Source organism: Oncorhynchus clarkii, chromosome 26, assembly GCF_045791955.1.
Source record: "Oncorhynchus clarkii lewisi isolate Uvic-CL-2024 chromosome 26, UVic_Ocla_1.0, whole genome shotgun sequence".
NCBI classification, from domain to species: domain Eukaryota; kingdom Metazoa; phylum Chordata; class Actinopteri; order Salmoniformes; family Salmonidae; genus Oncorhynchus; species Oncorhynchus clarkii.
The window spans coordinates 26,542,994-26,687,172 of NC_092172.1; positions in this window are offsets into that span (position 1 = coordinate 26,542,994).

Below are 144,179 nucleotides of genomic sequence, written 5' to 3' on the forward strand. Positions count from 1 at the left end.
GGTGACAAGCCGAATTTCTTCAGCCTCCTGAGGTTGAAGAGGCGCTGCTGCGCCTTCTTCACGATGCTGTCTGTGTGAGTGGACCAATTCAGTTTGTCTGTGATGTGTATGCCGAGGAACTTAAAACTTGCTACCCTCTCCACTACTGTTCCATCGATGTGGATAGGGGGGTGTTCCCTCTGCTGTTTCCTGAAGTCCACAATCATCTCCTTAGTTTTGTTGACGTTGAGTGTGAGGTTGTTTTCCTGACACCACACTCCGAGGGCCCTCACCTCCTCCCTGTAGGCCGTCTCATCGTTGTTGGTAATCAAGCCTACCACTGTTGTGTCGTCCGCAAACTTGATGATTGAGTTGGAGGCGTGCGTGGCCACGCAGTCGTGGGTGAACAGGGAGTACAGGAGAGGGCTCAGAACGCAACCTTGTGGGGCCCCAGTGTTGAGGATCAGCGGGGAGGAGATGTTGTTGCCTACCCTCACCACCTGGGGGCGGCCCGTCAGGAAGTCCAGTACCCAGTTGCACAGGGCGGGGTCGAGACCCAGGGTCTCGAGCTTGATGACGAGCTTGGAGGGTACTATGGTGTTGAATGCCGAGCTGTAGTCGATGAACAGCATTCTCACATAGGTATTCCTCTTGTCCAGATGGGTTAGGGCAGTGTGCAGTGTGGTTGAGATTGCATCGTCTGTGGACCTATTTGGGCGGTAAGCAAATTGGAGTGGGTCTAGGGTGTCAGGTAGGGTGGAGGTGATATGGTCCTTGACTAGTCTCTCAAAGCACTTCATGATGACGGATGTGAGTGCTACGGGGCGGTAGTCATTTAGCTCAGTTACCTTAGCTTTCTTGGGAACAGGAACAATGGTGGCCCTCTTGAAGCATGTGGGAACAGCAGACTGGTATAGGGATTGATTGAATATGTCCGTAAACACACCGGCCAGCTGGTCTGCGCATGCTCTGAGGGCGCGGCTGGGGATGCCATCTGGGCCTGCAGCCTTGCGAGGGTTAACACGTTTAAATGTCTTACTCACCTCGGCTGCAGTGAAGGAGAGACCGCATGTTTTCGTTGCAGGCCGTGTCAGTGGCACTGTATTGTCCTCAAAGCGGGCAAAAAAGTTATTTAGTCTGCCTGGGAGCAAGACATCCTGGTCCGTGACTGGGCTGGGTTTCTTCCTGTAGTCCGTGATTGACTGTAGACCCTGCCACATGCCTCTTGTGTCTGAGCCGTTGAATTGAGATTCTACTTTGTCTCTGTACTGGCGCTTAGCTTGTTTGATAGCCTTGCGGAGGGAATAGCTGCACTGTTTGTATTCGGTCATGTTACCAGACACCTTGCCCTGATTAAAAGCAGTGGTTCGCGCTTTCAGTTTCACACGAATGCTGCCATCAATCCACGGTTTCTGGTTAGGGAATGTTTTAATCGTTGCTATGGGAACGACATCTTCAACGCACGTTCTAATGAACTCGCACACCGAATCAGCGTATTCGTCAATGTTGTTATCTGACGCAATACGAAACATCTCCCAGTCCACGTGATGGAAGCAGTCTTGGAGTGTGGAGTCAGCTTGGTCGGACCAGCGTTGGACAGACCTCAGCGTGGGAGCCTCTTGTTTTAGTTTCTGTCTGTAGGCAGGGATCAACAAAATGGAGTCGTGGTCAGCTTTTCCGAAAGGGGGGCGGGGCAGGGCCTTATATGCGTCGCGGAAGTTAGAGTAACAATGGTCCAAGGTCTTTCCTCCCCTGGTTGCGCAATCGATATGCTGATAAAATTTGGGGAGTCTTGTTTTCAGATTAGCCTTGTTAAAATCCCCAGCTACAATGAATGCAGCCTCCGGATAAATTGTTTCCAGTTTGCAGAGAGTTAAATAAAGTTCGTTCAGAGCCATCGATGTGTCTGCTTGGGGGGGGGATATATACGGCTGTGATTATAATCGAAGAGAATTCTCTTGGTAGATAATGCGGTCTACATTTGATTGTGAGGAATTCTAAATCAGGTGAACAGAAGGATTTGAGTTCCTGTATGTTTCTTTCATCGCACCATGTCACGTTAGTCATAAGGCATACGCCCCCGCCCCTCTTTTTACCAGAAAGATGTTTTTTCCTGTCTGCGCGATGCGTGGAGAAACCTGTTGGCTGCACCGCTTCGGATTGCGTCTCTCCAGTAAGCCACGTTTCCGTGAAGCAAAGAACTACAGTCTCTGATGTCCCTCTGGAATGCTACCCTTGCTCGGATTTCATCAACCTTGTTGTCAAGAGACTGGACATTGGCAAGAAGAATGCTAGGGAGTGGTGTGCGCTGTGCCCGTCTCCGGAGTCTGACCAGAAGACCGCCTCGTTTCCCTCTCTTTCGGAGTCGTTTTTTTGGGTCGCTGCATAGGATCCACTCCGTTGTCCTGTTTGTAAGGCAGAACACAGGATCCGCGTCGCGAAAAACATATTCTTGGTCGTACTGATGGTGAGTTGATGCTGATCTTATATTCAGTAGTTCTTCTCGACTGTATGTAATGAAACCTAAGATGACCTGGGGTACTAATGTAAGAAATAACACGTAAAAAAACAAAAAACTGCATAGTTTCCTAGGAACGCGAAGCGAGGCGGCCATCTCTGTCGGCGCTCTTTGTTTATGACATTGTCTCTTTGTTTATGACAATGTCTATATGTTTATGACAATGTCTCTATATGTTTATGACAATGTCTCTATATGGTTATGACAATGTCTCTTTGTTCATGACAATGTCTCTTTGTTTATGACAATGTCTCTTTGTTTATGACAATGTCTATATGTTTATGACAATGTCTCTTTGTTTATGACATTGTCTCTTTGTTTATGACAATGTCTATATGTTTATGACAATGTCTCTAAATGTTTATGACAATGTCTCTTTGTGTATGACAATGTCTCTATATGTTTATGACAATGTCTATATGTTTATGACAATGTCTCTATATGTTTATGACAATGTCTATATGTTTATGACAATGTCTATATGTTTATCACAATGTCTCTATATGTTTATGACAATGTCTCTTTGTTTATGACAATGTCTCTTTGTTTATGACAATGTCTCTTTGTTTATGACAATGTCTCTTTGTATATGACAATGTCTATATGGTTATGACAATGTCTCTTTATGTTTATGACAATGTCTATATGGTTATGACAATGTCTTTGTTTATGACAATGTCTATATGTTTATGACAATGTCTCTTTGTTTATGACAATGTCTCTTTGTTTATGACAACGTCTCTATATGTTTATGACAATGTCTCTTTGTTCATGACATTGTCTCTTTGTTTATGACAATGTCTATATGTTTATGACAATGTCTCTTTGTGTATGACAATGTCTATATGGTTATGACAATGTCTTTGTTTATGACAATGTCTATATGGTTATGACAATGCTCTTTATGTTTATGACAATGTCTCTTTGTTTATGACAATGTCTCTATATGTTTATGACAATGTATCTTTGTTTATGACAATGTCTATATGTTTATGACAATGTCTTTGTTTATGACAATGTCTATATGGTTATGACAATGTCTTTGTTTATGACAATGTCTATATGGTTATGACAATGTATCTTTCTTTATGTTTATGACAATGTCTATATGGTTATGACAATGTCTCTTTGTTTATGACAATGTCTCTTTGTTTATGACAATGTCTATATGTTTATGACAATGTCTCTTTGTTTATGACATTGTCTCTTTGTTTATGACAATGTCTATATGTTTATGACAATGTCTCTATATGTTTATGACAATGTCTCTATATGGTTATGACAATGTCTCTTTGTTCATGACAATGTCTCTTTGTTTATGACAATGTCTCTTTGTTTATGACAATGTCTATATGTTTATGACAATGTCTCTTTGTTTATGACATTGTCTCTTTGTTTATGACAATGTCTATATGTTTATGACAATGTCTCTAAATGTTTATGACAATGTCTCTTTGTGTATGACAATGTCTCTATATGTCTATTACAATGTCTATATGTTTATGACAATGTCTCTATATGTTTATGACAATGTCTATATGTTTATGACAATGTCTATATGTTTATCACAATGTCTCTATATGTTTATGACAGTGTCTCTTTGTTTATGACAATATCTCTTTGTTTATGACAATGTCTCTTTGTTTATGACAATGTCTCTTTGTTTATGACAATGTCTCTTTGTTTATGACAATGTCTCTTTGTATATGACAATGTCTATATGGTTATGACAATGTCTCTTTATGTTTATGACAATGTCTATATGGTTATGACAATGTCTTTGTTTATGACAATGTCTATATGTTTATGACAATGTCTCTTTGTTTATGACAATGTCTATATGTTTATCACAATGTCTCTTTGTTTATGACAATGTCTCTTTGTTTATGACAATGTCTCTTTGTTTATGACAATGTCTCTTTGTTTATGACATTGTCTCTTTGTTTATGACAATGTCTATATGTTTATGACAATGTCTCTATATGTTTATGACAATGTCTCTATATGGTTATGACAATGTCTCTTTGTTCACGACAATGTCTCTTTGGTTATGACAATGTCTCTTTGTTTATGACAATGTCTCTATATGTTTATGACAATGTCTATATGTTTATGACAATGTCTATATGTTTATCACAATGTCTCTATATGTTTATGACAATGTCTCTTTGTTTATGACAATGTCTCTTTGTTTATGACAATGTCTCTTTGTTTATGACAATGTCTCTTTGTTTATGACAATGTCTCTTTGTATATGACAATGTCTATATGGTTATGACAATGTCTCTTTATGTTTATGACAATGTCTATATGGTTATGACAATGTCTTTGTTTATGACAATGTCTATATGTTTATGACAATGTCTCTTTGTTTATGACAATGTCTATATGTTTATCACAATGTCTCTTTGTTTATGACAATGTCTCTTTGTTTATGACAATGTCTCTTTGTTTATGACAATGTCTCTTTGTTTATGACATTGTCTCTTTGTTTATGACAATGTCTATATGTTTATGACAATGTCTCTATATGTTTATGACAATGTCTCTATATGGTTATGACAATGTCTCTTTGTTCACGACAATGTCTCTTTGTTTATGACAATGTCTATATGTTTATGACAATGTCTCTTTGTTTATGACATTGTCTCTTTGTTTATGACAATGTCTATATGTTTATGACAATGTCTCTATATGGTTATGACAATGTCTTTTTGTTCATGACAATGTCTCTTTGTTTATGACAATGTCTATATGTTTATGACAATGTCTCTTTGTTTATGACATTGTCTCTTTGTTTATGACAATGTCTATATGTTTATGACAATGTCTCTAGATATGTTTATGACAATGTCTCTTTGTGTATGACAATGTCTCTATATGTTTATGACAATGTCTATATGTTTATGACAATGTCTCTATATGTTTATGACAATGAATCTTTATGTTTATGACAATGTCTATATGTTTATGACAATATCTATATGTTTATCACAATGTCTCTATATGTTTATGACAATGTCTCTTTGTTTATGACAATGTCTCTTTGTTTATGACAATGTCTCTTTGTTTATGACAATGTATCTTTGTTTATGACAATGTCTCTTTGTTTATGACAATGTCTCTTTGTTTATGACAATGTCTATATGTTTATGACAATGTCTCTTTGTTTATGACATTGTCTCTTTGTTTATGACAATGTCTATATGTTTATGACAATGTCTCTAAATGGTTATGACAATGTCTTTTTGTTCATGACAATGTCTCTTTGTTTATGACAATGTCTCTTTGTTTATGACAATGTCTATATGTTTATGACAATGTATCTTTGTTTATGACATTGTCTCTTTGTTTATGACAATGTCTCTTTGTTTATGACAATGTCTATATGTTTATGACAATGTATCTTTGTTTATGACATTGTCTCTTTGTTTATGACAATGTCTATATGTTTATGACAATGTCTCTATATGTTTATGACAATGTCTATATGTTTATGACAATGTCTATATGTTTATGACAATGTCTCTTTGTTTATGACAATGTCTTTGTTTATGACAATGTCTTTGTTTATGACAATGTCTCTTTGTTTATGACAATGTCTCTATATGTTTATGACAATGTCTCTATATGTTTATGACAATGTCTATATGTTTATGACAATGTCTATATGTTTATCACAATGTCTCTTTGTTTATGACAATGTCTCTTTGTTTGTGACAATGTCTCTTTGTTTATGACAATGTCTCTTTGTTTATGACAATGTCTCTTTGTTTATGACAATGTCTTTGTTTATGACAATGTCTCTATATGGTTATGACAATGTCTCTTTGTTTATGACAATGTCTCTTTGTTTATGACAATGTCTATATGTTTATGACAATGTCTATATGTTTATGACAATGTCTCTATATGTTTATGACAATGTCTCTATATGGTTATGACAATGTCTCTTTGTTCATGACAATGTATCTTTGTTTATGACAATGTCTATATGTTTATGACAATGTCTCTTTGTTTATGACAATGTCTCTATATGTTTATGACAATGTCTCTTTGTTTATGACAATGTCTCTTTGTTTATGACATTGTCTCTTTGTTTATGACAATGTCTATATGTTTATGACAATGTCTATATGGTTATGACAATGTCTCTTTGTTTATGACAATGTCTCTTTGTTTATGACAATGTCTCTTTGTTTATGACAATGTCTCTTTGTGTATGACAATGTCTCTTTGTTTATGACAATGTCTTTGTTTATGACAATGTCTATATGGTTATGACAATGTCTTTGTTCATGACAATGTCTATATGGTTATGACAATGCTCTTTATGGTTATGACAATGTCTCTTTATGTTTATGACAATGTCTATATGTTTATGACAATGTCTATATGTTTATGACAATGTCTATATGTTTATGACAATGTCTATGTGTTTATGACAATGTCTCTCTATATGTTTATGACAATGTCTCTTTGTTTATGACAATGTCTCTATATGTTTACGACAATGTCTATATGTTTATGACAATGTCTATATGTTTATGACAATGTCTCTATATGTTTATGACAATGTCTCTATATGGTTATGACAATGTCTCTTTGTTCATGACAATGTCTCTTTGTTTATGACAATGTATCTTTGTTTATGACAATGTCTATATGTTTATGACAATGTCTCTTTGTTTATGACATTGTCTCTTTGTTTATGACAATGTCTATATGCTTATGACAATGTCGCTATATGTTTATGACAATGTCTCTTTGTGTATGACAATGTCTCTATATGTTTATGACAATGTCTATATGTTTATGACAATGTCTCTATATGTTTATGACAATGTCTATATGTATATGACAATGTCTCTTTGTTTATGACATTGTCTCTTTGTTTATGACAATGTCTATATGTTTATGACAATGTCTCTAGATATGTTTATGACAATGTCTCTTTGTGTATGACAATGTCTCTATATGTTTATGACAATGTCTATATGTTTATGACAATGTCTCTATATGTTTATGACAATGAATCTTTATGTTTATGACAATGTCTATATGTTTATGACAATATCTATATGTTTATCACAATGTCTCTATATGTTTATGACAATGTCTCTTTGTTTATGACAATGTCTCTTTGTTTATGACAATGTCTCTTTGTTTATGACAATGTATCTTTGTTTATGACAATGTCTCTTTGTTTATGACAATGTCTCTTTGTTTATGACAATGTCTATATGTTTATGACAATGTCTCTTTGTTTATGACATTGTCTCTTTGTTTATGACAATGTCTATATGTTTATGACAATGTCTCTAAATGGTTATGACAATGTCTTTTTGTTCATGACAATGTCTCTTTGTTTATGACAATGTCTCTTTGTTTATGACAATGTCTATATGTTTATGACAATGTATCTTTGTTTATGACATTGTCTCTTTGTTTATGACAATGTCTCTTTGTTTATGACAATGTCTATATGTTTATGACAATGTATCTTTGTTTATGACATTGTCTCTTTGTTTATGACAATGTCTATATGTTTATGACAATGTCTCTATATGTTTATGACAATGTCTATATGTTTATGACAATGTCTATATGTTTATGACAATGTCTCTTTGTTTATGACAATGTCTCTTTGTTTATGACAATGTCTTTGTTTATGACAATGTCTTTGTTTATGACAATGTCTCTTTGTTTATGACAATGTCTCTATATGTTTATGACAATGTCTCTATATGTTTATGACAATGTCTATATGTTTATGACAATGTCTATATGTTTATCACAATGTCTCTTTGTTTATGACAATGTCTCTTTGTTTGTGACAATGTCTCTTTGTTTATGACAATGTCTCTTTGTTTATGACAATGTCTCTTTGTTTATGACAATGTCTTTGTTTATGACAATGTCTCTATATGGTTATGACAATGTCTCTTTGTTTATGACAATGTCTCTTTGTTTATGACAATGTCTATATGTTTATGACAATGTCTATATGTTTATGACAATGTCTCTATATGTTTATGACAATGTCTCTATATGGTTATGACAATGTCTCTTTGTTCATGACAATGTATCTTTGTTTATGACAATGTCTATATGTTTATGACAATGTCTCTTTGTTTATGACAATGTCTCTATATGTTTATGACAATGTCTCTTTGTTTATGACAATGTCTCTTTGTTTATGACATTGTCTCTTTGTTTATGACAATGTCTATATGTTTATGACAATGTCTATATGGTTATGACAATGTCTCTTTGTTTATGACAATGTCTCTTTGTTTATGACAATGTCTCTTTGTTTATGACAATGTCTCTTTGTGTATGACAATGTCTCTTTGTTTATGACAATGTCTTTGTTTATGACAATGTCTATATGGTTATGACAATGTCTTTGTTCATGACAATGTCTATATGGTTATGACAATGCTCTTTATGGTTATGACAATGTCTCTTTATGTTTATGACAATGTCTATATGTTTATGACAATGTCTATATGTTTATGACAATGTCTATATGTTTATGACAATGTCTATGTGTTTATGACAATGTCTCTCTATATGTTTATGACAATGTCTCTTTGTTTATGACAATGTCTCTATATGTTTACGACAATGTCTATATGTTTATGACAATGTCTATATGTTTATGACAATGTCTCTATATGTTTATGACAATGTCTCTATATGGTTATGACAATGTCTCTTTGTTCATGACAATGTCTCTTTGTTTATGACAATGTATCTTTGTTTATGACAATGTCTATATGTTTATGACAATGTCTCTTTGTTTATGACATTGTCTCTTTGTTTATGACAATGTCTATATGCTTATGACAATGTCGCTATATGTTTATGACAATGTCTCTTTGTGTATGACAATGTCTCTATATGTTTATGACAATGTCTATATGTTTATGACAATGTCTCTATATGTTTATGACAATGTCTATATGTATATGACAATGTCTCTTTGTTTATGACAATGTCTCTTTGTTTATGACAATGTCTCTTTGTTTATGACACTGTCTCTTTGTTTATGACAATGTCTCTTTGTTTATGACAATGTCTTTGTTTATGACAATGTCTATATGGTTATGACAATGTCTCTTTATGTTTATGACAATGTCTATATGGTTATGACAATGTCTTTGTTTATGACAATGTCTATATGTTTATGACAATGTCTCTATATGGTTATGACGATGTCTCTTTGTTTATGACAATGTCTCTTTGTGTATGACAATGTCTCTTTGTTTATGACAATGTCTTTGTTTATGACAATGTCTATATGGTTATGACAATGTCTTTGTTTATGACAATGTCTATATGGTTATGACAATGCTCTTTATGGTTATGACAATGTCTCTTTGTTTATGACAATGTCTCTTTGTTTATGACAATGTATCTTTGTTTATGACAATGTCTATATGTTTATGACAATGTCTTTGTTTATGACAATGTCTATATGGTTATGACAATGTCTTTGTTTATGACAATGTCTATATGGTTATGACAATGTCTCTTTATGTTTATGACAATGTCTATATGGTTATGACAATGTCTTTGTTTATGACAATGTCTCTTTATGTTTATGACAATGTCTCTTTGTTTATGACAATGTCTATATGGTTATGACAATGTCTTTGTTTATGACAATGTCTATATGTTTATGACAATGTCTATATGTTTATGACAATGTCTATATGGTTATGACAATGTCTTTGTTTATGACAATGTCTATATGGTTATGACAATGTCTCAATATGTTTATGACAATGTCTATTTGTTTATGACAATGTCTCTATATGTTTATGACAATGTCTATATGTTTATGACAATGTCTATATGTTTATGACAATGTCTCTATATGGTTATGACAATGTCTCTTTGTTCATGACAATGTCTCTTTGTTTATGACAATGTCTATATGTTTATGACAATGTCTCTTTGTTTATGACAATGTCTCTATATGTTTATGACAATGTCTCTTTGTTTATGACATTGTCTCTTTGTTTATGACAATGTCTATATGTTTATGACAATGTCTCTTTGTGTATGACAATGTCTCTATATGTTTATGACAATGTCTTTGTTTATGACAATGTCTATATGGTTATGACAATGTCTCTTTGTTTATGACAATGTCTCTATATGTTTATGACAATGTATCTTTGTTTATGACAATGTCTATATGTTTATGACAATGTCTATATGTATATGACAATGTCTCTTTGTTTATGACAATGTCTCTTTGTTTATGACAATGTATCTTTGTTTATGACACTGTCTCTTTGTTTATGACAATGTCTCTTTGTTTATGACAATGTCTCTTTGTTTATGACAATGTCTTTGTTTATGACAATGTCTATATGTTTATGACAATGTCTCTATATGGTTATGACAATGTCTCTTTGTGTATGACAATGTCTCTTTGTTTATGACAATGTCTTTGTTTATGACAATGTCTATATGGTTATGACAATGTCTTTGTTTATGACAATGTCTATATGGTTATGACAATGCTCTTTATGGTTATGACAATGTCTCTTTGTTTATGACAATGTCTCTTTGTTTATGACAATGTCTCTATATGTTTATGACAAAGTATCTTTGTTTATGACAATGTCTATATGTTTATGACAATGTCTTTGTTTATGACAATGTCTATATGGTTATGACAATGTCTCTTTATGTTTATGACAATGTCTATATGGTTATGACAATGTCTTTGTTTATGACAATGTCTATATGTTTATGACAATGTCTATATGTTTATGACAATGTCTCTTTATGTTTATGACAATGTCTCTTTGTTTATGACAATGTCTATATGGTTATGACAATGTCTTTGTTTATGACAATGTCTATATGTTTATGACAATGTCTATATGTTTATGACAATGTCTATATGGTTATGACAATGTCTTTGTTTATGACAATGTCTATATGGTTATGACAATGTCTCAATATGTTTATGACAATGTCTATTTGTTTATGACAATGTCTCTATATGTTTATGACAATGTCTATATGTTCATGACAATGTCTCTTTGTTTATGACAATGTCTATATGTTTATGACAATGTCTCTTTGTTTATGACAATGTCTCTATATGTTTATGACAATGTCTCTTTGTTTATGACATTGTCTCTTTAATTATGACAATGTCTATATGTTTATGACAATGTCTTTGTTTATGACAATGTCTATATGGTTATGACAATGTCTTTGTTTATGACAATGTCTATATGGTTATGACAATGCTCTTTATGTTTATGACAATGTATCTTTGTTCATGACAATGTCTATATGTTTATGACAATGTCTTTGTTTATGACAATGTCTATATGGTTATGACAATGTCTTTGTTTATGACAATGTCTATATGGTTATGACAATGTCTCTTTCTTTATGTTTATGACAATGTCTATATGGTTATGACAATGTCTCTTTGTTTATGACAATGTCTCTTTGTTTATGACAATGTCTATATGTTTATGACAATGTATCTTTGTTTATGACATTGTCTCTTTGTTTATGACAATGTCTATATGTTTATGACAATGTCTCTATATGTTTATGACAATGTCTCTATATGGTTATGACAATGTCTCTTTGTTCATGACAATGTCTCTTTGTTTATGACAATGTCTCTTTGTTTATGACAATGTCTATATGTTTATGACAATGTCTCTTTGTTTATGACATTGTCTCTTTGTTTATGACAATGTCTATATGTTTATGACAATGTCTCTATATGTTTATGACAATGTCTCTTTGTGTATGACAATGTCTATATGTTTATGACAATGTCTATATGTTTATCACAATGTCTCTATATGTTTATGACAATGTCTCTTTGTTTATGACAATGTCTCTTTGTTTATGACAATGTCTCTTTGTTTATGACAATGTCTCTTTGTATATGACAATGTCTATATGGTTATGACAATGTCTCTTTATGTTTATGACAATGTCTATATGGTTATGACAATGTCTTTGTTTATGACAATGTCTATATGTTTATGACAATGTCTATATGTTTATGACAATGTCTATATGTTTATGACAATGTCTCTTTGTTCATGACAATGTCTCTATATGTTTATGACAATGTCTCTTTGTTTATGACAATGTCTATATGTTTATCACAATGTCTCTTTGTTTATGACAATGTCTCTTTGTTTATGACAATGTCTCTTTGTTTATGACAATGTCTCTTTGTATATGACAATGTCTATATGGTTATGACAATGTCTCTTTATGTTTATGACAATGTCTATATGGTTATGACAATGTCTTTGTTTATGACAATGTCTATATGTTTCTGACAATGTCTATATGTTTATGACAATGTCTATATGTTTATGACAATGTCTCTTTGTTTATGACAATGTCTCTATATGTTTATGACAATGTCTCTTTGTTTATGACAATGTCTATATGTTTATCACAATGTCTCTTTGTTTATGACAATGTCTCTTTGTTTATGACAATGTCTCTTTGTTTATGACATTGTCACTTTGTTTATGACAATGTCTATATGTTTATGACAATGTCTCTATATGTTTATGACAATGTCTCTATATGGTTATGACAATGTCTCTTTGTTCACGACAATGTCTCTTTGTTTATGACAATGTCTCATTGTTTATGACAATGTCTATATGTTTATGACAACGTCTCTTTGTTTATGACATTGTCTCTTTGTTTATGACAATGTCTATATGTTTATGACAATGTCTCTATATGTTTATGACAATGAATCTATATGTTTATGACAATGTCTATATGTTTATGACAATATCTATATGTTTATCACAATGTCTCTATATGTTTATGACAATGTCTCTTTGTTTATGACAATGTCTCTTTGTTTATGACAATGTCTCTTTGTTTATGACAATGTCTCTTTGTTTATGACAATGTCTCTTTGTTTATGACAATGTCTATATGTTTATGACAATGTGTCTTTGTTTATGACAATGTCTCTATATGTTTATGACAATGTCTATATGTTTATGACAATGTCTATATGTTTATGACAATGTCTCTTTGTTTATGACAATGTCTTTGTTCATGACAATGTCTTTGTTTATGACAATGTCTCTTTGTTTATGACAATGTCTCTATATGTTTATGACAATGTCTATATGTTTATGACAATGTCTATATGTTTATCACAAAGTCTCTTTGTTTATGACAATGTCTCTTTGTTTATGACAATGTCTCTTTGTTTATGACAATGTCTTTGTTTATGACAATGTCTCTATATGGTTATGACAATGTCTCTTTGTTTATGACAATGTCTCTTTGTTTATGACAATGTCTCAATATGTTTATGACAATGTCTATATGTTTATGACAATGTCTATATGTTTATGACAATGTCTATATGTTTATGACAATGTCTCTATATGTTTATGACAATGTCTCTATATGGTTATGACAATGTCTCTTTGTTCATGACAATGTATCTTTGTTTATGACAATGTCTATATGTTTATGACAATGTCTCTTTGTTTATGACAATGTCTCTATATGTTTATGACAATGTCTCTTTGTTTATGACAATGTCTATATGTTTATCACAATGTCTCTTTGTTTATGACAATGTCTCTTTGTTTATGACAATGTCTCTTTGTTTATGACAATGTCTCTTTGTTTATGACATTGTCACTTTGTTTATGACAATGTCTATATGTTTATGACAATGTCTATATGTTTATGACAATGTCTCTATATGTTTATGACAATGTCTCTATATGGTTATGACAATGTCTCTTTGTTCACGACAATGTCTCTTTGTTTATGACATTGTCACTTTGTTTATGACAATGTCTATATGTTTATGACAATGTCTCTATATGGTTATGACAATGTCTCTTTGTTCACGACAATGTCTCTTTGTTTATGACAATGTCTCTTTGTTTATGACAATGTCTATATGTTTATGACAATGTCTCTTTGTTTTGTGACATTGTCTCTTTGTTTATGACAATGTCTACATGTTTATGACAATGTCTCTATATGTTTATGACAATGTCTCTTTGTGTATGACAATGTCTCTATATGTTTATGACAATGTCTATATGTTTATGACAATGTCTCTATATGTTTATGACAATGTCTCTTTGTGTATGACAATGTCTCTTTGTTTATGACAATGTCTATATGTTTATGACAATGTCTCTATATGTTTATGACAATGTCTCTTTATGTTTATGACAATGTCTCTTTGTTCACGACAATGTCTCTTTGTTTATGACAATGTCTCTTTGTTTATGACAATGTCTATATGTTTATGACAATGTCTCTTTGTTTATGACATTGTCTCTTTGTTTATGACAATGTCTATATGTTTATGACAATGTCTCTATATGGTTATGACAATGTCTTTTTGTTCATGACATTGTCTCTTTGTTTATGACAATGTCTCTTTGTTTATGACAATGTCTATATGTTTATGACAATGTCTCTTTGTTTATGACATTGTCTCTTTGTTTATGACAATGTCTCTATATGTTTATGACAATGTCTCTTTGTTTATGACAATGTCTCTTTGTTTATGACATTGTCTCTTTGTTTATGACAATGTCTATATGTTTATGACAATGTCTATATGTTTATGACAATGTCTCTTTGTTTATGACAATGTCTCTTTGTTTATGACAATGTCTCTTTGTTTATGACAATGTCTCTTTGTGTATGACAATGTCTCTTTGTTTATGACAATGTCTTTGTTTATGACAATGTCTATATGGTTATGACAATGTCTTTGTTTATGACAATGTCTATATGGTTATGACAATGCTCTTTATGGTTATGACAATGTCTCTTTATGTTTATGACATTGTCTATATGGTTATGACAATGTCTTTGTTTATGACAATGTCTATATGTTTATGACAATGTCTATATGTTTATGACAATGTCTATATGTTTATGACAATGTCTATATATGTTTATGACAATGTCTATATGTTTATGACAATGTCTATATGTTTATGACAATGTCTCTATACGTTTATGACAATGTCTCTTTGTTTATGACAATGTCTCTATATGTTTATGACAATGTCTCTATATGTTTATGACAATGTCTATATGTTTATGACAATGTCTATGTGTTTATGACAATGTCTCTCTATATGTTTATGACAATGTCTCTTTGTTCATGACAATGTCTCTTTGTTTATGACAATGTCTCTTTGTTTATGACAATGTCTCTATATGTTTATGACAATGTCTCTATATGTTTATGACAATGTCTATATGTTTATGACAATGTCTATATGTTTATGACAATGTCTCTATATGTTTATGACAATGTCTCTTTGTTCATGACAATGTCTCTTTGTTTATGACAATGTCTCTTTGTTTATGACAATGTCTATATGTTTATGACAATGTCTCTTTGTTTATGACATTGTCTCTTTGTTTATGACAATGTCTATATGCTTATGACAATGTCTCTATATGTTTATGACAATGGCTCTTTGTGTATGACAATGTCTCTATATGTTTATGACAATGTCTATATGTTTATGACAATGTCTCTATATGTTTATGACAATGTCTATATGTATATGACAATGTCTCTTTGTTTATGACAATGTCTCTTTGTTTATGACAATGTCTCTTTGTTTATGACACTTTCTCTTTGTTTATGACAATGTCTCTTTGTTTATGACAATGTCTCTTTGTTTATGACAATGTCTTTGTTTATGACAATGTCTATATGGTTATGACAATGTCTCTTTATGTTTATGACAATGTCTATATGGTTATGACAATGTCTTTGTTTATGACAATGTCTATATGTTTATGACAATGTCTCTATATGGTTATGGCAATGTCTCTTTGTTTATGACAATGTCTCTTTGTGTATGACAATGTCTCTTTGTTTATGACAATGTCTTTGTTTATGACAATGTCTATATGGTTATGACAATGTCTTTGTTTATGACAATGTCTATATGGTTATGACAATGCTCCTTATGGTTATGACAATGTCTCTTTGTTTATGACAATGTCTCTTTGTTTATGACAATGTCTATATGTTTATGACAATGTCTCTATATGTTTATGACAATGTCTCTATATGTTTATGACAATGTCTATATGTATATGACAATGTCTCTTTGTTTATGACAATGTCTCTTTGTTTATGACAATGTCTCTTTGTTTATGACACTGTCTCTTTGTTTATGACAATGTCTCTTTGTTTATGACAATGTCTTTGTTTATGACAATGTCTCTTTATGTTTATGACAATGTCTATATGGTTATGACAATGTCTTTGTTTATGACAATGTCTATATGTTTATGACAATGTCTCTATATGGTTATGACAATGTCTCTTTGTTTATGACAATGTCTCTTTGTGTATGACAATGTCTCTTTGTTTATGACAATGTCTTTGTTTATGACAATGTCTATATGGTTATGACAATGTCTTTGTTTATGACAATGTCTATATGGTTATGACAATGTCTCTTTATGTTTATGACAATGTCTATATGGTTATGACAATGTCTTTGTTTATGACAATGTCTATATGTTTATGACAATGTCTATATGTTTATGACAATGTCTCTTTATGTTTATGACAATGTCTCTTTGTTTATGACAATGTCTATATGGTTGTGACAATGTCTTTGTTTATGACAATGTCTATATGTTTATGACAATGTCTATATGTTTATGACAATGTCTATATGGTTATGACAATGTCTTTGTTTATGACAATGTCTATATGGTTATGACAATGTCTCAATATGTTTATGACAATGTCTCTTTGTTTATGACAATGTCTTTGTTTATGACAATGTCTATATGGTTATGACAATGTCTTTGTTTATGACAATGTCTATATGGTTATGACAATGCTCTTTATGGTTATGACAATGTCTCTTTATGTTTATGACAATGTCTATATGGTTATGACAATGTCTTTGTTTATGACAATGTCTATATGTTTATGACAATGTCTATATGTTTATGACAATGTCTATATGTTTATGACAATGTCTATATATGTTTATGACAATGTCTATATGTTTATGACAATGTCTATATGTTTATGACAATGTCTCTATATGTTTATGACAATGTCTCTTTGTTTATGACAATGTCTCTATATGTTTATGACAATGTCTCTATATGTTTATGACAATGTCTATATGTTTATGACAATGTCTTTGTGTTTATGACAATGTCTCTCTATATGTTTATGACAATGTCTCTTTGTTTATGACAATGTCTCTATATGTTTATGACAATGTCTCTTTATGTTTATGACAATGTCTATATGGTTATGACAATGTCTTTGTTTATGACAATGTCTATATGGTTATGACAATGCTCTTTATGGTTATGACAATGTCTCTTTGTTTATGACAATGTCTCTTTGTTTATGACAATGTCTCTCTATGTTTATGACAATGTATCTTTGTTTATGACAATGTCTATATGTTTATGACAATGTCTTTGTTTATGACAATGTCTATATGGTTATGACAATGTCTTTGTTTATGACAATGTCTATATGGTTATGACAATGTCTCTTTATGTTTATGACAATGTCTATATGGTTATGACAATGTCTTTGTTTATGACAATGTCTATATGTTTATGACAATGTCTATATGTTTATGACAATGTCTCTTTATGTTTATGACAATGTCTCTTTGTTTATGACAATGTCTATATGGTTGTGACAATGTCTTTGTTTATGACAATGTCTATATGTTTATGACAATGTCTATATGTTTATGACAATGTCTATATGGTTATGACAATGTCTTTGTTTATGACAATGTCTATATGGTTATGACAATGTCTCAATATGTTTATGACAATGTCTCTTTGTTTATGACAATGTCTTTGTTTATGACAATGTCTATATGGTTATGACAATGTCTTTGTTTATGACAATGTCTATATGGTTATGACAATGCTCTTTATGGTTATGACAATGTCTCTTTATGTTTATGACAATGTCTATATGGTTATGACAATGTCTTTGTTTATGACAATGTCTATATGTTTATGACAATGTCTATATGTTTATGACAATGTCTATATGTTTATGACAATGTCTATATATGTTTATGACAATGTCTATATGTTTATGACAATGTCTATATGTTTATGACAATGTCTCTATATGTTTATGACAATGTCTCTTTGTTTATGACAATGTCTCTATATGTTTATGACAATGTCTCTATATGTTTATGACAATGTCTATATGTTTATGACAATGTCTTTGTGTTTATGACAATGTCTCTCTATATGTTTATGACAATGTCTCTTTGTTTATGACAATGTCTCTATATGTTTATGACAATGTCTCTTTATGTTTATGACAATGTCTATATGGTTATGACAATGTCTTTGTTTATGACAATGTCTATATGTTTATGACAATGTCTCTATATGGTTATGGCAATGTCTCTTTGTTTATGACAATGTCTCTTTGTGTATGACAATGTCTCTTTGTTTATGACAATGTCTTTGTTTATGACAATGTCTATATGGTTATGACAATGTCTTTGTTTATGACAATGTCTATATGGTTATGACAATGCTCTTTATGGTTATGACAATGTCTCTTTGTTTATGACAATGTCTATATGTTTATGACAATGTCTCTATATGTTTATGACAATGTCTCTATATGTTTATGACAAAGTCTATATGTATATGACAATGTCTCTTTGTTTATGACAATGTCTCTTTGTTTATGACAATGTCTCTTTGTTTATGACACTGTCTCTTTGTTTATGACAATGTCTCTTTGTTTATGACAATGTCTTTGTTTATGACAATGTCTCTTTATGTTTATGACAATGTCTATATGGTTATGACAATGACTTTGTTTATGACAATGTCTATATGTTTATGACAATGTCTCTATATGGTTATGACAATGTCTCTTTGTTTATGACAATGTCTTTGTTTATGACAATGTCTCTTTATGTTTATGACAATGTCTATATGGTTATGACAATGACTTTGTTTATGACAATGTCTATATGTTTATGACAATGTCTCTATATGGTTATGACAATGTCTCTTTGTTTATGACAATGTCTCTTTGTGTATGACAATGTCTCTTTGTTTATGACAATGTCTTTGTTTATGACAATGTCTATATGTTTATGACAATGTCTTTGTTTATGACAATGTCTATATGGTTATGACAATGTCTTTGTTTATGACAATGTCTATATGGTTATGACAATGTCTCTTTATGTTTATGACAATGTCTATATGGTTATGACAATGTCTTTGTTTATGACAATGTCTATATGTTTATGACAATGTCTATATGTTTATGACAATGTCTCTTTATGTTTATGACAATGTCTCTTTGTTTATGACAATGTCTATATGGTTGTGACAATGTCTTTGTTTATGACAATGTCTATATGTTTATGACAATGTCTATATGTTTATGACAATGTCTATATGGTTATGACAATGTCTTTGTTTATGACAATGTCTATATGGTTATGACAATGTCTCAATATATTTATGACAATGTCTCTTTGTTTATGACAATGTCTTTGTTTATGACAATGTCTATATGGTTATGACAATGTCTTTGTTTATGACAATGTCTATATGGTTATGACAATGTCTTTGTTTATGACAATGTCTATATGTTTATGACAATGTCTATATGTTTATGACAATGTCTATATGTTTATGACAATGTCTATATATGTTTATGACAATGTCTACATGTTTATGACAATGTCTATATGTTTATGACAATGTCTCTATATGTTTATGACAATGTCACTTTGTTTATGACAATGTCTCTATATGTTTATGACAATGTCTCTATATGTTTATGACAATGTCTATATGTTTATGACAATGTCTTTGTGTTTATGACAATGTCTCTCTATATGTTTATGACAATGTCTCTTTGTTTATGACAATGTCTCTATATGTTTATGACAATGTCTATATGTTTATGACAATGTCTATATGGTTATGACAATGTCTTTGTTTATGACAATGTCTATATGTTTATGACAATGTCTCTATATGGTTATGGCAATGTCTCTTTGTTTATGACAATGTCTCTTTGTGTATGACAATGTCTCTTTGTTTATGACAATGTCTTTGTTTATGACAATGTCTATATGGTTATGACAATGTCTTTGTTTATGACAATGTCTATATGGTTATGACAATGCTCTTTATGGTTATGACAATGTCTCTTTGTTTATGACAATGTCTCTTTGTTTATGACAATGTCTATATGGTTATGACAATGTCTTTGTTTATGACAATGTCTATATGGTTATGACAATGCTCTTTATGGTTATGACAATGTCTCTTTATGTTTATGACAATGTCTATATGGTTATGACAATGTCTTTGTTTATGACAATGTATATATGTTTATGACAATGTCTATATGTTTATGACAATGTCTATATGTTTATGACAATGTCTACATGTTTATGACAATGTCTATATGTTTATGACAATGTCTCTATATGTTTATGACAATGTCTCTATATGTTTATGACAATGTCTATATGTTTATGACAATGTCTTTGTGTTTATGACAATGTCTCTCTATATGTTTATGACAATGTCTCTTTGTTTATGACAATGTCTCTATATGTTTATGACAATGTCTATATGTTTATGACAATGTCTATATGGTTATGACAATGTCTTTGTTTATGACAATGTCTATATGGTTATGACAATGTCTTTGTTTATGACAATGTCTATATGGTTTTGACAATGTCTTTGTTTATGACAATGTCTATATGGTTATGACAATGTCTTTGTTTATGACAATGTCTATATGGTTATGACAATGCTCTTTATGGTTATGACAATGTCTCTTTATGTTTATGACAATGTCTATATGGTTATGACAATGTCTTTGTTTATGACAATGTCTATATGTTTATGACAATGTCTATATGTTTATGACAATGTCTATATGTTTATGACAATGTCTATATATGTTTATGACAATGTCTATATGTTTATGACAATGTCTATATATGTTTATGACAATGTCTACATGTTTATGACAATGTCTATATGTTTATGACAATGTCTCTATATGTTTATGACAATGTCTCTATATGTTTATGACAATGTCTATATGTTTATGACAATGTCTCTTTGTGTATGACAATGTCTCTTTGTTTATGACAATGTCTTTGTTTATGACAATGTCTATATGGTTATGACAATGTCTTTGTTTATGACAATGTCTATATGGTTATGACAATGCTCTTTATGGTTATGACAATGTCTCTTTGTTTATGACAATGTCTCTTTGTTTATGACAATGTCTATATGGTTATGACAATGTCTTTGTTTATGACAATGTCTATATGGTTATGACAATGCTCTTTATGGTTATGACAATGTCTCTTTATGTTTATGACAATGTCTATATGGTTATGACAATGTCTTTGTTTATGACAATGTATATATGTTTATGACAATGTCTATATGTTTATGACAATGTCTATATGTTTATGACAATGTCTATATATGTTTATGACAATGTCTACATGTTTATGACAATGTCTATATGTTTATGACAATGTCTCTATATGTTTATGACAATGTCTCTATATGTTTATGACAATGTCTATATGTTTATGACAATGTCTTTGTGTTTATGACAATGTCTCTCTATATGTTTATGACAATGTCTCTTTGTTTATGACAATGTCTCTATATGTTTATGACAATGTCTATATGTTTATGACAATGTCTATATGGTTATGACAATGTCTTTGTTTATGACAATGTCTATATGGTTATGACAATGTCTTTGTTTATGACAATGTCTATATGGTTTTGACAATGTCTTTGTTTATGACAATGTCTATATGGTTATGACAATGTCTTTGTTTATGACAATGTCTATATGGTTATGACAATGCTCTTTATGGTTATGACAATGTCTCTTTATGTTTATGACAATGTCTATATTTTTTTTATTTTTATTTTTTTATTTCACCTTTATTTAACCAGGTAGGCTAGTTGAGAACAAGTTCTCATTTGCAACTGCGACCTGGCCAAGATAAAGCATAGCAGTGTGAACAGACAACACAGAGTTACACATGGAGTAAACAATTAACAAGTCAATAACACAGTAGAAAAAAGGGGAGTCTATATATACATTGTGTGCAAAAGGCATGAGAAGGTAGGCAAATAATTACAATTATGCAGATTAACACTGGAGTGATAAATGATCAGATGGTTATGTAAAGGTAGAGATATTGGTGTGCAAAAGAGCAGAAAAATAAATAAATAAAAACAGTATGGGGATGAGGTAGGTGAAAATGGGTGGGCTATTTACCAATGGACTATGTACAGCTGCAGCGATCGGTTAGCTGCTCAGATAGCAGATGTTTGAAGTTGGTGAGGGAGATAAAAGTCTCCAACTTCAGTGATTTTTGCAATTCGTTCCAATCACAGGCAGCAGAGAACTGGAACGAAAGGCGGCCAAATGAGGTGTTGGCTTTAGGGATGATCAGTGAGATACACCTGCTGGAGCGCGTGCTACGGATGGGTGTTGCCATCGTAACCAGTGAACTGAGATAAGGCGGAGCTTTACCTAGCATGGACTTGTAGATGAGCTGGAGCCAGTGGGTCTGGCGACGAATATGTAGCGAGGGCCAGCCGATTAGAGCATACAAGTCGCAGTGGTGGGTGGTATAAGGTGCTTTAGTGACAAAACGGATGGCACTGTGATAAACTGCATCCAGTTTGCTGAGTAGAGTGTTGGAAGCAATTTTGTAGATGACATCGCCGAAGTCGAGGATCGGTAGGATAGTCAGTTTTACTAGGGTAAGTTTGGCGGCGTGAGTGAAGGAGGCTTTGTTGCGGAATAGAAAGCCGACTCTTGATTTGATTTTCGATTGGAGATGTTTGATATGGGTCTGGAAGGAGAGTTTAGAGTCTAGCCAGACACCTAGGTACTTATAGATGTCCACATATTCAAGGTCGGAACCATCCAGGGTGGTGATGCTGGTCAGGCGTGCGGGTGCAGGCAGCGAACGGTTGAAAAGCATGCATTTGGTTTTACTAGCGTTTAAGAGCAGTTGGAGGCCACGGAAGGAGTGCTGTATGGCATTGAAGCTCGTTTGGAGGTTAGATAGCACAGTGTCCAAGGACGGGCCGGAAGTATATAGAATGGTGTCGTCTGCGTAGAGGTGGATCAGGGAATCGCCCGCAGCATGAGAAACATCATTGATATATACAGAGAAAAGAGTCGGCCCGAGAATTGAACCCTGTGGCACCCCCATAGAGACTGCCAGAGGACCGGACAGCATGCCCTCCGATTTGACACACTGAACTCTGTCTGCAAAGTAATTGGTGAACCAGGCAAGGCAGTCATCCGAAAAACCGAGGCTACTGAGTCTGCCAATAAGAATACGGTGATTGACAGAGTCGAAAGCCTTGGCAAGGTCTATGAAGACGGCTGCACAGTACTGTCTTTTATCGATGGCGGTTATGATATCGTTTAGCACCTTGAGCGTGGCTGAGGTACACCCGTGACCAGCTCGGAAACCAGATTGCACAGCGGAGAAGGTACGGTGGGATTCAAGATGGTCAGTGATCTGTTTGTTGACTTGGCTTTCGAAGACCTTAGATAGGCAGGGCAGGATGGATATTGGTCTGTAACAGTTTGGGTCCAGGGTGTCGCCCCCTTTGAAGAGGGGGATGACTGCGGCAGCTTTCCAATCCTTGGGGATCTCAGACGATATGAAAGAGAGGTTGAACAGGCTGGTAATAGGGGTTGCGACAATGGCGGCGGATAGTTTCAGGAATAGAGGGTCCAGATTGTCAAGCCCAGCTGATTTGTACGGGTCCAGGTTTTGCAGCTCTTTCAGAACATCTGCTATCTGGATTTGGGTAAAGGAGAACCTGGAGAGGCTTGGGCGAGTAGCTGCGGGGGGGGGGGGAGCTGTTGGACGAGGTTGGAGTAGCCAGGCGGAAGGCATGGCCAGCCGTTGAGAAATGCTTGTTGAAGTTTTCGATAATCATGGATTTATCGGTGGTGACCGTGTTACCTAGCCTCAGTGCAGTGGGCAGCTGGGAGGAGGTGCTCTTGTTCTCCATGGACTTCACAGTGTCCCAGAACTTTTTGGAGTTGGAGCTACAGGATGCAAACTTCTGCCTGAAGAAGTTGGCTTTAGCTTTCCTGACTGACTGTGTGTATTGGTTCCTGACTTCCCTGAACAGTTGCATATCGCGGGGACTGTTCGATGTTAGTGCAGTCCGCCACAGGATGTTTTTGTGCTGGTCGAGGGCAGTCAGGTCTGGAGTGAACCAGGGGCTATATCTGTTCTTAGTTCTGCATTTTTTGAACGGAGCATGCTTATCTAAAATGGTGAGGAAGTTACTTTTAAAGAAAGACCAGGCATCCTCAACTGACGGGATGAGGTCAATGTCCTTCCAGGATACCCGGGCCAGGTCGATTAGAAAGGCCTGCTCACAGAAGTGTTTTAGGGAGCGTTTGACAGTGATGAGGGGTGGTCGTTTGACTGCGGCTCCGTAGCGGATACAGGCAATGAGGCAGTGATCGCTGAGATCCTGGTTGAAGACAGCGGAGGTGTATTTGGAGGGCCAGTTGGTCAGGATGACGTCAATGAGGGTGCCCTTGTTTACAGAGTTAGGGTTGTACCTGGTGGGTTCCTTGATGATTTGAGTGAGATTGAGGGCATCTGAGGGCATGGTTATGGTTATGACAATGTCTTTGTTTATGACAATGTCTATATGTTTATGACAATGTCTATATGTTTATGACAATGTCTATATGTTTATGACAATGTCTATATATGTTTATGACAATGTCTATATGTTTATGACAATGTCTATATATGTTTATGACAATGTCTACATGTTTATGACAATGTCTATATGTTTATGACAATGTCTCTATATGTTTATGACAATGTCTATATGTTTATGACAATGTCTTTGTGTTTATGACAATGTCTCTCTATATGTTTATGACAATGTCTCTTTGTTTATGACAATGTCTCTATATGTTTATGACAATGTCTATATGTTTATGACAATGTCTATATGGTTATGACAATGTCTATATGTTTATGACAATGTCTCTATATGGTTATGGCAATGTCTCTTTGTTTATGACAATGTCTCTTTGTGTATGACAATGTCTCTTTGTTTATGACAATGTCTTTGTTTATGACAATGTCTATATGGTTATGACAATGTCTTTGTTTATGACAATGTCTATATGGTTATGACAATGCTCTTTATGGTTATGACAATGTCTCTTTGTTTATGACAATGTCTCTTTGTTTATGACTATGTCTATATGTTTATGACAATGTCTCTATATGTTTATGACAATGTCTCTATATGTTTATGACAATGTCTATATGTATATGACAATGTCTCTTTGTTTATGACAATGTCTCTTTGTTTATGACAATGTCTCTTTGTTTATGACACTGTCTCTTTGTTCATGACAATGTCTCTTTGTTTATGACAATGTCTCTTTGTTTATGACAATGTCTTTGTTTATGACAATGTCTCTTTATGTTTATGACAATGTCTATATGGTTATGACAATGTCTTTGTTTATGACAATGTCTATATGTTTATGACAATGTCTCTATATGGTTATGACAATGTCTCTTTGTTTATGACAATGTCTCTTTGTGTATGACAATGTGTCTTTGTTCATGACAATGTCTTTGTTTATGACAATGTCTATATGGTTATGACAATGTCTTTGTTTATGACAATGTCTATATGGTTATGACAATGCTCTTTATGGTTATGACAATGTCTCTTTGTTTATGACAATGTCTCTTTGTTTATGACAATGTCTATATGGTTATGACAATGTCTTTGTTTATGACAATGTCTATATGGTTATGACAATGCTCTTTATGGTTATGACAATGTCTCTTTATGTTTATGACAATGTCTATATGGTTATGACAATGTCTTTGTTTATGACAATGTATATATGTTTATGACAATGTCTATATGTTTATGACAATGTCTATATGTTTATGACAATGTCTATATATGTTTATGACAATGTCTACATGTTTATGACAATGTCTATATGTTTATGACAATGTCTCTATATGTTTATGACAATGTCTCTATATGTTTATGACAATGTCTATATGTTTATGACAATGTCTCTTTGTTTATGACAATGTATCTTTGTTTATGACAATGTCTATATGTTTATGACAATGTCTTTGTTTATGACAATGTCTATATGGTTATGACAATGTCTTTGTTTATGACAATGTCTATATGGTTATGACAATGTCTCTTTATGTTTATGACAATGTCTATATGGTTATGACAATGTCTTTGTTTATGACAATGTCTCTTTATGTTTATGACAATGTCTCTTTGTTTATGACAATGTCTATATGGTTATGACAATGTCTTTGTTTATGACAATGTCTATATGGTTATGACAATGTCTTTGTTTATGACAATGTCTATATGGTTATGACAATGTCTCAATATGTTTATGACAATGTCTATTTGTTTATGACAATGTCTCTATATGTTTATGACAATGTCTATATGTTTATGACAATGTCTATATGTTTATGACAATGTCTATATGTTTATGACAATGTCTCTATATGATTATGACAATGTCTCTTTGTTCATGACAATGTCTCTTTGTTTATGACAATGTCTATATGTTTATGACAATGTCTCTATATGTTTATGACAATGTCTCTTTGTTTATGACATTGTCTCTTTGTTTATGACAATGTCTATATGTTTATGACAATGTCTCTTTGTGTATGACAATGTCTCTTTGTGTATGACAATGTCTCTATATGTTTATGACAATGTCTTTGTTTATGACAATGTCTATATGGTTATGACAATGTCTTTGTTTATGACAATGTCTATATGGTTATGACAATGCTCTTTATGTTTATGACAATGTCTCTTTGTTTATGACAATGTCTCTATATGTTTATGACAATGTATCTTTGTTTATGACAATGTCTATATGTTTATGACAATGTCTATATGTATATGACAATGTCTCTTTGTTTATGACAATGTCTCTTTGTTTATGACAATGTATCTTTGTTTATGACACTGTCTCTTTGTTTATGACAATGTCTCTTTGTTTATGACAATGTCTCTTTGTTTATGACAATGTCTTTGTTTATGACAATGTCTATATGGTTATGACAATGTCTCTTTATGTTTATGACAATGTCTATCTGGTTATGACAATGTCTTTGTTTATGACAATGTCTATATGTTTATGACAATGTCTCTATATGGTTATGACAATGTCTCTTTGTTTATGACAATGTCTCTTTGTGTATGACAATGTCTCTTTGTTTATGACAATGTCTTTGTTTATGACAATGTCTATATGGTTAAGACAATGTCTTTGTTTATGACAATGTCTATATGGTTATGACAATGCTCTTTATGGTTATGACAATGTCTCTTTGTTTATGACAATGTCTCTTTGTTTATGACAATGTCTCTATATGTTTATGACAATGTATCTTTGTTTATGACAATGTCTATATGTTTATGACAATGTCTTTGTTTATGACAATGTCTATATGGTTATGACAATGTCTTTGTTTATGACAATGTCTATATGGTTATGACAATGTCTCTTTATGTTTATGACAATGTCTATATGGTTATGACAATGTCTTTGTTTATGACAATGTCTATATGTTTATGACAATGTCTATATGTTTATGACAATGTCTCTTTATGTTTATGACAATGTCTCTTTGTTTATGACAATGTCTATATGGTTATGACAATGTCTTTGTTTATGACAATGTCTATATGTTTATGACAATGTCTATATGTTTATGACAATGTCTATATGGTTATGACAATGTCTTTGTTTATGACAATGTCTATATGGTTATGACAATGTCTCAATATGTTTATGACAATGTCTCTTTGTTTATGACAATGTCTCTATATGTTTATGACAATGTCTCTTTGTTTATGACATTGTCTCTTTAATTATGACAATGTCTATATGTTTATGACAATGTCTCCTTGTGTATGACAATGTCTCTATATGTTTATGACAATGTCTTTGTTTATGACAATGTCTATATGGTTATGACAATGTCTTTGTTTATGACAATGTCTATATGGTTATGACAATGCTCTTTATGTTTATGACAATGTATCTTTGTTCATGACAATGTCTCTATATGTTTATGACAATGTATCTTTGTTTATGACAATGTCTATATGTTTATGACAATGTCTTTGTTTATGACAATGTCTATATGGTTATGACAATGTCTTTGTTTATGACAATGTCTATATGGTTATGACAATGTCTCTTTCTTTATGTTTATGACAATGTCTATATGGTTATGACAATGTCTCTTTGTTTATGACAATGTCTCTTTGTTTATGACAATGTCTATATGTTTATGACAATGTATCTTTGTTTATGACATTGTCTCTTTGTTTATGACAATGTCTATATGTTTATGACAATGTCTCTATATGTTTATGACAATGTCTCTATATGGTTATGACAATGTCTCTTTGTTCATGACAATGTCTCTTTGTTTATGACAATGTCTCTTTGTTTATGACAATGTCTATATGTTTATGACAATGTCTCTTTGTTTATGACATTGTCTCTTTGTTTATGACAATGTCTATATGTTTATGACAATGTCTCTATATGTTTATGACAATGTCTCTTTGTGTATGACAATGTCTTTATATGTTTATGACAATGTCTATATGTTTATGACAATGTCTCTATATGTTTATGACAATGTCTATATGTTTATGACAATGTCTATATGTTTATCACAATGTCTCTATATGTTTATGACAATGTCTCTTTGTTTATGACAATGTCTCTTTGTTTATGACAATGTCTCTTTGTTTATGACAATGTCTCTTTGTATATGACAATGTCTATATGGTTATGACAATGTCCCTTTATGTTTATGACAATGTCTATATGGTTATGACAATGTCTTTGTTTATGACAATGTCTATATGTTTATGACAATGTCTATATGTTTATGACAATGTCTATATGTTTATGACAATGTCTCTTTGTGTATGACAATGTCTCTATATGTTTATGACAATGTCTCTTTGTTTATGACAATGTCTATATGTTTATCACAATGTCTCTTTGTTTATGACAATGTCTCTTTGTTTATGACAATGTCTCTTTGTTTATGACAATGTCTCTTTGTATATGACAATGTCTATATGGTTATGACAATGTCTCTTTATGTTTATGACAATGTCTATATGGTTATGACAATGTCTTTGTTTATGACAATGTCTATATGTTTATGACAATGTCTATATGTTTATGACAATGTCTATATGTTTATGACAATGTCTCTTTGTTTATGACAATGTCTATATGTTTATCACAATGTCTCTTTGTTTATGACACTGTCTCTTTGTTTATGACAATGTCTCTTTGTTTATGACATTGTCACTTTGTTTATGACAATGTCTATATGTTTATGACAATGTCTCTATATGGTTATGACAATGTCTCTTTGTTCACGACAATGTCTCTTTGTTTATGACAATGTCTCATTGTTTATGACAATGTCTATATGTTTATGACAACGTCTCTTTGTTTATGACATTGTCTCTTTGTTTATGACAATGTCTATATGTTTATGACAATGTCTCTTTATGTATGACAATGTCTCTATATGTTTATGACAATGTCTATATGTTTATGACAATGTCTCTTTGTTTATGACAATGTCTCTTTGTTTATGACAATGTCTCTTTGTTTATGACAATGTCTCTTTGTTTATGACAATGTCTATATGTTTATGACAATGTCTCTTTGTTTATGACAATGTCTCTTTGTTTATGACAATGTCTCTTTGTTTATGACAATGTCTCTTTGTTTATGACAATGTCTCTTTGTTTATGACAATGTCTATATGTTTATGACAATGTCTATATGTTTATCACAAAGTCTCTTTGTTTATGACAATGTCTCTTTGTTTATGACAATGTCTCTTTGTTTATGACAATGTCTATATGTTTATGACAATGTGTCTTTGTTTATGACAATGTCTCTATATGTTTATGACAATGTCTATATGTTTATGACAATGTCTATATGTTTATGACAATGTCTATATGTTTATGACAATGTCTCTTTGTTTATGACAATGTCTTTGTTTATGACAATGTCTTTGTTTATGACAATGTCTCTTTGTTTATGACAATGTCTCTATATGTTTATGACAATGTCTATATGTTTATGACAATGTCTATATGTTTATCACAAAGTCTCTTTGTTTATGACAATGTCTCTTTGTTTATGACAATGTCTCTTTGTTTATGACAATGTCTTTGTTTATGACAATGTCTCTATATGGTTATGACAATGTCTCTTTGTTTATGACAATGTCTCTTTGTTTATGACAATGTCTCAATATGTTTATGACAATGTCTATATGTTTATGACAATGTCTATATGTTTATGACAATGTCTATATGTTTATGACAATGTCTCTATATGTTTATGACAATGTCTATATGTTTATGACAATGTCTCTATATGTTTATGACAATGTCTCTATATGGTTATGACAATGTCTCTTTGTTCATGACAATGTATCTTTGTTTATGACAATGTCTATATGTTTATGACAATGTCTCTTTGTTTATGACAATGTCTCTATATGTTTATGACAATGTCTCTTTGTTTATGACAATGTCTATATGTTTATCACAATGTCTCTTTGTTTATGACAATGTCTCTTTGTTTATGACAATGTCTCTTTGTTTATGACAATGTCTCTTTGTTTATGACATTGTCACTTTGTTTATGACAATGTCTATATGTTTATGACAATGTCTATATGTTTATGACAATGTCTCTATATGTTTATGACAATGTCTCTATATGGTTATGACAATGTCTCTTTGTTCACGACAATGTCTCTTTGTTTATGACATTGTCACTTTGTTTATGACAATGTCTATATGTTTATGACAATGTCTCTATATGTTTATGACAATGTCTCTATATGGTTATGACAATGTCTCTTTGTCTCTATATGTTTATGACAATGTCTCTTTATGTTTATGACAATGTCTCTTTGTTCACGACAATGTCTCTTTGTTTATGACAATGTCTCTTTGTTTATGACAATGTCTATATGTTTATGACAATGTCTCTTTGTTTATGACATTGTCTCTTTGTTTATGACAATGTCTATATGTTTATGACAATGTCTCTATATGGTTATGACAATGTCTCTTTTTTTATGACAATGTCTCTTTGTTTATGACAATGTCTATATGTTTATGACAATGTCTCTTTGTTTATGACATTGTCTCTTTGTTTATGACAATGTCTCTATATGTTTATGACAATGTCTCTTTGTTTATGACAATGTCTCTTTGTTTATGACATTGTCTCTTTGTTTATGACAATGTCTATATGTTTATGACAATGTCTATATGTTTATGACAATGTCTCTTTGTTTATGACAATGTCTATATGTTTATGACAATGTCTCTATATGGTTATGACAATGTCTTTTTGTTCATGACAATGTCTCTTTGTTTATGACAATGTCTCTTTGTTTATGACAATGTCTATATGTTTATGACAATGTCTCTTTGTTTATGACATTGTCTCTTTGTTTATGACAATGTCTCTATATGTTTATGACAATGTCTCTTTGTTTATGACAATGTCTCTTTGTTTATGACATTGTCTCTTTGTTTATGACAATGTCTATATGTTTATGACAATGTCTATATGTTTATGACAATGTCTCTTTGTTTATGACAATGTCTCTTTGTTTATGACAATGTCTCTTTGTTTATGACAATGTCTCTTTGTGTATGACAATGTCTCTTTGTTTATGACAATGTCTTTGTTTATGACAATGTCTATATGGTTATGACAATGTCTTTGTTTATGACAATGTCTATATGGTTATGACAATGCTCTTTATGGTTATGACAATGTCTCTTTATGTTTATGACAATGTCTATATGGTTATGACAATGTCTTTGTTTATGACAATGTCTATATGTTTATGACAATGTCTATATGTTTATGACAATGTCTATATGTTTATGACAATGTCTATATATGTTTATGACAATGTCTATATGTTTATGACAATGTCTATATGTTTATGACAATGTCTCTATATGTTTATGACAATGTCTCTTTGTTTATGACAATGTCTCTATATGTTTATGACAATGTCTCTATATGTTTATGACAATGTCTATATGTTTATGACAATGTCTATGTGTTTATGACAATGTCTCTCTATATGTTTATGACAATGTCTCTTTGTTTATGACAATGTCTCTATATGTTTATGACAATGTCTATATGTTTATGACAATGTCTATATGTTTATGACAATGTCTCTATATGTTTATGACAATGTCTCTTTGTTCATGACAATGTCTCTTTGTTTATGACAATGTCTCTTTGTTTATGACAATGTCTATATGTTTATGACAATGTCTCTTTGTTTATGACATTGTCTCTTTGTTTATGACAATGTCTATATGCTTATGACAATGTCTCTATATGTTTATGACAATGGCTCTTTGTGTATGACAATGTCTCTATATGTTTATGACAATGTCTATATGTTTATGACAATGTCTCTATATGTTTATGACAATGTCTCTATATGTTTATGACAATGTCTATATGTATATGACAATGTCTCTTTGTTTATGACAATGTCTCTTTGTTTATGACAATGTCTCTTTGTTTTATGACACTTTCTCTTTGTTTATGACAATGTCTCTTTGTTTATGACAATGTCTCTTTGTTTATGACAATGTCTTTGTTTATGACAATGTCTATATGGTTATGACAATGTCTCTTTATGTTTATGACAATGTCTATATGGTTATGACAATGTCTTTGTTTATGACAATGTCTATATGTTTATGACAATGTCTCTATATGTTTATGACAATGTCTATATGTTTATGACAATGTCTATATGTTTATCACAAAGTCTCTTTGTTTATGACAATGTCTCTTTGTTTATGACAATGTCTCTTTGTTTATGACAATGTCTTTGTTTATGACAATGTCTCTATATGGTTATGACAATGTCTCTTTGTTTATGACAATGTCTCTTTGTTTATGACAATGTCTCAATATGTTTATGACAATGTCTATATGTTTATGACAATGTCTATATGTTTATGACAATGTCTATATGTTTATGACAATGTCTCTATATGTTTATGACAATGTCTCTATATGGTTATGACAATGTCTCTTTGTTCATGACAATGTATCTTTGTTTATGACAATGTCTATATGTTTATGACAATGTCTCTTTGTTTATGACAATGTCTCTATATGTTTATGACAATGTCTCTTTGTTTATGACAATGTCTATATGTTTATCACAATGTCTCTTTGTTTATGACAATGTCTCTTTGTTTATGACAATGTCTCTTTGTTTATGACAATGTCTCTTTGTTTATGACAATGTCTATATGTTTATGACAATGTCTATATGTTTATGACAATGTCTCTATATGTTTATGACAATGTCTCTATATGGTTATGACAATGTCTCTTTGTTCACGACAATGTCTCTTTGTTTATGACATTGTCACTTTGTTTATGACAATGTCTCTATATGGTTATGACAATGTCTCTTTGTTTATGACAATGTCTCTTTGTTTATGACAATGTCTCAATATGTTTATGACAATGTCTATATGTTTATGACAATGTCTATATGTTTATGACAATGTCTATATGTTTATGACAATGTCTCTATATGTTTATGACAATGTCTCTATATGGTTATGACAATGTCTCTTTGTTCATGACAATGTATCTTTGTTTATGACAATGTCTATATGTTTATGACAATGTCTCTTTGTTTATGACAATGTCTATATGTTTATCACAATGTCTCTTTGTTTATGACAATGTCTCTTTGTTTATGACAATGTCTCTTTGTTTATGACAATGTCTCTTTGTTTATGACAATGTCTATATGTTTATGACAATGTCTATATGTTTATGACAATGTCTCTATATGTTTATGACAATGTCTCTATATGGTTATGACAATGTCTCTTTGTTCACGACAATGTCTCTTTGTTTATGACATTGTCACTTTGTTTATGACAATGTCTATATGTTTATGACAATGTCTCTATATGTTTATGACAATGTCTCTATATGGTTATGACAATGTCTCTTTGTTCACGACAATGTCTCTTTGTTTATGACAATGTCTCTTTGTTTATGACAATGTCTATATGTTTATGACAATGTCTCTTTGTTTTGTGACATTGTCTCTTTGTTTATGACAATGTCTATATGTTTATGACAATGTCTCTATATGTTTATGACAATGTCTCTTTGTGTATGACAATGTCTCTATATGTTTATGACAATGTCTATATGTTTATGACAATGTCTCTATATGTTTATGACAATGTCTCTTTGTGTATGACAATGTCTCTTTGTTTATGACAATGTCTATATGTTTATGACAATGTCTCTATATGTTTATGACAATGTCTCTTTATGTTTATGACAATGTCTCTTTGTTCACGACAATGTCTCTTTGTTTATGACAATGTCTCTTTGTTTATGACAATGTCTATATGTTTATGACAATGTCTCTTTGTTTATGACATTGTCTCTTTGTTTATGACAATGTCTATATGTTTATGACAATGTCTCTATATGGTTATGACAATGTCTTTTTGTTCATGACAATGTCTCTTTGTTTATGACAATGTCTCTTTGTTTATGACAATGTCTATATGTTTATGACAATGTCTCTTTGTTTATGACATTGTCTCTTTGTTTATGACAATGTCTCTATATGTTTATGACAATGTCTCTTTGTTTATGACAATGTCTCTTTGTTTATGACATTGTCTCTTTGTTTATGACAATGTCTATATGTTTATGACAATGTCTATATGTTTATGACAATGTCTCTTTGTTTATGACAATGTCTCTTTGTTTATGACAATGTCTCTTTGTTTATGACAATGTCTCTTTGTGTATGACAATGTCTCTTTGTTTATGACAATGTCTTTGTTTATGACAATGTCTATATGGTTATGACAATGTCTTTGTTTATGACAATGTCTATATGGTTATGACAATGCTCTTTATGGTTATGACAATGTCTCTTTATGTTTATGACAATGTCTATATGGTTATGACAATGTCTTTGTTTATGACAATGTCTATATGTTTATGACAATGTCTATATGTTTATGACAATGTCTATATGTTTATGACAATGTCTATATATGTTTATGACAATGTCTATATGTTTATGACAATGTCTATATGTTTATGACAATGTCTCTATATGTTTATGACAATGTCTCTTTGTTTATGACAATGTCTCTATATGTTTATGACAATGTCTCTATATGTTTATGACAATGTCTATATGTTTATGACAATGTCTATGTGTTTATGACAATGTCTCTCTATATGTTTATGACAATGTCTCTTTGTTTATGACAATGTCTCTATATGTTTATGACAATGTCTATATGTTTATGACAATGTCTATATGTTTATGACAATGTCTCTATATGTTTATGACAATGTCTCTTTGTTTATGACATTGTCTCTTTGTTTATGACAATGTCTATATGTTTATGACAATGTCTATATGTTTATGACAATGTCTCTTTGTTTATGACAATGTCTCTTTGTTTATGACAATGTCTCTTTGTTTATGACAATGTCTCTTTGTGTATGACAATGTCTCTTTGTTTATGACAATGTCTTTGTTTATGACAATGTCTATATGGTTATGACAATGTCTTTGTTTATGACAATGTCTATATGGTTATGACAATGCTCTTTATGGTTATGACAATGTCTCTTTATGTTTATGACAATGTCTATATGGTTATGACAATGTCTTTGTTTATGACAATGTCTATATGTTTATGACAATGTCTATATGTTTATGACAATGTCTATATGTTTATGACAATGTCTATATATGTTTATGACAATGTCTATATGTTTATGACAATGTCTATATGTTTATGACAATGTCTCTATATGTTTATGACAATGTCTCTTTGTTTATGACAATGTCTCTATATGTTTATGACAATGTCTCTATATGTTTATGACAATGTCTATATGTTTATGACAATGTCTATGTGTTTATGACAATGTCTCTCTATATGTTTATGACAATGTCTCTTTGTTTATGACAATGTCTCTATATGTTTATGACAATGTCTATATGTTTATGACAATGTCTATATGTTTATGACAATGTCTCTATATGTTTATGACAATGTCTCTTTGTTCATGACAATGTCTCTTTGTTTATGACAATGTCTCTTTGTTTATGACAATGTCTATATGTTTATGACAATGTCTCTTTGTTTATGACATTGTCTCTTTGTTTATGACAATGTCTATATGCTTATGACAATGTCTCTATATGTTTATGACAATGGCTCTTTGTGTATGACAATGTCTCTATATGTTTATGACAATGTCTATATGTTTATGACAATGTCTATATGTTTATGACAATGTCTCTATATGTTTATGACAATGTCTATATGTATATGACAATGTCTCTTTGTTTATGACAATGTCTCTTTGTTTATGACAATGTCTCTTTGTTTATGACACTTTCTCTTTGTTTATGACAATGTCTCTTTGTTTATGACAATGTCTCTATATGGTTATGACAATGTCTCTTTGTTCACGACAATGTCTCTTTGTTTATGACAATGTCTCTTTGTTTATGACAATGTCTATATGTTTATGACAATGTCTCTTTGTTTTGTGACATTGTCTCTTTGTTTATGACAATGTCTATATGTTTATGACAATGTCTCTATATGTTTATGACAATGTCTCTTTGTGTATGACAATGTCTCTATATGTTTATGACAATGTCTATATGTTTATGACAATGTCTCTATATGTTTATGACAATGTCTCTTTGTGTATGACAATGTCTCTTTGTTTATGACAATGTCTATATGTTTATGACAATGTCTCTATATGTTTATGACAATGTCTCTTTATGTTTATGACAATGTCTCTTTGTTCACGACAATGTCTCTTTGTTTATGACAATGTCTCTTTGTTTATGACAATGTCTATATGTTTATGACAATGTCTCTTTGTTTATGACATTGTCTCTTTGTTTATGACAATGTCTATATGTTTATGACAATGTCTCTATATGGTTATGACAATGTCTTTTTGTTCATGACAATGTCTCTTTGTTTATGACAATGTCTCTTTGTTTATCACAATGTCTATATGTTTATGACAATGTCTCTTTGTTTATGACATTGTCTCTTTGTTTATGACAATGTCTCTATATGTTTATGACAATGTCTCTTTGTTTATGACAATGTCTCTTTGTTTATGACATTGTCTCTTTGTTTATGACAATGTCTATATGTTTATGACAATGTCTATATGTTTATGACAATGTCTCTTTGTTTATGACAATGTCTCTTTGTTTATGACAATGTCTCTTTGTTTATGACAATGTCTCTTTGTGTATGACAATGTCTCTTTGTTTATGACAATGTCTTTGTTTATGACAATGTCTATATGGTTATGACAATGTCTTTGTTTATGACAATGTCTATATGGTTATGACAATGCTCTTTATGGTTATGACAATGTCTCTTTATGTTTATGACAATGTCTATATGGTTATGACAATGTCTTTGTTTATGACAATGTCTATATGTTTATGACAATGTCTATATGTTTATGACAATGTCTATATGTTTATGACAATGTCTATATATGTTTATGACAATGTCTATATGTTTATGACAATGTCTATATGTTTATGACAATGTCTCTATATGTTTATGACAATGTCTCTTTGTTTATGACAATGTCTCTATATGTTTATGACAATGTCTCTATATGTTTATGACAATGTCTATATGTTTATGACAATGTCTATGTGTTTATGACAATGTCTCTCTATATGTTTATGACAATGTCTCTTTGTTTATGACAATGTCTCTATATGTTTATGACAATGTCTATATGTTTATGACAATGTCTATATGTTTATGACAATGTCTCTATATGTTTATGACAATGTCTCTTTGTTCATGACAATGTCTCTTTGTTTATGACAATGTCTCTTTGTTTATGACAATGTCTATATGTTTATGACAATGTCTCTTTGTTTATGACATTGTCTCTTTGTTTATGACAATGTCTATATGCTTATGACAATGTCTCTATATGTTTATGACAATGGCTCTTTGTGTATGACAATGTCTCTATATGTTTATGACAATGTCTCTTTGTTTATGACAATGTCTCTATATGTTTATGACAATGTCTATATGTTTATGACAATGTCTATATGTTTATGACAATGTCTCTATATGTTTATGACAATGTCTATATGTATATGACAATGTCTCTTTGTTTATGACAATGTCTCTTTGTTTATGACAATGTCTCTTTGTTTATGACACTTTCTCTTTGTTTATGACAATGTCTCTTTGTTTATGACAATGTCTCTTTGTTTATGACAATGTCTTTGTTTATGACAATGTCTATATGGTTATGACAATGTCTCTTTATGTTTATGACAATGTCTATATGGTTATGACAATGTCTTTGTTTATGACAATGTCTATATGTTTATGACAATGTCTCTATATGGTTATGGCAATGTCTCTTTGTTTATGACAATGTCTCTTTGTGTATGACAATGTCTCTTTGTTTATGACAATGTCTTTGTTTATGACAATGTCTATATGGTTATGACAATGTCTCTTTGTTTATGACAATGTCTCTTTGTTTATGACAATGTCTATATGTTTATGACAATGTCTCTATATGTTTATGACAATGTCTCTATATGTTTATGACAATGTCTATATGTATATGACAATGTCTCTTTGTTTATGACAATGTCTCTTTGTTTATGACAATGTCTCTTTGTTTATGACACTGTCTCTTTGTTTATGACAATGTCTCTTTGTTTATGACAATGTCTTTGTTTATGACAATGTCTCTTTATGTTTATGACAATGTCTATATGGTTATGACAATGTCTTTGTTTATGACAATGTCTATATGTTTATGACAATGTCTCTATATGGTTATGACAATGTCTCTTTGTTTATGACAATGTCTCTTTGTGTATGACAATGTCTCTTTGTTTATGACAATGTCTTTGTTTATGACAATGTCTATATGGTTATGACAATGTCTTTGTTTATGACAATGTCTATATGGTTATGACAATGCTCTTTATGGTTATGACAATGTCTCTTTGTTTATGACAATGTCTCTTTGTTTATGACAATGTCTCTCTATGTTTATGACAATGTATCTTTGTTTATGACAATGTCTATATGTTTATGACAATGTCTTTGTTTATGACAATGTCTATATGGTTATGACAATGTCTTTGTTTATGACAATGTCTATATGGTTATGACAATGTCTCTTTATGTTTATGACAATGTCTATATGGTTATGACAATGTCTTTGTTTATGACAATGTCTATATGTTTATGACAATGTCTATATGTTTATGACAATGTCTCTTTATGTTTATGACAATGTCTCTTTGTTTATGACAATGTCTATATGGTTGTGACAATGTCTTTGTTTATGACAATGTCTATATGTTTATGACAATGTCTATATGTTTATGACAATGTCTATATGGTTATGACAATGTCTTTGTTTATGACAATGTCTATATGGTTATGACAATGTCTCAATATGTTTATGACAATGTCTCTTTGTTTATGACAATGTCTTTGTTTATGACAATGTCTATATGGTTATGACAATGTCTTTGTTTATGACAATGTCTATATGGTTATGACAATGCTCTTTATGGTTATGACAATGTCTCTTTATGTTTATGACAATGTCTATATGGTTATGACAATGTCTTTGTTTATGACAATGTCTATATGTTTATGACAATGTCTATATGTTTATGACAATGTCTATATGTTTATGACAATGTCTATATATGTTTATGACAATGTCTATATGTTTATGACAATGTCTATATGTTTATGACAATGTCTCTATATGTTTATGACAATGTCTCTTTGTTTATGACAATGTCTCTATATGTTTATGACAATGTCTCTATATGTTTATGACAATGTCTATATGTTTATGACAATGTCTTTGTGTTTATGACAATGTCTCTCTATATGTTTATGACAATGTCTCTTTGTTTATGACAATGTCTCTATATGTTTATGACAATGTCTCTTTATGTTTATGACAATGTCTATATGGTTATGACAATGTCTTTGTTTATGACAATGTCTATATGTTTATGACAATGTCTCTATATGGTTATGGCAATGTCTCTTTGTTTATGACAATGTCTCTTTGTGTATGACAATGTCTCTTTGTTTATGACAATGTCTTTGTTTATGACAATGTCTATATGGTTATGACAATGTCTTTGTTTATGACAATGTCTATATGGTTATGACAATGCTCTTTATGGTTATGACAATGTCTCTTTGTTTATGACAATGTCTATATGTTTATGACAATGTCTCTATATGTTTATGACAATGTCTCTATATGTTTATGACAATGTCTATATGTATATGACAATGTCTCTTTGTTTATGACAATGTCTCTTTGTTTATGACAATGTCTCTTTGTTTATGACACTGTCTCTTTGTTTATGACAATGTCTCTTTGTTTATGACAATGTCTTTGTTTATGACAATGTCTCTTTATGTTTATGACAATGTCTATATGGTTATGACAATGTCTTTGTTTATGACAATGTCTATATGTTTATGACAATGTCTCTATATGGTTATGACAATGTCTCTTTGTTTATGACAATGTCTCTTTGTGTATGACAATGTCTCTTTGTTTATGACAATGTCTTTGTTTATGACAATGTCTATATGTTTATGACAATGTCTTTGTTTATGACACTGTCTATATGGTTATGACAATGTCTTTGTTTATGACAATGTCTATATGGTTATGACAATGTCTCTTTATGTTTATGACAATGTCTATATGGTTATGACAATGTCTTTGTTTATGACAATGTCTCTATGTTTATGACAATGTCTATATGTTTATGACAATGTCTCTTTATGTTTATGACAATGTCTCTTTGTTTATGACAATGTCTATATGGTTGTGACAATGTCTTTGTTTATGACAATGTCTATATGTTTATGACAATGTCTATATGTTTATGACAATGTCTATATGGTTATGACAATGTCTTTGTTTATGACAATGTCTATATGGTTATGACAATGTCTCAATATGTTTATGACAATGTCTCTTTGTTTATGACAATGTCTTTGTTTATGACAATGTCTATATGGTTATGACAATGTCTTTGTTTATGACAATGTCTATATGGTTATGACAATGTCTTTGTTTATGACAATGTCTATATGTTTATGACAATGTCTATATGTTTATGACAATGTCTATATGTTTATGACAATGTCTATATATGTTTATGACAATGTCTACATGTTTATGACAATGTCTATATGTTTATGACAATGTCTCTTTGTTTATGACAATGTCTCTATATGTTTATGACAATGTCTCTATATGTTTATGACAATGTCTATATGTTTATGACAATGTCTTTGTGTTTATGACAATGTCTCTCTATATGTTTATGACAATGTCTCTTTGTTTATGACAATGTCTCTATATGTTTATGACAATGTCTATATGTTTATGACAATGTCTATATGGTTATGACAATGTCTTTGTTGATGACAATGTCTATATGTTTATGACAATGTCTCTATATGGTTATGGCAATGTCTCTTTGTTTATGACAATGTCTCTTTGTGTATGACAATGTCTCTTTGTTTATGACAATGTCTTTGTTTATGACAATGTCTATATGGTTATGACAATGTCTTTGTTTATGACAATGTCTATATGGTTATGACAATGCTCTTTATGGTTATGACAATGTCTCTTTGTTTATGACAATGTCTCTTTGTTTATGACAATGTCTATATGTTTATGACAATGTCTCTATATGTTTATGACAATGTCTCTATATGTTTATGACAATGTCTATATGTATATGACAATGTCTCTTTGTTTATGACAATGTCTCTTTGTTTATGACAATGTCTCTTTGTTTATGACACTGTCTCTTTGTTTATGACAATGTCTCTTTGTTTATGACACTGTCTCTTTGTTTATGACAATGTCTTTGTTTATGACAATGTCTCTTTATGTTTATGACAATGTCTATATGGTTATGACAATGTCTTTGTTTATGACAATGTCTATATGTTTATGACAATGTCTCTATATGGTTATGACAATGTCTCTTTGTTTATGACAATGTCTCTTTGTGTATGACAATGTCTCTTTGTTTATGACAATGTCTTTGTTTATGACAATGTCTATATGGTTATGACAATGTCTTTGTTTATGACAATGTCTATATGGTTATGACAATGCTCTTTATGGTTATGACAATGTCTCTTTGTTTATGACAATGTCTCTTTGTTTATGACAATGTCTATACGGTTATGACAATGTCTTTGTTTATGACAATGTCTATATGGTTATGACAATGCTCTTTATGGTTATGACAATGTCTCTTTATGTTTATGACAATGTCTATATGGTTATGACAATGTCTTTGTTTATGACAATGTATATATGTTTATGACAATGTCTATATGTTTATGACAATGTCTATATGTTTATGACAATGTCTATATATGTTTATGACAATGTCTACATGTTTATGACAATGTCTATATGTTTATGACAATGTCTCTATATGTTTATGACAATGTCTCTATATGTTTATGACAATGTCTATATGTTTATGACAATGTCTTTGTGTTTATGACAATGTCTCTCTATATGTTTATGACAATGTCTCTTTGTTTATGACAATGTCTCTATATGTTTATGACAATGTCTATATGTTTATGACAATGTCTATATGGTTATGACAATGTCTTTGTTTATGACAATGTCTATATGGTTATGACAATGTCTTTGTTTATGACAATGTCTATATGGTTTTGACAATGTCTTTGTTTATGACAATGTCTATATGGTTATGACAATGTCTTTGTTTATGACAATGTCTATATGGTTATGACAATGCTCTTTATGGTTATGACAATGTCTCTTTATGTTTATGACAATGTCTATATGGTTATGACACTGTCTTTGTTTATGACAATGTCTATATGTTTATGACAATGTCTATATGTTTATGACAATGTCTATATGTTTATGACAATGTCTATATATGTTTATGACAATGTCTATATGTTTATGACAATGTCTATATATGTTTATGACAATGTCTACATGTTTATGACAATGTCTATATGTTTATGACAATGTCTCTATCTGTTTATGACAATGTCTCTATATGTTTATGACAATGTCTATATGTTTATGACAATGTCTTTGTGTTTATGACAATGTCTCTCTATATGTTTATGACAATGTCTCTTTGTTTATGACAATGTCTCTATATGTTTATGACAATGTCTATATGTTTATGACAATGTCTATATGGTTATGACAATGTCTTTGTTTATGACAATGTCTATATGTTTATGACAATGTCTCTATATGGTTATGGCAATGTCTCTTTGTTTATGACAATGTCTCTTTGTGTATGACAATGTCTCTTTGTTTATGACAATGTCTTTGTTTATGACAATGTCTATATGGTTATGACAATGTCTTTGTTTATGACAATGTCTATATGGTTATGACAATGCTCTTTATGGTTATGACAATGTCTCTTTGTTTATGACAATGTCTCTTTGTTTATGACAATGTCTATATGGTTATGACAATGTCTTTGTTTATGACAATGTCTATATGGTTATGACAATGCTCTTTATGGTTATGACAATGTCTCTTTATGTTTATGACAATGTCTATATGGTTATGACAATGTCTTTGTTTATGACAATGTATATATGTTTATGACAATGTCTATATGTTTATGACAATGTCTATATGTTTATGACAATGTCTATATATGTTTATGACAATGTCTACATGTTTATGACAATGTCTATATGTTTATGACAATGTCTCTATATGTTTATGACAATGTCTCTATATGTTTATGACAATGTCTATATGTTTATGACAATGTCTTTGTGTTTATGACAATGTCTCTCTATATGTTTATGACAATGTCTCTTTGTTTATGACAATGTCTCTATATGTTTATGACAATGTCTATATGTTTATGACAATGTCTATATGGTTATGACAATGTCTTTGTTTATGACAATGTCTATATGGTTATGACAATGTCTTTGTTTATGACAATGTCTATATGGTTATGACAATGTCTTTGTTTATGACAATGTCTATATGGTTATGACAATGTCTTTGTTTATGACAATGTCTATATGGTTATGACAATGCTCTTTATGGTTATGACAATGTCTCTTTATGTTTATGACAATGTCTATATGGTTATGACAATGTCTTTGTTTATGACAATGTCTATATGTTTATGACAATGTCTATATGTTTATGACAATGTCTATATGTTTATGACAATGTCTATATATGTTTATGACAATGTCTATATGTTTATGACAATGTCTCTATATGTTTATGACAATGTCTCTTTGTTTATGACAATGTCTCTATATGTTTATGACAATGTCTCTATATGTTTATGACAATGTCTATATGTTTATGACAATGTCTTTGTGTTTATGACAATGTCTCTCTATATGTTTATGACAATGTCTATTTGTTTATGACAATGTCTCTATATGTTTATGACAATGTCTATATGTTTATGACAATGTGTACATGTTTATGACAATGTCTCTATATGGTTATGACAATGTCTCTTTGTTCATGACAATGTCTCTTTGTGTATGACAATGTCTCTTTGTTTATGACAATGTCTTTGTTTATGACAATGTCTATATGGTTATGACAATGTCTTTGTTTATGACAATGTCTATATGGTTATGACAATGCTCTTTATGGTTATGACAATGTCTCTTTGTTTATGACAATGTCTCTTTGTTTATGACAATGTCTATATGGTTATGACAATGTCTTTGTTTATGACACTGTCTATATGGTTATGACAATGCTCTTTATGGTTATGACAATGTCTCTTTATGTTTATGACAATGTCTATATGGTTATGACAATGTCTTTGTTTATGACAATGTCTATATGTTTATGACAATGTCTATATGGTTATGACAATGTCTTTGTTTATGACAATGTCTATATGTTTATGACAATGTCTCTATATGGTTATGGCAATGTCTCTTTGTTTATGACAATGTCTCTTTGTGTATGACAATGTCTCTTTGTTTATGACAATGTCTTTGTTTATGACAATGTCTATATGGTTATGACAATGTCTTTGTTTATGACAATGTCTATATGGTTATGACAATGCTCTTTATGGTTATGACAATGTCTCTTTGTTTATGACAATGTCTCTTTGTTTATGACAATGTCTATATGTTTATGACAATGTCTCTATATGGTTATGACAATGTCTCTATATGTTTATGACAATGTCTATATGTATATGACAATGTCTCTTTGTTTTTGACAATGTCTCTTTGTTTATGACAATGTCTCTTTGTTTATGACACTGTCTCTTTGTTTATGACAATGTCTCTTTGTTTATGACAATGTCTCTTTGTTTATGACAATGTCTTTGTTTATGACAATGTCTCTTTATGTTTATGACAATGTCTATATGGTTATGACAATGTCTTTGTTTATGACAATGTCTATATGTTTATGACAATGTCTCTATATGGTTATGACAATGTCTCTTTGTTTATGACAATGTCTCTTTGTGTATGACAATGTGTCTTTGTTCATGACAATGTCTTTGTTTATGACAATGTCTATATGGTTATGACAATGTCTTTGTTTATGACAATGTCTATATGGTTATGACAATGCTCTTTATGGTTATGACAATGTCTCTTTGTTTATGACAATGTCTCTTTGTTTATGACAATGTCTCTATATGTTTATGACAATGTATCTTTGTTTATGACAATGTCTATATGTTTACGACAATGTCTTTGTTTATGACAATGTCTATATGGTTATGACAATGTCTTTGTTTATGACAATGTCTATATGGTTATGACAATGTCTCTTTATGTTTATGACAATGTCTATATGGTTATGACAATGTCTTTGTTTATGACAATGTCTATATGTTTATGACAATGTCTATATGTTTATGACAATGTCTCTTTATGTTTATGACAATGTCTCTTTGTTTATGACAATGTCTATATGGTTGTGACAATGTCTTTGTTTATGACAATGTCTATATGTTTATGACAATGTCTATATGTTTATGACAATGTCTATATGGTTATGACAATGTCTTTGTTTATGACAATGTCTATATGGTTATGACAATGTCTCATATATGTTTATGACAATGTCTATTTGTTTATGACAATGTCTCTATATGTTTATGACAATGTCTATATGTTTATGACAATGTGTATATGTTTATGACAATGTCTCTATATGGTTATGACAATGTCTCTTTTTTCATGACAATGTCTCTTTGTTTATGACAATGTCTATATGTTTATGACAATGTCTATATGTTTATGACAATGTCTCTTTGTTTATGACAATGTCTCTATATGTTTATGACAATGTCTCTTTGTTTATGACATTGTCTCTTTGTTTTTGACAATGTCTATATGTTTATGACAATGTCTCTTTGTGTATGACAATGTCTCTATATGTTTATGACAATGTCTTTGTTTATGACAATGTCTATATGTATATGACAATGTCTCTTTGTTTATGACAATGTCTCTTTGTTTATGACAATGTATCTTTGTTTATGACACTGTCTCTTTGTTTATGACAATGTCTCTTTGTTTATGACAATGTCTTTGTTTATGACAATGTCTATATGGTTATGACAATGTCTCTTTATGTTTATGACAATGTCTATATGGTTATGACAATGTCTTTGTTTATGACAATGTCTCTATATGGTTATGACAATGTCTCTTTGTTTATGACAATGTCTCTTTGTGTATGACAATGTCTCTTTGTTTATGACAATGTCTTTGTTTATGACAATGTCTATATGGTTATGACAATGTCTTTGTTTATGACAATGTTTATATGTTTATGACAATGCTCTTTATGGTTATGACAATGTCTCTTTGTTTATGACAATGTCTCTTTGTTTATGACAATGTCTCTATATGTTTAAGACAATGTATCTTTGTTTATGACAATGTCTATATGTTTATGACAATGTCTTTGTTTATGACAATGTCTATATGGTTATGACACTGTCTTTGTTTATGACAATGTCTATATGGTTATGACAATGTCTCTTTATGTTTATGACAATGTCTATATGGTTATGACAATGTCTTTGTTTATGACAATGTCTATATGTTTATGACAATGTCTATATGTTTATGACAATGTCTCTTTATGTTTATGACAATGTCTCTTTGTTTATGACAATGTCTATATGGTTATGACAATGTCTTTGTTTATGACAATGTCTATATGTTTATGACAATGTCTATATGTTTATGACAATGTCTATATGGTTATGACAATGTCTTTGTTTATGACAATGTCTATATGGTTATGACAATGTCTATATGTTCATGACAATGTCTCTTTGTTTATGACAATGTCTCTATATGTTTATGACAATGTCTCTTTGTTTATGACATTGTCTTTGTTTATGACAATGTCTATATGGTTATGACAATGTCTTTGTTTATGACAATGTCTATATGGTTATGACAATGCTCTTTATGTTTATGACAATGTCTCTTTGTTTATGACAATGTCTCTATATGTTTATGACAATGTATCTTTGTTTATGACAATGTCTATATGTTTATGACAATGTCTTTGTTTATGACAATGTCTATATGGTTATGACAATGTCTTTGTTTATGACAATGTCTATATGGTTATGACAATGTCTCTTTCTTTATGTTTATGACAATGTCTATATGGTTATGACAATGTCTCTTTGTTTACGACAATGTCTCTTTGTTTATGACAATGTCTATATGTTTATGACAATGTCTCTTTGGTTATGACAATGTCTTTGTTTATGACAATGTCTATATGGTTATGACAATGTCTCATATTTGTTTATGACAATGTCTATTTGTTTATGACAATGTCTCTATATGTTTATGACAATGTCTATATGTTTATGACAATGTGTATATGTTTATGACAATGTCTCTATATGGTTATGACAATGTCTCTTTGTTCATGACAATGTCTCTTTGTTTATGACAATGTCTATATGTTTATGACAATGTCTATATGTTTATGACAATGTCTCTTTGTTTATGACACTGTCTCTATATGTTTATGACAATGTCTCTTTGTTTATGACATTGTCTCTTTGTTTATGACAATGTCTATATGTTTATGACAATGTCTCTTTGTGTATGACAATGTCTCTATATGTTTATGACAATGTCTTTGTTTATGACAATGTCTATATGTATATGACAATGTCTCTTTGTTTATGACAATGTCTCTTTGTTTATGACAATGTATCTTTGTTTATGACACTGTCTCTTTGTTTATGACAATGTCTCTTTGTTTATGACAATGTCTTTGTTTATGACAATGTCTATATGGTTATGACAATGTCTCTTTATGTTTATGACAATGTCTATATGGTTATGACAATGTCTTTGTTTATGACAATGTCTCTATATGGTTATGACAATGTCTCTTTGTTTATGACAATGTCTCTTTGTGTATGACAATGTCTCTTTGTTTATGACAATGTCTTTGTTTATGACAATGTCTATATGGTTATGACAATGTCTTTGTTTATGACAATGTTTATATGTTTATGACAATGCTCTTTATGGTTATGACAATGTCTCTTTGTTTATGACAATGTCTCTTTGTTTATGACAATGTCTCTATATGTTTAAGACAATGTATCTTTGTTTATGACAATGTCTATATGTTTATGACAATGTCTTTGTTTATGACAATGTCTATATGGTTATGACACTGTCTTTGTTTATGACAATGTCTATATGGTTATGACAATGTCTCTTTATGTTTATGACAATGTCTATATGGTTATGACAATGTCTTTGTTTATGACAATGTCTATATGTTTATGACAATGTCTATATGTTTATGACAATGTCTCTTTATGTTTATGACAATGTCTCTTTGTTTATGACAATGTCTATATGGTTATGACAATGTCTTTGTTTATGACAATGTCTATATGTTTATGACAATGTCTATATGTTTATGACAATGTCTATATGGTTATGACAATGTCTTTGTTTATGACAATGTCTATATGGTTATGACAATGTCTATATGTTCATGACAATGTCTCTTTGTTTATGACAATGTCTCTATATGTTTATGACAATGTCTCTTTGTTTATGACATTGTCTTTGTTTATGACAATGTCTATATGGTTATGACAATGTCTTTGTTTATGACAATGTCTATATGGTTATGACAATGCTCTTTATGTTTATGACAATGTCTCTTTGTTTATGACAATGTCTCTATATGTTTATGACAATGTATCTTTGTTTATGACAATGTCTATATGTTTATGACAATGTCTTTGTTTATGACAATGTCTATATGGTTATGACAATGTCTTTGTTTATGACAATGTCTATATGGTTATGACAATGTCTCTTTCTTTATGTTTATGACAATGTCTATATGGTTATGACAATGTCTCTTTGTTTATGACAATGTCTCTTTGTTTATGACAATGTCTATATGTTTATGACAATGTCTCTTTGTTTATGACATTGTCTCTTTGTTTATGACAATGTCTATATGTTTATGACAATGTCTCTATATGTTTATGACAATGTCTCTATATGGTTATGACAATGTCTCTTTGTTCATGACAATGTCTCTTTGTTTATGACAATGTCTCTTTGTTTATGACAATGTCTATATGTTTATGACAATGTCTCTTTGTTTATGACATTGTCTCTTTGTTTATGACAATGTCTATATGTTTATGAAAATGTCTCTATATGTTTATGACAATGTCTATATGTTTATGACAATGTCTATATGTTTATCACAATGTCTCTATATGTTTATGACAATGTCTCTTTGTTTATGACAATGTCTCTTTGTTTATGACAATGTCTCTTTGTTTATGACAATGTCTCTTTGTTTATGACAATGTCTCTTTGTATATGACAATGTCTATATGGTTATGACAATGTCTCTTTGTTTATGACAATGTCTCTTTGTTTATGACAATGTCTATATGTTTATCACAATGTCTCTTTGTTTATGACAATGTCTCTTTGTTTATGACAATGTCTCTTTGTTTATGACATTGTCACTTTGTTTATGACAATGTCTATATGTTTATGACAATGTCTATATGTTTATGACAATGTCTATATGGTTATGACAATGTCTTTGTTTATGACAATGTCTATATGGTTATGACAATGTCTATATGTTCATGACAATGTCTCTTTGTTTATGACAATGTCTCTATATGTTTATGACAATGTCTCTTTGTTTATGACATTGTCTCTTTGTTTATGACAATGTCTATATGTTTATGACAATGTCTCTTTGTGTATGATAATGTCTATATGGTTATGACAATGCTCTTTATGTTTATGACAATGTCTCTTTGTTTATGACAATGTCTATATGTTTATGACAATGTCTTTGTTTATGACAATGTCTATATGGTTATGACAATGTCTTTGTTTATGACAATGTCTATATGGTTATGACAATGTCTCTTTCTTTATGTTTATGACAATGTCTTTGTTTATGACAATGTCTATATGGTTATGACAATGTCTTTGTTTATGACAATGTCTATATGGTTATGACAATGCTCTTTATGTTTATGACAATGTCTCTTTGTTTATGACAATGTCTATATGTTTATGACAATGTCTTTGTTTATGACAATGTCTATATGGTTATGACAATGTCTTTGTTTATGACAATGTCTATATGGTTATGACAATGTCTCTTTCTTTATGTTTATGACAATGTCTATATGGTTATGACAATGTCTCTTTGTTTATGACAATGTCTCTTTGTTTATGACAATGTCTATATGTTTATGACAATGTCTCTTTGTTTATGACATTGTCTCTTTGTTTATGACAATGTCTATATGTTTATGACAATGTCTCTATATGTTTATGACAATGTCTCTATATGGTTATGACAATGTCTCTTTGTTCATGACAATGTCTCTTTGTTTATGACAATGTCTCTTTGTTTATGACAATGTCTATATGTTTATGACAATGTCTCTTTGTTTATGACATTGTCTCTTTGTTTATGACAATGTCTATATGTTTATGACAATGTCTCTATATGTTTATGACAATGTCTCTTTGTGTATGACAATGTCTCTATATGTTTATGACAATGTCTATATGTTTATGAAAATGTCTCTATATGTTTATGACAATGTCTATATGTTTATGACAATGTCTCTTTGTTTATGACAATGTCTCTTTGTTTATGACAATGTCTCTTTGTTTATGACAATGTCTCTTTGTTTATGACAATGTCTCTTTGTTTATGACAATGTCTCTTTGTATATGACAATGTCTATATGGTTATGACAATGTCTCTTTATGTTTATGACAATGTCTATATGGTTATGACAATGTCTTTGTTTATGACAATGTCTATATGTTTATGACAATGTCTATATGTTTATGACAATGTCTATATGTTTATGACAATGTCTCTTTATTTATGACAATGTCTCTATATGTTTATGACAATGTCTCTTTGTTTATGACAATGTCTATATGTTTATCACAATGTCTCTTTGTTTATGACAATGTCTCTTTGTTTATGACATTGTCACTTTGTTTATGACAATGTCTATATGTTTATGACAATGTCTCTATATGGTTATGACAATGTCTCTTTGTTCACGACAATGTCTCTTTGTTTATGACAATGTCTCTTTGTTTATGACAATGTCTATATGTTTATGACAATGTCTCTATATGTTTATGACAATGTCTATATGTTTATGGCAATGTCTATATGTTTATGACAATATCTATATGTTTATCACAATGTCTCTATATGTTTATGACAATGTCTCTTTGTTTATGACAATGTCTCTTTGTTTATGACAATGTCTCTTTGTTTATGACAATGTCTATATGTTTATGACAATGTCTCTATATGTTTATGACAATGTCTATATGTTTATGACAATGTCTATATGTTTATGACAATATCTATATGTTTATCACAATGTCTCTATATGTTTATGACAATGTCTCTTTGTTTATGACAATGTCTCTTTGTTTATGACAATGTCTCTTTGTTTATGACAATGTCTCTTTGTTTATGACAATGTCTCTTTGTTTATGACAATGTCTCTATATGTTTATGACAATGTCTATATGTTTATGACAATGTCTATATGTTTATGACAATGTCTATATGTTTATGACAATGTCTCTTTGTTTATGACAATGTCTTTGTTTATGACAATGTCTTTGTTTATGACAATGTCTCTTTGTTTATGACAATGTCTATATGTTTATGACAATGTCTATATGTTTATGACAATATCTATATGTTTATGACAATGTCTCTATATGTTTATGACAATGTCTCTTTGTTTATGACAATGTCTCTTTGTTTATGACAATGTCTCTTTGTTTATGACAATGTCTCTTTGTTTATGACAATGTCTTTGTTTATGACAATGTCTCTATATGGTTATGACAATGTCTCTTTGTTTATGACAATGTCTCTTTGTTTATGACAATGTCTCAATATGTTTATGACAATGTCTATATGTTTATGACAATGTCTATATGTTTATGACAATGTCTATATGTTTATGACAATGTCTCTATATGTTTATGACAATGTCTCTATATGGTTATGACAATGTCTCTTTGTTCATGACAATGTATCTTTGTTTATGACAATGTCTATATGTTTATGACAATGTCTCTTTGTTTATGACAATGTCTCTATATGTTTATGACAATGTCTCTTTGTTTATGACAATGTCTCTTTGTTTATGACATTGTCTCTTTGTTTATGACAATGTCTATATGTTTATGACAATGTCTATATGTTTATGACAATGTCTATATGTTTATGACAATGTCTCTATATGTTTATGACAATGTCTCTATATGGTTATGACAATGTCTCTTTGTTCATGACAATGTATCTTTGTTTATGACAATGTCTATATGTTTATGACAATGTCTCTTTGTTTATGACAATGTCTCTATATGTTTATGACAATGTCTCTTTGTTTATGACAATGTCTCTTTGTTTATGACAATGTCTCTTTGTGTATGACAATGTCTCTTTGTTTATGACAGTGTCTTTGTTTATGACAATGTCTATATGGTTATGACAATGTCTCTTTGTTTATGACAATGTCTATATGTTTATGACAATGTCTCTTTGTTTATGACAATGTCTCTATATGTTTATGACAATGTCTATATGTTTATGACAATGTCTATATGTTTATGACAATGTCTATATGTTTATGACAATATCTCTTTGTTTATGACAATGTCTTTGTTTATGACAATATCTTTGTTTATGACAATGTCTCTTTGTTTATGACAATGTCTCTATATGTTTATGACAATGTCTCTATATGTTTATGACAATGTCTATATGTTTATGACAATGTCTATATGTTTATCACAATGTCTCTTTGTTTATGACAATGTCTCTTTGTTTATGACAATGTCTCTTTGTTTATGACAATGTCTCTTTGTTTATGACAATGTCTCTTTGTTTATGACAATGTCTCTTTGTTTATGACAATGTCTTTGTTTATGACAATGTCTCTATATGGTTATGACAATGTCTCTTTGTTTATGACAATGTTTCTTTGTTTATGACAATGTCTAAATATGTTCATGACAATGTCTATATGTTTATGACAATGTCTATATGTTTATGACAATGTCTATATGTTTATGACAATGTCTCTATATGTTTATGACAACGTCTCTATATGGTTATGACAATGTCTCTTTGTTCATGACAATGTATCTTTGTTTATGACAATGTCTATATGTTTATGACAATGTCTCTTTGTTTATGACAATGTCTCTATATGTTTATGACAATGTCTCTTTGTTTATGACAATGTCTCTTTGTTTATGACATTGTCTCTTTGTTTATGACAATGTCTATATGTTTATGACAATGTCTATATGTTTATGACAATGTCTCTTTGTTTATGACAATGTCTCTTTGTTTATGACAATGTCTCTTTGTTTATGACAATGTCTCTTTGTGTATGACAATGTCTCTTTGTTTATGACAGTGTCTTTGTTTATGACAATGTCTATATGGTTATGACAATGTCTTTGTTTATGACAATGTCTATATGGTTATGACAATGTCTCTTTGTGTATGACAATGTCTCTTTGTTTATGACAGTGTCTTTGTTTATGACAATGTCTATATGGTTATGACAATGTCTCTTTGTTTATGACAATGTCTATATGTTTATGACAATGTCTCTTTGTTTATGACAATGTCTATATGTTTATGACAATGTCTATATGTTTATGACAATGTCTATATGTTTATGACAATGTCTCTATATGTTTATGACAATGTCTATATGTTTATGACAATGTCTATATGTTTATGACAATGTCTCTATATGTTTATGACAATGTCTCTTTGTTTATGACAATGTCTATATGGTTATGACAATGTCTTTGTTTATGACAATGTCTATATGGTTATGACAATGTCTCTTTCTTTATGTTTATGACAATGTCTATATGGTTATGACAATGTCTCTTTGTTTACGACAATGTCTCTTTGTTTATGACAATGTCTATATGTTTATGACAATGTCTCTTTGGTTATGACAATGTCTTTGTTTATGACAATGTCTATATGGTTATGACAATGTCTCATATTTGTTTATGACAATGTCTATTTGTTTATGACAATGTCTCTATATGTTTATGACAATGTCTATATGTTTATGACAATGTGTATATGTTTATGACAATGTCTCTATATGGTTATGACAATGTCTCTTTGTTCATGACAATGTCTCTTTGTTTATGACAATGTCTATATGTTTATGACAATGTCTATATGTTTATGACAATGTCTCTTTGTTTATGACACTGTCTCTATATGTTTATGACAATGTCTCTTTGTTTATGACATTGTCTCTTTGTTTATGACAATGTCTATATGTTTATGACAATGTCTCTTTGTGTATGACAATGTCTCTATATGTTTATGACAATGTCTTTGTTTATGACAATGTCTATATGTATATGACAATGTCTCTTTGTTTATGACAATGTCTCTTTGTTTATGACAATGTATCTTTGTTTATGACACTGTCTCTTTGTTTATGACAATGTCTCTTTGTTTATGACAATGTCTTTGTTTATGACAATGTCTATATGGTTATGACAATGTCTCTTTATGTTTATGACAATGTCTATATGGTTATGACAATGTCTTTGTTTATGACAATGTCTCTATATGGTTATGACAATGTCTCTTTGTTTATGACAATGTCTCTTTGTGTATGACAATGTCTCTTTGTTTATGACAATGTCTTTGTTTATGACAATGTCTATATGGTTATGACAATGTCTTTGTTTATGACAATGTTTATATGTTTATGACAATGCTCTTTATGGTTATGACAATGTCTCTTTGTTTATGACAATGTCTCTTTGTTTATGACAATGTCTCTATATGTTTAAGACAATGTATCTTTGTTTATGACAATGTCTATATGTTTATGACAATGTCTTTGTTTATGACAATGTCTATATGGTTATGACACTGTCTTTGTTTATGACAATGTCTATATGGTTATGACAATGTCTCTTTATGTTTATGACAATGTCTATATGGTTATGACAATGTCTTTGTTTATGACAATGTCTATATGTTTATGACAATGTCTATATGTTTATGACAATGTCTCTTTATGTTTATGACAATGTCTCTTTGTTTATGACAATGTCTATATGGTTATGACAATGTCTTTGTTTATGACAATGTCTATATGTTTATGACAATGTCTATATGTTTATGACAATGTCTATATGGTTATGACAATGTCTTTGTTTATGACAATGTCTATATGGTTATGACAATGTCTATATGTTCATGACAATGTCTCTTTGTTTATGACAATGTCTCTATATGTTTATGACAATGTCTCTTTGTTTATGACATTGTCTTTGTTTATGACAATGTCTATATGGTTATGACAATGTCTTTGTTTATGACAATGTCTATATGGTTATGACAATGCTCTTTATGTTTATGACAATGTCTCTTTGTTTATGACAATGTCTCTATATGTTTATGACAATGTATCTTTGTTTATGACAATGTCTATATGTTTATGACAATGTCTTTGTTTATGACAATGTCTATATGGTTATGACAATGTCTTTGTTTATGACAATGTCTATATGGTTATGACAATGTCTCTTTCTTTATGTTTATGACAATGTCTATATGGTTATGACAATGTCTCTTTGTTTATGACAATGTCTCTTTGTTTATGACAATGTCTATATGTTTATGACAATGTCTCTTTGTTTATGACATTGTCTCTTTGTTTATGACAATGTCTATATGTTTATGACAATGTCTCTATATGTTTATGACAATGTCTCTATATGGTTATGACAATGTCTCTTTGTTCATGACAATGTCTCTTTGTTTATGACAATGTCTCTTTGTTTATGACAATGTCTATATGTTTATGACAATGTCTCTTTGTTTATGACATTGTCTCTTTGTTTATGACAATGTCTATATGTTTATGAAAATGTCTCTATATGTTTATGACAATGTCTATATGTTTATGACAATGTCTATATGTTTATCACAATGTCTCTATATGTTTATGACAATGTCTCTTTGTTTATGACAATGTCTCTTTGTTTATGACAATGTCTCTTTGTTTATGACAATGTCTCTTTGTTTATGACAATGTCTCTTTGTATATGACAATGTCTATATGGTTATGACAATGTCTCTTTGTTTATGACAATGTCTCTTTGTTTATGACAATGTCTATATGTTTATCACAATGTCTCTTTGTTTATGACAATGTCTCTTTGTTTATGACAATGTCTCTTTGTTTATGACATTGTCACTTTGTTTATGACAATGTCTATATGTTTATGACAATGTCTATATGTTTATGACAATGTCTATATGGTTATGACAATGTCTTTGTTTATGACAATGTCTATATGGTTATGACAATGTCTATATGTTCATGACAATGTCTCTTTGTTTATGACAATGTCTCTATATGTTTATGACAATGTCTCTTTGTTTATGACATTGTCTCTTTGTTTATGACAATGTCTATATGTTTATGACAATGTCTCTTTGTGTATGATAATGTCTCTATATGTTTATGACAATGTCTTTGTTTATGACAATGTCTATATGGTTATGACAATGTCTTTGTTTATGACAATGTCTATATGGTTATGACAATGCTCTTTATGTTTATGACAATGTCTCTTTGTTTATGACAATGTCTATATGTTTATGACAATGTCTTTGTTTATGACAATGTCTATATGGTTATGACAATGTCTTTGTTTATGACAATGTCTATATGGTTATGACAATGTCTCTTTCTTTATGTTTATGACAATGTCTATATGGTTATGACAATGTCTCTTTGTTTATGACAATGTCTCTTTGTTTATGACAATGTCTATATGTTTATGACAATGTCTCTTTGTTTATGACATTGTCTCTTTGTTTATGACAATGTCTATATGTTTATGACAATGTCTCTATATGTTTATGACAATGTCTCTATATGGTTATGACAATGTCTCTTTGTTCATGACAATGTCTCTTTGTTTATGACAATGTCTCTTTGTTTATGACAATGTCTATATGTTTATGACAATGTCTCTTTGTTTATGACATTGTCTCTTTGTTTATGACAATGTCTATATGTTTATGACAATGTCTCTATATGTTTATGACAATGTCTCTTTGTGTATGACAATGTCTCTATATGTTTATGACAATGTCTATATGTTTATGAAAATGTCTCTATATGTTTATGACAATGTCTATATGTTTATGACAATGTCTCTTTGTTTATGACAATGTCTCTTTGTTTATGACAATGTCTCTTTGTTTATGACAATGTCTCTTTGTTTATGACAATGTCTCTTTGTTTATGACAATGTCTCTTTGTATATGACAATGTCTATATGGTTATGACAATGTCTCTTTATGTTTATGACAATGTCTATATGGTTATGACAATGTCTTTGTTTATGACAATGTCTATATGTTTATGACAATGTCTATATGTTTATGACAATGTCTATATGTTTATGACAATGTCTCTTTATTTATGACAATGTCTCTATATGTTTATGACAATGTCTCTTTGTTTATGACAATGTCTATATGTTTATCACAATGTCTCTTTGTTTATGACAATGTCTCTTTGTTTATGACATTGTCACTTTGTTTATGACAATGTCTATATGTTTATGACAATGTCTCTATATGGTTATGACAATGTCTCTTTGTTCACGACAATGTCTCTTTGTTTATGACAATGTCTCTTTGTTTATGACAATGTCTATATGTTTATGACAATGTCTCTATATGTTTATGACAATGTCTATATGTTTATGGCAATGTCTATATGTTTATGACAATATCTATATGTTTATCACAATGTCTCTATATGTTTATGACAATGTCTCTTTGTTTATGACAATGTCTCTTTGTTTATGACAATGTCTCTTTGTTTATGACAATGTCTATATGTTTATGACAATGTCTCTATATGTTTATGACAATGTCTATATGTTTATGACAATGTCTATATGTTTATGACAATATCTATATGTTTATCACAATGTCTCTATATGTTTATGACAATGTCTCTTTGTTTATGACAATGTCTCTTTGTTTATGACAATGTCTCTTTGTTTATGACAATGTCTCTTTGTTTATGACAATGTCTCTTTGTTTATGACAATGTCTCTATATGTTTATGACAATGTCTATATGTTTATGACAATGTCTATATGTTTATGACAATGTCTATATGTTTATGACAATGTCTCTTTGTTTATGACAATGTCTTTGTTTATGACAATGTCTTTGTTTATGACAATGTCTCTTTGTTTATGACAATGTCTATATGTTTATGACAATGTCTATATGTTTATGACAATATCTATATGTTTATGACAATGTCTCTATATGTTTATGACAATGTCTCTTTGTTTATGACAATGTCTCTTTGTTTATGACAATGTCTCTTTGTTTATGACAATGTCTCTTTGTTTATGACAATGTCTTTGTTTATGACAATGTCTCTATATGGTTATGACAATGTCTCTTTGTTTATGACAATGTCTCTTTGTTTATGACAATGTCTCAATATGTTTATGACAATGTCTATATGTTTATGACAATGTCTATATGTTTATGACAATGTCTATATGTTTATGACAATGTCTCTATATGTTTATGACAATGTCTCTATATGGTTATGACAATGTCTCTTTGTTCATGACAATGTATCTTTGTTTATGACAATGTCTATATGTTTATGACAATGTCTCTTTGTTTATGACAATGTCTCTATATGTTTATGACAATGTCTCTTTGTTTATGACAATGTCTCTTTGTTTATGACATTGTCTCTTTGTTTATGACAATGTCTATATGTTTATGACAATGTCTATATGTTTATGACAATGTCTATATGTTTATGACAATGTCTCTATATGTTTATGACAATGTCTCTATATGGTTATGACAATGTCTCTTTGTTCATGACAATGTATCTTTGTTTATGACAATGTCTATATGTTTATGACAATGTCTCTTTGTTTATGACAATGTCTCTATATGTTTATGACAATGTCTCTTTGTTTATGACAATGTCTCTTTGTTTATGACAATGTCTCTTTGTGTATGACAATGTCTCTTTGTTTATGACAGTGTCTTTGTTTATGACAATGTCTATATGGTTATGACAATGTCTCTTTGTTTATGACAATGTCTATATGTTTATGACAATGTCTCTTTGTTTATGACAATGTCTCTATATGTTTATGACAATGTCTATATGTTTATGACAATGTCTATATGTTTATGACAATGTCTATATGTTTATGACAATATCTCTTTGTTTATGACAATGTCTTTGTTTATGACAATATCTTTGTTTATGACAATGTCTCTTTGTTTATGACAATGTCTCTATATGTTTATGACAATGTCTCTATATGTTTATGACAATGTCTATATGTTTATGACAATGTCTATATGTTTATCACAATGTCTCTTTGTTTATGACAATGTCTCTTTGTTTATGACAATGTCTCTTTGTTTATGACAATGTCTCTTTGTTTATGACAATGTCTCTTTGTTTATGACAATGTCTCTTTGTTTATGACAATGTCTTTGTTTATGACAATGTCTCTATATGGTTATGACAATGTCTCTTTGTTTATGACAATGTTTCTTTGTTTATGACAATGTCTAAATATGTTCATGACAATGTCTATATGTTTATGACAATGTCTATATGTTTATGACAATGTCTATATGTTTATGACAACGTCTCTATATGGTTATGACAATGTCTCTTTGTTCATGACAATGTATCTTTGTTTATGACAATGTCTATATGTTTATGACAATGTCTCTTTGTTTATGACAATGTCTCTATATGTTTATGACAATGTCTCTTTGTTTATGACAATGTCTCTTTGTTTATGACATTGTCTCTTTGTTTATGACAATGTCTATATGTTTATGACAATGTCTATATGTTTATGACAATGTCTCTTTGTTTATGACAATGTCTCTTTGTTTATGACAATGTCTCTTTGTTTATGACAATGTCTCTTTGTGTATGACAATGTCTCTTTGTTTATGACAGTGTCTTTGTTTATGACAATGTCTATATGGTTATGACAATGTCTTTGTTTATGACAATGTCTATATGGTTATGACAATGTCTCTTTGTGTATGACAATGTCTCTTTGTTTATGACAGTGTCTTTGTTTATGACAATGTCTATATGGTTATGACAATGTCTCTTTGTTTATGACAATGTCTATATGTTTATGACAATGTCTCTTTGTTTATGACAATGTCTATATGTTTATGACAATGTCTATATGTTTATGACAATGTCTATATGTTTATGACAATGTCTCTATATGTTTATGACAATGTCTATATGTTTATGACAATGTCTATATGTTTATGACAATGTCTCTATATGTTTATGACAATGTCTCTTTGTTTATGACAATGTCTCTATATGTTTATGACAATGTCTACATGTTTATGACAATGTCTATGTGTTTATGACAATGTCTCTCTATATGTTTATGACAATGTCTCTTTGTTTATGACAATGTCTCTATATGTTTATGACAATGTCTATATGTTTATGACAATGTCTATATGTTTATGAAAATGTCTCTATATGTTTATGACAATGTCTCTATATGGTTATGACAATGTCTCTTTGTTCATGACAATGTCTCTTTGTTTATGACAATGTCTCTTTGTTTATGACAATGTCTATATGTTTATGACAATGTCTCTTTGTTTATGACATTGTCTCTTTGTTTATGACAATGTCTATATGCTTATGACAATGTCTCTATATGTTTATGACAATGTCTATATGTTTATGACAATGTCTCTATATGTTTATGACAATGTCTCTATATGTTTATGACAATGTCTATATGTATATGACAATGTCTCTTTGTTTATGACAATGTCTCTTTGTTTATGACAATGTCTCTTTGTTTATGACACTTTCTCTTTGTTTATGACAATGTCTCTTTGTTTATGACAATGTCTCTTTGTTTATGACAATGTCTTTGTTTATGACAATGTCTATATGGTTATGACAATGTCTCTTTATGTTTATGACAATGTCTATATGGTTATGACAATGTCTTTGTTTATGACAATGTCTATATGTTTATGACAATGTCTCTATATGGTTATGACAATGTCTCTTTGTTTATGACAATGTCTCTTTGTGTATGACAATGTCTCTTTGTTTATGACAATGTCTTTGTTTATGACAATGTCTATATGGTTATGACAATGTCTTTGTTTATGACAATGTCTATATGGTTATGACAATGTCTTTGTTTATGACAATGTCTATATGGTTATGACAATGTCTCTTTATGTTTATGACAATGTCTATATGGTTATGACAATGTCTTTGTTTATGACAATGTCTATATGTTTATGACAATGTCTATATGTTTATGACAATGTCTATATGTTTATGACAATGTCTATATGTTTATGACAATGTCTCTATATGTTTATGACAATGTCTCTTTGTTTATGACAATGTCTCTATATGTTTATGACAATGTCTATAAGTTTATGACAATGTCTTTGTTTATGACAATGTCTCTATATGTTTATGACAATGTCTCTTTGTTTATGACAATGTCTATATGTTTATGACAATGTCTCTTTGTTTATGACAATGTCTCTATATGTTTATGACAATGTCTATATGTTTATGACAATGTCTATATGTTTATGACAATGTCTATATGTTTATGACAATATCTCTTTGTTTATGACAATGTCTTTGTTTATGACAATATCTTTGTTTATGACAATGTCTCTTTGTTTATGACAATGTCTCTATATGTTTATGACAATGTCTCTATATGTTTATGACAATGTCTATATGTTTATGACAATGTCTATATGTTTATCACAATGTCTCTTTGTTTATGACAATGTCTCTTTGTTTATGACAATGTCTCTTTGTTTATGACAATGTCTCTTTGTTTATGACAATGTCTCTTTGTTTATGACAATGTCTTTGTTTATGACAATGTCTCTATATGGTTATGACAATGTCTCTTTGTTTATGACAATGTTTCTTTGTTTATGACAATGTCTCAATATGTTCATGACAATGTCTATATGTTTATGACAATGTCTATATGTTTATGACAATGTCTATATGTTTATGACAATGTCTCTATATGTTTATGACAACGTCTCTATATGGTTATGACAATGTCTCTTTGTTCATGACAATGTATCTTTGTTTATGACAATGTCTATATGTTTATGACAATGTCTCTTTGTTTATGACAATGTCTCTATATGTTTATGTCAATGTCTCTTTGTTTATGACAATGTCTCTTTGTTTATGACATTGTCTCTTTGTTTATGACAATGTCTATATGTTTATGACAATGTCTATATGTTTATGACAATGTCTCTTTGTTTATGACAATGTCTCTTTGTTTATGACAATGTCTCTTTGTTTATGACAATGTCTCTTTGTGTATGACAATGTCTCTTTGTTTATGACAGTGTCTTAGTTTATGACAATGTCTATATGGTTATGACAATGTCTTTGTTTATGACAATGTCTATATGGTTATGACAATGTCTCTTTGTGTATGACAATGTCTCTTTGTTTATGACAGTGTCTTTGTTTATGACAATGTCTATATGGTTATGACAATGTCTCTTTGTTTATGACAATGTCTATATGTTTATGACAATGTCTCTTTGTTTATGACAATGTCTATATGTTTATGACAATGTCTATATGTTTATGACAATGTCTATATGTTTATGACAATGTCTCTATATGTTTATGACAATGTCTATATGTTTATGACAATGTCTATATGTTTATGACAATGTCTCTATATGTTTATGACAATGTCTCTTTGTTTATGACAATGTCTCTATATGTTTATGACAATGTCTATATGTTTATGACAATGTCTATGTGTTTATGACAATGTCTCTCTATATGTTTATGACAATGTCTCTTTGTTTATGACAATGTCTCTATATGTTTATGACAATGTCTATATGTTTATGACAATGTCTCTTTGTTTATGACAATGTCTCTATATGTTTATGACAATGTCTATATGTTTATGACAATGTCTCTATATGGTTATGACAATGTCTCTTTGTTCATGACAATGTCTCTTTGTTTATGACAATGTCTCTTTGTTTATGACAATGTCTATATGTTTATGACAATGTCTCTTTGTTTATGACATTGTCTCTTTGTTTATGACAATGTCTATATGCTTATGACAATGTCTCTATATGTTTATGACAATGTCTCTTTGTGTATGACAATGTCTCTATATGTTTATGACAATGTCTATATGTTTATGACAATGTCTCTATATGTTTATGACAATGTCTCTATATGTTTATGACAATGTCTATATGTATATGACAATGTCTCTTTGTTTATGACAATGTCTCTTTGTTTATGACAATGTCTCTTTGTTTATGACACTTTCTCTTTGTTTATGACAATGTCTCTTTGTTTATGACAATGTCTCTTTGTTTATGACAATGTCTTTGTTTATGACAATGTCTATATGGTTATGACAATGTCTCTTTATGTTTATGACAATGTCTATATGGTTATGACAATGTCTTTGTTTATGACAATGTCTATATGTTTATGACAATGTCTCTATATGGTTATGACAATGTCTATTTGTTTATGACAATGTCTCTTTGTGTATGACAATGTCTCTTTGTTTATGACAATGTCTTTGTTTATGACAATGTCTATATGGTTATGACAATGTCTTTGTTTATGACAATGTCTATATGGTTATGACAATGTCTTTGTTTATGACAATGTCTATATGGTTATGACAATGTCTCTTTATGTTTATGACAATGTCTATATGGTTATGACAATGTCTTTGTTTATGACAATGTCTATATGTTTATGACAATGTCTATATGTTTATGACAATGTCTATATGTTTATGACAATGTCTATATGTTTATGACAATGTCTCTATATGTTTATGACAATGTCTCTTTGTTTATGACAATGTCTATAAGTTTATGACAATGTCTTTGTTTATGACAATGTCTCTATATGTTTATGACAATGTCTCTTTGTTTATGACAATGTCTCTTTGTTTATGACAATGTCTCTTTGTTTATGACAATGTCTATATGTTTATGACAATGTCTCTTTGTTTATGACAATGTCTATATGTTTATCACAATGTCTCTTTGTTTATGACAATGTCTCTTTGTTTATGACAATGTCTCTTTGTTTATGACAATGTCTCTTTGTTTATGACAATGTCTCTATGTGGTTATGACAATGTCTCTTTGTTTATGACAATGTCTCTTTGTTTATGACAATGTCTCTTTGTTTATGACATTGTCTCTTTGTTTATGACAATGTCTCTTTGTTTATGACAATGTCTCTTTGTTTATGACATTGTCTCTTTGTTTATGACAATGTCTATATGTTTATCACAATGTCTCTTTGTTTATGACAATGTCTCTTTGTTTATGACAATGTCTCTTTGTTTATGACAATGTCTCTTTGTTTATGACAATGTCTCTATGTGGTTATGACAATGTCTCTTTGTTTATGACAATGTCTCTTTGTTTATGACAATGTCTCTTTGTTTATGACATTGTCTCTTTGTTTATGACAATGTCTATATGTTTATGACAATGTCTATATGTTTATGACAATGTCTCTATATGGTTATGACAATGTCTCTTTGTTCATGACAATGTCTCTTTGTTTATGACAATGCCTCTTTGTTTATGACAATGTCTATATGTTTATGACAATGTCTCTTTGTTTCTGACATTGTCTCTTTGTTTATGACAATGTCTATATGTTTATGACAATGTCTCTATATGGTTATGACAATGTCTCTTTGTTCATGACAATGTCTCTTTGTTTATGACAATGTCTCTTTGTTTATGACAATGTCTATATGTTTATGACAATGTCTCTTTGTTTATGACATTGTCTCTTTGTTTATGACAATGTCTATATGTTTATGACAATGTCTATATGTTTATGACAATGTCTCTATATATTTATGACAATGAATCTATATGTTCATGACAATGTCTATATGTTTATGACAATGTCTATATGTTTATCACAATGTCTCTATATGTTTATGACAATGTCTCTTTGTTTATGACAATGTCTCTTTGTTTATGACAATGTCTCTTTGTTTATGACAATGTCTATATGGTTATGACAATGTCTCTTTATGTTTATGACAATGTCTGAATGGTTATGACAATGTCTTTGTTTATGACAATGTCTCTTTGTTTATGACAATGTCTATATGTTTATGACAATGTCTCTATATGTTTATGACAATGTCTCTTTGTTTCTGACATTGTCTCTTTGTTTATGACAATGTCTATATGTTTATGACAATGTCTCTATATGGTTATGACAATGTCTCTTTGTTTATGACAATGTCTCTTTGTTTATGACAATGTCTCTTTGTTTATGACAATGTCTCTTTGTGTATGACAATGTCTCTTTGTTTATGACAATGTCTATATGGTTATGACAATGTCTCTTTATGTTTATGACAATGTCTATATGGTTATGACAATGTCTCTTTGTTTATGACAATGTCTCTTTGTTTATGACAATGTCTCTATATGTTTATGACAATGTCTCTTTGTTTATGACAATGTCTATATGTTTATGACAATGTCTCTATATGTTTATGACAATGTCTATATGTTTATGACAATGTCTCTTTGTTTATGACAATGTCTCTTTGTTTATGACAATGTCTTTGTTTATGACAATGTCTTTGTTTTTGACAATGTCTCTTTGTTTATGACAATGTCTATATGTTTATGACAATGTCTCTATATGGTTATGACAATGTCTCTTTGTTTATGACAATGTCTCTTTGTGTATGACAATGTCTCTTTGTTTATGACAATGTCTTTGTTTATGACAATGTCTATATGGTTATGACAATGTCTTTGTTTATGACAATGTCTATATGGTTATGACAATGTCTTTGTTTATGACAATGTCTATATGGTTATGACAATGTCTCTTTATGTTTATGACAATGTCTATATGGTTATGACAATGTCTTTGTTTATGACAATGTCTATATGTTTATGACAATGTCTATATGTTTATGACAATGTCTATATGTTTATGACAATGTCTATATGTTTATGACAATGTCTCTATATGTTTATGACAATGTCTCTTTGTTTATGACAATGTCTCTATATGTTTATGACAATGTCTATAAGTTTATGACAATGTCTTTGTTTATGACAATGTCTCTTTGTTTATGACAATGTCTCTTTGTTTATGACAATGTCTCTTTGTTTATGACAATGTCTATATGTTTATGACAATGTCTCTTTGTTTATGACAATGTCTATATGTTTATCACAATGTCTCTTTGTTTATGACAATGTCTCTTTGTTTATGACAATGTCTCTTTGTTTATGACAATGTCTCTTTGTTTATGACAATGTCTCTATGTGGTTATGACAATGTCTCTTTGTTTATGACAATGTCTCTTTGTTTATGACAATGTCTCTTTGTTTATGACATTGTCTCTTTGTTTATGACAATGTCTCTTTGTTTATGACAATGTCTCTTTGTTTATGACATTGTCTCTTTGTTTATGACAATGTCTATATGTTTATCACAATGTCTCTTTGTTTATGACAATGTCTCTTTGTTTATGACAATGTCTCTTTGTTTATGACAATGTCTCTTTGTTTATGACAATGTCTCTATGTGGTTATGACAATGTCTCTTTGTTTATGACAATGTCTCTTTGTTTATGACAATGTCTCTTTGTTTATGACATTGTCTCTTTGTTTATGACAATGTCTATATGTTTATGACAATGTCTATATGTTTATGACAATGTCTCTATATGGTTATGACAATGTCTCTTTGATCATGACAATGTCTCTTTGTTTATGACAATGTCTCTTTGTTTATGACAATGTCTATATGTTTATGACAATGTCTCTTTGTTTCTGACATTGTCTCTTTGTTTATGACAATGTCTATATGTTTATGACAATGTCTCTATATGGTTATGACAATGTCTCTTTGTTCATGACAATGTCTCTTTGTTTATGACAATGTCTCTTTGTTTATGACAATGTCTATATGTTTATGACAATGTCTCTTTGTTTATGACATTGTCTCTTTGTTTATGACAATGTCTATATGTTTATGACAATGTCTATATGTTTATGACAATGTCTCTATATATTTATGACAATGAATCTATATGTTCATGACAATGTCTATATGTTTATGACAATGTCTATATGTTTATCACAATGTCTCTATATGTTTATGACAATGTCTCTTTGTTTATGACAATGTCTCTTTGTTTATGACAATGTCTCTTTGTTTATGACAATGTCTCTTTGTTTATGACAATGTCTATATGGTTATGACAATGTCTCTTTATGTTTATGACAATGTCTGAATGGTTATGACAATGTCTTTGTTTATGACAATGTCTATATGTTTATGACAATGTCTATATGTTTTTGACAATGTCTCTTTGTTTATGACAATGTCTCTATATGTTTATGACAATGTCTCTTTGTTTATGACAATGTCTATATGTTTATGACAATGTCTCTATATGTTTATGACAATGTCTCTTTGTTTCTGACATTGTCTCTTTGTTTATGACAATGTCTATATGTTTATGACAATGTCTCTATATGGTTATGACAATGTCTCTTTGTTTATGACAATGTCTCTTTGTTTATGACAATGTCTCTTTGTTTATGACAATGTCTCTTTGTGTATGACAATGTCTCTTTGTTTATGACAATGTCTATATGGTTATGACAATGTCTCTTTATGTTTATGACAATGTCTATATGGTTATGACAATGTCTCTTTGTTTATGACAATGTCTCTTTGTTTATGACAATGTCTCTATATGTTTATGACAATGTCTCTTTGTTTATGACAATGTCTATATGTTTATGACAATGTCTCTATATGTTTATGACAATGTCTATATGTTTATGACAATGTCTCTTTGTTTATGACAATGTCTCTTTGTTTATGACAATGTCTTTGTTTATGACAATGTCTTTGTTTTTGACAATGTCTCTTTGTTTATGACAATGTCTCTATATGTTTATGACAATGTCTCTATATGTTTATGACAATGTCTATATGTTTATGACAATGTCTATATGTTTATCACAATGTCTCTTTGTTTATGACAATGTCTCTTTGTTTATGACAATGTCTCTTTGTTTATGACAATGTCTCTTTGTTTATGACAATGTCTCTTTGTTTATGACAATTTCTCTTTGTTTATGACAATGTCTTTGTTTATGACAATGTCTCTATTTGGTTATGACAATGTCTCTTTGTTTATGACAATGTCTCTTTGTTTATGACAATGTCTCTCTATGTTTATGACAATGTCTATATGTTTATGAAAATGTCTATATGTTTATGACAATGTCTATATGTTTATGACAATGTCTCTATATGTTTATGACAATGTCTCTATATGGTTATGACAATGTCTCTTTGTTCATGACAATGTCTCTTTGTTTATGACAATGTCTCTTTGTTTATGACAATGTCTATATGTTTATGACAATGTCTCTTTGTTTATGACATTGTCTCTTTGTTTATGACAATGTCTATATGTTTATGACAATGTCTCTATATGTTTATGACAATGTCTATATGTTTATGACAATGTCTTTGTTTATGACAATGTCTATATGGTTATGACAATGTCTTTGTTTATGACAATGTCTATATGTTTATGACAATGTCTATATGTTTATGACAATGTCTATATGTTTATGACAATGTCTCTTTGTTTATGACAATGTCTATATGTTTATGACAATGTCTCTATATGTTTATGACAATGTCTATATGTTTATGACAATGTCTATATGTTTATTACAATGTCTCTATATGTTTTATGACAATGTCTATATGTTTATGACAATGTCTCTATATGTTTATGACAATGTCTCTATATGTTTATGACAATGTCTATATGTTTATGACAATGTCTCTTTGTTTATGACAATGTCTTTGTTTATGACAATGTCTCTATATGTTTATGACAATGTCTCTTTGTTTATGACAATGTCTCTATATGTTTATGACAATGTCTCTATATGTTTATGACAATGTCTCTATATGTTTATGACAATGTCTCTATATGTTTATGACAATGTCTATATGTTTATGACAATGTCTATATGTTTATGACAATGTCTATATGTTTATCACAATGTCTCTTTGTTTATGACAATGTCTCTTTGTTTATGACAATGTCTCTTTGTTTATGACAATGTCTCTTTGTTTATGACAATGTCTCTTTATGTTTATGACAATGTCTATATGGTTATGACAATGTCTTTGTTTATGACAATGTCTATATGTTTATGACAATGTCTATATGTTTATGACAATGTCTCTTTGTTTATGACAATGTCTATATGTTTATGACAATGTCTCTTTGTTTATGACAATGTCTCTTTGTTTTTGACAATGTCTATATGGTTATGACAATGTCTATGTTTATGACAATGTCTATATGGTTATGACAATGTCTCTTTATGTTTATGACAATGTCTATATGGTTATGACAATGTCTCTTTGTTTATGACATTGTCTCTTTGTTTATGACAATGTCTATATGTTTATGACAATGTCTCTATATGTTTATGACAATGTCTATATGTTTATGACAATGTCTTTGTTTATGACAATGTCTATATGGTTATGACAATGTCTTTGTTTATGACAATGTCTATATGTTTATGACAATGTCTATATGTTTATGACAATGTCTATATGTTTATGACAATGTCTCTTTGTTTATGACAATGTCTATATGTTTATGACAATGTCTCTATATGTTTATGACAACGTCTATATGTTTATGACAATGTCTATATGTTTATTACAATGTCTCTATATGTTTTATGACAATGTCTATATGTTTATGACAATGTCTCTATATGTTTATGACAATGTCTCTATATGTTTATGACAATGTCTATATGTTTATGACAATGTCTCTTTGTTTATGACAATGTCTTTGTTTATGACAATGTCTCTATATGTTTATGACAATGTCTCTTTGTTTATGACAATGTCTCTATATGTTTATGACAATGTCTCTATATGTTTATGACAATGTCTCTATATGTTTATGACAATGTCTATATGTTTATGACAATGTCTATATGTTTATGACAATGTCTATATGTTTATCACAATGTCTCTTTGTTTATGACAATGTCTCTTTGTTTATGACAATGTCTCTTTGTTTATGACAATGTCTCTTTGTTTATGACAATGTCTCTTTATGTTTATGACAATGTCTATATGGTTATGACAATGTCTTTGTTTATGACAATGTCTATATGTTTATGACAATGTCTATATGTTTATGACAATGTCTCTTTGTTTATGACAATGTCTATATGTTTATGACAATGTCTCTTTGTTTATGACAATGTCTCTTTGTTTTTGACAATGTCTATATGGTTATGACAATGTCTATGTTTATGACAATGTCTATATGGTTATGACAATGTCTCTTTATGTTTATGACAATGTCTATATGGTTATGACAATGTCTTTGTTTATGACAATGTCTATATGTTTATGACAATGTCTATATGTTTATGACAATGTCTCTTTGTTTACGACAATGTCTATATGTTTATGACAATGTCTCTATATGTTTATGACAATGTCTATATGTTTATGACAATGTCTATATGTTTATGACAATGTCTCTTTGTTTATGACAATGTCTCTATATGTTTATGACAATGTCTATATGTTTATGACAATGTCTCTATATGTTTATGACAATGTCTATATGTTTATCACAATGTCTTTGTTTATGACAATGTCTATATGGTCATGACAATGTCTCTTTATGTTTATGACAATGTCTATATGGTTATGACAATGTCTTTGTTTATGACAATATCTATATGTTTATGACAATGTCTATATGTTTATGACAATGTCTATATGTTTATGACAATGTCTTTGTTTATGACAATGTCTATATGGTTATGACAATGTCTCTTTATGTTTATGACAATGTCTATATGGTTATGACAATGTCTCTTTATGTTTATGACAATGTCTATATGGTTATGACAATGTCTTTGTTTATGACAATGTCTATATGTTTATGACAATGTCTATATGTTTATGACAATGTCTCTTTGTTTATGACAATGTCTATATGTTTATGACAATGTCTCTATATGTTTATGACAATGTCTCTTTGTTTATGACAATGTCTCTATATGTTTATGACAATGTCTATATGTTTATGACAATGTCTATATGTTTATCACAATGTCTCTTTGTTTATGACAATGTCTCTTTGTTTATGACAATGTCTCTTTGTTTATGACAATGTCTCTTTGTTTATGACAATGTCTCTTTGTTTATGACAATGTCTCTTTGTTTATGACAATGTCTCTTTGTTTATGACAATGTCTTTGTTTATGACAATGTCTATATGGTTATGACAATGTCTTTGTTTATGACAATGTCTATATAGTTATGACAATGCTCTTTATGTTTATGACAATGTCTCTTTGTTTATGACAATGTCTCTTTGTTTATTACAATGTCTCTTTGTTTATGACAATGTCTCTATATGTTTATGACAATGTCTATATGTTTATGACAATGTCTCTTTGTTTATGACAATGTCTATATGTTTATGACAATGTCTATATGTTTATGACAATGTCTCTTTGTTTATGACAATGTCTCTTTGTTTATGACAATGTCTCTTCGTTTATGACAATGTTTCTTTGTTTATGACAATGTCTCTTTGTTTATGACAATGTCTCTTTGTTTATGACAATGTCTCTATATGTTTATGACAATGTCTTTGTTTATGACAATGTCTATATGGTTATGACAATGTCTTTGTTTATGACAATGCTCTTTATGTTTATGACAATGTTTCTTTGTTTATGACAATGTTTCTTTGTTTATGACAATGTCTCTTTGTTTATGACAATGTCTCTTTGTTTATGACAATGTCTCTATATGTTTATGACAATGTCTATATGTTTATGACAATGTCTATATGTTTATCACAATGTCTCTTTGTTTATGACAATGTCTCTTTGTTTATGACAATGTCTCTTTGTTTATGACAATGTTTCTTTGTTTATGTCAATGTCTCTTTGTTTATGACAATGTCTATATGGTTATGACAATGTCTTTGTCAATGACAATGTCTATATGGTTATGACAATGCTCTTTATGTTTATGACAATGTCTCTTTGTTTATGACAATGTCTCTTTGTTTATGACAATGTCTCTTTGTTTATGACAATGTCTTTGATTATGACAATGTCTTTGTTTATGACAATGTCTCTATATGTTTATGACAATGTCTACATGTTTATGACAATATCTCTTTGTTTATGACAATGTCTCTATATGTTTATGACAATGTCTATATGTTTATGACAATGTCTATATGTTTATCACAATGTCTCTTTGTTAATGACAATGTCTCTTTGTTTATGACAATGTCTCTTTGTTTATGACAATGTCTATATGGTTATGACAATGTCTTTGTTTATGACAATGTCTATATGTTTATGACAATGTCTATATGTTTATGACAATGTCTCTTTGTTTATGACAATATGTTTATGACAATGTCTCTTTGTTTATGACAATGTCTATATGGTTATGACAATTTCTTTGTTTATGACAATGTCTATATGTTTATGACAATGCTCTTTATGTTTATGACAATGTCTCTTTGTTTATGACAATGTTTCTTTGTTTATGACAATGTCTCTTTGTTTATGACAATGTCTCTTTGTTTATGACAATGTCTCTATATGTTTATGACAATGTCTATATGTTTATGACAATGTCTATATGTTTATGACAATGTCTCTATATGTTTATGACAATGTCTCTTTGTTTATGACAATGTCTCTATATGTTTATGACAATGTCTATATGTTTATGACAATGTCTCTATATGTTTATGACAATGTCTCTTTGTTTATGACAATGTCTATATGTTTATGACAATGTCTCTTTGTTTATGACAATGTCTCTTTGTTTATGACAATGTCTCTTTGTTTATGACAATGTTTCTTTGTTTATGACAATGTCTCTTTGTTTATGACAATGTCTATATGTTTATGACAATGTCTCTTTGTTTATGACAATGTCTCTTTGTTTATGACAATGTCTCTTTGTTTATGACAATGTCTCTTTGTTTATGACAATGTCTCTTTATGTTTATGACAATGTCTATATGGTTATGACAATGTCTTTGTTTATGACAATGTCTATATGTTTATGACAATGTCTATATGTTTATGACAATGTCTCTTTGTTTATGACAATGTCTATATGTTTATGACAATGTCTCTTTGTTTATGACAATGTCTCTTTGTTTTTGACAATGTCTATATGGTTATGACAATGTCTATGTTTATGACAATGTCTATATGGTTATGACAATGTCTCTTTATGTTTATGACAATGTCTATATGGTTATGACAATGTCTCTTTGTTTATGACATTGTCTCTTTGTTTATGACAATGTCTATATGTTTATGACAATGTCTCTATATGTTTATGACAATGTCTATATGTTTATGACAATGTCTTTGTTTATGACAATGTCTATATGGTTATGACAATGTCTTTGTTTATGACAATGTCTATATGTTTATGACAATGTCTATATGTTTATGACAATGTCTATATGTTTATGACAATGTCTCTTTGTTTATGACAATGTCTATATGTTTATGACAATGTCTCTATATGTTTATGACAATGTCTATATGTTTATGACAATGTCTATATGTTTATTACAATGTCTCTATATGTTTTATGACAATGTCTATATGTTTATGACAATGTCTCTATATGTTTATGACAATGTCTCTATATGTTTATGACAATGTCTATATGTTTATGACAATGTCTCTTTGTTTATGACAATGTCTTTGTTTATGACAATGTCTCTATATGTTTATGACAATGTCTCTTTGTTTATGACAATGTCTCTATATGTTTATGACAATGTCTCTATATGTTTATGACAATGTCTCTATATGTTTATGACAATGTCTCTATATGTTTATGACAATGTCTATATGTTTATGACAATGTCTATATGTTTATGACAATGTCTATATGTTTATCACAATGTCTCTTTGTTTATGACAATGTCTCTTTGTTTATGACAATGTCTCTTTGTTTATGACAATGTCTCTTTGTTTATGACAATGTCTCTTTATGTTTATGACAATGTCTATATGGTTATGACAATGTCTTTGTTTATGACAATGTCTATATGTTTATGACAATGTCTATATGTTTATGACAATGTCTCTTTGTTTATGACAATGTCTATATGTTTATGACAATGTCTCTTTGTTTATGACAATGTCTCTTTGTTTTTGACAATGTCTATATGGTTATGACAATGTCTATGTTTATGACAATGTCTATATGGTTATGACAATGTCTCTTTATGTTTATGACAATGTCTATATGGTTATGACAATGTCTTTGTTTATGACAATGTCTATATGTTTATGACAATGTCTATATGTTTATGACAGTGTCTCTTTGTTTACGACAATGTCTATATGTTTATGACAATGTCTCTATATGTTTATGACAATGTCTATATGTTTATGACAATGTCTATATGTTTATGACAATGTCTCTTTGTTTATGACAATGTCTCTATATGTTTATGACAATGTCTATATGTTTATGACAATGTCTCTATATGTTTATGACAATGTCTATATGTTTATCACAATGTCTTTGTTTATGACAATGTCTATATGGTCATGACAATGTCTCTTTATGTTTATGACAATGTCTATATGGTTATGACAATGTCTTTGTTTATGACAATATCTATATGTTTATGACAATGTCTATATGTTTATGACAATGTCTATATGTTTATGACAATGTCTTTGTTTATGACAATGTCTATATGGTTATGACAATGTCTCTTTATGTTTATGACAATGTCTATATGGTTATGACAATGTCTCTTTATGTTTATGACAATGTCTATATGGTTATGACAATGTCTTTGTTTATGACAATGTCTATATGTTTATGACAATGTCTATATGTTTATGACAATGTCTCTTTGTTTATGACAATGTCTATATGTTTATGACAATGTCTCTATATGTTTATGACAATGTCTCTTTGTTTATGACAATGTCTCTATATGTTTATGACAATGTCTATATGTTTATGACAATGTCTATATGTTTATCACAATGTCTCTTTGTTTATGACAATGTCTCTTTGTTTATGACAATGTCTCTTTGTTTATGACAATGTCTCTTTGTTTATGACAATGTCTCTTTGTTTATGACAATGTCTCTTTGTTTATGACAATGTCTCTTTGTTTATGACAATGTCTTTGTTTATGACAATGTCTATATGGTTATGACAATGTCTTTGTTTATGACAATGTCTATATAGTTATGACAATGCTCTTTATGTTTATGACAATGTCTCTTTGTTTATGACAATGTCTCTTTGTTTATTACAATGTCTCTTTGTTTATGACAATGTCTCTATATGTTTATGACAATGTCTATATGTTTATGACAATGTCTCTTTGTTTATGACAATGTCTATATGTTTATGACAATGTCTATATGTTTATGACAATGTCTCTTTGTTTATGACAATGTCTCTTTGTTTATGACAATGTCTCTTCGTTTATGACAATGTTTCTTTGTTTATGACAATGTCTCTTTGTTTATGACAATGTCTCTTTGTTTATGACAATGTCTCTATATGTTTATGACAATGTCTTTGTTTATGACAATGTCTATATGGTTATGACAATGTCTTTGTTTATGACAATGCTCTTTATGTTTATGACAATGTTTCTTTGTTTATGACAATGTTTCTTTGTTTATGACAATGTCTCTTTGTTTATGACAATGTCTCTTTGTTTATGACAATGTCTCTATATGTTTATGACAATGTCTATATGTTTATGACAATGTCTATATGTTTATCACAATGTCTCTTTGTTTATGACAATGTCTCTTTGTTTATGACAATGTCTCTTTGTTTATGACAATGTTTCTTTGTTTATGTCAATGTCTCTTTGTTTATGACAATGTCTATATGGTTATGACAATGTCTTTGTCAATGACAATGTCTATATGGTTATGACAATGCTCTTTATGTTTATGACAATGTCTCTTTGTTTATGACAATGTCTCTTTGTTTATGACAATGTCTCTTTGTTTATGACAATGTCTTTGATTATGACAATGTCTTTGTTTATGACAATGTCTCTATATGTTTATGACAATGTCTACATGTTTATGACAATATCTCTTTGTTTATGACAATGTCTCTATATGTTTATGACAATGTCTATATGTTTATGACAATGTCTATATGTTTATCACAATGTCTCTTTGTTAATGACAATGTCTCTTTGTTTATGACAATGTCTCTTTGTTTATGACAATGTCTATATGGTTATGACAATGTCTTTGTTTATGACAATGTCTATATGTTTATGACAATGTCTATATGTTTATGACAATGTCTCTTTGTTTATGACAATATGTTTATGACAATGTCTCTTTGTTTATGACAATGTCTATATGGTTATGACAATGTCTTTGTTTATGACAATGTCTATATGTTTATGACAATGCTCTTTATGTTTATGACAATGTCTCTTTGTTTATGACAATGTTTCTTTGTTTATGACAATGTCTCTTTGTTTATGACAATGTCTCTTTGTTTATGACAATGTCTCTATATGTTTATGACAATGTCTATATGTTTATGACAATGTCTATATGTTTATGACAATGTCTCTATATGTTTATGACAATGTCTCTTTGTTTATGACAATGTCTCTATATGTTTATGACAATGTCTATATGTTTATGACAATGTCTCTATATGTTTATGACAATGTCTCTTTGTTTATGACAATGTCTATATGTTTATGACAATGTCTCTTTGTTTATGACAATGTCTCTTTGTTTATGACAATGTCTCTTTGTTTATGACAATGTTTCTTTGTTTATGACAATGTCTCTTTGTTTATGACAATGTCTCTTTGTTTATGACAATGTCTCTATATGTTTATGACAATGTCTATATGGTTATGACAATGTCTTTGTTTATGACAATGTCTATATGGTTATGACAATGCTCTTTATGTTTATGACAATGTCTCTTTGTTTATGACAATGTCTCTTTGTTTATGACAATGTCTCTTTGTTTATGACAATGTCTTTGATTATGACAATGTCTTTGTTTATGACAATGTCTCTATATGTTTATGACAATGTCTACATGTTTATGACAATATCTCTTTGTTTATGACAATGTCTCTATATGTTTATGACAATGTCTATATGTTTATGACAATGTCTATATGTTTATCACAATGTCTCTTTGTTAATGACAATGTCTCTTTGTTTATGACAATGTCTCTTTGTTTATGACAATGTCTCTTTGTTTATGACAATGTCTATATGGTTATGACAATGTCTCTTTATGTTTATGACAATATCTATATGGTTATGACAATATCTTTGTTTATGACAATGTCTATATGTTTATGACAATGTCTATATGTTTATGACAATGTCTCTTTGTTTATGACAATGTCTCTATATGTTTATGACAATGTCTCTTTGTTTATGACAATGTCTATATGTTTATGACAATGTCTCTATATGTTTATGACAATGTCTCTTTGTTTCTGACATTGTCTCTTTGTTTATGACAATGTCTATATGTTTATGACAATGTCTCTATATGGTTATGACAATGTCTCTTTGTTTATGACAATGTCTCTTTGTTTATGACAATGTCTCTTTGTTTATGACAATGTCTCTTTGTGTATGACAATGTCTCTTTGTTTATGACAATGTCTATATGGTTATGACAATGTCTCTTTATGTTTATGACAATGTCTATATGGTTATGACAATGTCTCTTTGTTTATGACAATGTCTCTTTGTTTATGACAATGTCTCTATATGTTTATGACAATGTCTCTTTGTTTATGACAATGTCTATATGTTTATGACAATGTCTCTATATGTTTATGACAATGTCTATATGTTTATGACAATGTCTCTTTGTTTATGACAATGTCTCTTTGTTTATGACAATGTCTTTGTTTATGACAATGTCTTTGTTTTTGACAATGTCTCTTTGTTTATGACAATGTCTCTATATGTTTATGACAATGTCTCTATATGTTTATGACAATGTCTATATGTTTATGACAATGTCTATATGTTTATCACAATGTCTCTTTGTTTATGACAATGTCTCTTTGTTTATGACAATGTCTCTTTGTTTATGACAATGTCTCTTTGTTTATGACAATGTCTCTTTGTTTATGACAATTTCTCTTTGTTTATGACAATGTCTTTGTTTATGACAATGTCTCTATTTGGTTATGACAATGTCTCTTTGTTAATGACAATGTCTCTTTGTTTATGACAATGTCTCTCTATGTTTATGACAATGTCTATATGTTTATGAAAATGTCTATATGTTAATGACAATGTCTATATGTTTATGACAATGTCTCTATATGTTTATGACAATGTCTCTATATGGTTATGACAATGTCTCTTTGTTCATGACAATGTCTCTTTGTTTATGACAATGTCTCTTTGTTTATGACAATGTCTATATGTTTATGACAATGTCTCTTTGTTTATGACATTGTCTCTTTGTTTATGACAATGTCTATATGTTTATGACAATGTCTCTATATGTTTATGACAATGTCTCTATATGTTTATGACAATGTCTCTTTGTGTATGACAATGTCTCTATATGTTTATGACAATGTCTATATGTTTATGACAATGTCTTTGTTTATGACAATGTCTATATGGTTATGACAATGTCTTTGTTTATGACAATGTCTATATGTTTATGACAATGTCTATATGTTTATGACAATGTCTCTTTGTTTATGACAATGTCTATATGTTTATGACAATGTCTCTATATGTTTATGACAATGTCTATATGTTTATGACAATGTCTATATGTTTATTACAATGTCTCTATATGTTTTATGACAATGTCTATATGTTTATGACAATGTCTCTATATGTTTATGACAATGTCTATATGTTTATGACAATGTCTCTTTGTTTATGCCAATGTCTTTGTTTATGACAATGTCTCTATATGTTTATGACAATGTCTCTTTGTTTATGACAATGTCTCTATATGTTTATGACAATGTCTCTATATGTTTATGACAATGTCTCTATATGTTTATGACAATGTCTATATGTTTATGACAATGTCTATATGTTTATGACAATGTCTATATGTTTATCACAATGTCTCTTTGTTTATGACAATGTCTCTTTGTTTATGACAATGTCTCTTTGTTTATGACAATGTCTCTTTGTTTATGACAATGTCTCTTTATGTTTATGACAATGTCTATATGGTTATGACAATGTCTTTGTTTATGACAATGTCTATATGTTTATGACAATGTCTATATGTTTATGACAATGTCTCTTTGTTTATGACAATGTCTATATGTTTATGACAATGTCTCTTTGTTTATGACAATGTCTCTTTGTTTTTGACAATGTCTATATGGTTATGACAATGTCTTTGTTTATGACAATGTCTATATGGTTATGACAATGTCTCTTTATGTTTATGACAATGTCTATATGGTTATGACAATGTCTTTGTTTATGACAATGTCTATATGTTTATGACAATGTCTATATGTTTATGACAATGTCTCTTTGTTTACGACAATGTCTATATGTTTATGACAATGTCTCTATATGTTTATGACAATGTCTCTATATGTTTATGACAATGTCTATATGTTTATCACAATGTCTTTGTTTATGACAATGTCTATATGGTCATGACAATGTCTCTTTATGTTTATGACAATGTCTATATGGTTATGACAATGTCTTTGTTTATGACAATGTCTATATGTTTATGACAATGTCTATATGTTTATGACAATGTCTATATGTTTATGACAATGTCTTTGTTTATGACAATGTCTATATGGTTATGACAATGTCTCTTTATGTTTATGACAATGTCTATATGGTTATGACAATGTCTCTTTATGTTTATGACAATGTCTATATGGTTATGACAATGTCTTTGTTTATGACAATGTCTATATGTTTATGACAATGTCTATATGTTTATGACAATGTCTCTTTGTTTATGACAATGTCTATATGTTTATGACAATGTCTCTATATGTTTATGACAATGTCTCTTTGTTTATGACAATGTCTCTATATGTTTATGACAATGTCTATATGTTTATGACAATGTCTATATGTTTATCACAATGTCTCTTTGTTTATGACAATGTCTCTTTGTTTATGACAATGTCTCTTTGTTTATGACAATGTCTCTTTGTTTATGACAATGTCTCTTTGTTTATGACAATGTCTCTTTGTTTATGACAATGTCTTTGTTTATGACAATGTCTATATGGTTATGACAATGTCTTTGTTTATGACAATGTCTATATAGTTATGACAATGCTCTTTATGTTTATGACAATGTCTCTTTGTTTATGACAATGTCTCTTTGTTTATGACAATGTCTCTTTGTTTATGACAATGTCTCTTTGTTTATGACAATGTCTCTATATGTTTATGACAATGTCTCTTTGTTCATGACAATGTCTCTTTGTTTATTACAATGTCTCTTTGTTTATGACAATGTCTCTATATGTTTATGACAATGTCTATATGTTTATGACAATGTCTCTTTGTTTATGACAATGTCTTTGTTTATGACAATGTCTTTTTTTATGACAATGTCTCTATATGTTTATGACAATGTCTATATGTTTATGACAATGTCTATATGTTTATGACAATGTCTCTTTGTTTATGACAATGTCTCTTTGTTTATGACAATGTCTCTTCGTTTATGACAATGTTTCTTTGTTTATGACAATGTCTCTTTGTTTATGACAATGTCTCTTTGTTTATGACAATGTCTCTATATGTTTATGACAATGTCTTTGTTTATGACAATGTCTATATGGTTATGACAATGTCTTTGTTTATGACAATGCTCTTTATGTTTATGACAATGTTTCTTTGTTTATGACAATGTTTCTTTGTTTATGACAATGTCTCTTTGTTTATGACAATGTCTCTTTGTTTATGACAATGTCTCTATATGTTTATGACAATGTCTATATGTTTATGACAATGTCTCTTTGTTTAAGACAATGCCTTTGTTTATGACAATGTCTTTGTTTATGACAATGTCTCTATATGTTTATGACAATGTCTCTTTGTTTATGACAATTTCTCTATATGTTTATGACAATGTCTATATGTTTATGACAATGTCTATATGTTTATCACAATGTCTCTTTGTTTATGACAATGTCTCTTTGTTTATGACAATGTCTCTTTGTTTATGACAATGTTTCTTTGTTTATGTCAATGTCTCTTTGTTTATGACAATGTCTATATGGTTATGACAATGTCTTTGTCAATGACAATGTCTATATGGTTATGACAATGCTCTTTATGTTTATGACAATGTCTCTTTGTTTATGACAATGTCTCTTTGTTTATGGCAATGTCTCTTTGTTTATGACAATGTCTTTGATTATGACAATGTCTTTGTTTATGACAATGTCTCTATATGTTTATGACAATGTCTACATGTTTATGACAATATCTCTTTGTTTATGACAATGTCTCTATATGTTTATGACAATGTCTATATGTTTATGACAATGTCTATATGTTTATCACAATGTCTCTTTGTTAATGACAATGTCTCTTTGTTTGTGACAATGTCTCTTTGTTTATGACAATGTCTCTTTGTTTATGACAATGTCTATATGGTTATGACAATGTCTTTGTTTATGACAATGTCTATATGTTTATGACAATGTCTATATGTTTATGACAATGTCTCTTTGTTTATGACAATATGTTTATGACAATGTCTCTTTGTTTATGACAATGTCTATATGGTTATGACAATGTCTTTGTTTATGACAATGTCTATATGTTTATGACAATGCTCTTTATGTTTATGACAATGTCTCTTTGTTTATGACAATGTTTCTTTGTTTATGACAATGTCTCTTTGTTTATGACAATGTCTCTTTGTTTATGACAATGTCTCTATATGTTTATGACAATGTCTATATGTTTATGACAATGTCTATATGTTTATGACAATGTCTCTATATGTTTATGACAATGTCTCTTTGTTTATGACAATGTCTCTATATGTTTATGACAATGTCTATATGTTTATGACAATGTCTCTATATGTTTATGACAATGTCTCTTTGTTTATGACAATGTCTATATGTTTATGACAATGTCTCTTTGTTTATGACAATGTCTCTTTGTTTATGACAATGTCTCTTTGTTTATGACAATGTTTCTTTGTTTATGACAATGTCTCTTTGTTTATGACAATGTCTCTTTGTTTATGACAATGTCTATATGGTTATGACAATGTCTTTGTTTATGACAATGTCTATATGGTTATGACAATGCTCTTTATGTTTATGACAATGTGTCTTTGTTTATGACAATGTCTCTTTGTTTATGACAATGTCTCTTTGTTTATGACAATGTCTTTGATTATGACAATGTCTTTGTTTATGACAATGTCTCTATATGTTTATGACAATGTCTACATGTTTATGACAATATCTCTTTGTTTATGACAATGTCTCTATATGTTTATGACAATGTCTATATGTTTATGACAATGTCTATATGTTTATCACAATGTCTCTTTGTTAATGACAATGTCTCTTTGTTTATGACAATGTCTCTTTGTTTATGACAATGTCTCTTTGTTTATGACAATGTCTATATGGTTATGACAATGTCTCTTTATGTTTATGACAATATCTATATGGTTATGACAATATCTTTGTTTATGACAATGTCTATATGTTTATGACAATGTCTCTTTGTTTATGACAATGTCTCTATATGTTTATGACAATGTCTCTTTGTTTATGACAATGTCTATATGTTTATGACAATGTCTATATGTTTATGACAATGTCTCTATATGTTTATGACAATGTCTATATGTTTATGACAATGTCTATATGTTTATGACAATGTCTCTATATGTTTATGACAATGTCTCTATATGTTTATGACAATGTCTATATGTTTATGACAATGTCTATATGTTTATGACAATGTCTCTATATGTTTATGACAATGTCTCTTTGTTTATGACAATGTCTCTATATGTTTATGACAATGTCTCTATATGTTTATGACAATGTCTCTATATGTTTATGACAATGTCTATATGTTTATGACAATGTCTATATGTTTATGACAATGTCTCTATATGTTTATGACAATGTCTCTTTGTTTATGACAATGTCTCTATATGTTTATGACAATGTCTATATGTTTATGACAATGTCTCTATATGTTTATGACAATGTCTCTTTGTTTATGACAATGTCTATATGTTTATGACAATGTCTCTTTGTTTATGACAATGTCTCTTTGTTTATGACAATGTCGCTTTGTTTATGACAATGTCGCTTTGTTTATGACAATGTCTATATGTTTATGACAATGTCTCTTTGTTTATGACAATGTCTCTTTGTTTATGACAATGTCTCTTTGTTAATGACAATTTCTCTATATGTTTATGACAATGTCCCTAAATGTTTATGAAAATGTCTGTTTATGAAAATGTATATATGTTTATGACAATGTATATATGTTTATGACAATGTCTATATGTTTATGACAATGTCTCTTTGTTTATGACAATGTCTCTTTGTTTATGATAATGTCTCTTTATTTACGACAATGTCTCTTTGTTTATGACAATGTATCTTTGTTAATGACAATGTCTCTTTGTTAATGACAATGTCTATATGTTAATGACAATGTCTATATGCTTATGACAACGGATCTTTATGTTTATGACAATATCTATATCTTTACGAAAAAGTATATTTTTTAATGAAAATGTCACTTTACGTTTATGGCAATCTCTTTATATGTTTGTGGCAATGTCTATATGTTCATGAAAAATTATATATGTTTATGACAATGTCTCTATACTTTTACAGAATATTTTTTGTTTATCACAATGTCTCAATGTTTAAAAACAATGATCTATGTTTATGAAAAGGTCTATATGTTTATGACAATGTTTATATGTTTATGACAATGTTTATGTTTATGACAATGTTTATATGTTTATGACAATGTTTATATGTTTATGACAATGTCTCTTCATGTTTATGAACAATGATATAGGTTTATGACAGTGTTTATATGTTTATGACAATGTCTCTAAGTGTTTATGACAATGTCTCTAAACTTTACAACAATGTCTATATATGTTCATGACACTGTCTATACATTTATGACAATGTTTCATAATGTTTATGACGATGTCTTCATATGTTGATGACAATGTCTATCTCTTTACGAAAAATTCTGTATGTTTATGAAAATGTCTGTGTTTATGGCAATGTTTCTCTATATGTGTATGACTATGTTTATATGTTTATGACAATGTGTATATGTTTATGACAATGTCTCTAAATGTTTATGAAAAGTCTATATGTTCAATGCAATGTCTACATGTTTATGACAATGTCTATATATGTTTATGACAATGTCTATATATGTTATTAATAATGTCTATATGTTTATGACAATGTCTTTGTATATTTATGACAACGTCTCTATATAAAGCGCCTTCCTCACCATCTTAAATAGTTATGCCCCATTCAAAAAATGTAGAACCAGGAATAGATATAGCCCTTGGTTCACTCCAGACCTGTCTGCCCTTGACCAGCACAAAAACATCCTGTGGCGTTCTGCATTAGCATCGAATAGCCCCCGTGATATGCAACTTTTCAGGGAAGTTAGGAACCAATATGCACAGGCAGTTAGGAAAGCTAAGGCTAGCTTTTTCAAACTGATATTTGCATCCTGCAGTACAAACTCAAAAAAGTTCTGGGACACTGTAAAGTCCATGGAGAATAAGAGCACCTCATTCCAGCTACCCACTGCTCTGAGGCTAGGAAACACTGTTACAACAGACAAATCCACTATAATTGAGAATTTCAATAAGCATTTCTCTACGGCTGGCCATGCTTTCCACCTGGCTACCCCTACCCCGGTCAACTGCCCGGCACCCTCCACAGCAACCCGCCCAAGCCCCCACCATTTCTCCTTCACCCATATCCAGATAGCTGATGTTCTGAAAGAGCTGCAAAATCTGGATCCCTACAAATCAGCCGGGCTAGACAATCTGGACCCTCTCTTTCTTATATTATCTGCCGAAATTGTTGCAACCCCTATTACTAGACTGTTCAACCTCTCTTTTGTATCGTCTGAGATTCCCAAAGATTGGAAAGCTGCCGCGGTCATCCCACTCTTCAAAGGGGGAGACACTCTAGACCCAAACTGCTACAGACCTATATCTATCCTACCCTAAGGTCTTTGAAAGCCAAGTTAACAAACAGATTACTGACCATTTTGAATCACATCGTACCTTCTCCGCTATGCAATCTGGTTTTCGAGCTGGTCATGGGTGCACCTCAGCCACGCTCAAGGTCCTTAACGATATCATAACCGCCAATACTGTGCAGACATTACTGTGCAGCTGTATTCATCGACCTGGCCAAGGCTTTCGACTCTGTCAATCACCACATTCTTATTGGCAGACTCAACAGCCTTGGTTTCTCAAATGACTGCCTCGCCTGGTTCACCAACTACTTCTCTGATAGAGCTCAGTGTGTCAAATTGGAGGGCCTGTTGTCCGGACCTCTGGCAGTCTCTATGGGGGTGCCACAGGGTTCAATTCTCGGGCCGACTCTCCCCTCTGTATACATCAATGATGTCGCTCTTGCTGCTGGTGATTCTCTAATCCACCTCTACGCAGAAGACACCATTCTGTATACTTCTGGCCCTTCTTTGGACGCTGTGTTAAGTAATCTCCAGACGAGCTTCAATGCCATTACAACTCTCCTTCCGTGGCCTCCAACTGCTCTTAAACGCAAATAAAACTAAGTGCATGCTATTCAACCGATCATTGCCCGCACATCCAGCATCACTACTGTGGACGGCTCTGACTTAGAATACGTGGATAACTACAAATACTTAGGTGTCTGGCTAGACTGTAAACTCTCCTTCCAGACTCACATTAAGCATCTCCAATAAAAAATGTAATCTAAAATCGGCTTCCTATTTCGCAACAAAGCTTCCTTCACTCATGCTGCCAAACATACCCTCGTAAAACTGACCATCCTACCGATCTTTGACTTCGGTGATGTCATCTATAAAATAGCCTCCAACACTCCACTCAGCAAACTGCATGTATTCTATCACAGTGCCATTCGTTTTGTTGTTGGCTGGCCCTCGCTTCATACTCGTCGCCAAACCCACTGGTTACAGGTTATCTACAAGTCTCTGCTAGGTAAAGCCCCGCCCTATCTCAGCTCGATGGTCACCATAGCAGCACCCACTCGTAGCACACGCTCCAGCAGGTATATCTCACTGGTCACCCCCAAAGCCAATTCCTTGTTTGGTCGCCTTTCCTTCCAGTTCTCTGCTGCCATTGACTGGAACGAACTGCAAAAATCACTGAAGCTGGAGATTCCCATCTCCCTCACTAGCTTTAAGAACCATCTGTCAGAGCAGCTCACAGATCACTCACCTGTTTATAGCCCATCTGTATACAGCCCATCTATCTACCTCATTCCCATAATGTATTTATTTTGCTCCTTTTGCACCACAGTATCTCTACTTACACATCCATATTTTGCATATCTACCATTCCAGTGTTTAATTGCCATATTGTAATTACTTGGGCACCATGGGCTATTTATTGCCTTAACTCCCTCATTTGACCTTATTTGCACTCACTGTATATAGACTTTGTTTTCTTATTTTTCTACTGTATTATTGACTGTATGTTTTGTTCATTCCATGTGTAACTCTGTGTTGTTGTATGTGTCGAACTGCTATGCTTTATTTTGGCCAGGTCGCAGTTGCAAAACTTGTTCTCAACTAGCTTACCTGGTTAAATAAAGGTGAAATAAAAATAAATACATATTTGTATAACAATGTTTAAATGTTTATGACAATGTCTATATGTTTATGTCAATGTCTCTAAATGTTTAATGCAATATCTATATGTTTATGAAAATGTCTGTATGTTTATGACAATGTCTCTAAATGTTTACAGAATATTATGTATGTTTATTACAATGTCTCTTTATGTTTATGAACAATGATCTATGTTTATTACAATGTTTATATGTTTATGACAATGTCTCTTTTTGATTATGAAAAATGATATATGTTTATGTTAATGTCTACATGTTTAAGACAATGTCTCTATATATTTATGACAATGTCCATATGTTTATGATAATGTCTTTAAATGTTTATGACAATGTCTCTAAATTTTTATGGCAATGTCTATATGTTTATGACAATTATATATGTTGATTACAATGTCTATATATGTATGACAATGTCTATATGTTTATGACAATGTCTGTATGTTTTTGACAATGTCTATATTTTTATGAAAAATGATTTATGTTAATTTCAATGTCTATATATGTGTGACAATGTCTATGTTTCTGAAAATGTCTATATGTTTATGACAATGTCTATATGTTTATGACAATGTCTATATGTTTATGACAATGTCTCTAAATGTTTAATGCAATTTCTATATGTTTATGAAAATGTCTATAAATGTTTACAGAATATTATGTATGTTTATGACAATCGCTCTTTATGTTTATGAACAATGTTCTATGTTTATGACAATGTCTATATGTTTATGACAATGTCTATATGTTTATGACAATGTTTATATGTTTATGACAATGTCTCTTTATGTTTATGACAATGGCTCTATGTGTTTATGACAATGTCCATAGGTTTATGACAATTATATATGTTGATTACAATGTCTATATATGTATGACAATGTCTATATGTTTATGACAATGTCTGTATGTCTTTGACAATGTCTATATGTTTATGAAAAATATATATTTTTATGACAATATCTCTACATATTTATGACAATGTCCATATGTTTATGACAATGTCTCTACATTTTTAAGGCAATGTCTATATGTTTATGAAAAATGATATATTTTAATTACAATTTCTATATGTGTGTGACAATGTATATGTTTCTGAAAATTTCTATATGTTTATGACAATGTCGCTAAATGTTATTAACAATGTCATTATGTTTTTGACAATGTCTCTCTCTATATGTTTATGACAATGTCTATATGTGTGTGACAATGTCTATGTTTCTGAAAATGTCTATATGTTTATGACAATGTCTCTTTGTTTATGACAATGTCTCTATATGTTTATGACAATGTCTATATGTTTATGACAATGTCTCTTTGTTTACGACAATGTCTATATGTTTATGACAATGTCTCTATATGTTTATGACAATGTCTATATGTTTATGACAATGTCTATATGTTTATTACAATGTCTATATGTTTATGACAATGTTTATATGTTTATGACAATGTCTCTATATGTTTATGACAATGTCTATATGTTTATGACAATGTCTATATGTTTATGACAATATCTATATGTTTACGACAATGTCTCTTTGTTTATGACAATGTCTCTATATGTTTATGACAATGTCTACATGTTTATGACAATGTCTATATGTTTATGACAATGTCTATATGTTTATGACAATGTCGCTATATGTTTACAGAATATTATGTATGTTTATGACAATGTCTCTTTATGTTTATGAACAATGTTCTATGTTTATGACAATGTCTCTTTATGTTTATGACAATGGCTCTATTTGTTTATGACAATGGCTCTATATGTTTATGTTAATGTATACATGTTTAAGACAATGTCTCTATATATTTATGACAATGTCCATATGTTTATGATAATGTCTTTAAATGTTTATGACAATGTCTCTAAATTCTTATGGCAATGTCTATATGTTTATGACAATTATATATGTTAATTACAATGTCTATATATGTATGACAATGTCTATATGTTTATGACAATTATATATGTTAATTACAATGTCTATATATGTATGACAATGTCTATATGTTTATGACAATGTCTGTATGTTTAAGAAAAATAATATATTTCTATGACAATGTCTCTACATATTTTTTACAATGTTCATATGTTTATGACAATGTCTCTACATTTTTAAGGCAATGTCTATATGCTTATAAAAATTAAATATGTTAATTACAATGTCTATATGTGTGTGACAATGTCTATATGTTTATGAAAATGTCTCTGTGTGTTTATGTGTTAATGACAATGTCTATATGTTTAATGCAAGGTCTATATGTTCATGATAATGTTTATATGTTTTTGACAATGTCTCTAAATGTTTACAGAATATTACATATATTTATGACAATGTCTCTTTATGTTTATAAACAATGATCTATGTTTATGACAAAGTCTATCTGTTCATGAAAATGTTGATATGTTTTTGACAATGTCTCTAAATGTTTACAGAATATTACATATATTTATGACAATGTCTCTTTATGTTTATAAACAATGATCTATGTTTATGACAGTCTATATATTTCTGACAATGTCTCTTTATGTTTTTAAACAATGATCTATGTTTATGACAAAGTCTATATATGTTTATGACATTTTGTCTAAATGTTTATGACAATGTCTATACGTTTATGACAATGTCTCAATATGTTTATGATTATGTCTTCATATGTTTATGACAATGTCTGTATGTTTATGACAATGTCCCTATATGTTTACGACAATGGAGCTTTATGTTTATGACAATGTCTATCTTTACGAAAAATTCTATATGTTTATGAAAATGTCTCTCTATATGTTTATGACAATGTCTATATGTTTATGACAATGTCTCTAAATGTTTATGAAAAGTCTATATGTTCAATGCAATTTCTCTATATGTTTATGACAATGTCCAAATGTTAATTACAATGTCTATATGCTTATGACAATGTCTATATGTTTATGACAATGTCCAAATGTTAATTACAATGTCTATATGCTTATGACAATGTCTATATGTTTATGACAATGTTTCTATGTTTATGACAATGTTTCTATATGTTTATGACAATGTTTCCATGTTTATGACAATGTTTCTATGTGTATGACAATGTTTCTATATGTTTATGACAATGTTTCTATATGTTTCTGACAATGTCTATATGTTTATGGCAATGTCTATGTCTGTATGACAATGTTTTTCCGTTCATGACAATGTCTGTATGTTAATGATAATGTCCGTGTCTGTATGTTAATGATAATGATAATGTCCGTGTCTGTATGTTAATGATAATGTCTGTGTGTCTATGATAATGTTTCTATAGGTTTACGACAATGTCTATATGTGTTTCTATTTACTTTTCATTGTCATATTTACTTTAGTACATACAGTTGTTTTATCAAGAGACAACAGGTTCAACAGTTTGTTTGTGTTTTTATTCTGGCACAAAAAGTGTATGTAACTGCGAATGGGTATGAACATGTGAGCCGGAGTGTGTTTGCAATGCATGTGTGTATGTGTTTGCACATACTCTACAGGCTAGGCAGGGGGTGAGATCACTGTGTTTAGTGTTGTTGGGGAGATCTGAGGAACACTTGACCAGGCGAACTGGCACATTTAGCCTGTGTCACCCCTCCCACCACACACACACACACACACACACACACACACACACACACACACACACACACACACACACACACACACACACACACACACACACACACACACACACACACACACACACACACACACACACACACACACACCACGTCCCTGCTCCATCTCTGACTGCCTCCGCAGACACAAAGGGCCTGCTGTGCAGACAACTCAACTGGAAGAGAGCTTAACCCTTCACCCCCAGGGTCAAACTATTAACACAAACACTGCTCCCTAGTATGCAAATGAACCATCTTATGACTGATATGAAACATACACTTATGGATGACAGATATAATAACAGGCACTTAAAGTTTGACTTAGTTTCAAATGCATTTAACATAAAATCTGAGGTAAAATATGAAATTAAGAGCAGAAAATGATCTACAGTGTCACGTTATAAATGTTTTAAAAAACTACCAGGTAACTTTATTGTAAAAGCCTTAGATCAGCTAGATGTAATTGTCCATACCGTCTGTGTGTGTGTGTGTATTCCCTGCCATATTGTACTGCATTTGTCTCTTCATAAAAGATTAACGCAATCATGTCCTGAGTTTTTACACCTCCAACTTCCACTCCTCATTGAGAGAGAGAAAAGTTCTAGAACCTTGTAATTCCCAGTCATCTGAACTACTGTGCTCCGACTGTAAATGCAGAAAGGAAAGGAGAGAGCGCTTCATCAGACGGCATGTTTAGCTGTGTGTAATTGGGACAGAGGTGCGTGTAGGAGGCAGGTGTGGAGGCATTGTTCTCTTTGATGGGATTATTTGCACTTCTCAATGCTGTAAAATCAGGTATCATCATAGGGAGTGGAGGGGAGGCAGCCAACTAAATTGACTGGATTTGGTTTTTCCTCAAGGTTGTGTAATTATACCTGCTCTCTGTGTAATTAGGAGCAGGAGGCTTCACGACCTGGATGACTACTGTCTTTGAAAGTAGATTCACTTCAAACTCCTCAGGAGGAGAAAGTACAATGTTCTGTTTTGCTCTTCTTTTTGCTCTTTTCATCTGTCTTTCTTATCCTTTTTTCTTGTTCTAAGGGCTTGGCGATCTTGGGTGATTACGTTATTATTACAAATGAATAAATGTGAATACATAATACTGTATCAAGCCAGGTGAATAAACGAGTTGAAGAGAGCAGTTTGACGTAAAGTTCAGAACAGAACACCTTATATAAAGTGAACAGTGATGTCCATTGGGAAAGGTCCTACACTCTTAGAAACCCAGAAGGGTTCTTCAGCAGTTCCCACATGATAACCCTTTTGGTTCCAGGTCGAACTCTTTTGGGTTCCATGTAGAACCCTTTCCACAGAGGGTTCTACATTGAACCCAAAAGGGTTCTTTGGGACCAAAATGGGTCCAAGAGTTTCTAAGAGTGTAGGGAACTGATAAAGCTTCCCCTTGGCATGTACTGCACTCACTTGTACCCTGATCTGACTTCGACCAGTCTAGAGACTAAGAGATGGCATTATCATTAAGACTGCACACCGGGGGGTAATGTGCCGTACATGGACGTAGACAGACTGAGTACAGGATTAAGGACAAATCACTTTGTGGTATCTGGCTGAACACAGAGCACAGAGCCATGGCGTGCATGTGTACGCGCCTGTGTAACAAAAGGGACTACTAGTAGTTAGTTCATGTACTGTACGCAAATTAATTGCTGAAGAAGCTGACTTAACAGAAAATGCACTCTCTTGCATAAGTATCTTTGTGAGTGGTGACATGAGGCCAGATCTGACAGGCTACAGTGGAGGTGTGAGGGAGTGCAGGTCAGGAGTGCAGTGTGCACGGTTTAGGTTTTAGGGTGTATGGAGCAGTTTGCACAGTGTAGGTTTTAGGGTGTAGGGAGCAGTATTCGCCTGTACAGTATACTCACTACTACCCATGTCAAACCTCTCAGCTGCCAGTAACAAAAGGAGAGAAAAGGAAACACATGCTTAAGTCGGACGCATTTACTCCTGACCTTCCTTACCAGGGTACGCTGCAGTTAAGCTGAGGGGATTTACACCAGCTCAACATTTACACCATATGGATGCTTTATTACAGAGTAATGATGGCTTGCTCTCTCTCCTCTTCCTCTTCCTCCCCTTCTCTCGCACTTGTTCGCTCTATCTCCCTCCCTCTCTCTCATGCTCGCACTTCTTCTTCTTCCCAATCTTTCTCTCTCTCAAATCTCCGTCTCTCTCTCAATTTCCATGTGTACTCTCGTTCTTCTCTCACACACTCTCTCTCCTTTTTCTCTTGCTCCCCCCCCCCCCTCTCTCTCTCACTAGAGATGATTTGAAAACCAAATAGCCTTATGTGTAACCAGGTGATCAGAAGAACTTAGAGGATCTTATGAAACTCAAGAGGAATGCAATGCAGGGATTTTTTGAAACTCCATGCTTTATGTGGGTCATACTTAGACTCATTTAATTTACCAAGTAAGACCAGCAGAATTGTAGATAAAATGGTCACATTAGGCATGCATTATGTGGCTTTGTATTTGAAATCAGACCATATTGATATAAGTTAGTATATATATATATTTACATATTACATTGAGGCAAATAAATATTATTGAATTTATACCAATGATTATCCTGTGCAGATTTTAAAAACATTTATTTCTTACATTTTTGGGTGTGAGAATAATTGGATTAGTGCTGAAATAAGAAAAGAGCTTGGTATTGATTTGGTGTATTCCATATTAGCAGGGAATAATCAATATGGAGATGGTGATTATTAAAGCGTAAAGAGCAGGGATGGGCTCTCAACCAATAGCTGCTCATCTCATAACTGACCATGCTGAGATAATGCACTTAATGCATCACATATTGCTTTTGATTATGGGGGAAATAATGGTGGTCAATTATGCTAATCATGCAGGAAAACAACCTGGTAACAATAAGATATTCTATAGATGAGATAAACAATAACATGGAAATGGTCATATTCAGTCATTTATAAGAGGCAAACCAACCATCAAAGTATGGCTTACTGCTATGAACATACTTTTTCTTGGCATTTTGAAAACGTAATTTGTCTAAGGTACGCAATGGTATGACGGTGCATGAGAAAGCAAATCACTCAGCACTAATGCTTCGGCAGATTTTGGGACACTGGGTTTATTCTATTCTGGTTAGGTGCTCAGTTCTCTCAACATTGTCAGGATCCATAGAATAAAGTTGGTAAAGTGCTCTTAAATTCACCGAGATGGATCTACTTGGTCCACATTAGCGAATGTGGGCACTGGGCCAAATAAATCCTAACTAAAATGGCAGAAAGTTGAATTTGGAGCAGATCTTAGAACTGAAGCCAAATGTTTGTTCCTCGGCTTTCTGAATTAGTCCTAGAAGGCATTTCAGAGTCTGGGAATTAAAAGCGAGGGGGTAATTTACAAATTAATGCAGTTGCAGTTGTGAAAATATAACTGTGGGCTTAGTTTGGGACACTGGAACAAACAACAGTTTTGAGGGGAGAGGGAGAAAAGGGAAAGCCCCATGTTAATTTATTACAGATCTGCAGCATTTATCACCTAGACGCCAAGGCAACTACTCTGTTGTGGCTTGAAATGAAATGAGTGGTCTTCTTCTGTAACAGAAACAATGTTCCCAGCCAGTTACAGGTCAGCAGACAGAGGCCTATAGCCCAGACAGAGGCCTATAGCCCAGACAGAGGCCTATAGCCCAGACAGAGGCCTATAGCCCAGACAGAGGCCTATAGCCCAAATGAACTGCTCTCCCTTTCTCCCAATTCATTTCTCATGCCACAGTATTTGTACTCCCCTTTTCATGAATGTTAGGTCGTATCTTGTGGCCCTCCCTCTCAAAAGCCTGCCCAGTGACAGAGGAGACCTGCCATGCTGAAAAAGGAGGACCTGCCATGAACTGAGTGTCAGCCATTAAATATGATTTCGCCCCTGAATGGCGATGCAAACACATTCAACTCAGTGAAACTCATCAAGACCCGCATAATCTCTCTTTTCTTAAGCATAACAATGATTTCAGCTGGGAAATGCAATGCTTTTGGTGGGACTGAACCATTGATTCAAGTTGCATTCAAAGTAATAAATCAAGTCCAGCTTCACATCCTGTGCCAATTTGCCTAATTCAGTGGGGCTCACCACACTAGTCAATAAGTTGAAAGAATATATTCAATACACTGAGCAATTCACTGACAACACAGAATAATAAACCCCCCTTGCTTTAAACCCAGAACATAAGGCCAATGTCCACAAAAAATGTATTACAGTACCCTACTCTAACGGCAAAGTACTTATTCTTGTGCAATGATAATTTAAATTGTGTTACTGTAATGTTATATGTTATATATTCTTGAACATTAAAAAGCAGCAAGAAATCATTGACTAAGTCAATGCAGGCTGTCCTGGGACGGGACAGACAGATACAGACAGAATGTATAGAGGTGTTAAGCCCTAGCCTGATGAAATAAGTAAGTGAACTGTCTGTTTGATTCCTCTCAGCGGCCATCATCCTAACCTCCACCTCCACCACCTCCACCTCCACCACCACCTCCCCAATGCCCCTCAGAGGACAACTCCCAGGTCCAGTAGGATATGGCTTTCTGAATTATTATTTACATTTCTGAACAAAGTCTCCTTTCTATTGACTTTGCTTAAAAGCTTCCAGGGGAAAGAAGCCAGGCCGCCCTCTCCTTTAATTACAGCCCACCACACACACACACGCACGCACGCACGCACACACGCACGCACGCACGCACGCACACACACACACACACACACACACACACACACAGATGAACAGAGCGAAGGGACAGCTGTGTCAGAGCTCTCAGTAGTCAGACCATTGTAATCTGCATTAAACACATTGCAGGGGAGTGCAAAGGGTCAAAGTCTTTAAGTGCCTGTAGGGATCTGTGCTGCTTGTGGATTACAAGCTATCACTCTGGGTACATTGGGGGTAATTGTACAGTGCCAACAGCACTGCCTCTCTGTTGTTCACATGAAATGATTTACTATACGTGTTCATGTTTTGATTTAAAGGCTGAGAGACTATTCATTGTCATAAGGGTTTCAAGTGGAAGATTATGTGATGGGGCTAATGCATGCTAGGCTTTAACAATGAACAATGAATTAACCTAAAGACATGGTTGTAGTTAGCGGTATAATTCAACTCATACATATCCCATATCAAGTGGCCTGTCTATGCATTCCATTCAAAACATTATAAACTAATTTAAAAGTTTAAATACTTGTATATTTTCAACAGTTATTCTGTATTCCTATATACACTGCTCAAAAAAATAAAGGGAACACTTAAACAACACAATGCAACTCCAAGTCAATCACACTTCTGTGAAATCAAACTGTCCACTTAGGAAGCAACACTGATTGACAATAAATTTCACATGCTGTTGTTCAAATGGAATAGACAACAGGTGGAAATTATAGGCAATTAGCAAGACACCCCCAATAAAGGAGTGGTTCTGCAGGTGATAACCACAGAACACTTCTCAGTTCCTATGCTTCCTGGCTGATGTTTTGGTCACTTTTGAATGCGGGCGGTGCTTTCACTCTAGTGGTAGCATGAGACTGAGTCTACAACCCACACAAGTGGCTCAGGTAGTGCAGCTCATCCAGGATGGCACATCAATGCGAGCTGTGGCAAGAAGGTTTGCTGCGTCTGTCAGCGTAGTGTCCAGAGCATGGAGGTGCTACCAGGAGACAGGCCAGTACATCAGGAGACGTGGAGGAGGCCATAGGAGGGCAACAACCCAGCAGCAGGACCGCTACCTCTGCCTTTGTACAAGGAGGAGCACTGCCAGAGCCCTGCAAAATGACCTCCAGCAGGCCACAAATGTGCATGTGTCTGCTCAAACGGTCAGAAACAGACTCCATGAGGGTGGTATGAGGGCCCGACATCCACAGGTGGGGGTTGTGCTACCACCCAACACTGTGCAGGACGTTTGGCATTTGCCAGAGAACACCAAGATTGGCAAATTCGCCACTGGCGCACTGTCTCTTCACAGATGAAAGCAGCTTCACACTGAGCACATGTGACAGACGTGACAGTCTGGAGACGCCGTGGAGAATGTTCTGCTGCCTGCAACATCCTCCAGCATGACCGGTTTGGCGGTGGGTCAGTCATGGTGTGGGGTGGCATTTCTTTGGGGGGCCGCACAGCCATCCATGTGCTCGCCAGAGGTAGCCTGACTTCCATTAGGTACCGAGATGAGATCCTCAGACCCCTTGTGAGAACATATGCTGGTGCGGTTGGCTCTGGGTTCCTCCTAATGCAAGACAATGCTAGACCTCATGTGGCTGGAGTGTGTCAGCAGTTCCTGCAAGAGGAAGGCACTGATACTATGGACTGGCCCGCCCGTTCCCCAGACCTGAATCCAATTGAGCACATCTGGGACATCATGTCTCGCTCCATCCACCAACGCCACGTTCCACCACAGACTGTCCAGGAGTTGGCGGATGCTTTAGTCCAGGTCTGGGAGGAGATCCCTCAGGAGACCATCCGCCACCTCATCAGGAGCATGCCCAGGCGTTGTAGGGAGGTCATACAGGCACGTGGAGGCCACACACACACACACTACTGCCTAATTTTGACTTGTTTTAAGGACATTACATCAAAGTTGGATCAGCCTGTAGTGTGGTTTTCCACTTTAATTTTGAGTGTGACTCCAAATCCAGACCTCCATGGGTTGATAAATTTGATTTCCATTGATCATTTTTGTGTGATTTTGTTGTCAGCACATTCAACTATGTAAAGAAAAAAGTATTTAATAAGAATATTTCATTCATTCAGATCTAGGATGTGTTATTTTAGTGTTCCCTTGAATTTTTTGAGCAGTGTATAAATCATAGAAAGTGTGTCAACTCAAAGCTAACAGCATATTGTGCCAGCCAACAGACCTCCAGTATTCAGGACGGTCAGTAGCAGCAGGCAGTGAAGCCCTGAGCCCTGGAGACCTGATCTTCCCTGGAGACCTGATCATCCCTGGAGACCTGATCATCCATGGAGACCTGATCAGGAGGGAAGGACCTTTAAAGCTCTTTCACAGGACTGATGATGACTGTACATAGAGGAACTTGGTCTCAGAGCATTTCGTATCATTCTGTACATAAAGTTGAGACACTCCTTTTAGATATGTTATGTTTGGTATGAGTTACTTCAGGCAAAAACGAAAGGAGGTGGGGGTGGATGGGTGGGCGTATAACGTTGCGAGTTCGAATGTCATCACGGATGTCATCAACTTTAGCATTTTAGCTACTAAACTTTTCAACTACTTTTTTTTAGCTGTTTTGCAACTAAGTAGCATGTTAGCTAACCCTTCCCCTAACTCTAACCCTAAACTTAACCCTTTTAGCTAACCCTACCCCTAACCCTAATCTTAACCCTTTAACCTAACTCCTCAACTTAACTCTAACCTTAACCCTAACCCCTAGCCTAGCTAACATTATCGAGCTTGCTAACTTTAGCCAACTACCTAGAATTCGTAACATATTTTACGTTTTGCAAATTCGTGACATATAGTGCGAATTGCAATTAGTAACATATGGACCTCCACAAATTAATACATGCCATATGAAACGTAACATATCACACTAAATGGAGTGTCTCTGATTTAGGTACAAATAATATGAAATGCTCTGAGACCAGGTTGCTTAGGGACCACCTATAATGATCTGAATAATTTGAATTTATCAACCAAAAATATGGTAATTGACTAGAGTATCTTGCAGTCATTAGATACAAGTATTCCTAAAATGTTTTTGACAAAAATTATGAAATCAAAATAATCCATCAATTATCAACAACAACAAAAAAATCCTTTCTGTGCATGTTTCTTGCTAATAGAAATGTCTCATTAATCCCATTAACTTCTCAGAGCCTTTTAAAAAGGGGAAACACATATGTCTTGATGAATATTGTCAGGGCCTAAATTTAGTGTCATTGAGGAAAGCTTTCCCAGAGCCAGGCAGCAGACAGCTTGTGTGATGCCTGGCCTGCCTGCGCTGCGTCGCACGGAGCTTATATTTATCCCAGCCGTCTGTGTCTGTCTGTGGAGGAATGAGAGAGAGCTCAATGGAGGCGTCCGTCTCCTTGTCTCCCCTCCCGCCGCCCCGACACTCCCTTCCCCCATCCCGTTCCCTATACCTCCAGACACTGGTGATGAATGCAGGCATAGTGTGTGTGTATGTCTCAACCACACACAGATGACATTATTAACACAGTATAACATGTGATGGAATGTCTGTGCCACACCGGCGGGTCCCAGGCACAGCACAGAGGCACCCCAGCTGTGATTTATTCCTGTACCCATGAAAAAGTAAGCGTTCCATTAAAAACACAGGTGTTTGGAGGCTGCCCCGCTCGCAGGGTGTGTGATCAATAATGTCACTCTTTATCAATGCTCATTTTGAGGCAGCCACACCATCATACACCATTAAATACCCCCTGATACAGGGAGCTGGCCACACACACACACCGCACACCACTGTATTTACAGTGCAGTTATCTGCATTCACACATAAATCAGCAGAGCTAATGTGGGAGATAATGGACTGTAAATGGCAAAGTCCCTGATTGATATCTCCACTTAGAGCAATTATTGGTTTTTAAAACTTGAGAAAAGACAAAAGTTTGCCAACTTACCTTTAGGCCTGGCTACTGTGTCTCAGTATCTCATTTGTTAGTGTTTGTTGAGTGGGTTCCCAAGGCAGAAAAACAGGACACCTCAGACAAATAACAACTAATGTTGTGGCTCGGAATGAATACTTAGCAGAACTTCTACTCCATGTACTGGGCTTTGTCCTACTGAAACAGAATAGGTTATGAAGAGATATTCACATTCATAGTGTTTATTGCTTAACATATTATAATTTATTATTATGATTTCAAATTAATTGACCTACTTTACCTATTTATTTGACTTGTATTTCTGTAATATTATTTGATGTCAAAATAAGGGCCTACCAGAGTGGATAAATCTGATACAAGCCAAACATGGTTCAATTTCCATGCTAATTCTAACCTATTCAAGTGAGTTCTGCAAAAAATGATTCTAAAAAAGGAAAGCTTTTTTCTTGGCAGTGAAGAAAAACAATGCTGCTAAACTTCCTCATAGCTGAGACTGTATTCTGGATGACACTTTCGTCAAGTTACAAAAACTAAACCATTGGGAAATACACTCTCAGTCTTTATCCAAAGTGCAAAGCTATTTGCATACGGATAATGTATAGATGCAGAGGACATTGCAAGGCATATTTATATGTGGGAAATGTAAGAAAATTAAGCTGACAAAAGGTACATTTCAGACAAACACTTTAATTTATTTGAATTTTTTTTTGTCTCTCAGTGTTCTCGACTGCCATGAAAATGAACTATTAATCTGATTTCCAAAGGAACTCCTCATGCCAGAGACGGCCCTGACAGCTGCAATACAGAAGATGTTGTGTGGTCAACAAACAATTTTCCTGGGCTTCAGTGCCTTTCAAAGGGGATTTCTTTCTTTCAGCCAGATCATGTGAAAAATGTCACTGTCAAAGGATCTCTCCTTTTCTTCTCTCACAAAGATGTCAGATGGAGAGAGTTAGAATTTCCAAACATGTTAATCCGTAAGAGCGTAAACTCTAAACTCAGAGCCTTCCTCCACACACAGCACTTGAGAAAAAATGCTTTTCACTGTGAGACTAACATCCGTTCTCTATAACTGTAATGTTTTAGGATGTGGTCAACACAGGACACTGACTTATGAAGTTCTTAAAAATGAATTCAATACTACCCAATTCAAGCAAACGATTCATACATGTATTGTTATTCCCTGTCTGTTGCCCAATGTTGCTCTTTATTATTATCTTTATAAAATAATAGGACACGGTTTGTGTAAAAAAAAATAATAGTAAACTTGAAATATTAAAGTTCAGGATGTGACTGACTATACATGACCATTTTGGTTAGATGGGAAGTTATGTTTTCCTCCTTCCATTAAAACATGAAATCCAGCATCTTGAGAGTTGACTAACTTCCTTATAAGTCATACACTGCAAGTCATATAAGTATTTACATATTTCTGGCCTTCATTAGTCTTGTGAAATAAGAAATATAAGAATAATTTGTTCCAGATTAAAGTAAATTGTGAATGAATGAATGAATGAATGAATGAATGAATGAATGAAGTGATGGGAGGGGAGGTGTGTGTGTGCGAGTGTGTGAGTGAGTGAATGAGCAGAGCATGAGAAGAACTGACAAGTGGGATGTTCCGCTGCACTCCCCGCTCTCCCCGCCCCCTAGACAACCACCCCTAACCCCTCCCTAGAGCCCCAGCCACTTCCTCCATCCCTCCCTCCTCTCCATCCCTCCATCCCACCTGCCTCCTCTGCAGCCTCTCATCACAGCTACATCCTGTCATCACACACACATACATCCCTGTCACACTGCGCTTGATTGACGAGGGCACTTTTGATAATGGCATCAGGAACAGGGGTGTCTGCCTTGTCATTAGAGCCTATCAGAGATGCGTTATTACAGCTGAGGAACCAACTGGAAGACAGTCACAGCCCCGGTGGTGTGGAGATACGGCCTGAGATAATCAAGCTCTGGTACGTACTAATATAGCACCAGGCTTAATGCATCTATCACAGACATCAAAGTGAAATACCCTCTGAGAAGCTCAGATGAACTACCCACTGCTCGTCTGACGGATGGGAATAAAAGGAACAGCTAACCAGAATTATCATTGACAGCTGTACATGTTCATACTTGATATAACACATTTTTGACAAAAAGAAAACATGTCGGTAAAACCCACAGCGCCATAACAACAGAGAAAATGTAAACACCATCCAATATGTTTGAAGTCAGTTGAACTGAGCCCTCTGAGCACAGCACACACAGCTCCACATTAAACCTGACAAGCTACCACAAACTCTGGAGAGAGTGGTGGTTACCAGTTAGGAGTTAGAGGGAGAGGTCATGTTTATGTCTCCTGATTTGGGTTCGGGTGCCAAGATGGCCTTTCCAAACCGGATGATTTCACTTGGAATCTGACACTGTGCAGTAACATAGTTAGCACATAGGGGGTTACAGGCACATGTGGGGTAAAGCTACAGGCAGGCACCCTATGTTGTCTTTCCCCAGACTGCAACATTGATCAATTGAGGCGGCTGGTAGCCTAGTAGTTACTGTGTTGGGCCAGTAAACGAAAGGTTGCTAGATCCAATCCCTGAGCTGACAAGGTAAACATCTGTCGTTCTGCCCCTGAACAAGGCAGTTAACCCACTGTTTTCTGGTAGGCCGTCAATGTAAATAAGAATTTATTCTTAACTGACGTGCCTAGTTAAATAAAAAATAAAACATCTGAATCCTTATGTGCATGTGTAAAGTGGAAATGATTTCAAATTCAGTACTGCTGTTGGGCAAACTGGTCACTGAAAAAGGAAACAGAAGACAGGAGAAATGAAAAGCGTGTGGCTGGCAGGATAATAACAGAACCATAGCACAATACACAGTGCAACTCAAAAGACCTGGGCTTTCTAACGGAAGAATAACTGGTTTGAATTATGGATAGATCTAAATAGTGTCTCTTATCTACAGATGGCTGAACACACGACAATCCTAAGGCTGGCCTGTATAATTGTATCACTAATAAGCAGTAAGGCCAATTAGGTCTATAAGTGTGCTGTAATCACTTGGACAGGAGAGATACAGAAAGAGAGAGGAGAGAAAAGGAGGGAGGATGAGGCAGGGATAGAATGAACGAATGAATGCATCCCTCTTTCAACCCACACTGATAGGTGTAATTAGACATACTGTAAATGTACCATTGAAAAGACCACAGTGAGAGTGAGGCTGGGGGGTGAGTAAACCTTCATGTATTTTCATTGTGCCCACTCATTTTCATTCATTCTTTGTGATAACATTTGTGTATAACAAGTAACAAGGAGAAGGGGGTTAGGACATGGTGCTACTTTACAACTATCTGACTACAAGGATATTCATTAGAGTCTGAGATCACTGGTGTGAGACTAATCTCTAAATGGCAAGATGAGCCCGACACAACATGGTAACTTTCAGAACGCATTTGTTTTTGTTTTGTTTTGCCTGTTTCAATCCACAGTTTACATTATAGCTTGTCATTTTTATACTCCAGTTCCTCTCTGAATTGTTCCTCTCTTAAACATGCCCAAGACTGCCAGGCATGTGGTATGGACAGCTTGGGGGTGACAGTGTCACCATGTACCAGTCACAATGCAGACGGGCTATAAACCGCTCCAGACAAGCTGTCTGACTGTCACAACATTTGTTTGCCACAATACATTCCTCTCTGCCACTGAGGGTGGCTGTGAAACGGCTGACATTCTGCACGCTGCCTCGTCAAAATCCAAATCACTTTATTTTCTTCCTTCCTGCGAACTGCAATATGTCTCAAGTTAAATATGTTGGGCACCAATGGAATATCAGCACAATGGTGTAGGAGTTCTATGCAAAGTTTTGTCCCCTCAGTGTTCTGGAACTTTTTAGAATTCAGCTAGTTGTGAGGACAAAAGCCTGGGTGGACTGTGAGGACTATCAATACATTTAAACAGGGGCATGCATTTCTCATAAAGTGGCTCCCAAAGGCAGCCAGAGCAAACGGGGAGGGGGCTGTCTGATCAACCCATAAAAAGGACCTCAGTTATGAAGCAGACAGAAAATGAAGAGAAAGAGAAAAGACGAAGAAAAAGAAACGAACGAAATAGGGGAAACGGGGAGAGAGAAAAAACATCTGAATGAAAAGGTCATGACTGGCAGTTGATTTGAAGAGTTTCTGCGACCTCACAAAGGGCCATGACATCATCAGGTATTGAAGTAGGAGACCGGAGGAGAAGGGATTCTTTAAAAAGCAGGCCGCTTACCGAGGACGTAATTACATTTGTGCTAAACACGCCCAAGTGCTCCTGTGCTGGGGTTGGGAGAGAGGGGGAATCATGTTCAGAGCTGGGGGGTGGAGGGCTGAATTAATCAACTCTGTTCTGTTTGCTGTGTGTGGGGGGAAACTCTTTTAATAGCAAAATCTTTCTCACCGCGAGCTGTATGCTTAACAACACGATGTGTTCTAGCACTGCCTTATGTTTTGGAAATTTTTCCCTAAAGGTTTTTTCCCATTTCCCTTTTGTGCTAGCTGTTCCGGTCTGTTTTGGCTATAAAAACCCACCGAAATTGCAAACTATGTTAAAAGTCTGAAAAAGGTCCCCCCTCTTTCTAAACCCACCCCTCCTCTCCTAACTCTGAGATCTTCCATCCTTAGCACCAGGAGCATATAAAGCCTTTGCAGTGCATGGTGGGTAGGCATGGTGTGAAGTGCACAAGGAAGGAATGCTATTAAGTAAGTTATGCACATAATGAATCTGAGAAATGCTTGGGAAAACTGCAGCAACGTTTATTCCTCTTTCTGTTCAGCCTGTCTCTCAGTGAAAGGTTCAGGACCACAGTAAATCACTCTTTAGTTCTGGAAAGACAGAGAGAAAGAGAGAGAGAGAAATAGATAGATAGAGAGAGCGAGAGAAAGAGAAATAGAGAGAAAGAGGGAGAGAGAGGGAGAGATAGAAAGGGGGAGCGAGAGGGGAAAAACGAGAGCGAGAGCTTCATGCCCCCCCCACAGTCATATTTTTCTAAAACATTATTCCATCTTCAACAAGTTGTATAGAGCATGACAAAACCTATACAAAATGTCTCCCCAAAAATATACATAGAAAACGACAAACAGGCATATTGGCTCACAGTGCTAAAAAATATTTATCTAAGTGCTTAGAATAAACGTCACTCACAAAATACTAACCAAGTACTCAACAAGTGCTGGCGTGGTGACTGTGATGTGAGGTGACAAATTCACCAGGCGTATGATATCTCTGAGAGAGAGCGGGTTTCTTCCCTGTTCCTGTCACGCTAGGATACAGCAGTATGACATGCCAGCACGATACTGACAGGCCCACAGCAGCAACACACACTGCACAGTTAGCATATTCAATCCAATTATACATTTGACAAGATTATGTTGAAATTACGTTGTTGATTTAATCTCTTTGGCCACAATGTGATGACACTGCCAAACAACTCCAAGCCCAGTGGCCAAGGGCCAATACCATAGACGCATAGCATACCCTTACAGAAAAACCACATGAATTCACATGTGGAAAATCACATTATTTCACATGCAATGTAACATGTGAAATCATGTGAAAATATGTGTTTTTGGTTATCACGTTACTTTAAGTGTTGTCAGGTTATCACATAAACTTCACATAAGATTACATGAAAACATGTGTTTTTGGAACACTTCACATGTGATCAGGTGAAATTAACATGTTTTTTCTGCTAACTACAAGGCCTCAAAACTGAGACCTCTACAGATACAACACCCTTCCTCCTCCCTCCCCTCTCCACAGACCCTTCTCCCATTTTCCCACAACTTCAGAGGACGGACTTCAGCTTAGCATCCAGCCTGGTAAAAGATGTCTTTCCTATGGATTGGATCTGTTTTTCTATGGCCTAGAGCCTTCATCTGTTTTCTCCTTGCCATGATCTATTTTATGGATGTTGGTCCATGACGGCTTCATGTTGCCATCGATGCCTCCTTTTCTATATTTAGGACCCAGAACACCTGTCTGCTCTAATCACTAAGTCCTTCCCAGCAGGACTGCCATCGCTGAATAGACACTGGCTGCTCTCTGACATTGATAGGAACAAGACAGTATAGATCCAGTTTGGCAATGAATAACAAAGAAGCTGCAAAGACACACACAACAAGAGGATCTGTTCAAGCTCAGTTCAGCATCTTTATGTTTCTGTGCTTGCTACTACGGAATGACTCATAAGCATCATAAAGCAGTGCCGGAATTGTGACGTGTCATTATGCAAATAAATAGTATGACGTGAGGGGATACTGGAACCATATTTGAATTTCCGTTATGAAGAATGAGTCACCCAACAGCCCAAAATGTACACAAGATTTTCTGGAAGTGCAATAAAATCACGTATTATGGATTACTGAAGAGAGATGAAAGAACATGAGCTAATACCTTACACATGCTTCACTAACTAGTCAGAAATGACTCTTGTGGTTTCTATAGGTGCTTTTTAGAATTCCATCAACATGTTTCATGGTCTGGAATCACCGCCATGGTCAAGAGAATGACCACAGACATTCTGGGAATTCCCTCCCAGGCCAGTGTTCCATAATGCCCAGGCTGTGAAGTTTGCTCCTGTGAGCCATAACCTTGGTCACTGTCTGACTACTATGAAATAATCTACCAGTCAGGTTAATAAACTGCCACAGCCAATGGGACAAAGGGATCTGCTCAAAAACATTTTTTTTCTTCTTTACCCCACATTAGTCAGAAGAACTGCCAAATATCCAACATGGCCCCATACAAGGACAGGGCTGTGATAGGCTGGTTTCCCCTAAAATGGAATCTTTTGTAAAGGCAAATAATGACTAAGGTTTACTTAGTGATGAAAACCTCAGTTTTTATCCGTTTTTCATGGAAAACATTTTGACCTTGAATGCAGCACTGTTTGTTTCCCCAGGAGCTTTATGAAAGGGCTCCATTTAAGGTCCCACATGAATCTGTAACCCCCTCCACCCCCTTTTACTGAAAGAGATAAGAGACTAGGTATTAATCGATACCTAACCCTTCAAAACAAAACAGAAGTAGGACATTACTACACTGACTTGTTATAACTGCTGATTTGACAATATAACTGATGTAAAAGGATACAAGCAAGCTCAACAAAAGAAAAGTACTTCTTATGCTTTATTTAGATGTATGATAATACAATCTAGATGTCACATTTACTACAACCATCAATATTATGACTAAGTCTCTCTGAAGATAACTGCAGAATGTTATCTGAATGTTTGTTTGAGACTATACAGTCATCACTCTAGCTAGCCAAAGGGGGCAGTGGGTGATAGGATTAGGATAGGCCTATAAGGGAAAGGGGGATACCAAGTCAGTTGTACAACTGAATCCATTCAACTGAAATGTCTTCCGCATTTAACTCAACCCCTCTGAATCAGAGAGATGCGGGGGACTGCCTTAATTGACATCCACCATCCACGGCGCCCGGGTAACAGTGGGTTAACTGCCTTGCTCAGGGGTAGAATGACAGATTTTTACCTTGTCAGCTCGGGGATTTGATCCAGCAACCTTTTGGTTATTGCCCCAATGCTCCTACCCCCCAGCCTCATTCACTTCCCAGTTAGTATGGAAAGTCCCACTCCTCAAGGCAGCCTGTCAATGCAGTCCGGCCGTGCCACAATCACAGACACTAGACACATGACCCTACCGTATTACTAACAAACATACTATTCATTGGGTTGGTCGAGACCATGCACATTAATACACATTGAAAAATATTATATTATATACGCATACATGGGTGTTGGAATACATATCAGCATGGGGGTTTATTTCATCAGAAAGCAGCGTTACCTTTTCTTAGTGGCTATAAAAGGTGGGATTATCGCCCAGCTTGTAAAGACTGTCAGCCTATTTGAGTGAGACATAAAAAAACAACAGACAGGACTCACAGCTGATAGTTAAGTCAAGGCAGGTGTTTGGGCAAAATACAGCTCCTGCTCCCTCTCAGAATGGCTGATCGGTCAGGGATGTCTGCATTGTTACACACACAGCCTGTCAATGCAGTCCGGCCGTGCCACAATCACAGACACAATACACATGATCGAACTGTATTACTAACAAACATACTATTCATTGGAATGGTCAAGACAATGCACATTAATACACATTGAAAAATATTATATACGCATAAATGCGTGTTGAAATACATAGGCTAAAACACATGGATCACGTATGTTTCAGACAGATTTATCAGAGATGTAAATGAGACCAGACATGTGGAACACTGTAAAATACAGTGTATATGCTCCCCTCGGCTGAAAGGCCTGATCAGCATTAGCAGGAGAAACAGTCCATGCTTTCAGCCAGTTGGTTGCTGAGGTGCAGGAGTTTCCGGACCCCCCAGAGTTCAAAGATGACTCGTTTCCCACAGAGCAACACCAACAGACTCCATACACCTCTTTTTCTGCCTCTTTGGAACTAAATCCAGCTTGTTGTGAAATAAGATTGTGCTTCATTAGGTTTTAAAAAGATTAGCATATTTACTACAGCCCTAGCTCTCTGTATTGCATGGCCCCGGATATTCAAGGGAGTTAGAATGGGATTAATTCCCAGCTGTGGATCTGGTGTGACTGAGCATGTTTGTCCAGCAAACAGTCTCCTTCCTTAGCTCCTACTGACCAGCGCCAATGGTCAACCCCACTGGTCACTCCTGTCCGGCCTCCAAACCTTCTTATAGATTTCCTTTTCTGTGTGGCCTGAGACAGGTCAGGGGGTCAGCCCGTTGCAGGGCACTCTGCTAGTGATCGTTCTCTAAGGTCCTGGGTTGGGTGTGGAATCTATCATCATTAATGCACCAGTCCACTCTTTTTAGTGCGCTGGCCAAACACGATGAGGAGAGAATAGAGGCCCTGTATAAGGTGGCTTTTGAAAAGAGATCAAATTCATCACTTCAGCTAATAATTGGGCCAAATAGAGCCAAGCCAGAAAGGGCAAGAGGTCACGGCCTTAACGTGGTGGTGTGGTTACGGAAAATCACAAATTTGATAACAGCGATTTTTAGAATGGTCACTGTTTGATTATTATTATTATGACATTATGACAAACATTGTCATAAAACAGGTTACCAATTATCAGTATAGTCACTTCAAAGTAAGAGAAAATGTATAGTATCTTTATATTAGATTTTCTTTTACGTGGCCATTTTCACTGGAGCTGGAAATTAGAAAGTAATACGACACTAGGTATTTGGTTGGATGACAAGTTGTCCTTTAAAGTTAATGTGGATAATCTTGTGACAAAGCTTAAATAGAAATTGGGTTTTTATTTTTGTAATAAGGCTTCCCGCTTATGGCTAGAAAGAAGCTTGTTCAGGCCACTTTTCTCTCTGTAATTGATTATGGTGACTTGTTGTATATAAATGCAACCTCCTTCGTCTTACAGAGACCGGACTCTGTTTATCATGCATCCTCCTTCGTCTTACAGAGACCGAACTCTGTTTATCATGCATCCTCCTTCGTCTTACAGAGACTGAACTCTGTTTATCATGCATCCTCCTTCGTCTTACAGAGACTGAACTCTGTTTATCATGCATCCTCCTTCGTCTTACAGAGACTGAACTCTGTTTATCATGCATCCTCCTTCGTCTTACAGAGACTGAACTCTGTTTATCATGCATCCTCCTTCGTCTTACAGAGACTGAACTCTGTTTATCATGCATCCTCCTTCGTCTTACAGAGACTGAACTCTGTTTATCATGCATCCTCCTTCGTCTTACAGAGACTGGACTCTGTTTATCATGCATCCTCCGTCTTACAGAGACTGAACTCTGTTTATCATGCATCCTCCTTCGTCTTACAGAGACTGAACTCTGTTTATCATGCATCCTCCTTCGTCTTACAGAGACTGAACTCTGTTTATCATGCATCCTCCTTCGTCTTACAGAGACTGAACTCTGTTTATCATGCATCCTCCTTCGTCTTACAGAGACTGAACTCTGTTTATCATGCATCCTCCTTCGTCTTACAGAGACTGGACTCTGTTTTCATGCATCCTCCTTCGTCTTACAGAGACTGAACTCTGTTTATCATGCATCCTCCTTCGTCTTACAGAGACTGAACTCTGTTTATCATGCATCCTCCTTCGTCTTACAGAGACTGGACTCTGTTTATCATGCATCCTCCGTCTTACAGAGACTGAACTCTGTTTATCATGCATCCTCCTTCGTCTTACAGAGACTGAACTCTGTTTATCATGCATCCTCCTTCGTCTTACAGAGACTGAACTCTGTTTATCATGCATCCTCCTTCGTCTTACAGAGACTGAACTCTGTTTATCATGCATCCTCCTTCGTCTTACAGAGACTGAACTCTGTTTATCATGCATCCTCCTTCGTCTTACAGAGACTGGACTCTGTTTATCATGCATCCTCCTTCGTCTTACAGAGACTGAACTCTGTTTATCATGCATCCTCCTTCGTCTTACAGAGACTGAACTCTGTTTATCATGCATCCTCCTTCGTCTTACAGAGACTGGACTCTGTTTATCATGCATCCTCCGTCTTACAGAGACTGAACTCTGTTTATCATGCATCCTCCTTCGTCTTACAGAGACTGAACTCTGTTTATCATGCATCCTCCTTCGTCTTACAGAGACTGAACTCTGTTTATCATGCATCCTCCTTCGTCTTACAGAGACTGGACTCTGTTTATCATGCATCCTCCTTCGTCTTACAGAGACTGGACTCTGTTTATCATGCATCCTCCTTCGTCTTACAGAGACTGAACTCTGTTTATCATGCATCCTCCTTCGTCTTACAGAGACTGAACTCTGTTTATCATGCATCCTCCTTCGTCTTACAGAGACTGGACTCTGTTTATCATGCATCCTCCGTCTTACAGAGACTGAACTCTGTTTATCATGCATCCTCCTTCGTCTTACAGAGACTGAACTCTGTTTATCATGCATCCTCCTTCGTCTTACAGAGACTGAACTCTGTTTATCATGCATCCTCCTTCGTCTTACAGAGACTGAACTCTGTTTATCATGCATCCTCCTTCGTCTTACAGAGACTGGACTCTGTTTATCATGCATCCTCCTTTGTCTTACAGAGACTGAACTCTGTTTATCATGCATCCTCCTTCGTCTTACAGAGACTGGACTCTGTTTATCATGCATCCTCCTTCGTCTTACAGAGACTGGACTCTGCTTATCATGCATCCTCCTTCGTCTTACAGAGACTGGACTCTGTTTATCATGCATCCTCCTTCGTCTTACAGAGACTGAACTCTGTTTATCATGCATCCTTGCGCTTTATTACAAATGCCAAGTCACTCGCCCACCATTGCACATTGTACCAAATGGTAGGTTGGACCTCACTTTATATGCGCAGAAAGATACATTTGTATGTGTTCATCTACAAAGCCCTTTTGGGTAAACTCCCTCTTTACGTCTGTAGTCTGGTCTCCTTTACCACCAGCAGTTACCATAACTAGTCTGCTAGGTGGTTGCTACTTAAAGTCCCCAGGACATTTATTATTATTAGTTTTTATTTATTTAACCTTTATTTACCATTTACAGTATTAGGCAAGAGAGCCTTCTCTTCTTGTGCACCAGACACATGGAATAGTCGACAATCCATGCTTCATCTAGATATGTTAGTGCCACTGAATTAATTTAAAATATTGATGGGAGACTCTGTTACAGAGGAGTGTAAAAGCTTTTTTTAGGCTGGATCATGTTTTTGTATTGTATTGTTGTATGTTTTAATTCTGTAATGTATTGATTGTTTTTGCCTTCTTGGCCAGTTCTCCCTTGAAAAAGAGACTGGATCAAAGTCTCAATGGACTTTTCCTGGTTAAATAAAGGTTCAATAAAGAATTGTACTGTCAAAGCCCATAAAACTCTCCTGACCACATGGCAGAAGGACCACCTGCTAATCCTGACAGGGTTTTTTAAAGCCAGCCTCACACCAGCAGCTGGGAGTCCTCACACTGATGAATATAGGAAATGTATGTATGCCCGTTTCTCAATGTTTTTCTTCAAATTTCTGAACCTGGGTTACGGTACCATGACCCTGTAGTAATATCACAGTTTCTCCATCACCCAAACGTACACTCTCACACTCGCTGCCTGTCTGCTGTAAACCTGGTGAGAGAACACAGCTGCTAACATTAATGTAGGCCTACACCTTTCTCCTCCCCTGAGCTATAGGGCTGTTCCTTTATCCCAAATCCTGCCCCAAAGCAAATGATGCATCTGTTTTATCATACCTTTGACCCCTCAGGGGAAACAGATAATAATGAATTCCATATTTCCCAGAGTTGGTGAGCAAGGTTAACTGTTAGTCACCATCAATCACACAAAGCATGACAGTCACAGCACTGACCACACGCTGACCACAGAGTCACCACACCATTCTACTCTGGACAATGGAATGGGCCGTGGAGACCAGGACGACACCAAAAACCATAAACTCACAAACACACACACACAGACAGATGAAGGGAAACAACAGTGCAAACATTGCTGAACTGCACTGCAGTTAAACATATGCTTGGGAGATGTAGCCATGGAAACTGTCAGGGAGACTTCAAAGCACAGTAAAGAGTGGGAACAGAAAGGTCTCTGGATTACATATGAAACCACACTGCTTTTCACTTTCAGAAAAAGTTTTTTTTTGTAACTATAGCCACAGATAAGACCCGTGTGAAAAATCGATAAGGGAGCTCAGCTGTCAGAGTGACTGTGCTGACTGACTAGCCTAACTCTTAGTGGAGGGAGCCAGTCAGAGGGAGATGGGTGGGAAGAAGGGTTTAGGGACGCCCACAAGAGATAAGAGCACAGAGACACAACCACATGGGAACATTTCTCTTTTTTTTTCTCCCAAAGTCCCCAAATCTTTAGAGGAACAGAGTGAGTGTTTGCCTTCCTCCTTAGGTAGACGTCTGTGACAGGCTTGCCCCCGCTGGGACTGGGGAGCAGAGCTCGCTCTACGCTGGGCTGGCAGTGGGAACGGGGAACGGAACTGCCTGGGTAATCTCCCATTAAACCAGGCCTATTTATCACGGAGGTAATGATAAGAATCAGATTTAAAGGTGAACCCTGAGATGGGTCAGAGCCTTGCACAGGCGGTAACGCGTCTGCAGGAGGAGTGGCTGATAACCCGGGACAATGCGGAGGACCGGCCTGTCAGATAAATAAAACAAACGGGCGCTGTCCTATAAAGATAGACCACGTGGTGGTGGCCAGGCCGCTACGCAGAACAAACGCAGCACAGTGGAGGTGGAAAAGAAGAGGAGTGATGGCTAAAGAAAGAGAGAACACGTCTTTAAGGCAGGAGAAAGGCAGGGTCTGAGTGGGCAGCAGATAGAGCAGAAGCAGCTGTACAGCCAGTGACACACAACGGGTCCAAGATTCATTAATAGACAATAATAATAAAAAACGGAACCAAAGAGATCCACAAGTTGTGATGCATCATTGGTCCAGAGCTCATTGATCCAGCACTCATTGGTCCAGAGGTCATTGGTCGAGAGCTCATTGGTCCAGAGATCATTGGTCCCCACCTTGTGGATTGTCCTCTGCTCGTTGTGTCGCCCTGTCGCCCTGTGAGGTTATCAATGGCCACTCTGATCCTCAGGCACTTCCCCTATGAGGAACAACAGAACACTGAAGTACTGACCTCTGGGAATCTTTCGGTTCAGGAACCTGTGAGGTCATGTTTTCCGTCCTCTCTCCAGGCACATGTTGTCCTGTCCCTGACCAGCCCAGCTAACTGAATCAACTCACTCAGCTACTCCTGTTATGATAACATACTAGCTGGAGACAAACAATAGAGAGTATCCACTGGGCAAATACTGGATAAATCAACATTGTTTCCATGACAATTCAACAAAGAAATTCAATGTGAGGACATTGAATCAAAGTGGAAAACTGATTGGATTTGCAAAAAGTCATCAACGTAAGTGAATTGAGTATTATTTTCACGTTTAACCTAAATCCATTGTCATGATGACATATTTTGTTGAATTCACATTAGTTGACAACTCAACCAAATGTAAATCAAAACTACATGTTGAACTGAAGTCTGTGCTCAGTGGGTACTGGCACTAGAATAATATCATTAAATAATACATGCTGAAGCCATGAGTGACAGAAGGATATCCTGTGTTACTTCATAAACAGAAGAGGGATACATCATCTGCAGTACTGTACAGGTGTGTCACCTGTAACTGATGTCTTAACAGCCTCTACATAAATCACCCATTAAAGACCTTCAAGCCCAATGGATGTGGATAGAAATTCTCATCTTACAGGCTGAATTAATGGATGAGCCTCATCTCCTCAGAAGACTGATGGGATCAGGAGAGAGCTCAGGAGACCAATCACCAGTGTCACCTCAGTGTCTGCAGCGAGGTACTGTCTGTCACTGGGTCACGTCAAACAGCTCCCTGACACTAGGCGTCAGTCCCTTCCTCCCTTTACTCTGCATTACTGGAGATAAACACAACACTATTGAACCTCACTGGCAGCAATTAACTGGCCCCTAATGCATCTAGAAGTACTTGGATGGATGCAAATATAATATAATGCCATCTCTTTGCTGTTTTTGAGAACATATAATTTTTTCACAACCAGACTAGAAATGTTGTGAAAATGTGAGTAAAGAAAGCATTAAAAACAAAATAAATACATTATTTATGTAGGTACTTGTCAGGTATGCGTAAATGGCTGCAGGGGATTCAGGCGCAGGAGAGCAGATAGTGGTTAGCAAACAGAGCCTTTTATTTAGGCGAACCAAAAGCACACGGCACAACGAACACGAAATAAAATACGGGTTGACATAACCCAGCGCAACCAGACATACGTGCGCATACATGAAACAGATAAACAATACCACACAAAGACATGGGGAAAACAGAGGGTTAAATACACAACACACCAGGTGTGTGGAAAAATGAGACAAAACAAATGGAAAATGAAAAAATTTATTGTGATGGCTAAAAGACCGGCGACGTCGACCGCCGAACACTGCCCGAACAAGGAGAGGCATCGACTTCGGCAGAAGTCATGACAGTACTAAATAGACTAAACTAAGACTGACATAAATATAATACTGTTCTGGTTCATAATTTAGATGTTGGTCCATTTTCAGACTAGAAAACAACAACAAAAACATCAGAGAACCAGTTGACAATTGGAGGTAGTGTACTTTTTTAATTTTTTTTTAAGGGGAATAGATTTGTTGTGGAAATTTCAGTACAGGGAGATAATGAAAATACTATTTCCTGATTTTAACAATTTAACAAACAAACATATTTCTTGATTGGGCGAAGGAGGCAGTTGGTTTCCCCTTTGGGGTGGCAGGTAACCTAGTGGTTAGAGCATTGGGCCAGTAACTGAAAGGTTGCTAGATCAAATCCCTGAGCTGACAAGGTAAAAAGTATGTTGTTCTACCCCTGAACAAGGCAGTTAACCCACTGTTCCTAGGCTGTCATTGTAAATAAGTATTGTTCTTAACTGACTTGCCTATGTCACGACTTCCGCCGAAGTCGGTCCCTCTCCTTGTTTGAGCGGTGGTCGATGTCACCGTCCTTCGAGCCACCGCCAATCCCCTTTCCATTTGTTTTGTCTTTGTTTTACACACCTGATTTCAATCCCACAATTACTTGTTCATTATTTTACCCTCTGTACCCCATGGTTTGTTGTGAGTGATTGTTTATTGTATTTTCGGTCTGTCATGGTGTGTGTGTATTTGTTACTTTGTATATTTGACATTTTGAGTAAAAGTAAGTTGATTACTCATATCTGCTGTCTTGCACCTGACTCTCTACACCAGGACCCATTACAACCTTGTTAAATATTAAACAATTGGACTGCCTTCCTAATAACACCACATTAGTCCAGAAACATGCAAAAGCTTTGAATTTGCAGGAAGTCAAAGGCAAACTAAACTGTGTGACTATAACAACTAATTTAGATCCCATATTTTGAGGCTCTACTATTTACATGTCCCATGAAGTGATTGTTGTTACTCCGATCATGCAGATGCACACTCATCATACTGTATCAACCATGTCCAAACATGATGTCAGAATACACTGTCGCATGACACTCACTGAGTCAGATCGTACTAACGTTGATATCCAGAAAATAGTATGCTTTTCTGAAATGACACAAGAACCAAACTGCCATAAGAACTAAAGCACTGTGTTCTGAAGAGTTGTTATTGACTAGTTTTTATACAGTATTTACATAGCATATCGGCTGAAATCCTCCTCTAAAGCCTATAACACAGTGTTCTGGTCTAGAGCACTGCCTATCTGGCAGGGACATGGTGACCAAATCCCAGTCCTGTTCTACCACAACAACATAAAAGTGTGGGAAAATATTCCTACAGGTAGGTTTCTAACACATTTTCCACTGCAACATAAATATTGTTTTATAAAAGTTGTTTTGTTGCTTTGTTTATCCATATGGACACTGTGCTGCTGGTAACATTGCGACGACAACAACAACAAAAATAGATTAGCACCAACCCCCTCTTCCCATTCCACAGGTTTTGGTTCCCATGCATCTTGGGAATTGAATTACATCCTATTTGACGCAGAACACACACACACATACACACAACATATAATTGTTTTGGTTTTCGATAGGGCGAGCAGAAGTTATTCATCTCACTGTGAACAAGTTCCTTTTTTCTCAGAAGTCAGAGTCCCCCCCCCCTTCTCTCTCTCCTTTACGCTAGTGTCTGCAGCTGTATTTTTAATCAAGGGAAGGATCCATAGAGAAATGGCCATTTCTTCTTTTCTTTCCCAGCATTACATTCTTACCCCTCCTGTCTCTGCTCATGGATCACTGGTTAGCTTAGAAATACAGCCGGCACAAAAGCAGCAGCTGACATGTGGGGCTTAATGGCAATAATGGCCATTTTTAAGCCCAATCAATCACATTTAGTGGACATCTCCATTTTTTGTCCCTGAAAAGGTATAAATAATAATAATGATAGAAAGAAGTCTGGAGAAGAAATGCTACAGGGAGAGAGAAAAGCACCTCCTCTGTAAATATTTTAACTGCTTATTACGATTTGGAGCCTGGTACAAAAGAAGCATCTGTGCTCCACAGAGCAGGCTGAATGGACAGACCCAGATGGTTCTTAGAACCAAACAGTGAAAACTGATCCATGAGCTGGGCAAAGTAAAGCCCATTTACTTAACTATTTATTTATTGTGTGTGTGTGTACTTGTGAGAGTCAGTGTGTGTGTGTGTGTTTGTGTGGGTGTCTGTGCTGGTGTGTGTATTGAGTGTGTGTGAGTGTGTGTGCAGTTGTTTTTATGTGTGGGTGTAAGTGTGTTTTTGATTGCACAAATTGATCTGCAGTCCAAAAGCCCTGGTCCTACACCAAAAGCCCTGACAGGGGACAGAATTCCTTGGACAGCCCATAAAATGTGCAATGAATAGCTCTATTTGTTATCTTTGCAAGGTTCATATATTTCAATGTCTCTTCGCCTTTCTTTTATGATTCTCCCTGACTTGCGGTGTGATTCGTAGACACGCAACACAGAGAGCTGAGGGAAAGGGGGGCTGATGAGTCGGATTGTCTCAGTACAACAATGCACTTAATTTATTACTGTCAATAGCCTTTTTCTGGCTATTAGAAAAAAATATATTTCAAAGATCCCTCCCTGGAAAGAGGTGCCTGAATTAACAATGAGGATGATGTGTGAAAGAGGTGAGTAAAGGAGTGTAAAGGAGACTTGCTGCTGAAAGTTCACATTGCTCCCGCTCTGTCCCTCAGAATAATGAAGGTACATGTAATAAAGGAGTAAAGGCAGAGAGCAGAGCTTTTCACAAGATAATATGGAAAATGTTACAGCTTTCATCGCTTCCTAATCCTCCGTGCTCTTTTATCTTGTTGGGTTTTTATTGGCCGAGCTGCTCCTGGGAACTTTACCCTAATAAAAAACAATCCTGCGGAATTTTCCAGAGAATTTATGCACTATGCAAAAAGATAGGCATGCCATGCTACTTCCTCAGTGGACACTTCTTTACGTAATGACACAAAAGGAATGTAATGCTTGTAATTGTTTTAGTGTTTAAGCAGGATAAATAAGACTGTGTCCTAACTGTGATCGTACATAGGGAGAATCTGTATAGCTCATTAGACCACAACACAGTAGGGTTTCAGCCTCTGTCACTGTGGCTGATGATTCTGAACACCAGAGAGGGCTTTACGTGTGCTGTGGCTTGAAGCAGTCAGATACACATAAACAAGATAGGTCTGTGTGTAACGGCTGTCGTCGGAACGATGAGACCAAGGCGCAGCGTTCCTTGAGTTCCACATAATATTTATTGTTGAAGTGAAACTTTTAGACAAAACAATAACGAAAACAACGACCAAACAGCTTCGTAGTGCAAACTACCTGGTCACAAACGAAGAACAAGATCCCACACAGAAGGAGGGAAAAAAGTATGATTCCCAATCAGAGACAACGATAGACAGCTGTCCCTGATTGAGAACCATACCTGGCCAAACACAAAGAAATAGAAAACATAGAAACATGAACATAGAATGCCCACCCAAATCACACCCTGACCAAACCAAAAATAGAGACATAAAAAGCTCTCTACGGTCAGGGCGTGACACTGTGGCAGAGTAGGTAGGTACAGTATAAGGGATATATTTGCAAACAGAGTTTATTCTGGTCCCTGTCCATCACCAGTGTTGTGACGTTGTATTAGTTAATATGACGACTGTTGCTCATCAAATGATGAAACTTTTCTAATTGCGTGATTAACTGAATCAAGCAATGATTAACTCATTAACCTGTTAACTCATTAACCTGGGGCACCATGGGAAAACTAGTTTTTATTGAGTTTCTATTTCCCAAATTAACTCAAAGAATATCAGAATATGGATTTTACAACAGCCGCTAATTAACCAGTTACCTCTACAATCTCGTTCTGAACGTCGTATAGTACGTGAATCTACACGGACCCGGATCTCACCAATGAGTTCGTACCACACCAATCTTAGTTGAGTATTTATTTACAAAAAAATGATGAAAAAAGATACACATAGACAAAACACATTATAGGCTATTGATTAGAACTTAGTATAGTATGGCGCGTGTTACCCAAAATGGGGATTTCAAAGAAAGAGAGAAAAAAGAAAGTACACGAGAGAAATATACATTTGGGTGAATTTGTCAGCTATGCTATTCTAACCCTAGCCTTGCCCCAAACTGCCGCTCTTATGGGTCAGAATATAATGATGTAATTACGTGGGGAAGGTCTCCGAGGATTCTCTGCGTGGACCGTTCAGCTGCTCGATGACGCACTTCTCCGGCGCACCTCTCTGATCGTCCTCCCGATGTCAGTGTCCTTTTGGCTTAGTAGTCTGTTCCCTCACCCTTGCTCTGGAAGGGGTCTTCTGAGGACAGACAGCTTTGTAGCTCAGAGCTCACAGCGTTGGAATGAAACAGTGTAGATACCATGATTCGATGGGAGATGGAGGCTAGGTGGTTCGACTTGAATTCACCCGCTTAGACACAGCTACTCATTCGTAGCTTGGGTAGAAAAGGATTTATTTGTCTTCAAACTTGCGTTGCGTTTTGGGTTCATTGACTTTTTAGACCTTGGCTGCAGCTTGGATCACGTAGTCTTCGCTGTAAATTCTTTACTCACAGGTTTTATACCCTTGGGTCAGAAGTGGGCGTAACTACCTTTAGTGCAATTCTCAAATCCAATTTTAGACAACTAACTTTTCATCTAGCAAAACATTCCCTTTGATTTGGACATTTTCCACACAATGTACGATGTATAAACATCAAACATATACTAGGAAAACTCTTCACGTTACAATGTTTTCGTAATAACGTCATCTATTAACCTTTAATAACAAAACAAAAATGACATACATTTTCATATTCCATCTATCGTCATGACCACCATTGTGGCTGACGGAAACCATTGTTCCAAAGTCCCTTTATTTCATGTTTAATGTTCTGAGGCTGGTTCTCCATAATAACAGGACAAAGGAATTTGTCTGTGGCCTGAGATTTACCAGGGGCGTGAGGGGTCATAAAACCCCCACATCTTCAGACCCCTAGATCTCTCCTCCTCTGTTGGGGTTGAGAGATAATCTGTAGGGTTGTAGTCTCCTTTAATAACCTGACCTGATCAGGACAGTCATGACACCAGTCTCCCAGGTAGTAAGGTACTACTGATATACATGCCCCATTCAAGTGAATCATATCAATAGGGAAATAACAATGTACTTGATTGAATATGAATATTATATATTTTTTTTTAAATGAACAAACATTTAAATGTAATATTCAGCATAATATTCAGAAAGTACACTCTGTCTGTTTAAAATACCACGTGAATTACATACAAAACGGTGACAAAAAATATTGTCAAGGGCACAATGAATCATGTGATTTGTAATTTGTTTGATTCAGCTCTTTCAGAGGGCACATTTGAATCTTTGTCCAGGTAATGCATGACATTTCATTCCCAAAGAAGCTCTGTTCATTTTCAAAATCAAACTCATAAAAGCATCATATGAGCAATAACAAAACAGAGGGGCCTAGTGGAAATTTACATATTAATCCAATGTTAAAATTCCCCCTGCATTAAAACTTTTACAGGGTAAAATAAAACAGAAATGCTTCATGACAAAATTAATGTGGCCAGTGCCAAGACTTTGTTCTGGGTGCTCTGCATTTCTGAGAGCGTAGATTCACTGTCGCCACAGTAACGCAGCAGCTCTGAGCCATAAACCAGGCACTGGTGCGATGGAAGGATGGCGGAGACGTGGAGAATACATCGTTCCATCACTCAACTCTCTGACTCTGCTCTGGTCATTCTCACCAAAGGCCTTTGCAGCTACTGAGTTTATATCATACTTATGCAGTAAGGAGAAAGCAAATCAAAGATTTATACAAATCCTTTAATATAATTCCATCAGGAAAATCAAATAAGTGATAGACAGTATGTAATAAAATATCTATGGTTTCCATGCTACATGGTCAGACACTGGTAAACCAGTACAGTTTATAAACCAGGGGTCAGAGTGTGAGGCCTAGGAGCTGCAGCCCTGCGACCACCAGGGGTTAGTTAGCTGACCAGTGGACCAGGCCTCTCAATGCTTCTCTAGTGTGTTAAATAATCACATTCTAGATGTACAGCATCAGGTTGATGTGAAGGTGATCCATACATCATCCATACATCATGTTAGCTGACAGGCCGGACGCCTCACACACACAGGGGTAGATGAGGGGAGATCAGAGGGGAGATGAGACCAGCTGTTGCTGACAGGGCCTGTATTGGGGCCTGCTAAATAGAATGCACTAAACTATACATGATGTTGGCATGACAAAGTTGAGTTGAGCGCAGATCATTGCAATGCTGAACAGTGCTCAACAGCCGACTGACTGTCGGGCAAAGTCTCGTAGCCAAAATTACTAGTGAAGAGGATTCTAGTTTGCATGTCAGTTTACAAACAAAATCTGCCAGACTTGTGTGACAGAGAAAGGATTACATGTGAATCCCTCCCTGCAAAGCTTGTCTTCTCATAGAGACCATAAGCAGAGCCTGTCAGGAGCACTTACTTGGTGGTGATAGAAGCAGGAGAGGCTGTCTTTGAGAGGGGTCAGAGGTCGAGGGTGTGTGGTTTGTGGGTAGAGGTTAGCGGTAAAACGTGTAATCATTAGTCCAAAATGTTTTGCAACAGAAATAGTTTACTCCAAACAGGAAACGTTTTGCAACAAAAACAGGAGTTCCTATTGGACAAATGAAGGTACAGTAGGTCCCACACTGTTTCATTCAGTTTGCTTACATTTGGTTCTGTTTGGTTGCAAGTGAATACACCCCAGGTTTGTGGTCCTCCCCTGTGTGGATGGCCAGGACACTCTGATTATTGGTCAAATAATTCCACCGCAGGGAAAGATGAGTGTGCAACTTTGTTTTCAATTGTACAGTTTATCCTTTGTTAGTAAGCATTTTACCTAAAGGTTAATTATTTATTTCTTAACTTCACTGGCTGTCAGAGGAACAGATGATGGAGAGGGAGAGGAGCTAACTTCCAGAGGATGACCTGTCAGTCAGAACAACACACTCCTTAACACATTTAGCAACACAAGCTGCAACCCCAGATCTACATATTTATTCAATAAGTGACCACCTGGGTCCAAGCCAACTGAAGCTGACAACTTTCTGTTCATAATTCCATGTTTTTTGGGGGACTTTTGTTTGTCTCAGAAAGGAAGGAAAGACAACTAAGTCAAAGAGAGAAAAGGGAATAAGCAGATTAACTTCAACTCTTTACTCCTGGGCCTTAGTTTCAATATTTGAATTCATAATTGAATGTCAAGAGTTGCTTGATTAATAAGAGGGTTTTAATTCAACGTCACCTTCTCTTTGATTCCTCTGCAGTCAGGGAGGAAAATAAACACTGGTGCACAGATGCAAGGCCTTATCCGGACTCTCTTCCTGCCTCTCCACTGAACTACACAGAGCCGAGCTGCGCCACTAAAACAATTCGTCCTCCTCGTCATTCGTTCTCAGACCAGCTGAGTTTTTATTGGCCATCTCCAAACAGACGCCCGTAGCCTCTCAAACAGCTGTGTCCGCTGTTCCACCATACAGCACTAATCTGATTAATGCACTCAGCAACAACAGCAACAATAAGGCCTGCTGATATACATAACTGTAATCACGTTTGACAACGATATCAAATAAAAACCATGCATAAATCAGGAGGACTTTGTGCTCCATGTGCTCTGTATCCACTGGGGTTTCTTGGACGGAGAGTGAGACAGCCAGGCAGGCTGCTAGTGGAGGAGGGGGCACTACAGGATCTCTCTCCCTGGCCTCTGTGGGTTCCTATGGAGCAGCAGACTGTAAAGTAAAGTTTGGGTGGTGAAGCGGTGGTGTCTGGCCTGGTCTGGCTGGGAGTCTGAGGGCCATTTGTGCTACATTTAGTCCCCTCAACTCATACATGGGCACATAACTAGATCTGTTGCTGTGAGATTTGAACGTGTAAAGAGAGCCAAAACAGCGAGGCTCTTTAAGTGTGGCCCCCTAACCACAAAGGCCCCTCAGTGTGGCGGATCATTGAGTCTGACCATGCACACTCTCTCACACACACACACACACACACACACACACACACACACACACATACACATACACATACACACCTTACCCTAACATTAGTGTTATTAATGTACCAGTGTCATGCATGGCCTGTGACTACTGCCTCTCGCTTCCAAACACATATTTTAGCCTCACTCCTTCCTCCTCAGCAAATAAGCTGTTTAGAGAATGATTTCCAGGGCGCTGTCCGTTTCCATAGAGATGACATTAACTGAAAAGGACACAAAAATCATAGTGGGTGATAAATGCTGTTGGTCGTGGATGACACACTCCACAGCTTCTCACCCAGGCTTGTGTTGTATTCAAAACCCTGGAGCCAGAAGCCACCTTTTTTTCCCTTCTCTCTTTGTTGTACAAAAGAGCAAATTAAAATGTATCTCTACCGCGCCATGACTGACAAGCCATTGTTCATCTGCTGTTAGCACATTGTTCCCCTGTATTTATTGTTTGTCATGGCACTGTAAATCATGTCACTAAAAGTGCCATCAGCGACGTGGGAGACAGGGGCTAGTCTCAGGGAGAGGATTGGTGTAACAGGGGGAAGGAGGACCTGTGGAATCTCAGAGATATCCCATCCACATGCCTCCCGGGCCATTAACTGCCTGTTAAACCACCAACAGGCTCTCTCCATGTCTGATTGTCTATCTCTGTCTGGAACGGAGGAGAGGTATTCAGCTCTCATATTCACAATCAATGGGGAAAGATATTGTATATTTTCTTATAAGCAAATAAAATCAAAACCCAAATAAAAGTATTCCAATATCTATTTCAGCTGTAGAAAATGTGATGTATGTTGATTAGTACTATTATCTGTCTGCAAAGCTATGTAAAACCACAACATTATTCTCTGGCCATATTAACTTACTTCTCTTTGTCATAGTGTCTGAGACGTTGGACAATATCTACCGCATGGAGAGAGAACAGCGGTTATTTGTTCTGCATTCTTCCTATATTTGATGCACTAATTATATAGTTAGGGAGGTGGCAGAGAGGCTAGGGGGTGTGTATGGGACTAAACCTCATAAGTGGCGGTATTTGTCATTCTCAGGGCCAACTCAAGAGACCAAAAGCAGCACCTTTGCGTAGCCTGCCAACTATGTCCCGCATTTAATATAATTACCATTTTTATTTTATTTTTATTTTGCGGAAACAAAAGGGCCATCTGCTGCGGAGCAATACTCCAGTAGACCTCTAAGATCAGCTGTGAGACAATACTGGAGACTGGATCAAAGAGCTGCTCTACTCTGCTCTGCGTTTCACTCCCAAACTTCACTCCCCAGCCAAGCCTCTCCCTCCCCGTCTCCCCCTTTTACTCTCTCTCTCACTCTCTCTCCTTTATCTCTCCCCCTTTCTCTCTCGCTCCCCCCTTCATTCCCGGTTCCAGCCTCTCCCTCGATCCCCCCTAACCACCAGATCAAACAGCTTCCCACATCCTTCCCTCTCCTCTCCCCTCCACAACAGAAGCTTTACATATTTCAGAGAATCACTTAATTTGTCCCTTTTTTACACATGCTGGTTAACTGCAGGGTGGAAAATGATCTCCTAGTTGTTCTGTTTTTATTCATTTTAGAGACGAAGGGAACAATTTAATTATTTTCCCCCACTCATTTTATTCCTTGATGATGCCCTTCAAACTCATCCGACAGAGGTAGAGAGAGAATACCCCTAGCCAGTGGTTAAGGAGAGGTTGATTGAAGATGTTTAGCGTTGGAGATTGCCTGGACTACAGAATCTCATAAAGGGCATGTTATTATTGTCTCTGCATAGCAGTGAGTGAGTCAGAAATGATCATAGTGTTCTCATGGCACATTGTCTATTCTCTAGACTCTTGTCAATTGTTCCACTACCTCACATGTAATGGTCTTGATAATACATTTGAACACTGATCTCAGCTCTGTCTCTGTCTGGGTGGAGGCTCAGAATCCATGATAAGAACACTTCAAAGTTGACTTGCCAGCTAACAGGGATTTGGCCTATGGGCTCTGATGATTCAAGTTGTACTAAAGTCAGTAGAACAAGTCGAGGTGTGAAGTAAAGAGTAATTCAATATCCCTCCTGCTACTCATGTTATTACTACTTTACTACTGCTTCACCTGACAAATGACCACTATTACATTGTATTTAAGGAACCTGACTGCCCCTCCTAATCCTCCTTAGCCTGTCCCAGTCCCAGCGGCCCCTGACACAGAGAGGAAAGGGGCTGTTAAATGGTTCTCCTCTGGGGCTGGAGCCTGGTGGCAGCAGTTGGGGGACCTCCACCCTCTCTCTTCTTCTCCCTCTCTCCCCTTTCTTCCTCCCCCTCTCTCTTTCTACTATTTCACTGGCTGCACCTCTCCCCCTTCTCACTATCTCTCACTCTCGCCCTCCCCCTACCCCACTTTCTCTATCTTCCCCTTGCTCTCACTCCCTACCCCCCTCTCCTCTCACCCTCTCCATCCTCCCCTTCCCTCTCTTCCTTCCCTTTTCTCTCTGTGGGATCATATTTCTGAGGGTTATCAAGCGGCTCATTTAAATGAGGACTGGTCACAGCAGGAACCAGCTGAACAAAGTTACTATTACCAGGGCCTCTCCTGTGCTGTTCTCACTCCCAGCTAATTGGCTTTGACTGCATTTGTTTAAATCCACAGAGGAAGAAAGAGAAAAGGGAAAATGCAGTGAAACTGAAGTGTGTCAGTTTGGCCAGACAGGGTGGCACTTTAGAAAAAAGACAACCTGGGCTTATTAAAGAGAGACATGGTGGAGGGGGGAGAAGGGGTAGCAGGCCTTGTCACTTTGGCCTCTCCCCAGTCAGTCAGGTTGGTCACAGCCCCCCCCACCCCCCACCACACACACACACACACACACACACACACACACACACACACACACACACACACACACACACACACACACACACACACACACACACACACACACACACACACACACACACACATACACACACACACTGGTCACCTTTGGTGGTCTCAGCTCACATACACATGGTGCGCACACAAGCAGGCACACATGCAGGCAGGCACACACACGCACACACAAACGTTAATTTCCCCAAACACACGCAGCACACACACCTAAAATATATAAATATATATACTGTATATATTTATATCTATAAATACAGTACCAGTCAAAAGTTTGGACACAGCTACTCATTCCAGGGTTTTTATTTATTTTTTACTATATTCTGGATTGTAGAATAATAGTGAAGACATCAAAACTATGAAATACCACATATGGAATCATGAAGTAAACAAAAAAGTGCTAAAAAAATCTAATAAATGCTTCACAAAGTTCAAGTAACAGACACATCTCAACATCAACTGTTCAGAGGAGACTGCATAAATCAGGCCTTCATGGTCGAATTGCTGCAAAGAACCCACTACTAAAGGACACCATTAAGAAGAAGAGAGTTGCTTGGGCCAAGAAACATGAGCAATGGACATTAGACTGGTGGAAATCTGTCCTTTGGTCTGATGAGTCCAAATTTTAGATTTTTGGTTCCAACCAGCATCTTTGTGAGACGCAGAGTAGGTAAACGGGTGATCTCCACATGCGTGGTTCCCACCGTGAAGCATGGAGGAGGAGGTGTGATGATGTGGGGGTGCTTTGCTGGTGACACTGTCAGTGATTTGTTTAGTATTCAAGGCACACTTAACCAGCATGGCTACCACAGCCTTCTGCAGCGATATGCCATCCCATCTGGTTTCCGCTTATAATTTATTTATTTTTAAATTTTACTAGGCAAGTCAGATAAGAACAAATTCTTATTTACAATGACAACCTAGGAACAGTGGGTTAACTGCCTTGTTCAGGGGCAGAAAAACAGATTTTTACCTTGTCAGTTTGGGGATTCAATCGAGCAACCTTTAGGTTTTCCAGGAGCATACCACCCTGCATACCACTGCTGGCTTGCTTCTGAAGCTAAGCAGGGTTGGTCCTGGTCAGTTCCTGGATGGGAGACCAGATGCTGCTGGAAGTGGTGTTGGAGGGCCAGTAGGAGGCACTTTCCTCTGGTGTAAAAAAAATATCCCAATGCCCCAGGGCAGTGCCCTGTGTAGGGTACTGTCTTTCGGATGGGATGTTAAATGGGTGTCCTGACTCTCTGAGGTCATTAATTAAAGATCCTAAGGCACTTATCGTAAGAGTAGGGGTGTTAACCCCGGTGTCCTGGCTAAATTCCCAATCTGGCCATCAAACCATCACGGTCACCTAATAATCCGCAGTTTGCAATTGGCTCATTCATCCCCCTTCCTCTCCCCTGTAACTATTCCCCAGGTTGTTGCTGCAAATGAGAACATGTTCTCAGTCAACTTACCTGGTAAAATAACGGATAAATAAAATACATTTACTGGCCCAACGCTCTAACCACTTGGCTACCTGTCACCCTGCTTAGTGGGATTATCATTTGTTTTCCAACAGGACAATGACCCAAAACACACCTCCAGGCTGTGTAAGGGCTATTTGACCAAGAGAGTAATGGAGTGCTGCATCAGATGACCTGGCCTCCACAATCACCCAACCTCAACCCAATTGAGATGGTTTGGAATGAGTTGGACTGCAGGGTGAAGGAAAAGCATATGTGGGAACTCCTGTTGGAAAAGCATTCCTCATGAAGCTGGTTGAGAGAATGCCAAGAGTGTGCAAAGCTTTCATCAAGGCACAGGGTGGCTACTTTGAAGAATCTCAAATCTCAAATATATTTGGATTTAAAAAAAAAACTTTTTTGGTTACTACATGATTCCATATGTGCTATTTCATGGTTTTGATGTCTTCACTGTTATTCTACAATGTAAAAAATTGTAAAAATAAAGAAAAGCCCTTGAATCAGTAGGCGTGTCCAAACTTTTGACTGGTACGGTGTATTTTAACCCAATGACCATTGCCTCATACAGGACATCGGATAGGTGCAGTAAAATGTGTTGTTTTACAGGCACATTTGTACATGGTAGCTCCTATGGTATGACTATGAAAAAGCTTTGATCTCCAGTTCAACAACAGTTGACACCAGTTAGGAGATCCTTAAAGGGCATCAATACTCCAGTATGTTTGCCTCAGCAGCTTTATAAAGGACATCATTGGGAAGGGGGGATACCTAGTCAGTTGTCCAACTGAATGTATCTTCCGTATTTAAACCTCTCTGAACTACCCATCCCGGATACGGGTTTGAATTCGACAACATAATAGTCATATTAAACATTCCTGAAAATACAAGTGTCTCACATGCTTCAAAAGCCTAGAATCTTGCTAATCCAACTGCGTTGTCATATTTAAACAATTATTTATTGCGAAAGAATACGCTGCGATTATCTGAGCACAGACCCCCATATCAAACTACTTATTCAACCAGCACTTGCGTAACAAAATCACAGATTGCATTGAAATAAATCGTTTACCTTTGAAGATCTTGCTCTGGTTGCAATCCCAATCACACAAAACATTTTGTGAACGCTTATCTCGTTGAATTTCGTGTCATTCATGTTTCGACGTAACATCCAACGTAAATAGACAGACTTTCCCTGAATTTATCCAGTCATGTTTGGTTTCCTTGCAATCAACTGTTTGTCTGTAACACAACCAAACTTGATGGGTCATTTTGCGTGACGTATTGACCCGGAAAAACCGATTGGAAGACAACAAATGACGAGCCCATTGTGCACCAATTATATGACCACTGTCTCGTTGATTGACTGTATTTTAACCCAATGACCACTGATCGTCTTGAAATCTAGCTGGGTAGATAGCCAATGAGCAGAGGTAAACGGCAATATCCCATTGTTCTTTGTTGTAAGACAAACCTTTCCATTGGACGCTGGCGTAAGGACCGTTCTTTCGCCATTGCCAATTCAACCGTGAAGGAGCAACGCTTATTACGCACAGCAGTATTTTCGTGACTTGCATCTTCAGCTGTTTATTTATCCAACATCATGGCGAATAAGTCAAGGAAAGCTAATTCTAAGACTAGATATACGAATGTAGAAACAATTTTAGAGGAAATTGATCGTGAAAGTGAGACAAATCTGCTTTGATTCTGAAACTGAGGCCTATTTTTGGAACGGAGAGGACATTGTTTTGGACTGGTAAGTTGCTCTCATGCTAATGCCGTTGTTTGAAATTAAGTATGTTATATCTGGAGTACTTTTCCTGTCTTATTCAGTGTCTTGTGTGAATTTAAGTCTGCTCTCTCTTTCTCTCCTACTTTCTCTCGGAGGACCTGAGCCCTTGGACCATGCTTCAGGACTACCTGCCATGATGACTTCTTGCTGTCCCCAGTCCACCCGGCCTTGCTGCTGTTCCAGTTTCAACTGTTCTGCCTGTGGCTATGGAACCCTAAACTGTTCATTTTTACTCTTGAGGTGCTGTCCTGTTGCAACCTCTACAACCACTGTGATCTCCACCCGGCACAGCCAGAAGATGACTGGCCACCCCTCATAGCTTGCTTCCTCTCTAGGTTTCTGCCTTTCTAGGGAGTTTTTCCTAGCCACCGTGCTTCTACACCTGCATTGCTTGCTGTTTGGGGTTTTAGGCTGGGGCTATATAAATAGATTTGATTATGATAGAGGACTGAGGGTCTTCCAAATATTGAAAGCGTGCAAATAGTTACCCATGATATTTTGTAAATGTGTATACAGTGGGGCAAAAAAGTATTTAGTCAGCCACCAATTGTGCAAGTTCTCCCACTTAAAAAGATGAGAGAGGCCTGTAATTTTCATCATAGGTACACTTCAACTATGACAGACAAAATGAGAAAAAAAATCCAGAAAATCACATTGTAGGATTTTTATTGAATTTATTTGCAAATTATGGTGGAAAATAAGTATTTGGTCAATAACCAAAGTTTATCTCAATACTTTGTTATATACCCTTTGTTGGCAATGCCAGAGGTCAAATGTTTTCTGTAAGTCTTCACAAGGTTTTCACACACTGTTGCTGGTATTTTGGCCCATTCCTCCATGCAGATCTCTAGAGCAGTGATATTTTGGGGCTGTTGCTGGGCAACACGGACTTTCAACTCCCTCCAAAGATTTTCTATGGGGTTGAGATCTGGAGACTGGCTAGGCCACTCCAGGACCTTGAAATGCTTCTTACGAAGCCACTCCTTTGTTGCCCGGGCGGTGTGTTTGGGATCATTGTCATGCTGAAAGACCCAGCCACGTTTCATCTTCAATGCCCTTGCTGATGGAAGGAGGTTTTCACTCGAAATCTCACGATACATGGTCCCATTCATTCTTTCCTTTACACAAATCAGTCGTCCTGGTCCCTTTGCAGAAAAACAGCCCCAAAGCATGATGTTTCCACCCCCATGCTCCACAGTAGGTATTGTGTTCTTTGGATGTAACTCAGCATTATTTGTCCTCCAAACACGACAAGTTGAGTTTTTACCAAAAAGTTCAATTTTGGTTTCATCTGACCGTATGACATTCTCCCAATCTTCTTCTGGATCATCCAAAAGCTCTCTCTAGCAAGCTTCAGAAGGTCCTGGACATGTACTGGCTTAAGCAGGGGGACACGTCTGGCAATGCAGGATTTGGGTCCCTGGTGGCGTAGTGTGTTACTGATGGTAGGCTTTGTTACTTTGGTCCCAGCTCTCTGCAGGTCATTCACTAGGTCCCCCCGTGTGGTTCTGGGATTTTTGCTCACCGCTCTTGTGATCATTTTGACCCCACGGGGTGAGATCTTGCGTGTTCCCAGAGATTATCAGTATGTCTTCCATTTCCTAATAATTGCTCCCACAGTTGATTTCTTCAAATCAAGCTGCTTACCTATTGCAGATTCAGTCTTCCCACCCTGGTGCAGGTCTACAATTTTGTTTCTGGTGTCCTTTGACAGCTCTTTGGTCTTGGCCATAGTGGAGTTTGGAGTGTGACTGTTTGAGGTTGTGGACAGGTGTCTTTTATACTGATAACAAGTTCAAACAGGTGCCATTAATACAGGTAACGAGTGGAGGACATAGGAGCCTCTTAAAGAAGAAGTTACAGGTCTGTGAGAGCCAGAACTCTTGCTTGTTTGTAGGTGACCAAATACTTATTTTCCACCATAATTTGCAAATAAATTCATTAAAAATCCTACAATGTGATTTTCTGGATTTTTTTTCTCATTTTGTCTGTCATAGTTGAAGTGTACCGATGATGAAAATTACAGGCCTCTCTCATCTTTTTAAGTGGGAGAACTTGCACAATTGGTGGCTGACTAAATACTTTTTTGCCCCTCTGTATATATATATATTTTTTTAGTAATAATTATTTTTTTTCCCTCTTCTTTTTTTTACATTTTTTTTTTTTTTGGGGGGTGGGGGGGGGGGGGTGTTAGAATACCATTTTGGTATTTTGTATATAGTTATTTGTTTCAAAATGTATACCTTCACCAATTTGGCCACTTGGGTACATTTGGGCTACTTGTGTGGGACACCTGGGTGACTTCATGATAAATGTCATGTAGCATACTCATTTTGGAAGTTATCATTCTGAAACTTTGCACAAGTACTGTTGCCCTCTTATATTTTTCACTGAAGTTGTCCCCATCATCCTATCTGAATGTTTGTTTTATCTTGTTCATTTTAAAGATGATGAAACAAAAATAAAAATAAAAAACACATGTTTTTTTTCATTGTTTTATATAAGCCAGATCTATTGTGTTATATTCTCCTCCATTCAAATCACATTTACACAAACTTCAGTGTTTACTTTCAAATGGTACCAATAATATGCATATCATTGGTTCTGTGCCTGAGCTACAGGCTGTTAGATTTGGGTATGTCTTCTGGCGGAAATTGCACAAAGTAGGGGGGTAGCTCTAAGAGGTTTTAACCTAAGCCCTCTGAATCAGAGAGGTGCGGGAGGCTGCCTTAATCAACATCCATGTATTCAGCTCCCGGGGAACAGTGGGTTAACTGCCTTGCTCAGGGGAAAAACAACAGGTTTTTACCTTGTCAGTTCTGGGATTCGATCCAGCAAACTTCCGGTTACTGGCCCAATGCTCTAACCACTAGGCTACTTGCCGCCCCATTTGAACCTTTCACATATATTAAAATGAAGCCTGTCCAATTCTGCACAATTACTACTCCTACCGCTGCATGGTGAATTACAGCAGAGTCAGACAAATTAATCTTGCCATCAACCTATGGCGTTCTGAGGTGATTGAATGGGTGGCAAAGCTAATGAAAAACCCTGGTTGCAGCAGTCCTCTGTTCTGTCAGTCCTCTGTTCTACTCTGGCCTTTTAATCCACATAAATAAAAGCAAACCAAAACAGTAACGGTCAACAGTGTTTTTCATCCTCCATCCATGTTTTTTTCTTCTTTAACTTCTTGACCACACTTTGCCTTGTATCAGGCTAAAAGAGGTTCCTTGTAAACTTTATTGCAGCGGTGTCAAAAAGACTCCCATCGAAGAAGCAGTAAATATTCTAACGGGGTCTGGATGCAAGGCCATTCCTGCTGGCTCCAGGCACTGAATTAGGCCAGCCTGTTTCTAGTTAGAGAGTCATTAAAGAGATCTTACAGCCACAGCAAATGGTTTCCTGTCCTGAGTGCTTAACTCCTGTACTAGGAAATGTCCTAGGCCGTAAAGGGTGAACCAAACTTCCTGAAACATTTTTTAAGTTACCACTGGGTCTGTGGGGCCAAACGAAGCAGCCGACCGGCGTGTTCCAACCCTTTCGATGTGGCCAATCAAACGAGACCCCGCTTGAACCTAACATGACATTGACCGTTTAAACAGGTGGTGTCCATTTATTGGCCGAGCGTCGGGGTTAAATGTGGGAAGGATCGGCACATTCAACCGAGAGGAGGGAAATGTTTGGAAAATGCTCGACATGCATAAAAAAAAGAACGACAGGACAAATAAATAATGACTATGTCGTAGCCATGGCAAACACGATTGGTCAACGTGAACAAAGATGGACAATGACTACATAGTGTCTACTTCAGATAGAGACTATATTAAACTGCATTCATGCTTAACAATACACTCAACAATCAGTAGTAGTGTTCTAGACATCACTAGCAACTGTATGGGTGAAAAGCTTTGTTTTCAATTCCACCCAGTGTTTTATTACACTTTCAGTGCCAGATGTTAGTCTATGAATTAGTCATGTTTATAGTATGGACTTATGTCCCATTGTGTTGGATGAAATGAATAAACAGAGACATTGAATGACACATGAAACCAGGGCATATGTCCACGCATTATAAAATAACATAATACCTCAATCATCTAGCTACTAAGTCCTATCTGCCAACTGTTCCTAGGAGGAACAAACAAACTATATCCTCTACCCACATTATTCAAGGCAGTGAGTGAGCAAATGTGTGTGTGTGTGTCTATATCTCTGTGTGTGTCTTCTTCTGCGTTCACACATCCACACATCCCAAGTGAAAGAATTGGCCATTCCTCTGAGATGCTCTCCCATGCACCCTCTGCTCAGGCTGTCTATGGTCGGCCTAATGGCTCCCAGGGTGGTTAAGATGTGACCTGAGACCTGAGAGGGAGAACACCTGTTCTTACCTGCTCCCAACTCCCCTAACACATTCTAAAGGTGACTCTGCCTTTGTCTGTCTCTACAACAGGCCCACCACTGCTCACTGTTCCCAGAGTACACTGTCTGTCTGTCTGTCTCTACAACAGGCCCACCACGACTCACTGTTCCCAGAGCACACTGTCTGTCTGTCTCTACAACAGGCCCACCACTACTCACTGTTCCCAGAGCACACTGTCTGTCTGTCTGTCTCTACAACAGGTCCACCACGACTCACTGTTCCCAGAGCACACTGTCTGTCTGTCTGTCTGTCTCTACAACAGGCCCACCACTGCTCACTGTTCCCAGAGCACACTGTCTGTCTGTCTGTCTCTATCACAGGCCCACCACGACTCACTGTTCCCAGAGCACACTGTCTGTCTGTCTCTACAACAGGCCCACCACGACTCACTGTTCCCAGAGCACACTGTCTGTCTGTCTGTCTGTCTTTACAACAGGCCCACCACGACTCACTGTTCCCAGAGCACACTGTCTGTCTGTCTGTCTCTACAACAGGCCCAAAACGACTCACTGTTCCCAGAGCACACTGTCTGTCTGTCTGTCTCTACAACAGGCCCACCACTACTCACTGTTCCCAGAGCACACTGTCTGTCTGTCTGTCTCTACAACAGGCCCACCACGACTCACTGTTCCCAGAGCACACTGTCTGTCTGTCTCTACAACAGGCCCACCACGGCTCACTGTTCCCAGAGCACACTGTCTGTCTGTCTGTCTGTCTCTACAACAGGCCCACCACGCTCACTGTTCCCAGAGCACACTGTCTGTCTGTCTGTCTCTACAACAGGCCCACCACTACTCACTGTTCCCAGAGCACACTGTCTGTCTGTCTGTCTCTACAACAGGCCCACCACGACTCACTGTTCCCAGAGCACACTGTCCGTCTGTCTCTACAACAGGCCCACCACGGCTCACTGTTCCCAGAGCACACTGTCTGTCTGTCTGTCTGTCTGTCTCTACAACAGGCCCACCACGCTCACTGTTCCCAGAGCACACTGTCTGTCTGTCTCTACAACAGGCCCACCACGACTCTCTGTTCCCAGAGCACACTGTCTGTCTGTCTGTCTGTCTCTACAACAGGCCCACCACGCTCACTGTTCCCAGAGCACACTGTCTGTCTGTCTGTCTGTCTCTACAACAGGTCCACCACGACTCACTGTTCCCAGAGCACACTGTCTGTCTGTCTGTCTCTACAACAGGCACACCAAGGTTCACTGTTCCCAGAGCACACTGTCTGTCTGTCTGTCTCTACAACAGGTCCACCACGACTCACTGTTCCCAGAGCACACTGTCTGTCTGTCTGTCTCTACAACAGGCCCACCACTGCTCACTGTTCCCAGAGCACACTTTCTGTCTGTCTGTCTCTATAACAGGCCCACCACGACTCACTGTTCCCAGAGCACACTGTCTGTCTGCCTCTACAACAGGCCCACCACTACTCACTGTTCCCAGAGCACACTGTCTGTCTGTCTGTCTCTACAACAGGCCCACCACTACTCACTGTTCCCAGAGCACACTGTCTGTCTGTCTGTCTCTACAACAGGCCCACCACTACTCACTGTTCCCAGAGCACACTGTCTGTCTGTCTCTACAACAGGCCCACCACTACTCACTGTTCCCAGAGCACACTGTCTGTCTGTCTCTACAACAGGCCAACCACTACTCACTGTTCCCAGAGCACACTGTCTGTCTGTCTGTCTCTACAACAGGCCCACCACTACTCACTGTTCCCAGAGCACACTGTCTGTCTGTCTCTACAACAGGCCAACCACTACTCACTGTTCCCAGAGCACACTGTCTGTCTGTCTGTCTGTCTCTACAACAGGCACACCACTACTCACTGTTCCCAGAGCACACTGTCTGTCTGTCTGTCTCTACAACAGGCACACCAAGGTTCACTGTTCCCAGAGCACACTGTCTGTCTGTCTGTCTCTACAACAGGTCCACCACGACTCACTGTTCCCAGAGCACACTGTCTGTCTGTCTGTCTCTACAACAGGCCCACCACTGCTCACTGTTCCCAGAGCACACTTTCTGTCTGTCTGTCTCTATAACAGGCCCACCACGACTCACTGTTCCCAGAGCACACTGTCTGTCTGCCTCTACAGCAGGCCCACCACTACTCACTGTTCCCAGAGCACACTGTCTGTCTGTCTGTCTCTACAACAGGCCCACCACTACTCACTGTTCCCAGAGCACACTGTCTGTCTGTCTCTACAACAGGCCAACCACTACTCACTGTTCCCAGAGCACACTGTCTGTCTGTCTGTCTGTCTCTACAACAGGCACACCACTACTCACTGTTCCCAGAGCACACTGTCTGTCTGTCTGTCTCTACACAGGCCCACCATGGTTCACTGTTCCCAGAGCACACTGTCTGTCTGTCTGTCTGTCTGTCTCTACAACAGGCACACCACGGTTCACTGTTCCCAGAGCACACTGTCTGTCTGTCTGTCTCTACAACAGGCCCACCACGACTCACTGTTCCCAGAGCACACTGTCTGTCTGTCTCTACAACAGGCCCACCACGACTCACTGTTCCCAGAGCACACTGTCTGTCTGTCTGTCTGTCAGTCTGTCTCTACAACAGGCACACCACGGTTCACTGTTCCCAGAGCACACTGTCTGTCTGTCTGTCTCTACAACAGGCCCACCACGACTCACTGTTCCCAGAGCACACTGTCTGTCTGTCTCTACAACAGGCCCACCACGACTCACTGTTCCCAGAGCACACTGTCTGTCTGTCTGTCTGTCAGTCTGTCTGTCTGTCTGTCTTCTCAGTCTGTCTGTCTGTCTGTCTGTCTGTCTGTCTGTCTGTCTGTCTGTCTGTCTGTCTGTCAGTCTGTCTGTCTCTACAACAGGCACACCACTGCTCACTGTTCCCAGAGCACACTGTCTGTCTGTCTGTCTCTCTGTCAGTCTGTCTGTCTCTACAACAGGCACACCACGGTTCACTGTTCCCAGAGCACACTGTCTGTCTGTCTGTCTGTCTCTACAACAGTCCCACCACAACTCACTGTTCCCAGAGCACACTGTCTGTCTGTCTGTCTCTACAACAGGCCCACCACGACTCACTTTTCCCTAGAGCACACTGTCTGTCTGTCTGTCTGTCTGTCTGTCTGTCTGTCTGTCTGTCTGTCTGTCTGTCTGTCTGTCTGTCTGTCTGTCTGTACAACAGGCCCACCACGGTTCACTGTTCTCAGAGCACACTGTCTGTCTGTCTTCCCTGCAGAACAGGCAGGCAGGCCAGGTCATGCATTAGTCATGCAGAGACATTCATGTAAGTGGATGTATAATGCAGAGCAAAGGTGTGTTTATGACTGTTGAGGTTTGCTGGGCTTAAATATGTCTGTCTGCATGTACGCCTGGGGCACTGGGCTGACACAAAGAGCTAAAATATGATATCACAGGCAGCGGTAGGATAGGGTGAGTAATATCCTTTAAAGATGACTACTTAGATGACTGATATCAATCAATGCACTCAAAGATAATTAAAGTACAGTAAACGTCTAGTTAATGGCGGGCTACTATGGGGATATGACCTCTAAAAGCAAAAGATGAACAATGCGCACATTGTAAAGATGTAGGGTCGACAGCAGGTCAGAGTGACTGAACATCATTCCAGAGAATGCATTAGCAAACATTACCCTGCATGGTTTGGCTGATATTTATCCCCTCAAACTGTGCTTCTACAGTAGTTACTTTTCTACATTTAGATTTGTACTGTTGTAATAAAGTATTAAACTCAAAGTTAACACAAACATGCACATGCATGCAAATTCATAAAGGTGTATTTACTCTGTTATGACAACCCTCATGGTCAAGAAAGTCTTTGGTACATTTCTTTGAAAACATCTAATCACAACAACATGCCGTCAATAGCAGCATCACTAGATATGAACAACATCCCGTCAATAGCAGCACTAGCTACCAGATATGAAAATAGTGTGTTTCAGTGTGTTGGTGTAATGGTGCTGTCCAGTCATTAATCACATTGCTCCAGAGAAAACAGAGGGTTGACTCATGACAGCCACGGCCAGGTTCTGGGATGGAGATTAGGCCCCTAATGAAAGCAAAACAAAGCTGGACATGCTAAATTTATTGGCACATTTAGAGAAAGTGGCCCCAGAAGGACACTGCCACCAATAATCATTTCATAAGTGCTGTTTCCTTCGGCTCTCAGACACAATCTGGAGAGGGGATATTTGTGGAGTGACTGAACAAACACAGATTTGCCGGTATCTCCGTCTTTCCCAGCTGAGGGGCTGAGGGAAGGCAGTTCGGAGCAGAGCACAGCACTGGACTGGTGTGTCGGCTGCTGCGCCCCCCTGCCTCCTGTTCCCGTCACCCCGCCTCCGTGCAGTCCGCTCCTGGGAACAGACGGGACTCGTCCTCCTGGCCGACTGGCCCCTCCTCTGGCCCTGGGTGCTGTGGAGTAACACTCCATTTTTCTTCCTCTCGCTGTTTCTTCCTCTCGCTGTTTCTCCCTCTCTCTGTTTCTCTCTCTCTTTCTGCCTCTTTCTCTATCTGTCACTTGCTCTCTGTACACAGCAAGCCTCAGGAAAGCAGGGACAGGATTCAAAACTGAAAGTAGAGTCCAGCCTGTCATGGTTACTGTGTTTTTCTCACTCCCTAACCTTACATCAGACTTTGGACTTAGGGGGATTCTACAGGTCTGGGTGCTGATATCTGTCACACAGGACATAGATAGACCACAGTGCTGATAACTGGGCAGTATAGAGCTCTCATAGGCTCTTTCCTTAACTAACAAATGAAGTGGTGACACTTTACAGATTTGGACTAGATGTTTAAAATGTGAATAAATCCACAAAGTATCATTATAAACATGATCCATCTATTTGTTCATGTTCAGTGCCACTTCACAATACTTACAATACAATACTGGAAATACAAATCAGAGGATCATGCCAAATGCAGAAGACTAACCAAGAGAGTGGACATGATGAGACAGACATGAAGCTTTGGCCTGATGGCAACTGCCTAAGTTAATGTGTACCACATGCAGTGGAGATGGAGGAAGAGGAAATGGTACTTAAAATGGCCATTGTTCTAATTCATAGGCAATCTGGAGATAATGACACTGGCTTCAATAGCAGACAGTCGATTCATGGATAGGATAGCTTCTATTTTTTCTTCCCTTTTCCCTTTAGCCATTATAGTGAGCTGAAGAGGGATCGAGAATTTTCACATGGGGGTTACGTCCTTGGTTTTGTGAGTGTTTATGATTTTAATCTTTAAAGACAGGTCTAGATGATCAATATGTCTAATTAATGCATGATCATAATGTAAAAGACAGTTGGCTGAAAAAAAGTGGGGGGGGGGGGACAATTTGTGTTCTATTATGGTCTGTTATAACACGATACCGTGAGAGAAATGTAATCATTATTGATATGAAATGTGTATGTGTGTGTGTGTTTGAGCTGTAGCCTATTATCTGTGCTCTGTTCACTGCGTCTATCCTCAGTGTCTCCCTCCAACAAACGCTAATTAGCGATGATTTACACCTGTGCTCTTTGCCCTTGGTCAGTCTCCTCTGTCCCTTCCTCCTCACCTTGTAACACAACACTCACTGCCTTACTGACCACCCTCTAAATGATCCACCACTCCAAAGAGGCTTTAGGGTCTGTAATGACGGGCCTTCAGATTATACATGAAGAGTTTATTTCCAAAATGCTACATCCATCAATATTTTTACATTTACGTTTTTTCATCAGAAATGAATGTGGGTATCCTGTATACTGTATACTGTGATGTGTGGTTGTCCCACCTAGCTATCACCTATCTATCTTAAAATGAATGCACTGTCGCTCTGGATAAGAGCATCTGCTAAAAGAATAAAATGGCAAAAGTAAATGTTTGACGTACAGATATTACTGTACTGAATTATATCATATTTTCATCATATATATGTCACAAATGTATCACCAATTGCTTGAATAATTTCTTTAAAAGCTAATTTACTAACATTTCTGGAAATGTTTAGATGTTGTTTTAGAATTATACTCAAATCTATTGCATCCCAATCTATGGAATTCCAGACATTCAGGAGAACATGAGGGAAAAGTGAATGTGAAGAACAGGATCTGGTGATTGTCCTGGAGATGGAGGAGGAGACCCCCATGCTGCCTCTCCAAGCCCTGTCCTCTATGGATGAACACCCTGTCAGAAGGCTGTGGCTATCAAAGAAAATCATTCAACCAAATAGAAACACTCATAACGGTGTGCAGAACATAATGTGAGCATCCAGTACACTGGTGTCTATTTGTGTGCGTGTCTATGCTGCATCACTCCAGCCTTTAGCGGGAAGAGAGATGATAACATTTTGCCAGGAAGCCTCTCAGCCTTATGCCAATCGGATTAGTCATCAAGTCATTAGCAAACAGTGAGATGAGGGATCTTAAAAACCCTCCTTTACACTCTTACCAGGACAATCAGTACCCCCCCCCCCCCCCCCTCCCGGGTAAGAAGTCCAAGAGATAGAGAGAGAAGTAAATGACATAAAACAGACATATGCCATTCTGATCCCACTCAAATAGTGGATTACCTCTTTGATTAATCACACACAATTTAATCTGACGACTGAAATTATAGTTCCTCTTTCAGCGGGGAAATACGCTTATTTGATAAGAGGCAACGGAATGATTATTTTTTCTTCTCTCCCTCGGCTATTCTTCATTGCTAGCGGATTGCAACTCAATTATCTTTCTGTCAGACGATTATCCCCAGGCTTAATTTAATCTTCATTACACCCAAGTCATATTTCAATTAAACATGCTATCATAGTGTTAACACATACTTAAACCTGTTATTCCTTCCGTTAATTTCCCACTCAAAGGTGCTGAGGGGGTAACAGATGTCATAATTATGCACTTATTAAACATATTTCACACAGTGGAGTGCCGGGCGGCGGCCCTCGAACATTCATCTAATGACAATATGCTTTAGTTGTGATCTATAATACACCGCCTGCTTAGCAACCTGCTTGGGCCCCTAGCTGCATAACTGTGACACACAGATATCAGCAGCCAAGGTAAGGAAGGTAATGCATTGGTAGATTACTCAGCACGCTCATTTCACCTCGCGGAGAGGCAAGGTCGAAGCCCCTCGAGATCAATGTCTCTACATCGAGAGGGATACCAACACAGAGCCAGGTGGTTCCCCCAGGGGGTTAGAGAGGGGCACAACACCCCCTTGGCACTGACAGGAGAGGTAATGTGCCAGTCACTCTGCCAGTGTGTGTACCAGTTAGCTACAGACAGTGTGATTACAGTCTGAGTATTCAGTTAGAACATGGACCCCCCTCTGGAACAGTATTAGGATAGATCCCTGCTTCACCTGGAAACATCTGGACAGGGGAACAGGAACATGTCAGTCATAGATAATAAGACATCTCAAGATAATAAGAGATCTGCTGGTGTTGTTCTCAAATATGTTATTCAAAGATGGCTTATTGACAGCATCTGCTATTAAACCCTGGATCTCCATTCAGATTATCTATTTACATCTATTCTTTTCCCCAGGATAAGAAACTGTAATCTTTCCGTAATCTTAGTAGATTGAAAAAAACATGTTAAGCATTAAGTTAAAAGACTGAGCATGTAAACATATTGCTTTTGACAACAACAAAATCTTCATCTTTTGAAGGATCTCGACTGGAATCAAACTCCAGCCCTTCTACATTTATTTTGCTACAATCCATGAAACACACACATCTAGGGATCCTGCTCTGCATCTCACCCAGCATGATGACCCACCAGCACTGTTGCCAGTTTATTGAGCCTCTGACTAAGAGGAGACAATAGATTACCAATACCTCTGTCTGAGACACAAACAAACGCAAATAAATAAATAGACAAGCAGCAACGGTGCTCAAAAAGCAGAATGCTTTACAAATTAAGGAAATGTCTGTGAAGCCCACAGATAGGAAATGTGTGGGACAGGAAGGAAATGTGCTGCACAGACCTCAGCGCCAACAGACCTGCCAACCAACCAGCCAACAGACCTACACACAGCGGAACAGCTCCAAGGCAAGCCTCTCAGACATTATAAGTGGAAAAACATGAAATGTATAATCATTAAAATATTATACAAATCTTGTGAAATTACAGTAACAAATTAAATTGCAATATTAAATGTTAATATATAATCAGATAGATATGTGGATAACGCATCACTAGAGTACAGTATAAGTTGAGATATAAAAGTGGAAGAATTGACAAGGCATCACAGTCACAGTTTCAGGTTTTCTCTTGGCCCTCACACACTCTGCCTGAAACTCTAACAACAGTATTAACCAGGTTATGGATGCTGTGCGCCGTTTAACCAAATCTGGGAAGTATTTGAAGTTGAGCTTTGTAATCTTTACAATCTCTAAGGGATATCCTGGCGACTAATTTTTAGAATCAACAGTAATATGAATAATGTGTGAGAGAGGCCCGGGGGGGCATAGCTGCTCTGGAGGAGATTGTATACAGGCTGAGAGTTAAAGGAGTAGGACAGGGGAGTGGACAGGATGACACACACACGCGCAAACACACGCACTCTCACACACACACACGCACACTCACGCACACACTCTCTCACACATACACACACACACACACACACACACACACACACACACACACACACACACACACGCACACACACGCACGCACACGCACGCACACGCACGCACACGCACGCACACACTCTCTCACACACACACACACATACAATAGAAGCAAAGACAACCAGACCCAATAGCATACTGATGAGATCCATGATAATTTAGATGGAAATAGAGAGAGCGAGAGAGAGAGAGAGAGAGAGAGAGAGAGAGAGAGAGAGAGAGAGAGAGAGAGAGGGGGTGGGAGAGGAGAGAGAGAGAGACAGAAGCAGAGAGAGTGAGAGATTCTCAACCAATCCGTCTCATTTCAGTGCATTGATTACGTGTTTTACGTTGAAGCAGTAAGATGGACATATGAAACCTGACTCCGCTACTGGTCAGAGAGGCGGATGGAGGGAGGGCAGGCGGCAGCCCCTGATTAGGGGTTGGTGTGGTGGACAGAGGGAAGAGGGGGAGGGAGAGGCAATCAGGGGTTATTGTCAGTGACAGGGCTGCACCTTGATGGGCCAGGCGTTGCTTTGTTTGTCACCTCACCAACCTCAATCCATCAATCATCTCCTCTAGACCCACATGACCAATCAATCAGCTGCATGCTGCACCCAGTGGAGGGACATCTGTCACAGCGTCACGGCAACGGCCTGGTTCAGGTTTCACCAGCCAATCACAACTGTCACAGCACCTATCACATCTCATATCAAAATAATTAAAGTGGTAAATATTTGTCTGGAAACTCATATTTGCTTTCAAGAAATGCATTTTTTTTGCTTATTGTTTTTTTTTGTAATTTTCAGAAGTCTTATGAAGTAATTGATATTAGTAAAATAGCAGTAGTTGAACTAAAGGTAGTAATATTAATAGTGGTAATATTTTAAATAATAGTCTTCAA